This window comes from Grus americana, chromosome 3 (genome assembly GCF_028858705.1).
Source record: "Grus americana isolate bGruAme1 chromosome 3, bGruAme1.mat, whole genome shotgun sequence".
Taxonomy (NCBI): Eukaryota; Metazoa; Chordata; class Aves; order Gruiformes; family Gruidae; genus Grus; species Grus americana.
The window spans coordinates 125,180,162-125,306,627 of NC_072854.1; the positions used below are offsets into that span (position 1 = coordinate 125,180,162).

Consider the following 126,466-nt stretch of genomic DNA (forward strand, 5'->3'; position numbering starts at 1 on the left):
CCTCCCGCCGCCATCCTGCCTCGGTCCGTAGGGGCTGAGGGGGCTGTGTGTGGGGACACGCCACCAGCGCCCCAAAAACCTGAGGGAACGAGCGGCTGCGCGAGTAGCGAAGGCGGCTGGAGGGGTCCCTCCTCACGCCGGGCCTGCCCGAGGGCCAGGCTCTCGCTTGGGCCTTTGCTAAGGAGCGTCCCGTCCCTCGAGGGCCTCGGCCGTTTGGCCTGTAGCGAGGAGCGAGGCAGGGTGAGAACGGAGCGGCTTCTGCCTTCCCCCACTGCCCCGCGTGTTCGGTCCCCGCGAGCTCTGCGAGCCCTGTGCCGAGTTGTGTGGCCGAATTAGGAGGGACTCATCGGTGTGCTCGGATAATTGGGGGGTGGGACGCAAACGCAGCAGAGAGAGAAAACGGGCATGTTTGCTGCCGATTCTCCTGACTACTTCTGTGTCCTTTCCCTCAATGCAGAATATCCACCAGAAACAACGACCCTTCTCCCGGGAGCCCACGCGTCGGCTCTGCGTTAAAGTTGAGGTAATTCCCTGGAAGCTCAGAGAGTAACGCAGATAAAAGCAGAATCAGAGCTGGGGGAGGGAAAAGACCTTCAGGTTGGGATAAATTCCCTTTTTCTTCTTTGCCCCCCTTGTTGTGAGGGTGCAAAGGCCGATGGACTCCAGCTGTGCGCGCAGCTGTTTCTAGTTCCTGCTGCAGCCCAGGATCACAGCTCACCGCAGGTGGCTGCTGCCCCGGAGCGGTGACGGGGAACCGCTGGGTACCCCCACCCTGCCTCCCCTTTGGGCCGGGCTCGGGGCGGGATGGAGGGGTGTGCGTGGGTGCGCGTAGCGTGCGGCGGGAATCGTGCAAGGGGCACCGTGCATCCCGCACTGTGCACCGCACCAGGGATGCGCGCACGCCCCGCCCCCGTGCACGCGCCCGCCGCCGCCCTCCCCGTGCTCGCGCCCGCCGGTGCAGCGGAGGAGGCAGGAGGAGGAGGAGGAGGCCCACCGCGATGGACAGCACGGGCAAGGAGCGGGAGGCCGTGCAGCTGATGGCGGAGGCCGAGAAGCGGGTGAAGGGTTCCCACTCCTTCCTGCGGGGGCTTTTCGGGTGAGCGTGGTGGCGGAATTGTTCGCGGATGCCCCGATTGTAAAGTGGGGGGGGGGGGGGGGATTGCAAGGGGGGTGCGCCAAGGGAGGGGGCGCAAAGGGAGCTGGTGCCTGCAGGGGGGCAGCCCCGGGTGCTGGGCCCCCCCCCAGCGTGGGTGAGGGTCTCCCTTAGCTTCTGCCGTGTTAGGGCATGGTGGGGGGCAATACAGCCCCCCATAGCATAGCGGGGGGGAGCCCGGCCGGTGCTGCTCCAGCAGCCCCCCCTTCCCGCGCTGTGCCCCCCGGGTGCTCCTGCAGCTCTCCATGGGCACAGCGGTGTGACGAGCCCACTCAGCCTCTGCAGCTCGGGGCGCCTGCCTCTGCCCCCCCCCCCTGCTCCCCCCCGTGTTCATCCTGCCGTGGGGGACTGTCCCCAGGTCCGGCTCCACAGCGGCTGCGCTTGCTCATCCCAGCTTTATCCTGGTGGGGACTCGCCGCTGGTAATCCTCTCAGGGCCGCGGCGTCACCGGGGTTCGCCCTGGCGAGGGCTGGCCTTTCCCGTTATCCGGGGGAGCATCACCAAGGGCTCTGCTCAGGCTGCTGCAGACGGTGCCGGGGCACAGCTTGAAGCCCCCCATCCTCCTTGGGGCTTTTTGCAGCTCTGGGGGGGTTTGGGCCGGGCTGGGGGATTTACAGATGATTTTCCACCCAGCATAGCTGTGGTCCCCTCATGGCACCGAGACCCTCTGGAGGGATGGGGTTGCTGGGGGGGAGCGATACCCCCAAAAAATGGCCAAGCTTCCTTTTTACTGGGTCTTTTTGTTCAACAGTAGATATTCCTGGGGGTGCGAGAGCCGCGCCCAGAAGGGTTTGGAAAAACTAGCAGTTTTGGCCACCTCAATCTTGGCTTCTTTTAATTTTATGTTTAAGAAAAGAGCATTTATGGAATGATGCTCCCATAGAGGCCTTGATGTTTCTAAACAACAGCCTGAAAAAATCTAGTGCCCGCAGCCCGAAAGGCAGAAGTTTTAAAAATAAATTCATCCTGAGCCTCCGGCAGATTAATCGGGCAGGGCGTGCTCCAGGGGCGTAATCCGGGCGGCAAATTGCTGAAAATCCTTGGAGCGAACCGGCGGAGATTTCGAGAGACAAATTTCTCATTTTCTTGGGCTAAAAATAGATGCAAAAAAATATGCTTTTAAAATGGAAGAAAAGGTGGTGGGTGACTTTGCTGTCGGCATCCTCTTGATGAAAGGGGGTGGCCAGGCTGCAGAGTGCCCGGCCAAAAGCGTTATCGACGCTTTTTCCTGAAGAGCTCCATTAGCTTGCGCAAGTGCTTTTCTTTTTTTCTTTTTTTTTTTTTTTTTTGAGACTAAAAGGCTGAAAACCGCCTGGTTTTGGATGCCTTGCAGGGTGTAGCATTACCCCACGCCGTGTCCTTTGGCTTTAGTTCACGCAAAAGGCAGCTTTCAAGGGCAAGACAGAGCAGTCCAAAAAACCCGCCTGTACTTCGAAATGAAATGTGGTCGGCTGCCAGAAGCAGAAGGGGAAAAAAAGTAAAATGGCAGTAATAAATGTTGTCACCTCCCGTGCTCCGGCCCTTTCTGGGGTCAGGAGGACTGTGTGCTAGAGGGCAGTACCGAGCTTGCAGGAGTAAGTCCATGAAGAAATTTGTGTTTAATGAACAAAAATATTTAACTTCTGGGTAATATTTAATCATCCGGTTTGGGGAGCCGAGCTATGCTGCCAAACCCCATCAGCTAGGCTTGTGTGGAGTTGTTCTCTCGCTCGTGTTTCCTACCTGAAGACACAGAGGTGAAAACCCACCGGCGTGCCGGGGCTTGGTCTGATGAGGTTTATTTGTTGGGACCCAGGGAGCGCGTGGCTGTGCTGGTTACGCAAGCAGCAAGTTGCCTACCATGTCTTAGTTTCTGATTTGCTTTATGTTCTCTAAATGATGCAGGAGTTTGTCGCGTACCAAAGTTTGCTTTCTTGCAGGCGTTTTGGCTGAGTGTCTGTGGTCTGATTAGGGTCATCAGCCCCGTCACAGCTCGGGGGGGGGGCGCATCACTGAGCACATGGGACTACGGCATCCCAAACCCTGTTTCAGCTCTCAGCCCCCGTTTCGTTCTGGCATGGCATCAGGGGCTCTCTCGCTGCGTTTCAGGGGCAACACCAGGGTGGAGGAAGCCTGTGAGATGTACACCAGGGCTGCCAACATGTTCAAGATCGCTAAAAACTGGAGCGGTGAGTAGAGCCCCTGCCGTTGGGGGGGGGTGCTGCATAGAGGGGAGCTCACACTGATGTGACCCACGAGTGCCTGAGCATCTTCCTGCGAATTATCGCAGTGGAGTTTTACATCCCAGCCTGTTTCCCTGGGGACGGTCAGTAGGTGAGCAGTGCCCAGCCACAAACAATTTGGGGTTGTTGCATCTCTCACCTCTCTGGGTCCTGGGAAGGGATGGCGCCGCTGTTTTGTGTCGATCCCGCTTGTTACCGGGCTGGAGGGGTACATGGGGTCGGTGTGTGTTTCTCTCCCAGCCGCAGGAAACGCGTTTTGTCAGGCAGCCAAGCTGCACATGCAGCTGCAGAGCAAACACGACTCGGCCACCAGCTTCGTGGACGCCGGGAACGCCTACAAAAAAGCGGACCCGCAAGGTAAGGGGAGCCAAACCCGGGACTCTTTCTCGCAGAGCTGCTTAGCGGCAGAGGAGGTGCTCTGCCGAGGCTTTCGGTAGTCACCAGCTCCACGGGGCTGCGGATCCCCGCTGCGGGCTACTCGAAAGCCGTAACGCCTCCTGCACTTCCGCTTCTCCAAAGCAGTCCTTCAGGTGACGCAAGCTAGTCGGCATTGTCTCGGTCTGCCGCGTGGACTGGCACGTGCCGGGGTGTCGTCTCCTCGAGGCGATCCCTGGCGCTTTGGCTGTACCAGAGCCTTTGCTGAGCTTTGGCAGGCTGCGGTGCGTTGGCTCGGGTCTGCACCGCGCTGGGGTCCCTGTCCCCTTCCCAGGGGATTCCCCAGGGCAGAGGAGAGGTGGGAGGAAAACGGACTGACCCTTGATGGGATAAGGGTAAAGGATCTGAATTCTTCAAATCTGGTCGTAAAGAGCAGGGTTGTGGTTTTGTGGAAGGCCTCTGGTTCCCCTCACCCTCGCTGAGTGGTTGGAAACAACCCACCCGACCCACCAGTATTACCCTGTGCTTTCCTGTGCCGGGGGCTGAAGAAACCAACTCGGGGCTGATGCTACTGTTTTGTAACTAAAACCCCCCAATTTCCTAGAAAACGGCAGCCCCTGCATGTTTATGAGATCAGCATTTTGAGTTTTGCTCCATTTGAAGATGGAGCCTGACAAACCTGGGGAACAAGTCATTTGTATTTTGTCCATCCTAATTTTTGACTGTTTCTTTGAGTTTTTCCGTGGGCAAACCGGCAGGCTGTCGGTGAGACGGGGACATTCGCGGTGGGTGAACCAGGATTAGATCTGCAGATGCAAAAATGCAGGGGATGCTACCTCTGTAGGTGTTAGGGGTTGAAAATTCTGCATCAGACACACACGTGTGCGAGTAGGTATTTTTTTAAGAAGCTGGTGTGTGGTCTGATGAAGAGCAACATTACCGAGATCTGGTTTTTGAAGGGGGGGAGGTCTTGGGCTGGGAAGTCTGACGTGCTGGCTGACACTGTTGTTTTTCCTGAACACTCATGCTGCAGAGGCCATCAACTGCTTAAATGCAGCTATCGATATCTACACTGACATGGTAAGAAGCTGCACTGGCAGCTCGTGGACGGATGCGCTCGTGAGAGATGCGGCTCGGTAAATGCTGTGCGTGCTGGGCAGAGGGGGAAGCTCCCGTCTCACGCGCAACCTTCTGCCTTCTCTAGGGGCGATTCACCATCGCTGCCAAGCACCACATCACCATCGCCGAGATCTACGAGGCCGAGCTGGTAGACATTGAAAAGGTAAGGATGGTGCTTGCGCGGCTCTGCCGGTGCCGCGGTGGCTGCATTTCCTTCCCCGGCCAGAGCAGCGCTGAGCTCCACAGGGACAATAAAACCCGTCTCCCACCTGGCACCAGGCTGCTTATGTAGCTGCAACTCACCCGTAACTTGAACTTCGTGTTAACGGGGCGAGCGATGATTTTTTCCCAGCACGGGTCTCTCACGGGGAAATCTTGACTCTTTTGCGCACCCCTCTGCTGAGCAACAGCACGGCAGGGCTGGCCGAGACCCCCAGGTGAGAAACTTTCTCAACAGAAGTGATGGTTCACGTCTGAAAAGCACGTTGGGAAAGTCGTGGGGCGGTTTTATAGCTATTTCCCGACGCGCCCGAAGGAAGCTGCTGTTACTTGCCGTTCCCAGTTCAGCACCGACCCTCCCTTGTTCCCCTGGCCGAGGTCCCTGAGCAGGAATGCCGCAGCAGCTGCGATTATACGTGTTCATAGTCACTACCTCAAGAGCGCTGTCACTGTACTAACCCTGCTCTGGAGTTTGGGGCACTTCACAGGCTCACGGTCAAATTCCCAAGGGCAGCCTCGTGTTTTGAGCGTGCGGGGGATGCGTGGCAGTGCCTCGCTCCACCAGAATCCCCGCGGTGTGCCGTGCCGCCGCTCCCTCTATGCGCAGAACGGAAAAGCTTTTGTGAATGTGGTTGTCTGGCTGAAAATTGTACTTCAGAGGTGGCATTCAAGCGCGCTGTTTCTGTCCCCAGGCGATCGCGCACTACGAGCAGGCTGCGGACTATTACAAAGGAGAGGAGTCTAACAGGCAAGTGGTCCTTGTAAAAGACTCGTGAAGGGGATTTGTCCTAGCCAGCCCCTGCGCTCGCACACCTCGCCTGCCAGCCTCTTCTAAAACAGCCTCTGGTGGGACACCAGGTCCAACTTCGATGCCTGTTTAAGGGTCTCATCCTGCACGTGGGGGCGCAGAGAAAGCAGGGAGGGATCGAACAGTGTCCATCACGGGTCTGTGCTGAGCTGAAGGTCTTTGTGCCATTCTGTGTGTTTTAATTGTGGCTGCTAAAAAGAAAATTCCCCTCATTTGCAGCTTTTGGGTCCCACTGTTATATATGCCAGGCGGTGCTTGGAGGTACGAGGGCAGGGATTTATTTTTTATCCCCCAGGACACAATTACTTACTTTAATGCTGTAATTGCAGCTCAGCCAACAAGTGTCTGCTGAAGGTGGCTGCCTACGCCGCGCAGCTGGAGCAGTACCAGAAGGCGATAGAAATCTATGAGCAGGTGAGGGCGCGTGCTTCGTCTGGGCAGAAATTTCTCGGAAATGAAAAGCAGGTCAGTGTGGTGGTCTCACAAAAAGAAGCTCCTGTTCTCACTTATTCCGGGGCTGATTATGCCTTTACGAGACATGCTTTGCTCCTTTGCTTTTAAGAGTTGTTTAAACTTAGCAAAGGCTTTTTTTCCCCCTGAGTTCTATTGTTTCTAGAAAAGGCAGGGGGAAGGAAATCTATCCCCCCGCCCCCATATTTTCTGTTTGCGGACAGCTGTGTGGTGCTGTCCTGTTTTTAATTCAGCTCTTAATGAAGCGGTTTTCCTTCCCAACTTTAATAATACCTTCTTGTGCCTAGGTGGGAACAAACACGATGGATAATCCTTTGCTCAAGTATAGCGCGAAAGAGTATTTCTTCAAAGCTGCTCTGTGCCACTTCATCGTGGACGAGCTGAATGCGAAGGTCAGTGGGCTCAGGGCAGTCGTCCCAAATGTCCTGCATCCCTCTTCATCGACCTTTGCCGGCTGAGACCTGCTCTTGCGGGCACGGGGATTTGCGTGGCTCTGGCACGGACTGAAGCTGGAAGGGCCGAATTGGATTTACCGTGAATATTTCCCAAGCTCTCGGTGTGGTTTTAGGACCAGAAGGCAAACGCTGAACTAAAAAGCAAGTAGTTTAGTGTGAAACGAGGGTAAGGGTTGTCTTCTCTCTTTCAGCTTGCACTTGAGAAATACGAAGAAATGTTCCCAGCGTTCACAGATTCACGGGAGTGCAAGCTATTGAAAGTGAGTAAAGCCAGTACTAAGATACAGGTCAGGCTTGGAAACACACACTGCCCTTTACTTCGTGCTTTTTCACCTCGCCAGAGATGTGGTCGTTTATTTGAACGGTCGAGAGGTCAGCAGACTTGCTCAGCACTCATTGGGTTCATACCAGACTTGTGGAAGTAGCTGCAGCAGAAAGATGATTGTTCTCGCTAACTTAAAAAAACCCAAACCCCCAAACTAACTATTTTTGTGTTCGTGGCAGGAATACACAGTAACAACAGTATTTCCTAATTTTTTAATGTATTTCCTAATTTTTCCAGAAACTGCTGGAAGCCCACGAGGAGCAGAACTGCGAGGCATACACCGAGGCAGTAAGTAGTCGCAAATTGGCTAAGGTGCGCTTGCGGATGGTGGGTTGTTCCTTTTTTTACCTTTTTTTGGGGTGTGCATGCTGTTAAATGTTGGGCAACTGGTTGCCTGAGAGCCAAGTGCTGCGACCGAGTCCAGCGGGGCAAAACACAGGGCAGGTCAGTGCTGAGCCAGCCCGCAGGAGCGATGGACTTGGGCAGAACCACTTCCAGCCTCTGCTCTGGCAAGTCCCAAAGTTAACGCGTTAAAATAACTAGTTTCTCCCTGAGGGTTAAGTAAAGATCCTGCCCAGTTTTGCTTCAGCCCCTTTTGGTGTTCGGCAGTGGCTTAAAGTGCTCTGTGTGGATTTGGATAAACAGAAATATTTTATTTAATTTTTTTTTTTTTTCCTCTGGGAAGACTAGAAGTTTTAAAAGACCATACTTCCAGAGCTGCGGAATGCTGCTTCTGCAGCAGTCTTGTTTGCTTTCTAATATCTTAAACAGATTAGTGTTTTGTTATTTTTTTTCTAATAGGTTAAAGAATTTGACTCGATATCGCGGTTGGACCAGTGGCTCACAACCATGCTGCTTCGCATCAAGAAGTCAATCCAAGGAGAAGGGGACGGGGACCTGAAGTGAATCGTGCGTGGTGTTCGTGGCATGCAGCCTAAGTAACCTGGTCTTGCGTTACAGCCAAGGACCACTGTGGGATACGTGATAAAATATCTCGCTTTATTTTGTCGCTTACAAATCCAATGACTTGTGTGTTTCTTTAGTATCCTGCTCTTTGTCGTGACACCGTGGGTAGCTGGGGAGCGACGCTCTGGGTAGCACCAGCAGATCTTTCGGAGGTGAAAGCAGCACTTACAGGCAGAAATCCTTTTTTCGGTGGTGTACGCGGTGAGCCCGCAGCCTGCGCTTCCCGCTGTTCTGTCCCAAGGCTCAGTACCACCGCCTCCAGCATGTAAATATTTTGTCCGTGCCAGCACATTGCAAGTAATTGGTTCTGATCTGTTGCCATATCGGTTCTGTCTTGAAACTGGCCTGTCGGATGCACGTGGGTTTTTAAATGATTGAGCTTTTTTTTACTGGTGCTAGTGAAAGGCTTTGTGCCCCTCACATAGCGTATGCGTGTGTGTGTGTGTATACGTCCTATACAGATGCGTGCAGGTGTAAATAGAGAGCAGTGACCTAGTGCTGAAAGCGTTGCGCGTGGGGGACAGGACTGCTTCGACTGGCGTCAGCCCTGGGGCCAGTCGCCGCGAGCAGACCTAGTTAATGGTGTATTTTGTATTGCAGATCTAAACATAAGATGTAAGGGTCTTCTATATTTTCTCGGATCTATTTTTCCACTTGCTTTATTTCGTGGTGTGTCCCGTCCCTCCCGCCCCGAGTAATAATCTATTTTTCTAACTTTTCATTTACACGAAGCCCCGCTGCGTCTGTACCGCAGGTCTGGTGCGCGCCAGGGCGGGCCGTGCCGTACCGTTAGTCTCTGACCTCTCTGCTGATGGCGAAGCTGCCGCCTCCCGGGGATGCGATGTTACGCAGAAACCTTGGCTTAGTTCTCCTGTTGAAAAGGCTTTAGTTGTGTTTAAAAATTCCTGCAGCCATTTTAGAAATGTGTTTGCAAATGTGTGTGCCCAGGGCTTTTCCGTGCAATGCTTCGTTTAGGGCTGATTAAGCTCCCTGTTATTTCACGTGGCTGCGTGTGTTAAGGAGGACGTGGGAGGCTGTGCAGTTTGCCACTCGCTGTTTCTCTCTACCAAACTGATTTTCAGCTGCACTGCTGAGGTGTAAAGAATGAAGAATTAATTAATTAATCGCTTTCTTTGGCTTCTGCCCATTGTTTCTCTTGCTGCTGTGATGGTCAGCTTTTAATCCAGATACTCACTGGAGTCGAACCCCATTTGGCTAACCCGAGGGGTTAGCTCTGTTCAAGGGGTACTTTATCTCTGCCACTGGCTTACGAAAAACCAAAAATCGCTCCCAGTACCTGCCAAATTAGGGTTTTTTTTTTGTTGTTTTCCTGATCTCACTGGTCCCTTATTTTCTGTAGACTATTCTGAGCGAAAGGCCCCCTGCGCTGTGCAGGACTGGCAAGGCGGGTGCACGGAGACAGCCTGGGCGCCGCTCCTTCCAAGCAGCTCCAGGTTCTTCGCTCCCCGGCTCTGTCCGCAACCAAGCCCTCCCTGTAACCGAGACCGCCCTGCGGAACCGTTTCTGTGGAATTTACCCCTTTCCTTAGTGAGCCAAGCCCCGCCGCACCGAGGGCTTTGCCTCGACCGTTGGTGAGGGGACGCGCCGGCTGCGAGGTTTGCTTTTCCCAGCGTCACGCGGAGCCCAGGCGAGTATTTTGTGCCGGTTTTTGTTCACTTTTCCAGTTGTCAGCATTACGCACAGTTGCAGTAAGGTGCGGATGGAGCAAAGACCGTACCCATGGGGTTGTGTGGTCTGTTACCGTGCTCTGGAGTAATAGCATTAAAATACAAATTGTTAGTTGTGTGTAAGTAGGCTACAGCATGTCCTCCAGTGTATCAGTGGTAAATTGTGAGTTTTAATATGACAATCTGCCACTCCGCTGTATTCCCCCCCCCAATACACAACTCTGTACTATGAAAACTTATTAAAGAAATGGCCTTAGCAAAGAATATAATGTTTTGTGTGAATCTGTACACTAATAAAGCGAAAATCATGACTACGAGCAGTGATAAATGTTCTTTCCTGGAAAATACAGAAGGCAGCTGAAGCTAGAGCCTGACGCAAAGCCGCGGGGCGTGACGATCAAAAGGGGTGTGCGCTGCGCGTCCTTCCCGCTCCTGGTGCTAAGGGTGATGGTTTCACAGTGCCTGTTGTACAGCCTCTCACCTGTAGGAAAGGGGAATGTCCCAAAGTGTCACACTTCTTTTTTCAGGCGTGTTTAACCCCTAGCTAAAGGTAAGCTCCAAGAATCCGGCCCCGCCTCCAGGCTTCCGCCCTGTCGTGGTGCGTTCACGGTGATGTGGAGGGTACAGGAACACTCGGTAACCACCACCAAAGTCAGCGGAAGGGTCAGGCTTGAGATTTCAGTATTTTAATAAGAACAGTGCGTAGGAGTAACTCGCGTCCGTACATTCCCGCAGTACAAAAGTTGCCCTGGCTACAGGTGCTAATGCTCAGGCTTTAAATATATCTACAGCCTCTTTACAGCATCAGGGGTACTGAGCTTCGGCAGGGACATCGCGCTTGAATAAATACTTCAAATATAACCTCTTGGAAATGTTCTCTTTTAAAAAAATTCCCTTTCTCTAGATTAAAGTTCTGATTCCACGGTAACGCATCCGCCGTCCCTCTAAGGTTCAAAAATAGCTCTGTGCCACAGTCTGGGGGTCTTTATTGCTTTGCCAACCCCTAAGCCTTAGACCGGGCCCTCCCAGGGCTCGATTGTGCTTACCTTTACACTAACGCAATCTTTCGGAAAAAGTTTCACTCACAGCTTCAGCTGAGGAAGTTTCTGTGGAAGTACTACATTAATAATATTAAAATAAAGAAGAAAATGAATTAGGAAAAGCTCTGGATTTGTAGATGGTGGCACTGGGGATCTGGCCCTGAGTTCTGAAGTGTTAACGGTACCAGCAAGTGCTGCAGAGAGCCGGGAGTCAGCCCGGGCAGGCGTCTCTCTGTCGGTGCCAGCTACGGCAGAGGCTCCTTCGGGCACAGGGAAAACACCCCAAATCCCCCCAAACCCCCCCGTGAGGTTACGCTGAAGGCAACCAGAGTCACTTTGTACCGTTAGTCATCGGAATGCTGCCTGCCTCCCGCTTGTAACTGAGCTTACCCCTGGAGACTCCTGCCCTGCTGGAATGGGCTGCAGCACCTCGACAGCAGAACAGTAATTAACTTTTCCCACCGGAGTAGTACTTAATTTAAAAGTAGGTCTGCAGGTCAGAGCAAGGGTGATGTTTGAGTTACGCTGGAGAATTAAAACTCCTGGAATGAAACTTGCTTGCTCCCACTCATATTCCCAAGGAGCGAGCTGGCTTCACTGCTCGGATCTTTGGCAAAAGCAGAGATAAACCAACATTTCCTGAAAAGCAATTTAGTAAAACTTATTTTATGTATGGATTTCCACTAGGGAAAACACAATTAATTTCACTAAGCTACTAGTCTGGAAACATGACATCATTTCTCCTGATTGTACATGTGTCATCAAATCAAGCGGAAATCAAACTCCCTTCTTTATAACCTATCTGAACATAGGTACTCACTCGCACTGCGGGCCAGCTAGAGCCAACACCCTTTTATTCGTAGGGAATAAACTCACCGGGACCCCTCCACACCCCCTGGCGTGGCGTGACTCTGCCCTGCCTACGGGAGACAGAGCGGTACGTGTCAGAGGCAGGTAATGACTTTTTTGAGGAAATTCTGGCAATCCACGTCTTTCGTCTCCAGCCCTGCTTCCTTCAGTTCCCTCTGCGGGTCATTGGCAAAGTCAAAGGACTATACAAAGGGTGCAGCTGAAACCGGATTTGTAAATACCGAATTACTCCATATTCACCAGAGCGTGAAGCTGTGGCTGAACAGCGTCTGTCGGCGTGTGCAGCACTGTCAGCTCGCTCAAGGCGGTGGCTATCAGGGCTTCCTGTGGTCCCGGTGTCCCGTCTGACTTACAGTCTGTTCCCGCGGCAGAACCGGCGTCGTGCAGCGCAGTCACGCTCCCCGGGACAGCAGTCAAGTTTTGATAGTGGCCGTTTTCAGGGAAAGACAGGAGCTTCTCTGGTATTTTAGGTGACACATCATATTCCTCGTCAGGAAGCTCTGTTTTGTGACCTTCATCATTCTTAGATGCTCCTTCAACTATGACAAGGAAGGACTTCCAGGGGGTGTTTTTATCGTGTATCTGAAAATAAAAAATAACCAAAAACCAGAACGTTGGGTGCATGCTGACTGTCCGGGAGGCAAAAGCTTGGATCCAGAAAAAGGCGTCTCTCTTCATCCCACATAACTCCCCCAAAGCTAGGTCAGTGCGCACCAAGGCACCGATCCGTGTCCCCGGGGAGCTTCCCCTTTCCACAAAGCACCTAGCCGGGCCCATGAAATAAGGCTCCAGGGCTACGAGGCGGTGGGACGACCGGTTCTTACCGAAGTGTGCCGTCGGAGGGTGGACTTGTCGGTGAACGTTCGCCCACAGGCGTTGCACATGAACGGCTTCTCCCCGGTGTGTATTCGATGGTGACGCTGCAGCGCGTTCAGCTGCGTGAACTGCTTGCCACACTGGTCACAGCAATAGGGTCGCTCACCTGGAAGCAGAGCACAGCGGTGATGTCGGGGTATCGCGGGTGCCGCTCACCGGGGAACCTCAAGTAGCCCCTCGGCTTCGTGAAACGATAAGGCACGCACAGGCATCCTCAGGAAAAAAACCCAAGATTTTTCAGAATTTTCCCGGTGGGGTAAATTTTGACATGTGTGAAGTAAGCGGATACTTAGAGAGTAAGGGCTAGACCCAAAGCCTGCATAAATCTGTGCAACCACCAAAGCCTCCGCATTTTCTACATGTATTTTCCTTTAGCGACTAAAGTCCTGTCCCAGAACACAGGTTTTCCTATTTACAAGGTATGTTCTGCGAGCACGAACACCAGAGCTGCTCACAACCACTACATTACCTCCGCATTCATCACAAACTGCCTTGCTGCAGTCAGTTTGAAGCACTTTTGGAAACAACCCCACGTTTACTCCTTCCTCGGCTCAGGTAGGAAAAAGACCCCAAAAAACTTTCCAACAGATGCAAGTAGTGTCACAGAAAGATGACATTCCAGAACAGGAAAAAAAAATATTAACACCGGTACTGCCGTGCCCATGTCCCCCACTCCCCCTACAGTAACGCCACACTAGACACACCGATGAGGGGAGTAAAGAAAGAGCAAGGCATGGCAAGAAAACACAAATTTCATTAATGCAGAGAACACTGGTGAGGACGCTTCCCCCAGGGTGGCACTGGATAAGCAAGCATGGTATTTATTACGTGATGAAAGTAACACGGGTATTCGCAACCTACTGTATCGCTGAATAGCGTGGACTTTGAGAGAGCAGACAAGAAAACTTAAAAGCAGACTTAAAAGAGGAAATCTGAGCAGGAGAGAACACAAACGTGAAAGGTGGGCACGCGGACAAGAACGAGATCAGCTCTCTGCAGTGCTTCACTCAGAGCTGAAACGGACACAGTTCTTTGGTCACCGCTAATCTTCCTGCTAATAATGCAGCAGCGTTATAACGTCTCTGCACAGCTCTGAAGCGTTTCAGAGAGCTGCTGTAACTCAGTAAGCAGCACAGGGAGCACTAGGAGAAGGGAAGCGGATGGAAGAACATGCTGCATCAAGAATCAAAACATGCCTGCAGGGCAGGAATTAGAGTAACGGGAAATCCTAGTTGAGAAACCCCTTGTCTGAATTAGGCGGCCATGAGGTCTACGTCTTTCAATTGTGACGGTTTGTTTCAAACAAAAGGAGCAGCTCCTACCTGTGTGAACTTTTATGTGCTGGTAGAGCGAGTTCCTCTGTGCAAACGTTCTGAAGCACACTTCACATTTGAACGGTTTGGATCCGGTATGGATTCTGTTGTGGTGTTTCAAGTACTCCTTAGAGGCAAAGCTCTTCCCGCAGGTTTCACACATGAAAGGCCTTTCCCCTACAGCAAGGGTGAAAAGGAGAATTAAACCAACGTAGTGTCTGAGAACACAATTAAAACATCACATGCAAAAACTGGACGCTGTTAGATACAAACAGAGCCCGTGCCAGCTCACGAAAGGATGTGAAGGGGCCACAGTGACCTCCGCAGAAGGCAGAGAGCTTTCCTGCGAGAAATCGGCACAACCCCTCACAGTGCACCTCTCCAACAGCACAACAATAGCTTTACGCAGCCCATGAAACGCCCAAGGAGATCTGCAGCGAGCTGCCTTCTCACGACCTTCAGAGTACTCTGGCTCACTCTCATCACAGATGCAAGGCCGCATGCCTCTGATGAAAGGCCTCTGCCTGTAAGCAGCCAATTTTAGTTATGTGCCTCCCAAAAAGCATTCTTGGAATTATATTTCATTGTAACTTCGTGTTTTCTGCCACCCAGATGTAGTTACAAGCTACGGGCAGAAGGCAGACTGCTTTAAGAAGGGTCAATTCAAACCATCGATTGATACTACGAAGGATACCCGGTAGAAGGACACGTGCTTTTAAGCAGCTTGCTTTGTGGGTCAGGATAAGCCAAGACAGCTGTTTTATATTCCTCGACCTAACTGTCCCAGACTTAGAGAGAAATAATTTTTCTCTTCAGAATTCAACCAGACTGTTTATTGATGACAGCTCTTAAGATACTGAAGACTACCCAAAGCAGCCTCAGTCCACACTTCAGATGTCGGATCCCGGCCAGATGGGAACTCCCTTTCTCTTCAATCAACTCCTTTTACTCTGACTCTTTTGTCTGCCTATCCACTTACGGGAACATTTCTCAGTCTAGGGATGAGAAAATCTATTTTATGTTAAAAAAAAAGCAAAAAAAAAAAAGCATTTTCTGAATGCAAATAAGATCTCCCAGTTTCACAGCAGGCCTCCTCCTATAGGTAGTGTACTGCAAAAGAAAGCCTTACCTGTGTGACACCGTTTGTGATATATAAGCATGTGATTCTGAGTGAACCTGGCGCCACACTCATCACAGACAAAAGGTTTTTCACCAGTATGGATTCTGAAATGAGAAAGCAACGTTAAAGCACCGAGGTATACCTCCTTCCTTTGCAGCACAACGCAAGCCGTCGTTACTTTGCGGCCGCTCTCTGAAGAGCAACCGTAGGCCTGCACAAGATGTTAGCGTCTTTTAAAAACGCCTTCAGCTGGGCCAAATATGCATCAGGACTCTTTTGAACAGCGCTGCAGGAACACAGCCAACACAGGCCAGTTTTCGTGGCAATACATCAACAGGAGGAGCGTAGATGTAAAAATAGATACAAAAAGACGAGAAATTCTCACCGCAGACTGTCACAATACACAAGCTGGGACAGCAGTGAGTTTCCAGCGCTCAACAATTGAATAGTCACAGTGGTACACAACAGAGGAGAAACTCCACTTACGCCAAACCCTATTTTTTTAAGCAGCACAAAGCAGTTACTCGTGGTTAGGAAAGGACACACGATGAAAGAGAGATGCCATGTACGGCATCAGCAATACCATCGGAGGAGCACTCTGGCAGAAGTTTGCTTCTGGATGGACCTTCTACCACTGGGAGTAAACCCATTGACTTTGAAAGGGGCAGTGAAAGGAAGCAGTAGTTAACGAGCCCTTCTACCCTGCGGGAAGTGCCACCTAGGAACACAATGACACTACTGCGTTCTCTTTTTGGGTCCGAGTAGTAGCGCTTTGGGATATTTCTTCTATACCTCCCTCTCCACGCTTACTCCCTGGCTGTAATCTGAACTTTGGTTGCAGATGACCGCTTTGGTAGACTGATAAAAGCAGGCTAAAGCCTTTAGTAGCTAGAATTTTCGGCTAGATAAAAATGTCTCCCCTGTGAACTTTCAGGACCTTGTATTTGCACTTCCACTGCTGAATCTCACTGCGATGTAAGCGCTACAACTGATTTCATCAGCTCTGCCTTTGGTGCTTCGCTCACCTCCAGATGGTGGCATGCCAGCCTCTTTCTAGTCATCTATCAGTTATTTTCTACACTCAGCACCCAAATGTGGTGCTTTTCCATTTAATACAAGGCCAAATCTTTTTAGAGTACTTTCACGCTTATTGCATAACATTGTTCTATTGAACATAAAGAGGCATCAAATTAGCTGAAATAATTATAGCCCTAATCCTACAAATAATTTGGCATGGGGTCTGCTTTTCTCAAGTGAAACATCCCACTGACACTTAATCTGCCTGCTCCCATGAGAAAAGTTAGCTGTGCGCTTCAGCAGCAGCAGGCCTGGGCCCACGCACCTCTACTTCCGCTACAAGAAAATTACAGCAACTCTCTTAACCTGAAAAGCAGGAAAAAACAAAAAAAAAAAGCTATACGGAAAAAAGGAACTAGGGAGACTTTCCAGTCAGTCCCGTTTTACATCCCCACTTCACTTGAAGGCTCAAGGTGTGTTCCAGGGGATTCTGCTTCTCCCCCCAGAATCTAACAAGGCCAGTTAAGTCTGTTCATACCTCATGTGTGTTTTAAGTGCAGAAGGCTGAGAAAATTTAGCCTCACACTCTGTGCACCCATAAGGCTTGTCGCCTGTATGCGTCCTTTCATGGAGCCTCAAGGCAGTTTTGGAGCTCAACCCCTTTCCACACTGTTGGCACTGATGACGCTCCCCACCACCCTCATGAACCTGGAGAATGTGCCTCTTGACGTCCTTCTTCCTCTTGAACTTCTTACCGCAGAGCTCACAAGGGAAGTGGCGCTCGCTGCTGTGGACATGGCGCTGGTGGCTTTTTAGGTTGCACCGGTTGGCAAAGGTCTGACTGCAGGTTTCACACCGATAAATGATTTCGGCCGCAATGCCGTGGCTGTGCTTTACGTGCTTGAGAAAACTTTTCTCATACAGGAATTCCTTCTCACAGGTGCTGCACTTGAAGTTGCTGCCTCGTTTCTTTTTATCCTCTTCGGATTTTTTCAGGCTTTCTTCTGATTCAAAGTTGCCATCGCATTCTTCACTTTCAGGTTTGATGTTGTTCTCTGCTTGCCCCTCCTCTCTCTCCACATCACACATATCCTGGTCTTGAGGATATTTGTTTTCTTCAACAGCAACCTCTGCACTCTTCTGCTGCTCCCTCAGCCGCCTCGTGTATTTCTTCTTCGGGATTTCCACAAATACTTTCCTCCCAGCCAGCCTCCCGCTTGCCCTCCTGATTTTGGCATAAGGAGGCTTCATCATTTCCTTATTTTTTTTGTCCATTTTCTCTTTTGATTTGGTAGCTGGCATCTCGGGAGACGTTCCATTGCTGCGCCTGTCAGCTGGGGAATCCAGAGGAGCCAGAGGACGGTCTGCCTGGTCAGCTTCTGCCACAGCAGCTGCTTTGGACTCGAGCAAAACGCTTGGCTGGGCGGCGCTCTCTTCCTCGGAGTTCTGTGATTCCGAGAAGTTTTGCAACTCCAGCAGCACCGATTCAAGCATCTGCTTCTTTAATTGAAAGCAGGTTTCCGAGAGGTCCAAGCACTTCAGCTTTTCGGCTATTTCTAGCATACGCTGCACTCTGTCTTCTTCCACTTCTACCTTAGCGGTATAGACAAACTCAAGAAATGAAGCAAAATCAGCAACCTGGACCTCATTCAAGAACACGTTGGTCCTTGGGCCTTCCATGCCCTTCTCGTTAAGGAACACCTCCTTGAAAAACTTGCTTGTCGCTGCCAATACAGCCTTGTGAGCAACAAACTCTGCCCTGACGCCTTGGTACTCCACGCTGACAGTCACGTCGCAGAGGTGGCCCAGGAGACGCAGCTGATGCATTTCGTTCAGGAGGTTGATGGGAGAGGACTTGGATTCCAGTAAAACCGCATTACTTTCCATCTTTCTTCTCTCTGCAAAAAGCTGTTAACAACACCGCACGTTAGCTATTTGCACGGAAGCTAACAAAACTCAAAAGACTTCGCCGGCCGAAAGTCACGCCCAGGCTTTTGAGAGCACTTCACTTCAGATTTAAGCACTTGAGGTGCTTGAGTTTAAGCGACCAGACTTTCAAAGGAGCATTGTGAAAAGTCTGGCTGGAAGCGCCGATTTCAGAAAGCGTCGCCCTAAGCGGTCATATCTCAAACCACGCCGCTAGTCACACGCTGAGATTTCTCTGAAGTTAATTTGAGTTTAAATCTCAACCGTGATTTTACCCGAAATGCTGGAGACTATTACAACCTGTAATAGGGACAAAGCAAACAGAGGAAGATCAAAGGAAATGTTCTCATTAAGGCCTGTGGAATTAAGAAATTATTCTCCCTCCTAATCAGGCAGTACGAGAAAGGTAAGATTAAGTAAAAGTTAACAGCAATCCTAAACAAACACTTCTTTAAACAGGCCTTCAAGATAAGACTTTTAAGCAAGACTCGGATAAAATTCCAAACGCTTAACCGACCAAAGCATAGGAGACTGCACAATTACGTTCTTAAACTGTAAACGTAGGAAATCAGAAAACTTCCTCAAAGTGTTTTCTTTTAAAAAAAATTCACCACTCAAATGGACTTACAGCCTCTACATTTTCAATGTCCATTTGCAGCCTTACAAGGGGTTCGTAATTTCCGCTACCTTTTAGGTTATGTCGTATTTCCCAGTAATGTTCTCAGCTGCTACAAAGTTCGCAAAAGAACCGAGGGTTTTTTAAAAAAAACGTTTGATTCCAGAACAAACAGTATTTCTATGCACTTTGAAGACACTCTGAGCAACAACCCCCCTGCAATCTATTCAGTTTTACTGTGTTCCTAACAACTACATACGTGTGCGTTTAGAGTCTGAAGAATTTCTTTCTGCTTCCTAGAAGTTAATTAAGGTTTCTATTCTCTGTACAGAGAGACAGAGAGGTACAGGAGACTTGCAGCCTTTTATACAGGGGACAGTAGAAATCTTGCTCACAAAGATGAATAAAAAAGGTAGCGTACAAATGGAACAGAATTTATATTAACATAACAGTAAGGAAGCCATATTAAGCATGAGAGAGATAATAATATCCATAGCATCAGAAAGAGATACTCTTCCCCACTCCCTACAGTTATAGACCCAAATTTGAGTCCATGCTCATTTCAGCAAAACAAAAATCAGACTCACACTCCGACACAATTTTCTGTTAGAACAGTTTTGATAAAACATTTTAAAGAAACTGTGAAATGGAAAGGTGCAGAATACACAGCTTCATGGAGGTTATTAGCAGCCACGCAACATGAATGCTTCACGGACCTGATACTACACCAGGTAAAAAGCCACAGGGAGCCCCTGCCCTAAGGAGTTTACAAATACAGCAGACAAGACCCGAGGGAAGTAGAATCGTTTCCCCAACCTCACGCAACAAGCAAGTGGGAGAACAGGGGATACAATCCACCACGGGCACCCACACCTCTACCTTAGATTCTACAGAAAAAGATTATCCTCGGAACCAAACCCTTCCTATTGCCTAACCTTTGAATCTTTAGCTCGATAAACCTTTGATAAAGATTAAAATAGTTCCATTAACATTATTCTAACAGATACCTAAACCCCACTGTTACGGAGTTACGCTTACTACACTAAAAAGACCCAGGAAGGGGACAAAGAACCGCCTGTGCCAGTTCAGAGCTCAACAAGCACCTCAAAACATTGTCCGCTTTTACATGCAAGCCCCAACGCTACACTTTATTCTTGGTAGGAATTTTGTATGAACAAAAACGACATGATTTCACTCCCGACTGAAAGGCTGACTCTTATACATAAGCACGAAAGATGATGTTTAAACTTTGTTTCCCTTTCTCCATAGTCACTTGGTGATTTTTTCCTCCCAGTTATAAGACTCGCTGAATGCCTTACCTGAAATGATCAAAACTTTTTGTCCCAATACAATTATTTTCAAGTACTTATCATGCAATTTCGCAACTATCCACCTATTTTCCATTTGAGCACAGAGCAAAAGCTGTGGTCACATGTAGACAACAGTCATCCCTAGCAGGAAACAAGAACCCAAACCACAAACTTCTCCCACCGGGGTGAACGAGCTCATAACTGTACTTGGCGAGCCGTTCGTTTCGGAAGCTGACCACAGACGCATGTGTTAGCAGACACATTGTGCCAATTCCTTTTTTCTTAAGGCCGCAAAGCAGAAGCCTCCTGTTCTTACCATCACAGTATTTCCAGAATCAAAAGCCACTGTGAAAACACATCACATCACTGAGTTTATTCAGAGGAGGAACAGTAATCCAACATGTACAGTAAGGCATGTTGCGCTGCAAAGGCTTTTCATTGCTGCTCCTCTGGCAAGTACACTGAGCTACTGAGCACTGGGCTGGCAGAACATCTTTGACAGGACTATTATATAGCCATCTTAAAAAAGACAAGGCCTGAAAATTTGCAAACTGAGCCTGCTCGCTAGGGCTGGCCTGGAGAACTGAGATTCCAATAATAACAACTCTGGCGTACAGTCGGCTACCCTACACCATGCACGTGTCCCCTTCCAGGGCAAAAGTAGCTGAAAAGAGATAAAGGGCGCCAGCTAGATTTAACAAATTGTGAACCCACAAACCTGTCTGTTCTTCTGCACCAACAATTCCGCACAATGTACTAAGAGACGTTACTGCTACACGCCAACCTGCCTCATTTAGGACTGCTCCAACTACTGGAGCTACGATAACGGCACGACAACAACAGGCAGAGTCTGCGGGGCCGAAGCACAAGTTAAACCTGCGAAGCAAAGGCCAGCACGCTGCACCAAGCGACTTTCAGATGCCAGGCCAGAGCACCCCGCAAAGGCCTGGCACCCTGTGAGAGCGCAGGGGCTCTCAGAGACGTGCGCCGACTCCGCACCGGGCCAGGAGACTCCTGCACGGAAGGAGGATGGGGCATCGCCACAGGGTTCCCCGCAGCTGACGTGACGAGGCCAGTTGCCCTCCTCCTCCTCAGGAGGCTTCTTCCTGGGCCTCCCCTGCTCACCACAGCGGCCCGAAGAAGGCGGGCCTGGGGAGCGGCTGCAGCCCCCGGCGGCTGACAGGGAGAGGCTGCCCAGCGACGGGGCCACAGCGCGATCCCCCCTCCCCGGCTCCCGCTTCCGAACGGGCCGCGGGTCACCCGGGAAGGCTGGGGGCACGTCCCGCTACCTCCCCCCCGCCGGGAGCAGGGCGGAGAGCAGCTCCCGGTGCGACGGCCGCCGCGCCGAGGGGAGAGGGCAGAGGGCCACAGCGGCCACCGGGCCGCGAGGGGAAGCGTAACGGCCACCGGCCGAGGGAGGCAGCGAGGCCGCCGGGGCCAGAGCCACCATCGCTCCCCGCGTAGGCCGGGGGAAAGGCCCCTCCTGCCCCCGCACTCACCGGGCAGCCCCGGGGCCGGGCCGAGCCGCTCCTCACCGCACAGCCTGCGGGCGGCGGCCGGAAGCGCTGCCGCGATGGCCCCGCCCCTCACCCCGACAACGGCCGTTGGCAAGGGACGGCGCAGGCGCGGCCGTGACGCGCAGGAAATGGCGTCATGCGGCGCGACGGCGCGTTGCTAGGCAACGCGGCCCAGCCGTGCCCGGCGCCGCAGCAGTCGAATCTGTGCGAATCAATTACGTGACGGGACGGCTGGTCGCTTACGTTACGAGAGCATCTTTATTTTTAAAAAAAAAAAAAAAAAAAAAAAGCAATAATTTACAGCGACAGCACCACACCCACGTCTGTACACCCACACAAAGCGATACGCCGTGACATATTCAAGACTCAGTAAAAAATAAAGCTCTGTCCAGACCTAAAATCCAACTGGCATAAACACTTTTTAAAGAATGACGACAAACCCCCTCTGCGCCTGCAACGTCCGTCACCCCAGCTCACCCGCATGAAGCCCGCACCGCGCTGTGGAGCTTAGCGAGGCCGCGGCAATGAACCTTTGGGATAATTTAGCCTGTTCCGGCCCGGCGAGTTTCCTGCGTCGTTTTCTGGTGATAAATGACGTTATAAGTACAGAAGGGAGCGATCGGTGCCTTCTGCGTGACTAACACTAGATGGCACATGTTCTACTTTGTTAAGGACAACGCTTTCCGGTTTATAAAGTTTACCTTGGTCAACCGACCAAATTTCCGGCGCGGAGTCTTCACCCATGCAGGCGTCTGAGAACGTTTCTATTTTGGACCAGTTATGGTCTTTTTTGGTTGTAAGATCTATTAAGAAACTTCTCCAGTGAGCATTCCGGTCGTGAATCTAGGGGAAAGAAAAAAAAAAAGAGGGGGAAAACCAATTACATCTGAATTTTTTCTAACAACTACTTTAATAACTGAAGATTTAATCCAGCGCAAAATCAAACAGCGTCGGGGTTAACTCTGCGATACTCTGCTGGACTCTGAACCACAAGAACTGTTTTGCCAACTCTGCGGTGATTTCCTGGCTCCGCTGTCAGGGAACACTTCCAAAAGAAGCCAGAGTTTTAGCATACAGGCAAACATTAACTTAAAAACTTGTCACTGGAAAAAAACCCTTGGGTTCTGCCTTCACAGTCACTTCAAGGACCCGAAGGTCTCTGAAAATAGCAAAGCTCAGTGTATCACAATGCTGGAAACACATAAAATCATATTTGTCTACAATCTACATATTTTTAAAAGCCGTCTGTAGAAGGCAGATCAATCCCCCAACCCTAACATTCATTCTTCCGCTTTTTTTTTTTAAATAAAGACGAGAAGTTAAGCACCAACATCAACCCTCATTAAGGCAAGAAGCTTCTCTCGGTAGTTAAATGCCACCACCGCGGCTTGCCTGCCACGAGGACACGTGAGGGGCAGCCTACCGACACGTGTCTGCGCAAGGTGGACATGTCGGTGAAGGTTCTCTCGCAAGCTCTGCACTTGTACGGCTTTTCCCCGGTGTGAATGCGCTGGTGGCGACGGAGAGCGCCCTGTTGGGTGAACGTTTTCCCGCACTGTTCGCAGAAATACGGACGGGTCTCTAAAAACAACAAGAAAATCCAGGAAGCACAGAGTTAGAAGGTAGGTTCTGCTGGTCCTGATTTCAGCAGACAAAAAGCGTAAAGAATTTTTCAAAGATCACCATTGCTAAAATGGTGTACGTAGGAGATACATGCCTGAGGTCCTGGTTTTTAAGGTGATGTGATAAATGTTCCTTGGCTGCAACGAAATGCCAGAGAACAGCTCTCTGATCTTGCAAGGGTAATAGCGACAACTACAGCCACCCTCTGCTCTGACATCCTTCAGCAGCACAAAACAGGCCTCAGTCTTCTGGGCAAGCATCGTACGATACGATACGAGATGATATCGTGCCCTGCTTAACAAGTTAGGATTGGTATGAGCCTTGCTTCTCCTCATCACCTAATTCAAGGAGCTTATAAAAGTGGTTCTGGAATAAAATGTCACCACCCAAACTGGAAGGTACCTCAGGTCTGAGCTTCCAGCGCAGTTTATTTTCCCAGCCCCGAAGAGTTTGTTTCGTTACCTGCATGGACGTTACTGTGCTGGGCTAGCGAGGCTCTCAGTCCAAATGTCTTTCCACAAACCTCGCACTTGTAGGGCTTAGCGCCCATGTGGCATCGTTTGTGGCATTTTAAATATTCGTTGGTAGCAAAATGTTTTCCACACACATCACATTTAAAAAGGCGCTCCCCTGAGTAAAGAGAAAAAGACATTCTGAATTCTTTCAGCAGAATTTTGTACTTCAAAGTACACCTTCTTCAAATCCCAACCAGCAGTTTTTGTCAGTGTAAAGGGAAGCAACGGGAGGAATCAGATGGGAGGAACAGAAGCATTTAAGGCCTACCTGTGTGGGTCCTTTTGTGGCCGGTGAGTTTGCCTTTATCAGCAAAGCAAGCCCCACAGTCCTCGCAAATATATGGCTTTTCCCCTGTATGGGACCTAAATGGAGCGAAACACGAATGCCTATTACTAAACTAGCTCTTGTAGTGCATTCTTAAAATACCGTGTTTGAAATTATGTTCTACACACTGCAGGTAGCATACTCCAGTTTTTAAATAAAGTGGGAAAAAAGTACGTTCTCCTCACAGAGCATTTGCCAGTATAGCATATAGAATGCCACACTAAAGCACTAACATCCCCACAGAAGGAAGGTTTTTTCCCCTCGCTCTCAGGCTCTACAAACCCCACCTTTCTTTCACAAGTTATACCTCATAGTATAAGCATCGGAAGGGAGAAAGCAGGGAAGATGACATGCTGCTGCTGTGGTAGAGACTGAAAGTGCATCCAGATTGTCCCCAGTAGCAGATCTCTTGGGACATTACAGGCCACATTCTTGGCATCCGTGATCCCTCCGTCTCATGTCTTCTGCCCTGCAAGCTTTAACTGGCAGGATATTCCCATTTTTAAGACAAAAGGCACTGAGGAAATTAAGGCAAGCAGTGTTTCCGAACGCACACTGGACATCTGATTTTAAACTAGCTCAAATCAGAGAAAGTCTGAGCCTAATGTTTGGTCTTAACACTGTGCCAACTTCCCTTATTCCAATCCAAACAGTAAGATGTGCAAAAACACGGATAATTCTGAGTTGTCAGGCACAATGCTGCCAATACGGTCAGCCAGTCACCCAACACAAACCCCGTGAGTCACTGTTTTGCGGCAGTCATACCGCATCTCACACGCGGTGTGGCTCTGCTGTGTTTCAGCTGAGAGATTATTTCGACATTTCAGATGTTTTGCTGGTCCTGAATCAGTATACCTCACCACGTTTTAAATCTCTAAGAACACCGAGGAGACAGAAGAATGCCATTGTCCTCATTGTATGGGTCCACACTAAGAGGATTTCTCTCACCTCTTTTAGCCCTCCAGCAGTTAACTGCCTCTTACAAGCTATCTGCTACACTCCCTGTTTGGAGAAAGATGGGGAATTCCATGGGATGTTTCACCCTCTCCTGGGAGAGGACACACATAACAGAGACACCACCAGAGAGCAATTCATCCAGCCTAGCTCCAACGACTACGGAGGGAGCCCAGATGAGCACTCCAGCTTTCGTATTGCACACAAGAAATGAAATCCCAAGCTAAATGACTTGCCAAGAGCGATAAAGAAAGAGCAGGGCTCAGCATCTGGGGTCTCTGAGGCCCTTGACTAATTCTTCAGCTTATGGTACTTTCCATTGGTGAAGGCCACCATCTCATTTTGGTGACTGTCCCAAATGACTTTTGCTTACAAGTTCGGATAGAACATCTGTTTCAAAATCCCTACCCGAAAGTGATGCAATGTCCAGATGCGGACAAAGCCTTTGCGTAAAAGGATTAATCACAGACACTACAGAACAAATTATATCCCAGTGTTCCTGTTATAAGGACACACAAGAGAATGACTCAGAAGAGGAAAAAGAAGTGCTGAAGTACTCGGGGCATGCAGGGAGTGGTAAGGGGAGAAGCGGTACTTTAGGCTGACCTGGTATGGATCTTAAGTTGCGATGGCTGAGCAAATCTTGATTGACAAATGCCACATTCGTAAGGTTTTTCTCCTGTATGCGTCCGCATGTGAAACACCAGTGCTGTTCGGGAGCTGAGGATCTTCCCACAGACAGAGCAGAGAGGGCGTTTGACTCTGCCTTCATGCTTCCGCATATAATGCGTCCTCACATCTCTCTTTCTTTTAAAAGTAGCGTTGCAAAGGGTGCAGGCAAACTGCCTTTCTTCAGTGTGGACACACGCTCGATGCTCCTTCCAGCTGTTGTAACTAGCAAACGACTTGCTGCAGACGTCACACTGATAGACTTTACCAGGCAAGCACTGATGGACATCTCTGCAGTGATCCACATACTTCTTCCGGGAAACAAACTGCTCATTACACTTCTCACACGTTATTACATAGGCAGATTTCTTATTCACCCCGCTTTTATTTACTTTCTTTATTTGAAACTCTTCATCTGATTCACGTTCTTCACCATCCTTCTCATTACAGTATTCATCATCCTCCTCAGTACAGACCTCCTCATTATCTCTACTATCTTCCACCTCCGAATACCCCGCTTCGTAATCTACCTCCTCCTCTCCCTTCACGTTCATTTCACCTTCATCTTCATTCCCTTCTTCACTCAGTTTTTCACTTCTTGCTTCAGCTTCCTTACATTTCCGTTTACGTTCTTCTTGCTCATTGCTACAGTCTGCTTTGTTAACAGATGAACCCCCGGGTTCTTCCTCATGACTTGCGGCCTCTTCGTGCCTCGCACGCTTTTGTTGTTCAGCCTCTGATGTCCCATTCCATATGTCTCTGTCAGGATCTCCGTCACAACTTGTTGCATTTGGTCTATGTGCAGGCGGAACTACCATCCAATAGACAGGCATAAGTTTCTTCTCTTGCCCAGACTCATGGATTTTTCTGTTAAAAGAAACAAACAACAGAGCACAACTTCAATAAGTTTGATTGTTTCAATTCAGCCATGTTTGCCTTAGAGGAAGAGTCATTTAATTTTAATTGTTCTTCACACCATTTAAGAAATTAACAGCGTGTTTGGAGAGCCGAAAACCAGGGAAATGTTCTGTAGAGTTGGACTGGACAATTAAAGAAAATTAAAATGTCTCAGTTCATCAAGGACGGAGCCTCTCAAGTAGACATATTTGTCATCTGACTAGTAACATAGGATGGACTGTAAATTTTCCTTCAAGGCCATGGTGGACAGGATAAGAAATTATGGACTTCAAACAAGGGAAATGCAGATTAAACACTGATATGGAAAAGCAAAACAGAGCCCCTTGTAAGCCATCAACTGCAGTGGTTAACTCTATCACCACTCAGTGCATGGAACAAGCTATGTCATTGCACTCGCGACACATCTGGAATGTGTTTTCTGCTACTGGACTGAACTGCAAATTCTGACGTTTTTGAAAAGGGAGGCCAAGATCCAGGAGAAAACCACCTATCTCCTGTACCACACAGACAGGGTACGGAGACATTTGACAGGTACAGTGGCTTTTGCAGTTCTGGAAATGACTGTGCGATTTCAATATCTTGTTTTCAGTCAGGCAGCACTTAATAACCCTGTCTGGAAGCTCAGGCTACCCAGCAAAACGGCACAGAGCGTATTTGCCCACGAAAATCATACTAAAAAGCACCATGCAGCCCTGACGTTTATGAAACGGGCATTTTCTTGTGCATTTTAAACAGATACCGATTCTTTTCAGGCTCCTAGTTAAAAGTCCAAATCTGAGGCTTCCAAAATCACCTCCAAGATCCAGTTGCACAAGTCCCCTTTGATTCAACAGGAAATGTTTGCCTAAATTCCCAGTCTGGGACACCTCAATCCAGTAATCCAGACTGAGAACTTGATGAGGTCAACAGAAAAAAATCCGTGCCGATTTCAACACGCTTCTGATCAGATCCAAGGAATTCTGGAACTAAAGCAGCAAGGACTTGAGGAACTCTTTTAACCTGGTGCCCCAGAGAGAAAACACATTTTCCTGCGCACGCACGGACACACACAGACACAGAGAATGCTATACCTTACATGAGAATTGTAAGCAGACCTCTGAGCAAAGCTGGCGGGACAGCGTTCGCATTTATAAGGTTTCTCCCCAGTGTGCGTTCGCATGTGGACCATGAGGCCACACTTGGAACTGATGACCTTGTCGCAGTACGGGCAGGCCTGGGGATCCCCCTTCTTCTCGTGCACCCTGCGGATGTGGTCATTTATGTCCTTCTGGCGCTTAAATCTCTTGTCACAAAAGATGCAGGAGAAGCCCCACTCATCGCTGTGAACGGTGAGGTGGTGCTGCCGGAGGTTCCGGTGAGTGGAGAAGAGCTGCTCGCACGTAGGACAGCTGTACTTGACAGCCAGGTTAACGTCATGCTTGAGCTCCATGTGCGACTGGTACTGCTTGATAACACGGAACGATTCGTTGCACTTCTCGCACTCCATCTGCGGCAAGACTTTTGCCACATGCCGCGGCGATTTTCTACGTTCTGTCTTACTGGCAAATTTGGAAATTAAACTGTTTTCATCTTCCCACTGCTCAGGCAGCGTGTTCCCAATTACTACACAGGCTTCCTTTGACTCAGCCTGACTTAGGAGAGGATGGCTGTTCTCATTTTCCAGGCTAACAATATCCACGCCGAGTCTGTTTCTGTTCTTGCGACATTTCGGTAGCTTCGCCGTCCTGGATTTTGGCTCTGGAAAAGCAGTGTCCTCTCGCTCCAGGCTTGCTGGTTCGCCTTCAATGAGTTCGTAGCCAGCCAGCAACTTTTTATGTTTTTGCCTATCCCAAAGTTTCCTCTGCATGGGTATTGCCACGACTTGGGAAGAGCTACTCAGTTTGCGGTTCTCCTCTTGCTGGATGCGAGTCCACTGTGGCCCACCATTTTCACGCAGCTGACCTTTCAGATGGAGGCTCAAATCTAATCCCTTCCTGCCCTCTGCTTTCACTTCTTCACAAATGTCAAGCAAATCCTTGCATTCGAGTCTTTCGGCTATTTCTTTCATCCGTTGCAGTTTTTCCGCTTCAATCTCCACTTCTGCAGTGTAAACAAACTCCAGGAAGGAGGTGAACTCTTCTGTGTAAATGTCTTGCAGGGTCACCGTGCAATTCTTGGTGTCCAGCATCTCATCATGCAGGAAAAGCCCCTTGAAATAGTTGCTGGAAGCTGCCAAGACAGCTTTGTGAACCAGAAACTCCTCCTGAATGCCGAGATGCTGTGTGTGAACTGTCACGTCACAGAGGTGACCGAATTGGTACAGAGAATGCAGTGCCCTCAGGAGGTTAGGAGCAGCAACCTTGGATTTCATTAGAATTTTCTTTTTCTCCATCCTGCCAGAAAAACAGACAAATGTTTGAAAGCTTGCTCTCCCTCCTCCATGAGCCATCTTTTCATTCACGTACGACTTCAATCATTTAAGAAAAGCTCAGTGGAGATCCATGTCCTAGTTTCTAATTTACAAGATGTAGTAAAGACCTCAAGGTTACCTCTATCGACCCAACCGTCATCAGCAAATGCACTTGGTTTATTACAGTCACAGATTTAGACTTACGCTCTAGGATAACCCTTCAGAACCAATATTCTGTAGTGCAGATGGTAACAGTAATGAAATACGAGTAACACGATTGGCCCATCTTAACATAAAACATTCTTCACTTTTCAACAGTAGAGGTCACAACAATTTACAGTGGAAACAAGCATCTTTCCCCACTTGTCTTGTACCAAGGGGGGAATTGAAACATAGCATGTCACTTCACTTCCGATTGTTTCCAGGCCGGTGCTGAAACACAGCCTGTGTTTTCACAGCCCCTTGTGCCAAAGCAGGGGGATAACTCTGGATCTGGTTCAGTTTTGTTTCTGCTTTTTTGCCCCCATATACACAATCAGACCTAGGGGTTAATAATGGTAGTTAGCGAGCTTCTATTTTATTTGGCCACTTAGATAATATACAGGGACAAATTACATAGCTAGAAATAGCTACAGGGTTTTTTGAGGAGTTTTGTTTGAAAAATATTTCAAAACTGTTTGTTCCTTCTCAATCAACAAGCAGAGGGGCCAGAAAGATTTTGACGTTTTCAGAGAGAACAATTTGCATTTCCCCACCAGCTCTAGAGACAGACACTGGCTATTACTACAGTAAATCCGATGCCCAAGAACTCTATGGCTTTCCTGTCTCAACCCGCATACGACACCTACACCGCTGGAACAAGAAGTCTTATTTACCCTTGCCCATAAAGCACAACAACGATGCTGCCAACCCTACTGAGGCCTTTAGATGCTCTGATCTGATATTCCTGATCTAGCATACTTTTTAAGTGTCTGTTATTTAGCGCACGCTTACTACGACTCTGTAAGCAAGGCGAGAACATTAGGCCAAAATAAACAGACAAATCAGCTTGCTATTGCTTCAAGGCTCCGTTTAAGCTTGGCTTGCTGCGCTTCCCTCTCACAGTAATAACAGTTGGCAGAAACTGACACTAAACTGTACTTTCACTTCTCACCTAAATTATGTTTGACATTATATTAAATACATTCCTGGCAGATATAAACTGATTAAGAAGACAAATGTATCTTCAACATGAAGTACCAGGAAGTCGAACACAATGCATAGCCTAGAGTGAACAGGCTTGAATAGCAAGCTTAAGAGAGCGCTTTGAGAATACTCTATTACAAGCTACTGCAGCAAGCACTGCAGAGGATAATCATCTTCTAATCTGCAAGACGTAAGTTGTTCAATGCTTGTGACACCCCAAATAACATAACATAAAGGTTTAAACGGATTTTCTAATGACCCCATTAAGTGCCACTGGAACGTGTACAGCCACATTCATAAGAAGCGGACAAGATTTCTACTAGATATAAAATGTCTGTACATTTGAGTTATGCAGAACTGCAAATATTTGTACTTAATTGGGGGGTTGATCTCGAGTACTGGATGAGCTCCTGCGAGAAGTCCCACCCCAATGAAGGGGACTGCTTGGGATCTCAGCCTTCTCACCTAGCTGGTGCAGAACTGCCTCACTCCTGCACTCCTCACTGCTAGCAAGTTCAAAGGTGTTTACTCAGAGAAAAGAAAGCAAGAATGCTACTACAGGAAAAATACGTAGGAAAAGTAACTAGAAGAAAAAGACAAACAAAGCATGTGTTGAAACATCCCATAGGAGCTGGAAATTGAGGAGAGGGATGTAGAGACTAGCATCGTCTAAATTCTGTCAGAAAAGGAACGCTCACATCCAGGCCCCCACAAACGTCCAATAATTATCACAGTCCCTGCCTTACAAATTCTGGCCAGCAGGCATCTCTAACACGCTCCCAACTCAACATCTGCCAACTATCCCCTATCAATGACCACCACCTACGTGGAGACGTAACCCTAAACAGCTCCTACGGCACACTTGCAGGCTGCAGGAAGAAACACAGATCCGGAGGTTAATACCAAATTCAGTCCACAAATTCACAAAAGCTTCCACTTAATCTGTCCCCTGGCTTGCCCTTCTTAACGTTTTCCAACAGGATATCCTTCTTCATTTCTGCACAGAACTGACCCTAGGGTTACAAAGCTCACTGATAACTAGCGCTTAAAGAAATCAATGAACAGAGCATGTGCTAATTTCCTCCTCCTCCTCCTCTTTAAGATCCCCATCTGCGATAAATTCTTGATACACACTCCCATGTGAGCTCTACTAACACTAATATCTGATACTAAGCCAAATGGAGAGGTACGTTCCAGCATCATCTCTTTAGTTCAGTTGGCTCTAGATTAAATCAGCCTGGAAATGGTTTGCTGAAATGTCTTTCCAATGAAAAATACCACAAATTAATCAACTCCCAAAATTCTTTTTTCTTCAGAAAAAATGAGACTGCACTTTTTGTTACCATTTGGAGAGGAAACTGACCTTTAGTTTTCTGAAGTGGTGTTGAATATAGTTTGTTTTCATATGTTTTACAGTTTCATGAGGTTGAGAGTAGAACACAATGTTTCAGAGGTATAAAATCAGTATGTAAGGTTATTTTTTTCCGCCAAAAAAAGTTCAGGTAATAGATTTCCAAGTATTTTGCTTTCATTTTGGGGGTAAGGAAGTAGCTTCTTATACCAAATATATTAGGAAAGCTATTTTTTCTCCTTACTTTTTATGCTTCATTAACACTTAATGACAAAAGAAGGTTCTTGAGGAATTCCCATCCACGGCAATGGGAACAGATGACAAATGTTGCAGTAAATCATCCAGTTATTGAATCAAAGACATACTTTGTTCTAATTACAGGTAAACGTCAGCTTGAAATAACCACCAGTGATCTAACAGGAAAAATAATGGTGACATCATGGGTTCACAGCCCACTGTAACCAAGATGCCACCGATCGCTTTGGGCCGCCATGAACCCGTTACCACTTAGGCAATCAGGAAGTAAAAAGGAGCTGGTTAGAGGTTAACAGCCCTCATAAATATCATTATGCTGTACCTTGAAGCTACTTCTGAAAGCGGCAACTTGCTAGTCTCTGAGACACTGACTTCAATGGGGAAGATTTTAATGAAAACATAATATTTTTCCCACATACTGCATTTTACAGTTTTGTTTGTAACTTCTTTTAGCTTTTTGCCCAGTAATAAAGAAATACTTTAAAGAAATTGCATGTATACAAGATTTACTAAAAGCATAATTAATCTAACAGAACCACTGCAAAAGCCAAAATGTATTTCAAGTCAATTACAGTTCCTGATAAGGCCACTGGAATAAGTACAGCTGTTTTAAAAAATAAAGCCTAACGGTGGCTTCCAATCTCCAAGAGGAGATTTATATTTGCTGCGATACATCACTTTTTTTTTAACGATGCAATGACATAGCCGATAGCAGCTCTCTATCTCAGGATAATTAACACAGTAAACTAAGACGTTTATAGGAAGGACAGTAAACATTTCTAGAACATTGTTTCCTAGACTTTCACTGGTCACATCTACTTTGCAATTTCTGTGGGCCAGAGCCTTAACTGGTGCGATACAGTACAGCCCTTCGGAAGTGAAGACAGTGAAGGTACACTGATTTATACACCCAAGTATCTAGGGGAGAAAAAACTCAATAGGTCAAAGAAATTGAATTGCATACTTCTCAAAAATTCTGTTGTTTCTGCTTTTTGCAAAGCATACATAATCTTTGGTTGCTTGATTTTCCCCAAGCCTTTCCAATTAGATTTGAAGTTTTTCTTCAGAGAAATGAGAATGAAATTCTTCCTTATTTTCCCAGGAAGAGTTCCTTTAAACTCTCAATAGCTGCATGTATGCATACAACAAAGGGCCTCGACAGCAATCAAAATGAAAACCCTTGAAATATCAATAGTGTTAGGCCCCCCAAAAAAAAGAAAAAAAAAGAAAAAAGAGTCTTGGTATGCTCTTACTTGATCATCGTTATCATCTGCAGAAACTGCCCAAGTATCTCTTTCAAGTGTTGGTATGGCATTAAGAGGGTGTAACTACTCCTTGTGATGCCTGGGCTACCATTTGGCTAAATAAGTCCAACATGGGTAGATCACAACAGCAGTGCAACACCCCAGATCCTGACCGATAAAATGAACTGCTCAAGACATCAGATGAAACAACCAGTACTGCAATACAGCAGGCAGAATATTTAAGAGCACACAAACCGCCCCAAGCAAAGGGCAGTAAGATTCATTGCCACAGCTGCTTAAGACCTAGCTTCAGTCCTCAAATGAGCCATACCTGTGGTATTTTTTCTAATTTTTGCTTTTTTTTTTCCCCCTGTAAAATCAGATAACGTTTGCCCGTCTTAAAGATGGATCAGGATGACAAAAATACATTAACAGCAGTGAGGTAATAAGCTACCATAGGTGAAAAAAGAGCATTATGAGGACATAAACGACAACTGGAGTTACTCAACTGTATTAATCATCTACAAAATTAAGCTTATTCACATCAATTCCTACAAGACACAGATAATTAGGTACACCAGGACACCGAGTGAATAGTAACAACAACTGCACCTCTCCTGCCACAGTTTCTGGCCTGTTTATGCACTGCTGGATGAGTTGAGGAATTGCCATCCAGAGCATCCTGATTTATCTCCCAGCGCACTGCTGGACAAATTCCTCCAAGAGTCATTTAAAGTTGTCTTTTTTTTTTTTTTTCCAAACATATAGAACTTTGATTTCTGCCTTACTAAAACCCAAATCCATTCCCTTTGAGACACGACTGGCAATGCTCCTCGCATGAGAAAATCAAGGCTGACCACGCTTTCCAGGTGGAACAGCACTAACGCTCACAAACCTATCTGAAAAATACCGTGCTGCGTTATCCCTTACACTACTGACAACGCACGGTCGTGACCGTCTTCAGTTTTTTACCGTTTACTTTGTGCAGCCAACAGATTTCTACGCGCATGATGGCCTGCAGCGCACACAGGTCCCCCCGAGCCCTGCGAGGAAAGCAGAAACCAGACATTCTTCCCTGCACTTGACAACAGCGCCAGTCTCCTCACAGCATGGCGGGTGCCGGCAATTGGAGAGGCCTCACTGGAAAGCAAAGCGTGGGGAAACAAACCCCGCCACGGCCTGAGCTCCGAGCAACCCCGGTGCGGAGATGCGGGGCAGGCCGGCTGTGGCCCCGCCACCACGCAGGGGACATGTCGCCCTCGGGGCCACCACAAGGCCGCCCCACGCCCGGGTGAGGCCTCGACGCCGCCATGTCTCCTTGCGAGGTGTCGAGGCGCGGCCTGCGGTGCTCACCCTCCCGCCGGGCAGGGCAGCGGCAGCAGCAGCCGGACCCTCTCCCCACCCTCCCGGCGGTCCTCGGGAGTGTTTCCCCGCTGCCCGGCCCCGCACGGCCCCAGCCCGGCCTTACCCTGCCAGGCGGGCCGCCCCGCTCCCGCCTCAGCCGCGCTCCTCCCGCCCGGGAACCGCCCCCGGGCGCAACCACCGCTTTCCCCCCCCATCCCCTTCTCTACCTCCGCCCTGGCGGAATGGTACGGCGCGGGGAAGGCCCGCCTGGAAGGGCCCTGCTGCCCGAAAGCAAGACGGCCGCCCCGGCTTCGCCACATCGGCCGCCTGTCTTGCGCGGCCATCTTGAGTGAGGGAGTCAGGAGCAGGCGGGCAGCCATCTTGGGCGCGGTCAGAGGGCACGCGCAGCCGCTGTTCCCGCGCTCCCTGAGGAGAGGAGCTGCTGGACACGACCTACTGCCGAAACCCTCACAAATCCTGACAAAACCCCCAAAATTCCTCAAAACTGCAGGCAGGGGTCAGTTTTACTCTGTCACTTGGAGTGCCTCCGGCTATGCTTTTAATTATTTTCTGTCAGGAAACTGCAGCAACTCTCCCGTTGGTCAGGAATACCACAGGGTGCCAGGTCTTGCTCTTGCCTATACACAGAGACCAGCCCATAGATTTCTTTTGAGGAGGGTACCTGCCCCAGGCAGAAGAAAATCTCAGAGCTCCACACAAGTTATTTTTGTTCCTTGGAGAAGGCAAGCGGCCTTTGCCACAGCCTCACAGCAGACAAGGTTTTGGGGCCCCAGGCCTGAAAGCCAATTCAGGGTGGCTGCCAGGGCTCAGTTTGCTCTGGAGCAGTACTGTCTCCAGTAAAATTAACAATTTGTTTTTCTAGTGATCCATTCACATCTTCATTAGGAAGACTCGATCGAAAGAAAGCTATGAATTTTTGTAGCTCATGCTTAGCTGTTTCCACAAAACTGAAAAAAAAAAAAAAAACCCAAAGCTTTCATCGACTCAAACCCAATTTGTTTCCGCATTTGCAAAGCGCCGTGTTCCTGTGTTTAACCAGGTTGAATTGCTCCTGCTGCCAATGGCTGTCTACGGTGGGTTTGTTCCCCAGGCGCAATAAATGTTCTCACTCACCTTACGGCCCGGTTTGCTCCGCCAGCCAGGTCCAGCTCCTCACTGTCTCCCGGTATGGATACTGGTGGATCATTTCCAGCATTAAAGAGAAAGGGTTTAGGAGCTAACTTGAAAGCATTTTTTACTTAAGTGCAGGTTTTAATCTTCAAATTTTAGCGGCTTGTAAAAATGTTGGATGATGATCGTAATTCCTCAAGGAAACATAAAATAAATTCCTCCATTAAAAAAACCCCAACAAAACAACGGGAAGAAGCAGACATCACTGAAAGTTATTTTGCTATTCACCTTTCTTTTCTATCCTTCTGTCACACAAATTTGAACCTGGTTCCTAGAATTTTCAGGCTGCTGGCTAGATATTAGAGAGTACTGTCGGAAAGACAGAATAAAAATATTTAGAAAGAAATAACTAGTACAAACTCAACCTGCTCAAACTTACGGCGAGAGGCAAATCTAGCCCAACAGATAGCTCCCACCGAGGAGTGCATGCTTCCACCATGAATTTGGTTTTCAACCCTGATTATTTTGTTTGTATTCGGGGAATGTTTCTATTGTCAAGACACAGCTCTAGGAGCGAAGAGAATGAGCAGCAATATGAGTGATCCATGCTAAAATGTCAGGATAATATTCCTGTATCTTAGCACAAGGGAATGGTGTTTGCTTTTACTTTATCGGAAACCTGGTCTGCTCAACGGTTCTCACCCAGAGGAGTTGGGGGAGAAGATGAAGTGCAGGCTCCTGTCCAATTTAGTCTGGCTTTCATAAGGATTGAGTGAATTGCTGCAGAAGTTGGCAGCGCTGTTGCGCTGGGTTGTATCGGCATGTCAATCTTTGCGGAGCTGCCCGGGAGGGATTCTCTCAACGTTCCTTCCCAGATGCGCTTCAGGGGTGAACATTACCCCGTGGCTTCCTGGAGCAGAAGACTGAGCCTTGTCTCCCTCCTCCCTGATGAGCATCCTGATTTCTGGGCAGAGGGGAGAAGGAGGGAATGGCGTTTTATTCGCTCTGAATCATAAATTGTTTTCTGCTTCAACAGGAGGGATGAAACGGTGTCTGAATCCTCTTGGGCCGAGGAAGACGCTGAACCTGGGTGCCCCATGGATGGGGCAAGCGCTCCAGACACAGGGCTGTTGTACTAAAACAGGACGCAACAACCTGTTTCGCACTTTAAGCCGAAACACAGCAAAGTCCAGGAAAGACCGGCGGCCTGGGAACCCAGATTTTATCAGAGTACTTCCTTTGCCTGGGAGTGAAGGCTTTGGGCTTTGATCACAGTGACTAAGACCAGGAAAAGAGAAGTCAGGGAGGCATTTCTGCCAGCCAGGTCACTCTGCTGCAAATACAGGTTCTGCTCCTGCGGCACCCAACCAACAGCAAATTTGCAGATGCTTGCCCAAGGTTAGCCAGGACACCTGCAGCAAAGTGAGGAACAGAAACATAGTCCCCAAATCCCAGGCTGATTACTGGGCTGCCTCTTCCTCTCCAGAGCACAGGGGGTAGCTCCCCTTACACAGCATCACCCGGGCAGCATTAGGGCATTTGCTATTTTGGCTCTTCCCAGTCACATTGCAGATGAGTGAAGCTGGGGTACTTGTTTTAGAGGCCCCAAACCCTACCCTGGCACTGCGAGACGAACCCTCACCCCACCTCTGCCCTGGACAGCCATCCTTTCCTTGCAGCTCCACCAGAGGATGCTGCAGACTTTGGAAAGAGCAGCCCAGACTGCTCATCCTTTCCAGCATCCAAAGATCTGCATCCAGTTGCTCACTGACATAACCTCGGCCTCCTTCACGTGCAGGACGAAATGACTTGAACGTGCTTGCAATCAGAGATAATAACCTTTTGCTCAGGATCACCACCAGCTCCTGCTGGCCTTTCCCCATCGGCTGGTGGGCTCAGACCACGCTGCGGTGCGCCAGGAGCGGTGCCAGATTTGCAGGGAATACCTGCCAGACCTGCGCAGGGTATCCTTACGTGACAGCCTCGCAGCAAGAGCCCAGCCTGTGCTGGGCTGCCTCTTCGGTGGGGAGAAAGAAAAAAAAAAAAAAAAGATGGGTTAAATAGTTAAGGAGCCTAGAGTGAAAATATTCTGGGAAGGATGGAAAAAGGCAGATTATGAATAGTTTCCTTGGTGGACAAATTCATCCCCTGTACTGTTCAGCTGACCGTCACATCGGGAGGAATCTGACCACGTGGTCTGCAAAGCCTTTGAGGAGGAGAGTGCTTCAAAATGTGTTTTTTCCCAAGTTTGGAGCTGATGAAACTGAAGCTCTCCTGAACGGGAGCCAAGCCACCACTCAGCAAACCTTAGCGTTGTCCCCAAAACAGAGACAGAGCTTTCAGCATAGTCTAAAAATGCAAATTCCAGACAAAATCCTAATGAAAAACAAACAGCAGGCTCTCAGTCTATATGTCAGTGGCGTGCACTGGTTAGCCTCTAATGCTATTCTGCATAATACATTTTGGCATATGATTTTGCTACAAATCAAACATACCATATATACTCCTCCTTATTATGCTGCTTATATGTTAAGTCTCAAGAAGCAGTGGTTATATATACCCTGGCAAATAAAAAAAAAAAAAATCCAAGATCTTGGTATCACTTGAAAAAATGTAGGAATTGATAAAGGTTCTTAAGCATTTTTTTTTCCTTAAAAAGGAACTATTACAATGCTAAAGAAAAGAAACATGTAATTCTCAGCAAGGTGCAGTTTATTTCACTGGAGAGACACTGGCCATTGGAGCAAACCAAAAGGAGATGGCGGCTGCTTCGTCTCCAGATGATTTCAAGGGAAAGCTTTAGATAGCCATAACTGTGACCAGTAACTGCTTAACATTGTCTGGTTGGTGGTAAATGAGATCAGACCAGATGGACTAACAGCCCCTCCTAGCTTTAAAAATTTATGAACGTATAGATTCTGTAGATTGTGTAAGATGTAGGATGTTCTCCAAGCCTATGCTAGACGAGTCGGTTCACCTGGGTGGTTAAAACCATGATCCCTTCCTACCTGAGGCCCAGCTCCACCATGAGAACTTGGGGCTTTACAAAGCCGATGACTTTAACGTCTGCCTTCATCTGTTACCAAGATGATTCATGAAGAATCATTTGCTAAGTCATCACTTGGAAAACGTAACAGTGTTCGTCACCTTTCTGATATTGGACTATCAGGTAGCTTAGTGCACATTCCTGCCACCAGATTTGACCAACGCAGTAAACAACTTTGGGTGCTTTTGCATAGGAAGGAAAAATAACCGCTAAACAATGCTGGGGAAAAAAAAATCTCCTGAATGATCCGTGGTTTTGTGCAGGGGTCGTGAAGAGAGGTCTGGTGTGCTGGAGTGGTGGGAAAAGCTCTTTTCAACACTTCTTGTTCCCTCGTGCTATTGAGCCAAGAAGTTTTGGTATTAACTTCATGTTACTGATGTGGGGACATATGCAGAACCTATAAAAGTCACTGGAAGGGCTCCCACCAAGGTCAAGGGCTCTGGGCAAGACCCATATTTGAGAAAGTCTCTTGGAAATTAACTTGGAGGCCAGTCAGCATCACCTGATTGGCATTAGGGTGCCTGCAATTTTGGCTCGCGCCAGTGAGTTACTACTGATGCAGAGCAGCACTTTTCCCATCTAATTTTTCTTTGTAGCTCATTCCTGCGCTTCGGTATTTGCGATAGGATATATTCCCACAGCTTCGGGGGATACTACTTGTGAGTTAATTCACTACAAACCTGACACCACGCTCTTGACAAGTGGCCTGTTAGGTTGATGGAAAACAAAATGTAAGAGATGCATCAGCAGATGATTTCCCTTTGTTACCAAATAAATCCCCTGCACAGCTCATTCATTACATGCCCTTGGTTATTACACATATTTAAGCCATTGGCACATTGTAAACTTCCGTTTCTCCCTCTGCCTTCCAGAGGAGCAAAATATTTTAACCCCTGCTAAACTAGAGGCGTCAAAACCAGCAACTGCCTTTGGAAGTGTATGATTTTCTGTCATGTTCTAGGAAATACTGAAGGTCTGATGCGGCTGCGGAGAGCCCAGGCAAGCTTTCCCTCTGTACGCAAACCTTTTTTTAACTCTATAACTCTTTAAATTTCCAGTCAAGCCTATATTCTTATAGTTTGCCTAATCTGGGGCTTTGTGAAACATTATAAAGATCTTGTTCCTCTGTCAAGAATCTAGAAAGCAGGTGGATGATGTTTAGCCTCAGGCACAGCTGAAATCTGCAGGATATTTCTCCTCTTGGAAACAAACTGCCTCCTGTTCAGTTACAGGCACTTAAATATTAAAAAAATATGCAATCAGCAGAGGGGAAAAAAGCATTTTCTTTCTCTCCTACAATGCCAAATGGATAGCAGAAGATCACAGAAAATAAATTAATATTAGCACCTTGCTCCCAGCCAAAAGAAATACATCAAAAAACCCCAAAGTTCTTCTTAATGGCAAAAAAATAGCAACTTCTTGCCAGATTTACAGCCCCAGCCTTTGCTAATGTTATCATCCTTATTTTGACCAAGACTTCTATTAAAATAGCTGCCAATTTGATGACAGTGACACCAGACAATCTCCACCTGATCTCAGCTGTTGACTGATGAAAATTTTTAAAGAAAAAGAGTCCAAATACATGGGACTAGGGCTCTTTTGCAATTGCCAGCTGTGTTTCTCCCTTGATCCCCAGAAAACAGCAATGCCTTGCAAGACCCCAAACTCGCTGAAATCGATGCAAAAACCTGGACGCGAGTGTCTTCAGGGAGCTATGATCTGGCTCTCAACTTCTTGCCGTGGGCGTGTTCGTACCTCCAACCGCTATTGCTTGTTCCCTGCCTGCGATGAGAAAATTCCCTTTTTATCACCAGATTGGGCGCGGAGTCTTTGCCTGCGATGAGTAAACATGCAAAAGGCAGCTGCCTGGAGAAACAAACACCTGGCCAAAATATTTTTGGAAACTTTGGGATTAGTCATGGTCTGTGCGTTCCCGAAGGCTGCATCTGTAGTCAACAGGTTTTATACATTTGCATGCCCTTGGTTGCTGGTCTAAAGACTTCCCTTTCCTCCATCACTTGCTAGCAGCTTTGGGGAACAAATCACCACAAGAAACACCTCGATTAGATCTGATGTACTGACACCATTGGTGAGAGCACATTTGCATGAATTTACACGCATGTAAATTGCCCAACCATTGAATCCCCATGATGACAGACTCGAAGGTACAGCTACCTGAAAATATGCAAGTTCATCTGCGGTCTGAAAATAAAGCATGTGCTTCAGGACTTGCCAAGGCACAGCAGGGATGAACTTCAACTACTAAACATATCTGAAATGCCATCTGAGGGTTGCTCTGGGTCTCAGGCGGCTCCCTCCAAAGCAGGTGACAACACTCCTGTGGGGGCTGTCTGAAACTGGGCGAGAAGCAGCCATCATCATATGAGTGGACAATCCCTGGTCATAACTACCAGGTCCTGCAGCACCATGTTCTTCCTTCGGCCAGAAATCTGGGTTAAACTCACAGCACAAGTAGCCTCACATGGAGCTCTGGGATTTCATCCAAAACCCCCCGATATGTATACTTTGAAATACAAAAATAAACGAGAAAGCATACTGCAGAAGGGGAAAGAAGAGACAACACAGAGGAGACACACCTGGCTTCAGCCAGCCACACGCCACCAGATGCAGCCTGAAAGCCCCAATTTTTATTGACACAAGATATCTTTGGATCAGGTAGATCTGTCATCTCACAGCTGCAACTGGAGATCAGAAGCATTTGCCATCAGACTCGGAGAATGCTCTTCCTGCTCGTAAACCTCCAGATAAATGGGTTCTCACATCATTTCTCGCTTCACAGAGACAATTTTGTGGCAAATTACAGCGGCACTGCAAAGAAGGCAAGAGGAATTCTTGGCAACAAATTGCTGTTTCATGCAGTGGCTGCTCATGAAGCACGTCATGTTTACTTGGGAACGAAGCCTGCCTTTTAACTGTGTGATTCACATAGATACCAAACAGCAATACCTTTCTAGCCTCTATTTTTGTTTTCAACAATTTATCAAATTATCTGCGAGTCTCACTCCAGAGGTTTTGTGATTTGCAGTATCTCCTCTGATAGTACTGAGAGCTCTCACTACAGCACTGGGCATAATTATCTACCAGATATCAAACAGAAGAGAGACATGAAGACTTCTTTAGACTACTTAATATTGGCCTTATGTTTCCTGTAGGTGTAATTAGATAGCAGATTAATATAAATGGATGCATACAATGCATTCAGTTTAGCTGCAGTCCTTCACTAGCATGAAAACCTGACTCAGGTTTCCTGGATGCAGAATCAGCCCAATGCAGTTCTCATCAGCTTTCATCTTCTATTCCATCTTTGCCCACTCTTTTCAGCTGTCCTGCCTGGAGAACAGCCGTGCCGAGACCTGTCCCTGTCACCACTAACAGAAAATGCTGATGGAACATCATGATCTCTGCAGGATCCACAGTGAGCTCCAGTTTCTGTGCAAGTGGAATGTTCAAGCTCATTAAAAACACAATTAATCCCCTTTTAACCATCAATATTTGTTCCCAGCACGGTCATTAAATACAGAAAAAGAGGCAGGAAGTTTTGTGCTGGAAGCTAACAAATTAGTTATTTTTGGACTCCTCCCAGAGAGTTCTGCTTTTCCCTTGAGCCCTCCTTGGCCTCTCCAGTCCCCAAGGCTCCATGTTTGGATGGGAAATAATTAATTATTTCACTCATAGAATAACAGCAAAGAGGGGTAAAGGAAATAAATGAGAACATTGTTCTGCTTGGCAAGGAGGTGGGTCCAGCTCTCCTGGGAGGGTAGGAACAGGCAGACTCGGTCCTTTGCTCCAGTTGTAGCGAACCTGCAGCGACATCTCACTTCTGCAGGAGTTCCTCAGCATGGATCGGACCATTTGCTCTTGCAGAAATTACGATAAAAACTGTACCAATACCGAGATGACCATCTTTCCTGAACTGCAAGAAAAGCTTAAAACCCAAGAGGCCCACCTGCATGGGAGATGGAGAGTTGAGTGCCCTGGACGCAGGGTGCTCCCACCTCGGTCCCTTACCACGGTTAACTGGCTTCATACAGGCACAACCCCAGAGCCTTAGGGCTCCCATGGCACAAGTGGGAAGATGGTGACAGACATTTCCATCGGCCTCTTGCCGACAAGGTACTCGTTTGCAGCTCAGGGTTACGCCAGCCGCAGGGTTAAAAGAGCCACTTGGCAAAGGGATCTCTTTGTTTTACCTCTTTTCCCGTTGTTTTTACAGCTCCTGTCCTTGGCCATAGAACTGCTAATCTTCCAGGTCAGCAAACAGCGCTTGCTAGCCAAGGGCTTGCTCTGTGTTACCCCTGCTCGCCATCCCTCCATGGGGTCGCGCTGCCTCAGCGTATAATTAATAAAAAGGAGGATTGATCCGTATAAGGAGATTAATGATGGGTCAGTGAAACGCAGTGTGGTCTGCGCAGGAGTTCAGACTGAACAGGCAGAACAACAGCTTGGACTGAAGGCTGGTTTTTACATCTGGTTTTGTCAAGATACGGCTTGCTTTATACACTGTGAAAGTCAGAATTAATCCACATCTAAGGCGAGAGGCTTTATTAACTCCAGCTGAAGGAGGAGGAGAAGGGTCACAGCTTTTCACCAAGGTCGCAATAATTTACTAGCTTTGTGCTCATTTCAAATAATTATGTGGTACTAAATCTCAGGGTTGGTTTTCATTGCTGGAAGGAGGACCAAGCATAACTCGGCTGAGACCTGCTGCTCTCCACTGCGGAACGATGGCCACCTCACTCTTCAAATACACAAAATATACTGAAATGTTTCCAGACAAATAACTGATATTTTTAAAAGAATATTTCCCAAACTACCATTTAAAAAAATTAATATTCTTAAATAGTGATATTTCCACTCATAAGGAAAAAAATTTCTCTGAGCACAAGTATCAGCAAAACAACCCTGTTTTGTGTGCGTAGACTTGCTGAGCAGCTGGCAACAACACCGCCGGCACGGCTTGCTTTCTTAATCCCACATATCAATACAAAAAGATGTCAATTCAGTCAGTCCCTAGATTGCACTGGTTGAAGACTGTAAACAAACCGAGGGGAGACAACGTCAGACAAGGGTGCAAGCGATGCTGCGACGCACAGGAGACGGCACTGCGGGCGCAGAGTTTTGCAAGGGAAAAAGTTGAAATGCGTGCAGAGTTTGACTTGAATTCCTCTACGACAAGGACCTTTAGGTACAGTCAGCTGGACGCTGCTGATGTAATTTGAAAGAAAAACCCAGTGAGAAGAGGGGCTGAGCCCAGGCAGGCCGGGAAGGAGGGAAGGACCGCTGAACAATTACTCTGCTCTGCTTAATTGGAAAATGAACCATTGCACTGGAGCAGGCTGGGGTCTCCTTATTCCTGCCCCCCTCCGCTTCCCTCCTGCAGGGAGGGGAATCCACCTTGCACCAAACACACACAGCTGCATGGAACAGCAATACTGCCAAGCCACCGCGCTGGCTTACACACCCCCCGACCCTCCCGCAGTCACAGCTTGGAAACTCCTGCCTTTTCCACTAGTTGAGGGGGGGAAAAAAAAGCAGATAAATCACAGCAGTGGTGAGGCTAGACGGAACAATACTGGCTTATGTTGGGCTGAGTTTTCTCTTTAGTTTTATTTTGCAAACATGCATTGCACCTCGGAGCTGTGGTTTGCTTCGTTTCTCTATTATTGCTCTCAAAATAACAAAAATAAAACTCCCTGCCAGAAGGCCTGAAATAAAGCAGAGGCCAGCGCTCTCTTTCATCATCCTGGGCTGGGCTGATTGTCTCCCTCCTTCAGCCACCCTCCTCGCTCAGCAAACGCACCATTTATTTAAACTCATGCAGCAAAATGAACATGCTCAAGGGTTATAACAAGCTGCAGTCCCCGTGCTGCACCACCAAAATGCATGCAAAAACCTTGTCTTGGTTTGATTTATTTTTAAGTGCCCTCAGAAACAGGGCAAATGCAGGGGCTTTTGGTTAATACGACTAAACGTGTGTTGTCTTTCTAACGCTCCTCTCCATCTTCATGCTCAAGCCGCATCAGCAATAAAGGGTTGTGACGTTAATGGTAAGCTCTGTAAGCAGTCGTGTTGCTTTAGAAAAATGTGCTTTTAATTGCTGCACGGTCCTAGAGAGTGCAATTATTCCATGGTTAGAAAACTGTAAAAATTGCATTAAGAATCTTTATAAACCAGCTTGAATTACCAGTTCCTGCAGAAGCTGGATGACATAATGAAACTGCTGGAGGGGAAAAAGATGTTCTGCAAGCCAGTATAAAACAACACAGGCCTGACAAAGGACATCTATTTACATCAAAACTTCCTTCCCCCCCGCCCCCCCAAAGGAATCACACTAGCAGAGATACTGGGTCCCCACCAGTGTCCAAAAAGTGACAAAAGGCAAGTGACATTTTGTGTATCTATTTTCACTCAGAAATTGTCACAGCACTCAACTTGAGAGGAACGCACAGGGTCGTGATGATTTCCAGCAGCCGGAGAGTTGGCCTGCCATGGCCTCCACAGTCACTAAGCCTCTCCTGGAGCTGCGCTGCTTTCATTCCAGGAGGCTCTCCAAGTGCATTAAGCAGCATGTTTTTATGTAGAGGAAGAAAATTTTCACCTATCATGCTGAAATATAATGAAGATTAATTAGGTCGTGGCTGCAAAGCACTCATCAGCGCCAGGTGCCTACTGCTAGTGTAATGATATTTATTACGGATGCGCCAAAGCATCCCAACTGCTCTTACAGGGAGCACAGCCGAGGGGGACGAGCCTTTCAAAACCACGTCTGGCGAGGAAGCACAGAAAACTTAGTCATCTTCCCCCACCAGCACCCGAGCTGCAAAAGCGCTGCAGCATGGCAAGGGCTTGCTGCATCTCTGAAGCGATTAAAGGCTGTCACCACTCGCAATAATACGTTACACAGAATCGGATCATGTCAGATGGATCGCAGATGACTCGCGTGCTACCGAAAGACAAGGGAGGCGACACAAGTCCCGCTGGCGTGCTGCTCAGTTGCTAGGCTGTCTTCTCTCCACCCACCCCGCGGCTGACTAATGCTGCCAACCCCAGAGACGTTTCACTTGTTGAAGATAAAACAATGAACACAAGGTTTCCAAACTCGTATTGCTGTTGCTATGGGATGATTTTCAGCTCTGATGAAGGGGAATGCCTCGGCTCCAGCCTTGTGTGGTCTCATCAGGCTGCTGCAGGCTTCCCAGGAGAAGACATGGGTTCCCACAGGTGGAAGCCCGGCCGGAGCGAGCAGTCCCCACCGCAGCCTTTCCTGGAGGTGCAGGGAAGCACTGCAAGCTGCAGCCCCACTGCTCTACGCAAGCAGAGCCTCTTTTCTGGTATTTTACTATTCCTGGCCACGCTGCAGCGGATCTCTTGAGGAAAGCAGAGGAAACAATTAGTGTGCTTTGTTACAGAGGACCCGGCAATTCTGCTAACTGCAGTTTTATCAAAGGGCTCGGCTCTGAGGTCAGCTGTCTGCCCCCAGTTTTGGGGGACCCCAGTGAGGAGGCAGCAGGGCGAAGGCATCGTGCAAGACAGCCGGGGCAGGAGGAAGGGCAGGGTGTGCTGGCCATGCGTGCCAGCCATGCCGCAGCCTTCCTGCACCACCCCAGGCAGGTCTGGCCACGTCCCCAGTGCTTTCCTCATCAAAGGCTGGCCTGAACGTCCCGTGTTTCCTCACTCTCAGGGACAGTGCCGGTCTGGCCGCAGTTGGGATGGCAGAGAGCTGTGGAACCAGAGGTGGGACTGCTCAGTGCGCACCTGAGCCGAGCCCAGGCTTGCTTTGGGTGGCTGAAGAACATCCCAAAATTATGATGGGTCTGTATTTTTAAGCCCTGCCTCTCAGACACATGAAGACATTAAAAACCCATCCTTGTCAAAAAAAGGCTCTATCCTTAAAAGTGTCAGAGAAGAATCTGGCAGAAACCTAAGTGCCTTAGCAAGGCTCAGAAGCCAAAAGGAAGCAAAAAAGATCCAAGACTACTTTTTAAGCTAATCTCACAAGTTATTGCAGCTTAGCCAGAGATCTCCAAGGGCACAGCTTGCCACAGCACATTCAAAGGCCGAGAAGTCAGGTTGCTCCTGAGCACGTGCTGGTGGCACAGCAAAGCAGAGGAAATTCAGAGGCCACGGAAAGCCACCAGAAGCGACTGTTCTCCCAGATTCTTTCTGTGTTTGCTCACAGCCCCAGAGGGCTGACCATCTCTAGACTAACTGCTTACTGCCAGCAACGATTACACATCAGCTTCCTTATGGACCAAAAGATTCTCTCTGCATCGCCTGGTTCCTCGCTGGAAATTGTCACCATGGTGGCCTGCACTGCCCAAACACACACAGGGTAGAGGTGCTCTGAGAGCAGAGGTGCTGCACTTGGAACACACCAGATGCCATTCCTACTCTGTTAAAGACTTTCCGGTCTCATGGAAATCATTTAAAGCTCCCTCAATGTCAGCCTTTCATTTTTAAGTCCATCTCACCTGGATGGACTCCTCACAGCTCGGGGCCAAGGAGCACACCAGCTGCCTCCGAAGAACACAACGGACCTTTCCTTGCCCCGTGCTGCCAGGAGATGCAGCAGATGCGCAACAAGACATTTAAAACTTCCCAAGGGAATGGCGCGCTTGCCAGCAGAGGTTATGGAAAAGTTTATGAGCGGATCTGTGTGAGCGTGGATCCACAAATAGCACTTTCCTCTCCAGAGCAAGAGGTTGGGAGTTCAAGACACACACCTAGAACTGAGATGTGAGCACACAGCCGTTTATAAGCCCAGAAATCTCACGTCAGTAAATGCCAAATGTTGAACTGCACTAATGTTTCCTGCCTTTTTCTGGTGCTTATCAGCTCCAGAGGGACCTGCCGGCAGCAGGACAAGGTGCACAAAGTCACCAGTGGCTGCACAGGTTGGTCCACAAGGATCAGGGCAAGAATTTTGTTCCTCTAGAAAATGTTAGCGTGTGGGAAGGAAGATCCCATCTTTGCTTCTGCACAGAGCAGAAGAGAGCAGTAACCTCATCCTTTTAACTAAAGGACAGGGTGCAGCACCTGCACCACAATGTTGAACAGCTGGGCGTCTACTTCCCTGGCAGGGATGGAGCAGAGGAAGATGGCTTGGCATGCTCCGCTCCCCTCCTCTGAACTTTCCAAATGGAGCTGCAAAAGTCACTCGGGTTATTTTGCCGGGAAACACAAACCGGAACGCTAAAGCCAAGGGGCTGGAAGATCTCCACGCCTTGCTGCAAGTCTCCCCTATGGCCTTGCACCTGCGAAACCCTTGGAAAGAGCCAAGCAAGTGCTCGCCTCTGAAACGCTCCTGGCACGCATCAGGGAAGCGCTTTCCTTGGCTTGCGCGTCCCACCCAAAGTGTGGTGCTCAGCCAGGGCTGCTGTTTTAGCCACGGCAGAGTGGGGGGTTCGTGCAAGTGGGGTCCCCCTCCCAGAGGGCCCTTCTTCCCTTGAGCAGCAGCACAAACATGCGGCTTGCCCCAAAAACACAGCCAAGGTGCCGAGACACCAGTGTCCGGGGACTAACGTGATGTCGTAACAAAATCTGCTCTCCTTCCAAAACAGGCTGCCCACCCGGAACCCAACAGCTACGCACAATGGTTCTGCTTATCTAGGTTTTGTAAAAATAAAGACATACATCATCTCAGCTGGATGGTCACGGGCTGGTGGGCAGCGCTTTGTGCTTGGAAATAACCGATGCATTTGGCTGTGCTGAAACACCCACCCTCCCACCGGAACAGCTCTGCTAGACAAGAGATACCATCCGGGGGGTTCCCACCCATGACACACACAGACTCACGCACTATGAATGTCGTGTTTAATCTCTTAGTAAGTTGAAAGTCAGCCAGGCTGGGATGACGAAGGCAGCACACACACTGTGACAGAGCAAGGCTATCACATCGCCTCAAATGCCCTCGTGGGGGACCCATGTTCACCGATTTTCCGTAATCCTTTCAAGCTGTCCTGAATTTGAAATGTTTGCAAGAGTTGGAGTCTGTATGTTCACGCCATTTCCCTGAAAGAAAAAGGCTGCTCCCTCTAATCCCCACCACACTACTTGAAGATGGAAAAGCTTTTCCTGCAAAGCACCACGGGCTGCTCTGAGCCTGCCCTGCCATGGCAGGGCCTCTGCAAACCCACCTGGAGTGTGCAGCAAGGGGGTGACCGACAGATCCCACCCAAGGCTGGGGCAGCTCCTCTGACATTCCTTCCCGAGATGGTTGGGACACTTGAAAAGAATACTTGGGCACATCCTCATTTTGCAGTTTTTCCCATACTAGTTTAAAGCCATTTTCACAGATATCCAAAGACCACTTTGTTTTTCTAGCATGATCTCAGGTTCTTGTGTCAGCAAAAGGGATAGCAAGAGAGCAGCCCAAAAGGGAGCAGGTGCCTCCCGTTGCTCCCTGTATTTCAGGGGGGCTGCTGCAGGCAGCATAATCCATCTTTTCCTTAGATTAGGGCTAATGAGGACAAGCAATGAGGAGAAAGAACGCAGCTGGCTTTTTAATACAAATATTTTCACTTGCAGCCATCATTAATACCTTGGCAATTCCCCGCCAAGGTATTAATATCCTGAGTGCAATTTGGGGGGATGTTTTTGCCCCTCTAAAGGCTAGAGTGTGCACCAGGAAGGGGTGCATTTGCCTCGGGCACCTCGCAAGGGTCTCCACAGATTCCCAGTGCAACGCGCGCCCTGCACACTGGTCTGTGCTGGTGTCCTCGGCCAGCGAGCCAAGAGGAGAAGCAGATCCTGACAGAGGCGGAGGCAGGGGAAAAAAGGATGGGGAGGCGCAGAAGAGGAGTCTTGCCATAGGAGGTGTGGCAAGGAGAGAAGAAGGATGTCCTCGTCCTTGCTGCCAGCCCTCAGGGTCCAGGTTGTCACCGATTTACACGGGCCGGGTTTGGGGCTGAGGACAGCACGGCTGGAGAAGACGAGAGCTTCTTGGGCAGGCAGGCAAACCACGGATGACCCCATCCAGCTCTGCTGATGTAAACCAAGAGCTCGTTGCCATGGCAACAGAGCAAGGACCACAACATGTATTTTTCCAGCGTGATCTCAGCAGCTCCCGATTCATACCAGAGAGCCTGTTCTCACGGGGCTGCAGGACTGGGGGGGGTTTCTCCCTCCCCTTTGGCACTGAGCAACCTCCGTGGCTCTCGGTGCTTCACGAACAGTCTGTTCAGCCCTGGGGCATGAAAAGGGTTGCACAGGCCCCTAGGAGTCCTACGTAAGTGAAGGGTATCCCAGTCATCCTGCAAGGGAGGGAGGGATAACAACCCGTGGCAAGTGCATCAACAGAGGGGGGAAAAAAAAAAAAAAGCACCTTTCGAGGATGCTTTCCACCTAGTTTCCATGGAAAGTGCTCAGGGGTCGGAATCCCACAGAGCCCTAAAGGAAGCAATGGTGTGGGGATGGCACAGCACCAACACTGCATTTCTGCTGAGACCCTGAGCTCGCAGGCTGGCCACGCAACCGAAGCTGCACACACTGCGTGTGCAAAACTGCCACAAATGACTTAAATTCGGAAACAGCAAAGGTTCAGCATTCCTCCCTTCAAGTTTGTGGCTGTAATAAATGCACAGGATGAATTATACGAAGAAAGAAACTGTATGCCCTATCAGCAAAATGAGGATTTGCTTCGTGCCAGCAACAAAAAGCTTGGGCAGGATTTGGGTAGTTGCATAGCACTGGCTATCCCCAAATATGTGCACTGGCATTTTCAGTAAGGGGCTGCAGCTGGAACATCTGGAGACAGATGCTGGGGTCGATGTGCACGGATTGATTGCACAGAAATAAAACACTCATTCCTCTTCTCCCCCTTAATGGAGCTGCGACTTTCACCCCGAGACAGATAGTCCAGGGATGTGGTGGATTCTCCACCTTTACAGTATTTTAATCAAGACCAAATGTCTTTTTAAAGCTAGGTGAGAGTTCAAACACACATTATTTTCGCTCAGCGCCAGAACTGCTGGGTGAAATTTATAACCCAAGTTACACAGGAGGTCAGTCCCGAATGCTATGAACTTTGAGACACACGTACGAGCAAGATGATACTCGAGATTCAGTCTGCAGCGTTACGATGCATCCCGTGATTTGTAGCTTTTGTACATAAACCGGGGGGCTGCAGGAATCCACTCTGATGAGCCAAGATGGGAATTTACTGAGGATAAATAAAGGAGTACTTCCATTAAAAACCTCTCTTTCTCAGAAGACATGCAGATCATATTATAAGAGGTTATTGAAAAGCAGGCAAAATTTATCATAGCCTAGAAGGGAATTTGTGGCTTGGATGGGGCTCCAGTACTGACTTGGCTACCTGGGTAAAGCGGGATGTCACCAGGAGCAGCATTACACTGTCACTCCACGGCTCTGCTGGTCTTGGCACCACTCACTAATAGTAAAAATGAGAAAGAATTTTAAATGCCTGATTTACGGTGCATGTGCAGCACAACCTGCTTCCCCACTGGCACAAACGCACCCCCTTAAGAGTAATCTAAGGGTTATTATTTCTGCCTGCTGGAATGACCCCCAGCTCTGGCTGACCTGTCTGTGTGTTGCAATATCGATAAGCAGAGCTGCCTGACGAAGCTTTTCCAGCGTTTCATGAGAATTTTCTGAAAATCATGCCAAACCACCCGGAATGAGCTGTTTGATAGAAATGAATCAGCTTTGACAGGAGGGGTTAACGGAAGCCCAGCCTTGGCACAGTGCTTTCGCTTGGTCCCAAAGGGCAGCCTGGGGGGGGAAGGAATTTGAAGCTTTTAATTCAGGGGTGCTGACCCCCAGGCTGCCCATAGCCCAGGACAGCCGGCTCAGTAGGAGCCCTCATAGGGTCTCGGCAGTGAGAGAAAGCGGTGCCGGCTCGTCGGGAAATCCCAAGAGGGCTTTGGGAACAGGCTAAGCTTTTAGGCACAGGTTCATCATGTTTTGCCACAGCCGAGGGCACGCATTTTTCCTTAAACCCTTCTGCATGTCCAGCCTCTCATTCCTCAACCCTTTCCTTCCTGCAAAAGCAGGGGGAGGGAATGTTTCCCCAGTGAGGTCAGTGGAAAGGCTGCACTTGCCTCCAGCTGGGTTTGGATCAGGCCAGGCCACGCAGGTGTCCGGGAGGGACCAGGCACAGCAGCACGGCCAGGAGTTTTCCTCTCACACTCCCGAGGGCTCGCAGCAGTTTGCAAACCGGGCTGGGGCCCACACTCTCTGCCCCCAGACCAGACCATCCCTTGTTCCTCCCCACCTTTCTCCTCCCTCTGCTCCTTTTTGGATAACAATTGCAGGATCCAGATGCTTATCTGCAGGGCTCTTCCCACCCGCCGTCCTTGTCCGAAAATACACGTGGATGCTCAGAAAGCACCCACAGACAGCCTAGCTCCTGGGAAAGATAAAACCCAGGGCAAATACTGCGGGAGGGGGCACGCCTGGAACAGCCACAAGTTTCCCTACTCATCTCAACTAAATGATAAACACAAGAATTAGGTGAGGTTGGCCATTATTTAACCAGATGGCAATGAAATCCCGTACCAGCTGCAGCTATGGTGAGGCACACACACACACAGAGCTTTGACCTGTTGATAAATCACTGAGATATAGGAAAACATTAAGCTTTGGAAAGGGGGAGCATCCCCCCTCCACGCCACAGGACCAGCTGCCTCCACATGGTGCTGTCAGCAGGATGCAGCCCCCAGAAGGTCTGGTTACAGCCCCGATCCCCACGGCTCTGCTGGTAGCAGGCAGTGGTTTCCCCTTCCCAAATCTGAGACAGGACATCTCTGTGTCCCGTGAATATTCGGGTCCTCCTGAAAAGATTAGCAAGCAATTTGGAAACAATAACAGCATCATGGCATCTCTGGAGACAGAGACTGGAGCCCAATGCATCTTACTTGTCGCTGTTTATGTTTTTTGCCTGGTGCCAGCAGTCTCAGGATATAGCTACATCAAAGCCCCAAAATACCAGTGACCTCAGCCCCCCGGCTCCGTTAATCAGCCATCCCCGCGGTAAGCGAATCAAGCAGCGGATGCCTATAGGACACATGTTTATCATAGCACAGGGGAGGAGCCTGCCTATGGGGACGCAAATAAGTAGTGCTGTAAAAGAGATAAAGAGCCTTTGTTTTAAACCCCGGAGTAAGCATTTTCTTACTGCTTTGCAGTTCAGTACAGGGGATGAAAAAAATATAACTGGAGCCGGGTCCAGAGTCAAGGGGAAGTTTTCCTCCGGCTGAGACGCACCCTAGAGCCCAGCCCAGAGCAGCACCAGACGAGGGGCTAGGCACTTTGTACTTACTTTATCATTTTACTAAAGCGGTCGTGTTTCAGCTCAGGCACCTACACGTGGACAGCCAGCACATCCCCTGGCACCAGCACCTGGCTCCTGCTGCGCAGCGATAAGGAGGGAGGAATGCAGACACCGGACAAAGGGTACACGTTCTTCGGCTGCCTGGAGAATGGCTGGGGCGGGTTTTGCACAAACTTTCCAGCTCTTATCTTTATACCCCCCGTTACGAACAATCGCCACATCCCCATCTTTTATTTATGAAGTTCTTATCCTGGTGGTTACAAATTATAAACAAGACTCTCTCCAGCGCCCACGTACAGCGAGGCCAGCCTCAGATGCATTAGATACCTGCACACTCACGTAGGGTGCAGCCGTAACACCCTTCCTGCCCGCCCGAGGTGCCCATGGGGTGCAGCCCTGGGGGTCCTGGCCCTGACCGTGGGCTGGGGGCATGCAGTGACCAGGGAGGCAGGACAGCTCAGGCCAGCCAGCACCCGAGCGATGACTGCAGAAAACTGCTGATGTTTTCCTGTATTGCAGGGTCCCTCCCTGCAGGAAATAATGCATTGTACTGCGGAGCGCCTCACTTTCCTGCAAAATCCCAGCAAGGGGCCAGCCCTCGCCTCTGCCTTCCACCGCTAACACCGTGCCACCAGCGCCGCACCAGAGGAAGAGAGATTTCACCTTGTCCACGGAGGGGAAAAAGGCAGCGTAATATCGGGAGGCAGCGTGACCCTTGCTTTCCCAAAGCAGCACTACCGAGGAAACCCTCAGTGGTGGTTTAAAGCACAGCTTGGCAGCTCCAAGAAATTAAGTCGGGCTTAAGGCCAGGGACCTGATCCCCAAACGCTGTTAACCCATGCCTCAATTTGGGGCATGTGGGCTTTTTATTCCTTTACCTATGTCTTGCTGCAAGCAGTGCCCTTTTACTCATTTAACCCTCATGTGCTATGACAGCAGGGACCACAGCTAATTACCAATTGCTTTACCAGAGTAACTAATATTGCAGATGGGGTCATTACCCACCTGGAAGCTGCTGTTGGACAGAGCCACCATCGCACAGATCCATCCTGGCTGCACATTTCACCTCCCACTGCCTCCTGTGGGGTGAGGAGCTGGGGAGAGGGCAGGGGCTCCCTGCACCATGGGTCACCGGTTATTAGTCTCGTATGGAAATGCAGTCCTACAGCAAGTTAATTATGGACCTGATCCAAAGAGAGCAGAAGTTTCTGCCCCAGGGGTGCTGACCTCTGGATGGGATCCATTCTGTTTCACCGACTATTACAGGAAGATTTAGTGACATTTTTCTGTGCCACCTCCTACATCTGGAGGTCTTCCTTCTGCCAGAGCCACGATGCTGTCCCTCCAAGCCTGATCCCCCGGCTTGGGAGCAGGTTTAAGCACACCCACTTGCTAGCTGTCCAGCTTGCCACTTAGTACGAGCCCAGACTGTTTTGGGACCTCAGAGGAGGCTGGGGTCAGGACCTGGGCTTTATTCACACAGAAATCAACACCAACGCTGAGCAAAGGGCATCTTGCACCAGCATCCACCCAAGGAAGACCCAAGATCCCAGCAGCCCTTCAAATGAGGTGGGATTTGCTTCTGCCCAGACTCAAAACAAGAAAACAAAACCTTGCTCGACCTTTTCCTGGTGATTTGAGAAATACATTTTTTCTTCCCCAAAACACATGGATTTCCTAGCTGTTGGCTTGCCCTGGAGCAGCAGCTTAGCATGAAGTGCTCTAGGGATGCCCTTTTTCTGAGCCCTACATCACTTTCGCAGCCGAGGGTGGTGGTGATGGGGAGGCAGCCCAGCTTAGAAGCTATTACTCCTCCAATCCTATTTAAATGTAAGGAAGCACCTCAGGATCGCACCGCCAGCATCGCGAGCAGCGCAGTAATAAGACGGATGCGGAGGTCTGACCTTTCGGCAGACAGCGATGCCACACGGGGCTTGGAAGCTCCTGCCTTCCTGCCATTGAAATGCCGAGCAGCCCTGCTTCCGTGGGTAAACACGAGATGTAAGTGGTAAGAGTTAAATGAAAAAAAAAAACCACACAACAAAGGAAAGAAAACTTGGACCAACTTGAGTATATGGAAAATGAAAGCCATGTTGGAATTGCTCTATATATTCCACCAAGTCACGGGCAGCTCTCCCAAGCTGTACTCAGAAATGTGACTCCAAGTGTTTGTTTTCCATGCAAAAACGGGGTTTTTTGGTTTTCATCCCCCCCCCCAAGCCATGTCATCATTGCTAAGGTAAACAACAGCTTGTAACAGGACAAGGGTTTTGCTTCCCTCCTGCTTTACATGGGGTTTTAAACCCTCTGCTCTACCACAAACTTATGAAAACCGCTGTCAAAATACACCTCCCAAGAGCTCGAGGAGAGCCTGCATGTGGTCATCACACTGGCTTAAAAAAAAATAAAGTGTGGGTGAGAGGCAAATCTTTTTCCCCCCAGAATGGAAACTCTCCAGGACTTCTGTACTTACACCAGCTCCCAAAATGACGCAGGATGCACGCCTAAGGCCCTGATCCTGCAATCCCCGCAGTCCCTCTCGTTAGCGATCCCAGGCTCAGCGAGGCTCGATGGCCTCTGAAGCTCAGCCAGAAGAGGGCACGTCTGCCTTGGCTGCAGAACAAACATCCCAGCCTGCTCCACGTTCACGGCAACACCTCCTAAGGGGTCCGGCCACACGCGGGTTTCGGTTAAAACCACTCAAGTGAAAAGTTTCCAGCCCAGATATTATTCCTAAAGAGGCGACAGCGTGGGGACATGCTCCCCCCAGGTCTGGAAAGAAAGGGGCCAGCCCCTGCCCAGGGGACATCACCCGCTTGGTCAGGAGCCACGAGTCACAGCCCGGCTTCTGCTCAAAACTGACTCAGGATCATACCAGCAGCATTTTGGAATTTTTTTTTTTAGCTCCGCTTTATTTGCTTTTGGGGTTTTAAGTGCAAGGATGCGGTAGGTTTCTGAGCATTTCTCCACAACCAAAAGGGACTAGAAACTTTGGGTTTTTTCTTTTTTTAAAGTGAAAGCTGAAGCATCGTGCAATTCCAGGGACTGAGATGTGGAGGAAATATTTACACATTTATTTACTTACTTTGGCCTGGGTGGGAACAGACATTTATTTCCCACTTCACAAAATCTTTGCGGTTTGTTGCTTGCCCACGGTTAAGTGCAATATTTCCCATGTGAGCGAACGCAGTCAGCAGGTAAACGACTAGTTTGGGGATTTCTGGGCATTTGAGAAGCGGGTCAGAGCGGGACCCGGCTCTGCATACCGCAGGGCACGGAACAACCAGCACTTCCTCGCACCGGGAGCTACGGCAGCACACGTCCCAGGTGAAAGAGCAGACCCAGCAGCAGCTTTCGCAGCCTCCGAGGCCCCAACCCCAGGGAACGAGAACTAGAAAGGGGGAGGAACGAAGGGAACGGTCATTCCAGTGCGTTTGCTGAACTTGGGATCCAAACCTGCGGAGTTTAAACCCAGAGCCCTCTCGGCATCAAGGCCCTCAGGAATGAGGTGCCGGCAACTTCTTGCTACCTTAAGCAAGGCTTCCAGCTGAACCCTCTGCCTTAGAAAACAAAGCCACCAAAAAATGGGGACCAGCTCACGTGGACAGGGCTTATCTTTGGCTTCCCCTTGACTTTCTGTTTATATATGGTTATGAGGCTTATATTGAATAATATTAGCTAAAGATAACTCACTTGTTTATACTGGATTCAGCCAGCTTTGATGACACTAGAAATAAAGCTCCAGCAATGCTTACCAGCTGCCTCCCGACACATCCGTAACTTCTGCTGAGCTCCCTGCAAAAACCCGGTGCAGCTTCTTGCAAAGAGACAGCACACGCAAAGCTCGACCGAAACCCAGGGGCACGCTCTGCAAAAGCACTTGGCCCCAGAAAGGTACGGGCTGGGGCTCCCAAAAGCAGTGTTCTCTCCCAGAATGTAATTCTGGATTTGCAAAGAAATGGAGAAAAAGAAAAAGAGGACAAAAGAAAGAAGCAGGAATAAAAAGCCCACGCTATTCCCAGATATTATAGGTACTGTGGAAGAGATGCCCGGAGCCAGCATCCACGCTCGCAGCAGGGAAGCGGAAAGTGAGTTAGGCTAATCTTTCTTTCAGCTCCTCACGCTGCATGTCAGCTATAAATATCCAATTTCTTTCGCCTCTGAGTGACAAACTTCATTAGCATAAAGGAAAACAGATTTTTCTTGGGGCTGCTCTCATGTCACTGGAAGGGAAAGCGCTGCTTTCGCTGCACCCTTTGGCAAACCAAAGGCACCTGCCCCTCCCAGGCAGCCTGTCCACCCTCATCCTCCTCTTCTGCAGACGAGCATTTCCTAGGTATAACTGAAAAAAATAGCCTCAAGAAGAGCCTGGTTCTGGAAAACAGGAATTGCAAAGCTCTCAGCAAGAGCAGTCCACACATTGCTCCGATCAACTCCTTCTGCGTGCGGTCCCTGGGGGGATGACCTCAATGTTTTCATGTGCTGCAAGACACTTTTCTGCCAAGCTGCTTCGAAAAAAACCCCACACATTTGAGCTGTAGGCTCATCTTCCTTCTTAACGCACCCCCTGATGGGACCTCTCCTCGGCAGCAGATGGGGAGAGGGGCTGGGGCCACCACATCCCCTAGCAGGGGGCTGTCAGCCTCCTTGCACTACTGGTAGCACATCAGCAGCTCCGGACTCCCCAGTTAACGACAACATTTTGTAAAAACCCCTTTTTCTACGGGATCACCGTTCCCCCCACCCCAAGGGTGCTGGTAGGACACCGCAGCCTCTTCAGTCAACGGGAAATTTGACTATTCTCATTGCGCCTCGAATTGCCTCGAAAGCAATCGCATAAAACAGTACAGAGGTGGTCGGAGATCGGGATGCTCTGACCTTTGGTCCCTTCACACCTGCCTGGATACCTCTGTTCTCAGGGCTTTCCCGCCAGCTCAGCAGCCCAAAAAAAGCAAACAAAAGCAAAACGCACGCAAAAATATTTCTTGGAGATGCCCAGGGACTCCGGAGCAGGTGGAAAAGGCGCACGGCTAGGGCACGACAGAGCTGCAGCATCACAGAGGAGGCACCCGAGGAAGGCAGCGCTGCCTGGCTGCCCTGGCCTTGAATTTGGGAGCAGTCTTCCAAAACCCACGCACGCTACGGCCGTGCTTCCGTTAGCCATTGCCACAGTGAGGCATCTCTCCCGCTGCGGCCAGGGTGCTGCTGCCTCCATTGCTGCAGCCAGAGTTGGCGCAAACCCAGGCCCACGTGCCGCAGCCCCAGAGGGTCCCCAAAGGGTCAGTGCACACAAATGACCCAAGATCCAGTCTACGCCATACAAATTTTATCTTCTGGGGATAGAAGGTGCACGGAAGACTGACTGACTTGCCGAAACTTCATTAGCAGAACAGTAACACTGCTTGTGAAAGCAAAGAATTAATTATCCTTCTTCTGCCACTGCAGGTTGAATGTCATGACCTTGTCACACCACTTTCCTCGATTGATTCCTGCTTATTTGGGCTATATTAAATTTTTAACGCACTCCCCAGGCCATAGAGGAAGGAGGAAGAGGCAAACGCATCCCATGCCACCCCACCGAGCCCTGACTGATGCTCCTGAGAGTCAGGGAGGGTCGGGAGGAGCTGCTCATCCCCTCCAAAGATTTCCACCCTCCCTTTCCTTCCAGCTATTGCTGCCCAGGCAGGACAACACCCATCCCTCCCCAAGTCCCCCGTTTGTTTACAACCCTGCCTTTTCCTTCACATTTCCCTTGGGCAGGTTTCCACTGCCTCCAAACTCATCTCCTTCACGTGAGCAAATGCATCAGCGGGAGGTAACAGGGGAGGAAACGCAATTCAATACAGCTGGGCTGGGACAGCAAAAAAAAAAAGAAAAAAGAAAAATAAGAAACAACCCAGCTGGGTGTGTTGGAGGTGGAGGGATAGTGCTGCCAGCGCCCATCCCACTGAGTCACCCCAGTCCCTCCCGGGCCCACAGGGTGTGGGAATCACAAGTAAATCGCGCTTAGCTCAGCAGCAAGAAGTTGGTGTTTAGATTGCGATGCCAGAGCGCGCCAATATCCCGTTTAAGCCAGTTTGCGCCACGCAAATTCCTTCCCATCCGCACGTTTCATGCCTGGGGCTGCCAGGCAGCAAACCTCAGCCAGGAAATTAGGGGGGAAAGCCACAAATGCAGAAACTCCAACAGGAGGGCAAGGAAAAGCAGCAGGAAATTGTGCATTACAAGCACACAGTCTATAAAGGGAGGAAATTAATATTTAATAGAAGAAAGCCCACCACTCCCATGGCTCTGCTCCAGAAAGGAAGCCATAGACATTTGAGGACACCTTCATTTATGCATGTGTGTGACCACCCTAAACATCAGTGAGAGCTTCCAAAAGTCAAAACAACCCCCCAGACCTCCACCCTGGACCTGACCGTGCCCAGGGGTGGGATCACATACGGTGGAGGCTGGATCTGTGAGCACAAGGGATGGTGCCGCTCCCCTTGGGATTCCCCCTCTAGCACCGAAGGGAGAGGGCACAGAGTACGGGCGACCACCTCAGACCCCCCGCTCCCAGTTTTAAGTGAAAAGGGGGCACCGCCAGCAGTGTGCAATGGTCCTCGCTCGGCCACAGCTCTACGTGTCCCCAAGATGGTGAGGGCAGGCAGCCCTGCAACACGCTCCGCTTTTTCATCTCCAGTCTCATTTGCAGCCCCAATTTCTTCCCCTTCCTATCGCAAGAGGAAAACTAAAATCTGAAGCTAGCAGCATCTTCAGGACTTCTCTGCACTGCCTGCCACCCAAGCTTGGCTCTGGGTCAAAGATGTTTCCCACAGCTTAACATTCCTGCTTAATAAGGACAACCTTTTTTCCATGGGAAAGAAACTTTCTGAACCGCAAAGGGGAAACAAGTCCTCACCTATTTTACCTGAGAGAAATGGCGCAATACTTTAGTTCCATGTCAAGTCAATATTTAGACAGGCAGCGACTGGCTCACCAGCCCACGTCCACCCTCCCGCTCAGGTGGTCTCCGAGGGCTCGCTGTGGCCGTCGGCAAGCCCAGCTCCGGACGATCAGCGCTGGGACATCCACCAGCGCAGGAGAGGTGTCAAATCTGCGCTGGAAAAAGCCATTTGCAACGAAATAAGTCATTCTAGTCTAGCAATAACGAGACCTGATTAGGCTAGCGCTTGACGCGCTGGGGTTTTAGGCAGGGTTATCAGAGAAGATGCTGCCCCACGTCCATATGCCGCGCTCTCTGCGGGAACGCACTCGGCATCGCTGCCGTAGCTCCCGGTCAATGCGCGTTACTCATTTTTATAGCGCTTCTGAGGCTGCGATGAATTAAGGCACCCGTGCTGCATTTGCAGGCAGGAGCAGGAGGCGCAGCAAAGCCGCGGGCGCACAGTAAGCGCCTTATTAGACCTCAGTACGGTTAGCAGCTCGGGTACGCCCCTGCTTTTCTGTTCTCCTCCGGTACTCATACAATATTTCCCTTGTGCAACATTTTCCTCATTATACTGAGAAATAACCGCTTTGAAAGTAGTTTTTGTTTACCAAGGAAAACCTCAGCTTTGAGCCTATAAACTCGAGTTCTGCTGAAATTTTACAATTTCAAGGCAAGAAAGCCAGAAAAAGCAGCAAAAACTTTAGTGAAATAATTTCTCCTCCACCCCAGCTCTAAGGCACTCTGAGACCCAAGCAAATGCAGAAGTCCCCAATATTTTCTAAGCAAAGCAATGCTTTGCCACTTTATTTTGAAATGCAACATAACACTGTTGAAGCATCGTTGCTATCAAATACCATGACCTCGTGCCGCCACACGACACGGGGAGCAGGAGCAGCAGGGTCACGGTTGTTCGCTCCACACAAGAGGAGCTGGATGGGGTAAAACAGCCGCAGAGAGGGGGAAACGTTGGCCAAAATTAGGGCTAGCAAAGGCACCTCCTCCACAGAGGGAGCGGGGATGCTCAGCCCACTGCCCTGCCCTCGGGCTCTGCATTAGCCAGGAACCACAGCCTCACCTATCTCACTTCTGCTTAGCATGCTTTGGGGGGGGGGGGGGGGTGTGTGTGTTTAATTTTTACTTTTTTTTTCTTTTTTTTTTTTTAATATCAGGCCCAGTGTTGCACAAGAGCTGCTGCAGGCTCTGAAGAGCAGGCACATGTCTGAATTCCCAGTATCCGTATCAGCACTTCACAGTCCCTGCTAGGAGTGTTTATTAACCTTTGTTTACTTGCACAGGGAAAAAAAAAACAGAGCCACTAAACAGAACAAGCTAAAATGGAAATCCCTTCCAGCATGTACTATTGCCAGGGGAGAATCCCAAGCATGCCAAAGAAAAAGCATTAAAGTGTGCTGAAAATGTTTTCTCACCATGTTTTGCCCTTGCAGCCAGCTCCCCACAAAGGACACACAACTTTGGGGGAGGAGGGGGAGAAGAAAAACCACCAATGTGCAAAACTTCCTCGTGCTTTTGCAATTGGCGATTATCTTCCATCAGTTTGTATTTCAGGGCCAGATGAAATGGGCCAATTTGCCTTTACTTAGGCAACCCTTGGTCAGAAAGGCGTATTGCAATTCCCCCGGCCACCGCTTCATGAACATGCTCGAGGAGGCAGAGGAGCACCACCCTCCCTGCGTTGCCAAACTACCTAACTGCTTGCCCGGCAAAGCAGATGACCGGGATATATTACGAAATTCAGGAATAACAGGTTATTCAGCAGAACCAAAGCTTTTTTTTGTACACATCAGCAGCACCCTGGTGCAGGCTCTTACTCTGCCACAAAAAAAAAAATGCATCGGATTGCAGGTCATCAGCAGGCAAAATTACCACTCCGGCTTCTCCGAGCTCAACATCCCAGACCAAGGTTAACAGGATGCGTTGGATTGTTTGGCCATACAAATCCCACGGTTTATTTTTTGCAGCCAGAGGGTGTGTGCACTAGCCAGGTGTCCTGGTGGGATTCCAACATTAATATCCCTCAATCTCCCTTTGAAATTAAAAGGAGGGCTTGCTGGCTTTGTGATTTTTCTTTAAGTCTGTCCTCCTCTTCACCTTCCCCCCTACTACAACGTAACTCCCCCGTAAGTATTTGTTGTATAATATTGCTCGCCCTACCAGCACGTCAGCGGGAGGAGCGATCCCTCCGCATGCAAGCGCCAAGGGACAGCATCTGATTTAATTCACTTGTTTTCTTAAATGCACTCCATCTGCGAGGAAGACATGGCGAGAGGTTATTACGACACCGCATTTTACACACCCCATCCGTACGCAGCCCCAGACCACCCAATACAAACTAGTCAGCAGTTTCAGCACTTGCAAGGCACCGCACCGAGCTTTCTGATAGGAGAGGAAAAAAATAATAAAAGCAGCACTCTAACAACAAGTTACAGCAGCAAGTTAAGAGGCAAAACATCCCTCGGTGTGAGTATTTCCTCGCAAGGAGCCTGGTGCTCGCACTGCTTCTGCTCTCAGGAGGCGAGTCCCCAGCCACCGAAAGCTCCCAGGACAAACGCCCGTTCTGCGCAGAACCGCGTGTACACAAATCCGTGCCGGTACGGAGCTCTGCCACCTCGGGCAGCTTCCCTATAGCTTTTGGAGTAATAACTTGCTAGTTTCCTCACCAGCCCCGCTGCTGCTACCAGGTTGCTTCTACGAGAGCCTCATATTTCAGCTGCAGTCCAGTGCTTGCCCTTGCAGAAGGATGGCCTGCGAAGAGTCCCCATATGGAACCTAAACCAATCTAAACCCCCTGCACACCCAGAATTATTTCCCCCCACAAGACTCAGCATTTTGAGGTCCATCCCCCGGTATTCAGTGTGATTTCACCCGCCCGGATGCTCAGCAGCCCCGTGCACGTCCCGGCCGCCCGCTCCCCATGGGGTGTCACCAGCTATCGCAGCAGGGTGGCCAGCAGCCCACTGGGGACAGCAGCCAGAGCCCTCTGTTTACTCAGCTCCTTCCTGACTCTGCAGCATATTGCCTTTGGAGACTGGGAACTCTTAATATTAACAACAGCTATGAGAAAAAAGGTACCATTGTTGCATGACATGATTTATTAGCCAGCCAGAGATTATCGGCGCTCATATTAATTTTGAGAGGAAGAAGGACAGACGACATTTGAAACATCTGGGTTTAAACGCACAGGGGCCAGTATCATCACTACTGTGCCTGGAGACATCCTACTAACAGGCCCTCCTAGCTGCCACCATCTCTTGGCCTTCCCCTCGCACGCTGCCAGCTCAGCACCTCACGCTCCGACCGGACCCGGCAGGATGCTCAAAGGATTTTGGGTGCAGAGGAGCAGGACCAGGGCACAGCCAGGAGCAGCACCCACCCGCACTGCCCAAGCCAGCGAAGATCCACGCGTGAAATAAGGGTTTATCTGCGAGAGACCCGAAACGGCTCGATTTCATCACGAGGTTGTTTTGAACACTGAGTATCTACACAGCTGAGCGGCTCTGCTGGTCGCTGCGCAGAAATAGGTGGAAAAAGCTGGGTTTGGCTGTCGATGCCGAAGAGGAGAGCTGCAAACCACGCGGCCAGCCAGGGAACAGAGCATCACGCGGGGAACAGGAGCCAGCCACCACCTCAAACGCAGCGTCCTGGCTGCATCTGCTGTCAGGAAGGTTAGAAACCCACCCAAATCCACCACCCCCCCCCGCCAGCTTTAGCCTGGAAGTCACTTCAGCATTGGAGAAACAAACTGCAAAAGCTGATAAAGCTGTGGGGATGGTCCTTAAACCGGGCTCTGCCGGGGTTAAGCACGGCAGCCCATAAATCTGCACTGCCCTGCAAGCAGCAGATCCCCCAGTAAAAGGGAAAAAGGGAGGAATGGAGAGAGATGCAGAAGGGACAGGATATTTGGGTGGGAACCACTCCTTCCTCTCCTCACTCGCTATTTCCTTCCATCCAGGCGGGCACACACTTTCTCCGTCAAAAAAAGTCACCTCTGCTGGGCAGTTACACTGGGATCTAACGAGGGGTTTCCAAGGGCCAGAGGACAAACCTCTCCATCCGAGCTGGTTTTGAATGGTGTAACAACTCGGGAGCAAAACACGGGAAAATAAACCAGAGACGGGCCAGCTCCAGGAGCTCCCCGCCATCCCCGAGCCCCCCTCCTCACCATTTTGAGTCACCAAACAACAGCCCTTCCACTCGTTAATCACACAGCATCTGTTGGGCCAGTTGGACTTAATTAATGAATAACGAGGTTTTCAGACCACTAAAGGGCACGAGGAGCTTTGGGTGCTTGGGCTGGGGAGTTCACAGCTGTGCTCGTTTCACCACAATTAAACAGAAACAGCACATTGAAGGAAAAACCCCCGCATACATTAAGCACCACAGTGCCACGTAGATACGAGAAGCCTTTGCATTGCATGTGAATGCTGCCAGTTCCTTCCAGTTTTGCCCAGCTTATTTTCCTTCTGCTAATGTGTTTTGTTAGAGGAGATTTATTCCAAAGGGGGGGTGTGTATTTTTTTTTATTTTTTTTTATCCTTTCGCAAAACGACTTTGTTATTTGCTGCAGTAGAAAACCACACGAGTTCCTTGTGCTCTCCAGAAAGGAAATCACAGTCAGGAACCAGCATCGAGGTCCTGCGTTCCTATTTACCACGCTGTCCTTGCCACAGCAGCATTAGTGCTCTTCCTCAGAAGGGGGAATTGCCACATCTTGCTGCAGTTAATTAAAAGGCAAACATCACGCACGAACATTTTGACCCGCGTTTTGCCAACACGCGGCATAAATACGCTGAAGCGCGATGCAAACGTGACATTGATTTTTGCTGTACAGCTGGGAGCCCGTAAAAATACACGGTTGGGGCCCCGTTTCCCCCGCGCTTTCCCAAACAGCACGTTCTCCAAGAGAACAACCCAAACCACCAACAGCGTGGATTTAACCAGCAGCAGGCAACGCTTTTCCTATGGCCCCCCAACAAAGAAACAGCGTTATCCAACACCCTCACCAAAAGGAAAATCATCAGGGAGACAGCCAGATCGCTTCAGCTCCTTCTCCATCAGCTAGAGAGGGCAGCTCTAGGTTTGGGCTCTCCCAGGACAAAGCCCTGCGGCCCTGGGTAGGTCACCGTGCACCAGCCTGAGCCTCACCCGTCGCCTTAGGGCAGCAATCCACCTCACAAGCAAGAGCCTGGCACAGCAACGCCTCCAATGCCACCGCAGCAGCCTGGGCGCAGCCGTCCAGGACGTGCCATCGCTCAGTCCTGTGGCAACCTCCACCAAAACAGCTTCTTCAGAATTGCCAACCACAGCGCCATTACAGCTGAGACAAAAACACCTCTGAGAAGCTTCACCAGCCCATTTAACAACATGCAGCGTGGCCGTTTCATTCCCTACCTGCTGTAGCAAAGTCTGCAGCCACTCATCTGGAGTCTGTAGGACCGAGAAACATTGAACTTGGAGCAACATTTGATGTACAGCACAGAGAAGATCCTCACAGCCCCAGCTCTGGGAAGAAGTGTGCTGGGGGAGCAGCGGGGTGAAATAGCTGCAGCTGGACAAGCCTGATGCCCATGAAGCCCTAACGAGCCCAGCCCCTGGGAGCTGCCTGCTCCCCATCACCTGGGGAAGGGGACGGGGCTCCACCCAGGTGCAGCAACCCAAGCCAACCCGAGGAGCTGCTGCCCGTTGTGCTTCCATCGTGGTAGCGTGGTGGGCGAGCCCTGTCCCACGCTTTGCATCCCCGCTTGCCCCAGCTCGTTAAAGCAGGGGCCATCCCAAAGGCTTAGCCGCAGGCTAATGATGCAGGGAAAAGTGCTGTGGGGGAGAGGAGGAGGAGGAGGAGGATGCTCGATAACAGCAATCGGTCTTGGTCCCCTGGGAGAGTCATGCCGGAGAAAGCAAACAGTGATACGTCGGGGCGAAGGGAAGGAGAAGATGGAGATTGTGGGCCATGACAGTTCCGTTCGCTAAATGGGAATTAAAAGAAAATCTTTATCTGTGGAGTGCAGAGCCTGGGGAGATGGAGATAACGCGGCTCCATTGCGCTGCAGCGTATGATACCAACCGAGCCGCCGGACTTTCGTGCCTTTCTTTTAATTGCCCCCTTCCTGCTAAATTTAATTGGAAAATGAGCAAGCAAGAGCCTTTAGAAGGAGAACCAGAAGCAGAGCATGTCTGCCCAGAGAGCTTAATTACATCGACCCGCCCTGATGATGTCCACTCCTTCCAGGGGGTGATGCAGCCCCAGGTCTCACGGGTGGCTGAAGGTGCGACCGTAACCACGTCCCCGACATCTCGGGTCCGTCTTCAAATATTGAGTCGTAAGACTTCAGCTCCGCGCTCAGGGAGTCCCACAGAAGAGAAAGGAAAGCCTGCGAGGCAAGGTAGAAACTCCTTTATGATAAAAATGGAAAAGTGCACAATTTTATTCTAAATTATTGCTTATGGTATGCACGACGTAGGAAGATATACACACGTACAGAAATCCTGGCAGGTAACAGAGCACGGCGAGACCTCAAAATCAATAGTGTGCGCATAGGGAATAGAACTTGACACCGCGGATCTTCCGATTTCGGAGCTGCGGTTCAGTGTCAGGTCAGATCAATAACACTTTGGACCAGGCCCTGTTGGATTTTATCCAGCGTTCGTCAATCAAACTATCAAATTTTTAATCATGTTTTCCAGGTTCCTGGGGAGCTACATCAGAGCTGCTGGAATGCAGAAAACATTCTTTTTGACAAGACTTTCAGAACAGCCCCCAGAAGACATTTTCCATGCAAAAGCACAGAAGTGCACGTGGAAGAGGATGCCTGGGGAGGGCCCCGGCAAGACCCCTCGTCTGCCTCCCGGCCAGGAATTTTTTAGCGAAAAAATTCTCCAACTATTTCACTTAAATCTCCCTTGCTGCAATTTAAAGTCTTGACCCGCCCAGGGAAGCGTGAGTGCCATCGTGAGCAGGACGGGGACCACGGGGCCAGGACCGCTGCCAAAAAGGAAGCCCTGCAGGGTGGCTTAGGCAGGCTGGGTTTACAGGCTGGGCTTTCCAAAACCTGCTGTGCTGACCCCGGCTTGCATGGGCATACGCAGGTGGCCCTGGGTGGCGGGTGCAGGCTGCTGTCCCCGAGCTCGGCTTGCCACCCCGCCGTAGGAACGGCATCTTTATAGCTGATACGTATGTCCGATATAGCTTTATTGTGGCGGTGACGGCGCAGATGCTTCCCCCGACCACGCCGAAGGAGGGTCGCACAGCTCCGGGTGTGCGGGAGGGCACAGGAGCAGAGGAGGGTTCCTCCAGCGGCAAGGACCTTCACCTCACGTTTGCTTCATCCCCGAACGGCAAACGGGAACCCGTCCACTGGATTTAACCCTTCTGTTCAGACGGAATTTCTGTAGGTGACAAAGATTTCCGAGGAGGGGATTTTTTTCATTGCTCTGGGTACGTACAAAACCAGGCACAGCAGAGCCCAAGTCCAGCTCAGGACCTCTTGGCTTGGCTGTACATAACAGCAGCAAAGCCTTTTATAAACGGAAAAAGCAAGTACAGAGCCCAGACCTGAGAGTTTCAAGAATCAAGCAGTATAAGCAGCTCCCCAGAAAAACTGGGTACATCTCCCACCGCCAGAAGAGAGGAGAGAGCGATGAGAAACCCAGCCCTGGTAACCATCTGCCCTTTAAACCACCCATTTAATTGGGGAACAAACTTCGTAAAAATAACATTTCGGAGCCATTCCCCAGTCGCCAGTAAAGACAGACGCACAATTTACATGGGAAACTCGTACCCAGGGAAATAAACGAAGGCAATAAAACCGAGTGAAAAGGGGACAGTTTATGAGTTTGGATGCGCGCTGCCTCTCCCCTCTCATCTTGTCCTCGCCACGCGGGTTTTAATTTTCCTCCCACTCCCATCCTTATCGTACTCCTCTTCCCTAGGCTAGGCCTGCTTGCTGAAGGACCAGCCGCTCTTTGCCGGGCTCACCGATATGAAATAAGCTAAGAGTCGGTCACAACGGGAAAACCCACAAAACCCATTGCTTTGGAAAGGAAAAAATAAAATTAATCGCTTTAGCTGGAGCTCGCGCAATGCACGCCTTGCCTAAGCAATCAATCGTTATATTGCTCCGAAAAAACAGGGGAAAAAGAAAAATATCGAGAACTGTGCAGCAGCACCCAGGCAATCGCGTTACAGCGGGGGAGATGTAAGGTCTCGGTGTCCTCCCACCCAGCCCACCAACACGCACCCAGCTGGAACCCAAACATCCTCCTCACTTAATAACTCTACAGTATTTTGGGCTTTTCTTCGGGGGTTTTATTCTTTGACTGAATCTCTTAAGGTTTGCTAGGACCACAGTTCAATGAAATAGGAGTATTTCTTAGTCTCGGGTGGTCCAAGCGTTATTTGGGCGTGGGATTGATGGTTCTGTGCCGTTTTCCAGAATGCAGGACGCACAGCGACGTGAGGATGGAGACCTGGGTGCTGTGCAGAGGGGGATGCCATCTTCTCTTGTGTCTGCATGGCAATGCTCGCTCGTGAAAGAGGCTCCCTGGTGCCGCCTTCATACACAGAAGCAAACGATTAACCTTCAGTATCGTGGAGTAGGGCCAGCTTGCCAAATTACAGTAACTTTTCAAAGTAAATGTCATTTTAAAGAGGTTTTCAATTGCTCGGGAGAAGGTAGCTACTTTCTGCAGGGATCTTTGCGGAAGGGGATGAAAACCAGAGCAGACTGCTGCTGGCCCTCAGTAATCCCTTCCTCAGGAGGAGGGGGAAAAGGTGTTTCTGAAGGTGAAAAACATCCCAGGGAAGCACAATTTTACCCAGAGAGTGGCAGAGGCTGGCACACGAGCCGTATTTTCCCTGGCCGCGGCCACTGGCCCACAACCATCGAATAACCCTTCCCAACTCCGTGGTTATCGCCTGCGTTTGCTCGTGAAGGGCTCCCCTCCCAAACTAGCAGAGCCTGGGAAAAAATTCACCAGCTTTGTGGGACGCGAGGTCCAGCCCCACGTCCCCATCCGCGGAGACCCTCCCAAACCGTTTTCCTGCTGAAACGCCTGTTTAGGATTCGAGCATCCCCAGCCCAGCACCCCCTTTTATCCAGACCCCCCCGTTCCAGCGTTGCACCTCGAACGGGCAGCATCGTCCGCAGCACAGAGGGAAAGGCAGGACAAATAAACAGAGGCGCGCAGCACGATGCCCGGCCCCTGCCTTTGGGGATAAAAAGCACTGTTTCTTCGCCGCCGGGCGGCGGGAGAAGCCGGAGAGACTGGTGGGAGAGGGAAGTGCTCTCTTCATGGGGCTGCCTTTCATGTCAGCCGCTGATAACGTCTTATTTTAAAAAACAACCTTTGCTGTTCAAAAGCATCCAGATCCTGGTGACCGTGGGATTTGCGTAGCCCGATGCAGGAATGGCTTTGCGGACCCGATGCTCTTTGGCACTGGGGTAACCGCATCTCTGGGGCGCTGCGGTCCGTCTGCTCCAGAAGAGACCGGAATAACACTGGCTACGGTGCCATCCATTGCCTGGTCCCCGCTGGCTGCTCAGCCTCCTCCTCCTGCCATCGCAGCGGCTTTTTGCAGTGCCTCTGCTATCCCGGTGGGGAACATACGCCGTGTTAGTGCTCCACGAGCCTTCCAGCTGCTTTAACAACTGAAAGCAAGGTGGAAACACATCCTTCCCCTCCGCGCTGAGGCCCTTTCTTTGTTGCGGCCACTTAGAAAAACTAACAGCACTAAAAGAAGGTCTTACGAAAATAATTCTGAGCGATTACCGCTAAAGAATGTGAAATATTTTCTTTTGCTTTTCTTATAAGGTTGACTTTGTTGCATTTATTCACAGGGAGTATTTTTCTGGTGCAAAGGGACCTCCCTCCCTCTGAGGGCGAGACCCACCGGCTCCCTTCCCGTGGACGTCTCCCGATGCTCGTGGCTGTTTGCAAAGCCTCTCTCCATCCGTCCCGTTACCCTCCGGGCTTTGGAAGTGGGTTTTCTTTTCCCGCCTGCCCCCTTGGATTCAATATTGTTTGCTTTTCTATTTCCTTCCAGGCATTTTGAAATAACCCGTGGGGTCTCCAGCAGCTTGGCCTACAGCGTGAAGCAGCCGGCTTTGTGACTCCCGGTGCTCGTCTCAGACAGCAAGCCCGACGGAGCAGGAGCAGGGAAGGAGAAACACCTCCCCGAACGTGGCTGCATCCGAAAAGTATGTCAGAAATAGTTGCTTTGAGTTGCTGAATGAGCAAGCTAACGGCATGCCTCGGCTTCATAATGATGAGGCCCTTAACAAAAATCAGTGTTCTTCTTTACCCGACTGCAAGACAAGCAAATACACCTACTGTTGCCATAAAAATAATAACGATGATCGCTAGAAACTACCTAAAGCAACGTCCTGTTCCTGGTACCTTGGATTCTGGGTTTGTTACAGCCCTGCTAATTCCTGCTTCTTAGCAAGGGGCTCCAACACCGGCCACGAAGCATCATCCTTCAAAAATATTTAGCTGGAAAATGTTCCAGTCAGCTCTGACAGTATTAAGATTTTCTTGCTTTAAAAGCAGATGATAAAAATCTTAATATCCAATAAGGCATTGCTGTAAATCATCAAAACTAAAGCGTGCTCATGCAAATGCGCAGCATCCTCTCTGGTGCCCGCGTTCAGCATTAGCAGGAATCAACCCAGTTCCACATTGCCCAAATTCCTCAAAATTTCACAGGCAAAAAAAAGTTACCCCATCCCAAGAGCCTGCCCACCGCACTGGGGCTGCCAGGCCCCGCTCCTCGGTTTACTGCACGCCACCGACCCGACGCCACGTCCTTGAGGACGTCCCTGGAGGAAGCCCAGTTCCTCCTATTCTTCTGCGGCTGCTGCTGGCGCAGGTGTCCCCCCGCCCCGGCCCCATTGTCCTTGTCCCAGCCTTGGGGGTTTGCACAAACAGCCCTTGCTGATGTCAAGCAGACGGTACACGTTTCCTTCTTTGGCCTCGGAGAAACATTTTTTAACCGGTTCCTTCAGCAAGCTGATTTATTGCTTTATTTATTTATTTAAACGCATGCTGTTTGGCAGGATCTCTGGTCTCCAGAAGATAATTTGGTTTTGATTATTATCCGAAACAGGGGTTTATAGACTTGTTCAGCTGAGGGGATTGAGAAACAAAACCCTCTTTTAATTTAGGAACCAGGACTTTGATTTTCAAATGGGAACATCAGCCCCACGGAGAAGAAAATTTAAAAAGCGTGGTATATTTAATAAAAAACAATAGGAGCACAATGTGTTTTTAAGTGACCAAAAACTGTGGGTAAAAATATTAGCATAAGCTTTGGAGATGAAGATGTCACTAAAAAGTGGTGGTGGGGAGAGGTTTCCTGTCCATGAAATTGCAACCAGCCTGTAAAAAGCTCTAGCAGGAACATTCATTTATTAAAAAAAGTTAAAAAGCCACTGGAAAAAAAGTTCTTAGCTATATTCTTGCAAATCAAAGGAAAGGATCTGACACCATGGTCTCGATAAAAGAAGTTCTCTTCCCTGGGACAGCAGCCCCAACTTCCACCCGAACAGACCTCATACACATCCGAACAACAAATCACCAGCAATTCATTAATTACTCTGCTGGAATGACCTCTTAAAAATAATTTCTAGTTGCGTATTGAAGTATTTTTGGTTTTGTCCGTAACTCCACCTTGGAAATGGCCGGAGGAGCTGTAGTTAGAACCGGCCATTTGTTGTGCATGGAACTTTGGGTTGCTGGGGTAAATTGTGAGTTGAGCACTCGGCTTGTCTGACCATTTCAGCTGGAAAGAGAAAACACCAGCAATGTTTTTATAAAAGCAAAGACACGCACTGGTTTAGCAGAAAGGAAGTGCTTTTTTGTTGAGCGCTCTAATTTTGTACAAGTCGAAAGAAAATCCCCCCATTTCTTCCAGTAGGAAACTCAGAATAAAACAAATTTCAGATGGCCTCAAAGTATTTTTTTCCTCCCAACACAGGTTTTCGGTGTGGCTGCTGACCCGAAATGCTCCATTTTCGGAACATTAGCTGTGGGTCCCTGCATCTTACTCTCAGCTCAGAGAGGAGTGACACCTCCACGTCACCCAAATGATGCTTCTCTCTTTTTTTTTTTTTGTGAAGCCAGTGCCATCCAGCAGCTTGCCACACTGTAGGGTGCAGGAGAGGTTGGTGAAGGGGCTCCAGCTCCTGCCTCCTCCCCCTCTCCATCAAAGGTCTTGGCAACAACCTTCAGATGTGCCAAGACCCAAAACCCCAGCACCAGCACTTGCTGCTGGCCAGAGGACATCCCAGCGACCAGGGCTCTTCCAGGAACGCTGTACCTAAATAGGTTTGGGGAAGAACAACGGAAATCTGTAGTCTTCAGTACTGGGATTTTTGGAAACTTGTGTTTTTAGGGGTACCGAGCTAACTCAGCACACAGATAACCAACAAAGAGGAAGATTGCTGGAATGAACATTGAATTCATGGTTATGACGGATGTTTGCTAAGTGTGAAAAGATAAGACAGACTCGCAGGTTGAGGGGTTAAAGTCTGAGTTCGTTGCCGCGAGAGGGAAGCTCCAGAAGACCCCAGGATGCAGAAGAGCGAGCAGACCGTCAAGCGAGGCAACCGGGATTAGCTTTTTGAAAACTCATTAGCTTTTTGCTCGTTTGCTATCGCAGCAAGCGGAAAGCGCAAGGAGCACCACATCTGGAGAGCTTCTCCTGAAGGGAGAAGGGAGAAGTCCTCCCTTCTTTGGGGCAGCCCATCCATCTTCACCCTCCATAACGCTGTCACCATCCTGACCTCTCTGCAGACACTGCTCCGCGGGCACGAATCCGCTGGAAAAGGAGAGCTTTACAGTAAAATAAAAAATGATAGGTCCAAACCAGGACGTGCCCAGGGTTGCTCAGATGTGCAAAATGTTGGTGTGCATACGTGCGCGGCCAGGTTGTGTGCGTGGCCGCGGCACCCAACGGTGAGCACACCCGCGGCAGCGCTGGGGCAGAAAAGAAGTTGCGTTGCTTGGCATCTCCTGCTCTGAAAACAGATAACCACAGCAAAGTCTGTAAATATAAAGATATTTACATTTCAATCACGCTGCTAAAGTGCTTTTGGATCCTGACACGCTGTTGCAGAGAAGTAGCTTCAAGCCCTTGTAGGGGCTTTTGCAAGGTTAATGTTTGTTTAAACATTAGGAGTGTGCTATAGTAATGCCTTTGCCCTGTCTCTGATGGCCTTCTGCACAGCCGCCGCTGTCGGCCAAGCCCAGCTGCTTCTCGGCGCGACACCGGATCGGGGTTGAGTGATTAGCGACTTATTAACGTGGAGCATCGCAGCATCAACCCTCACTCGCGTGATGCTGGGGCAGCGGCTGGCCAGCGCTTCCCCTGGCACGGAGGGTTTGCTCCGGACGGCATCGGGGTCCGGCCGAGCTTGGCTCCGTCCTGGCAGCCTGGACCTTCCCACGACCTAGCTCCTATTTCAGGGCTTGTCCGTCTATTTAAAGCGCACGAAGAAGGGGAAAAATGCGCTGGAAATGTAGTGCGCGCATGAGACACCGCGCCAAATATTCAGTTTCTTTTAGAAGCTGATAGCGAGGGATCCCACGGCTTTTTATTTTTGTTTTGGTTTGGTTTTTTTCCCCTTTTAGCAATACATGCTTGAAAACTATCAGGCCCTATTAGGGATTAGAAAAATCATCTGCTGGGTTGAGCGAGTAGATCAAGCCCTTGAAAGCAACAACAACCGAAAAAAAAAAAAAAAAAGCAGGAACCCGGCTAGTTTCTCCTGCAGAAAAGCGGCACCGGCCGAAGCGCGGCGAGCTGAAGCTGTAGGATGGGAGCGAGGAGCCCGCTGCGCCGGGGGGAAGGGGAAGACAGCGAGGCGAGAGCCTGGGCCGCCAACAACAACCGGCGAGCCAGACCACACTACAGGAAGCCGTAGCCTCCGGTGATAAATAGGAGACCCGGGAGCACAGGATGCGCGCAGGGTGAGCTCGGCGGGACGAGGGGATGTGAGCCGGTGGCTGACGAGTCCCTCCATCCGTCCTTCTGTCCGTCCAGCCGGCAGGATGGCCGTGGCCTGGCTGCTGCTGCTGCTGCTGCTGCTGCTGGTGATGGGGTCCGGCGGGGAGGACGCCGAGGTGGTCTGTGCTGGCACCGCCTGCTACAGCCTGCACCGGGCCGAGCTGGACTGGGGCGGTGCCCAGGAACGCTGCCAGAACAACGGCGGCAACCTGGCCCCGGCCCGCAGTCCCGCCGAGGCTGAGCGGCTGCGGGAGCTGCTGGCGGCGGCCGGCAGGCCGGGCCCGGCCTGGATCGGGCTGTCGCTGTCGCGGGGCCGGTGCGTCCAGCCGCAGGAACCGCTGCGGGGCTTCGCCTGGGCGGCCGGCGGGGAGCCCGGTAACTACTCGGCCTGGCTGTACGAGCCCACCATCACCTGCCTCAGCTCCCGCTGCGTCAGCCTGCGGCCGGCCGGCTCCTCCGGCACCACCGGCTGGGCCGACCGTCCCTGCCGGGCCCAGCTGCCCGCCTTCCTCTGCAAGTTCGTCTTCCAGGGGATGTGCGGGCCCCTGCCGCTGGCCGGGCCCGGCCGGGTCACCTACACCACCCCCTTCGGGGTGCGCAGCCCCCGGCTGGCGGCCGCCCCCTTCGGCACGCTGGCGGAGGCTGAGTGCGAGGGGGGCGAGGGCCCGGCCTTTGCCCTCTGCAAGGGGCCGCTGGAGGGGGGCGGCTTCGCCTGGCACCCCCCCGGGCCCCTCTGCCCCACCGCCTGCGCCCACCGCAACGGGGGCTGCCAGCACCGCTGCCTGGAGGCGCCCGGGGAGCCCCCGCGCTGCGCCTGCCATCCCGGCTTCACCCTGGCTCCCGACATGGCCTCCTGCTTGCCCGAGGACGCCTGCCACCCAAACCCCTGCCAGGGGACCTGCCGCACCGGGCCCGGCGGCTTCGAGTGCAGCTGCGAGGCCGGCTACGCCCTGGCACCCGATGGCCGCCGCTGCCTGGACGTGGACGAGTGCCTGGCCGGGCCCTGCCAGCACGAGTGCCGCAACACAGTCGGCAGCTTTGTCTGCCTCTGCCGGCCCGGCTACCGGCCGACGGGGCCGGGTGGCCGCCACTGCCGCGACGAGGATGAGTGCGCCCAGCCCGGCATCTGCCCACAGCTCTGCCTCAATGTCCCCGGATCCTTCCACTGCGCCTGCCAGCCCGGCTACCAGCGCCAGCCCAGCAGCGGCGACGCCTGCCTGGACGTGGACGAGTGCCTGCGGGACCCCTGCCCCGGGCCCTGCCGCAACCTGCCTGGCAGCTTCGAGTGCCTCTGCCCGCCCGGCTTCATCCTGGAGGAGGATGGACGCGGCTGCCGCACCGCACCCACCGCTGGAGAGGAGCCCGCGGGGGTCCCCAACAGCACCCCGCGCACCACAGGCATTCCACAGACCACGGGCGCCCCGCGGACCACAGGCAGCCTCCTGACCACGGGTGCCCCACGGACCACGGGCATCCCCCAGACTGCGGGCATCCCCATCAGGGCGACGCTGCCGGCCCCCACGGCGGTTGGGTCGGCACCCGGCCCCGAGCACAGCGCCGACGGCCCCAGGCTGCTCCTCTACTACATCCTGGGCAGCCTGGTAGCCATCCTGCTGCTGCTGGCCTTTGCCCTGGCCCTGCTGGCCTGCAAAAGGAGGGCGGCCAAGCAGGAGAAGCGGCCGGCCAAAAGCGCGGCGGACAACTACTGCTGGGTGCCCGAGCAGCCGGAGAGCCGTGGGGCTGGCGGCGAGCACAGGTAACGGCACCGGGGCAGCGAGGGGGGAGGCAGAGCTGTGAGCAGCAGAGAGCGTTTTTGCAAATTAAAAAGAAAAAGGGGAGGGGGTTGTTATGTTATCTGTTCGACATGGGTGTGCATGTCCGAGAGCCTGTCCTGGGGTTCCTTGCAAAGTGGGAGCTGATGTCCCCCCAAAGGCAGGTCTCGGTGGGAAGGCAGCCCAGATCAGTCCTGTGGTTTGTAAACCAGCCACCGCTCCTCCGAGGGAAGGGTTAACAGGGACGGTGCTGCGGGGTTGGGGCGGATGGGGTTGAATTCGCCTGCCAGGGCTGCTCCTCCACTCTGCCAAACCTCACTGTGCTTAAAAATAGCAAATTCTAAGTATCGATTTGTCTTCCTAAAGGAAAAAAGTTAATTTCATTGTTTCATTTGGTCTCCCGTACCTGGATTTGAAATGCCGATGTGCAAAAGCAGCAGCTTCCCTGCCCTCTCCCCGCAGCCCCCCCAATCCTTTCCCATCCCAAAAGCAATGCCAGCGTCCCCCTCGCCTGCCTGGCAGGAGCCAGCCTGCGTTCAACCCTCCTTTTTGCCTTGTTCCCGTTGCAATGAGCTTGAAATTCTTATGTCTTTCACCAGAGCAAGAACCGGTGTCTGCAGCCACAAGCAGGGTTGGGTTTTTTTAGCATTTGGGGTTGTTTGGGCTTTTTTTAGAAAAAAAGATGTCACATCAAAGTAACCATACTGCACTTGCTGAGCGCAGGAGGTGCGCAGCGCAGGGAAAGCCGTTCCTTGTGGACAAGGCGGGGAATGTATTGTGAAAAGGTATGCAAAACTATGTTTAAACGAACCGCCTACCTGTTGCCAGGGTATTCCCTTCAAAACCACTTGTGAAATACAGAAAACAATGCTCTCCTTCAGCTGCAGCTGGATGAGAGACCAGACTTTCCCTGTGGGATCATACTTCTTGGGTAGGACCCCTTCCCAGCTGCCGGGGGTCCGGGCCGGGTGCGTTTTCCATTCCTCCTCCTCTAAAAAATACACTGGGCGTCGTATATTTGCTAATTATTATCTATAAAACTTTAAAGCCCCCTTCGAAGCAAATGCTTTCTCAGGGCAAAGTTGTTCCCCAGTCTTCCCCAGGTACCTAACTTCAGAGAGCTGCTGATGCTGTTTATACTCAGCCACTCCTGAGCTGTTTCAGCGTGAATCCTCCCCAAAAAACCGAGGGCCACGGGGGCCATTCCTGCTTCCCGTCGAGGAGTGCTAGCTTCAGTATTTACCCAGGCTCTACAAGGCAAAAAGGTGCCAGAAAAGAACAGGCATGTGATTTGAAGGGTACATAAGTTTCCTGTAGTTTCTGCTGGGTTTATTGTATACTTGAGGCTTAATTGCTGCAGAAATGGGAACTGAACACAAAGGAGTTTGCTTTAGGCAGCGACCTGCATCCTGTTCTTCCATGTGTGGAGGAAAACCCTTTCCTGCTGGTTTTTTTTGGTCTTCGTTTCTCCATTGTCAGATTAAAAAAAAAAACAAACCAACCCAACACAAACAAAACAACACAGGAAAATGTAGCCGATAGAAATGTTTTTTAACGTTCTGTCCACGCTTCCTTTTCTCCGCACAGTGGCTGGGAGAAGCAGTGAATGCAGCAGCCGCATTCTCGGAAGTCCCGCAGAAAATTCATACCCTGTCACAACAACCCAGCAGAGCATTCCGAATACATGAATTAATTAAGCAAACGACTAATCTGACTGAAATCAGCGGAACAACCTACATCCATAAAATTATGCCTGCGCTGTCGGGCTATGCCGACTCAGGGTCTGGACGGGGAAAGGGCAGCTGCAGCGACGTGCCTCGCATTGTGGGGACTACTCGCTCTGCTTTATCAAAAGCCGAGGCATCTTCCAGACGTTAACAGTCTCGGGAGCTTTTCTGCCTTATTTTTCAGTTAAGATATCAATTAATTGCTGTGTATAACACACTTATTCCACTATGAAAAAGGGAAAAGGGAGTGTAAGTGCAGGCTCAGAGCTGGTACAAATCTGAGAGGTGTTATTTATTCCAGAAATTCCTCGGTAAAACCTGAATTCCTGATTTCTGTTATGCCCTTTGTGTGTTCTGGTATGCGTACTGTATTACCAATGGAGTACGGTAGTGGGTCCAGCCCACTAATTTGTGCCTGGGTTTACTCTGGGTTCTCTCTGGTGGACTAATTTCCTGACGTAGCATCCTTCACCCCGGCGCGATTACACCCGGATAATCTCCCGTTCCCCTTTCTTCCTGCCACAAACCCAGCAGGAACATTTTGATCCGTGTCCTCGGTAGGGAATTACCCAGGGCCTGGTGAATCCCGTGGGCTAAAGCAAATAGGAGCGGGACCAGATAGTTTGGTACCCCGTCTCGCAGTCAGAGGAGACGGGACGTTCATCCCAGCCCACGGGGGTTTTACCGCGGTGCCCGGGGCAGCTACCTCTGCTCCCCGTTCCTTCCGTATAAACGCGGTGCCATGCTGAAACCTGTACCTGTCCTGCTGTCGCCACGGCAGGCCGGGCTAGCCCGCATGTCTGAACTGCTTTGTACGTATCAACCGGTTTGTAATGTAGTAAGTGGTCCAGAATTAAGCCACGCCTCATCCTTTGAGGAAACGGCACGTCAGGACCGAACTTTATTTTGTCACCCGCGCGGCAACGGCACGGCACCACAGCCTCGCGAGCTGCCTTCGACTAAAAGACTAAGGTTATCCCGCACGTTGAATAACGCTGTATGTTGCTTTTCTGACGAAACACCAATAAAATCTCAACAGAATGCATCTTTAGTGGTTTTTAATAAATACATACGATATCAAACCCTATTGATTTGGTAGACATAATCCTTGCGTTTCCTACAGTGGTGGCCGGTGCTAACAAATCCTCCGTCCGTGCTCATCCCGCGTGTCGTGTATGAGGGCAGAGAGCTGCTTTTCTGGCTCCGGTCAGCAACCGGGCACAGAAGTCAGTCGATGAACTCAAACACGACAGGCCCCACCAAAGAAAGGCCATCCTGCAAAGGGAGAAGGTCACAAAGACGGGGAAAAACCCTCGACGACACGAAAACCCCGCTCGATCGCCCACGTCCGCAGTGGCGTTCATGTGGGGTTTTATCAGGCATTGACATTTGCCTTAAGTGGTGTTTAAAAACAAGAAAACCCTAAAAAAAAAAAGGACATTACATCCCGTAACAGACGTTCGGTGCCTCCACACATCAAACTCCAAAGAGCGTTCCCAGAGTTGTTCTGCCCCATTTCCCCATTTCTGGGAAAGGCGCTGCAAGGAAACAGCCCCCACCAGAAGAATTTAGCGAAAAGGTACTGACTAACGTTAAAAGATAATCCACAAAATCCGACAAAGAGTCAGCCACTGCAAAAACAAATGCTATAAATGCTCATTTCCTCTTTTTATCTTTATTACCTTTGAAATATTTCTTGGCGTTCGGCTCTCCCGAGCCCTTTCAAGGCTGCTAAGCGAAGCCGGCGTCTCGCCGAGCAGATTTGGGCAGCGCCGGTGACAGCGTGACGGAGGGAAAGAGCCAACCTGCGGCAGAGGAAAGATCCTTTGGCTTCCTTAAAGGAAAAACCCAGCCTCAGGTGAATCAAGCTGCCGGGCAAGCGCGCGTCTCGGAGGTGTCGGAAGGCTCACCAGAAACGGATAACGCAAACACCCAGCCCCGGGGAGGCTTTAATCCCTGTGGGAAACAGCGCCGGCCGCTTTCCCTGGTTGTAGTCCAAGAATTAACATCAAACTATGCGCCAGAGGGGAAAAAAAACCGCTCGCGGGACCTAGCTCAGCCCTACCCTACTCTGACATCGTACTTTCTGCGCCCGGACTGAAAATGGCGGCTGCAACAGACCGCGGAGACACGAGGCCACGGAGAAAACCTATTTTCCCGGTTTTAACAAGAAAGGAAGACTCGCTCACCACCTGGAGCGACCTCGCCAGCCCTGCCTGCTGCCAAGCCATTGCAAACGCAACTCCCAAAGTAGTGCTCTTAATTAATAGGCAGCCAATTAAGCACCCTCAGGGCGACACCCCCTTGCAGGTCCCCACCTTGCCTGGGCGCCTGGCCGGGCATTAAGTCTTATTTTTAGCCGTATTTACGTGTCCGACACTTCCTGCCCTTGAGACATTTTTCTGCCGCGCAGGGAAATTCACTTTTTCTGGAAGGGATTCCTGCCCGGCACCTGCGGGAACACACAACCCCGAGCGGATCCCCCAAATCCGGGAGAAGGGACCCCTGCGCAGCGTTAATGATCCCAAGCGCAGGTCCTGCGTAGATGGGAAAGCACGTACGTCATACCTCGTGGTCTGCTTTTAATTTTTTTTTCAGTCCCAACATAACAATTTAATATTATATTGTTAGGTTATATTAGATTATATATTAATTAAATCACATTATATTAGACTACACGATACCAAATTGCGTATAATTGTCAGATAATTCTCACATTAGGAACCTCATTTCCAAAATCCAACAAGCAAGCAAAGCAAACCCGTGGCACACGTCCCCCTCTAACCGCAGGTCAGAAGAACTATTCCAAACACCCTCTCGCGGCGTTCCTCTGCCCGAAGGGTGACAAGGACATTTCGGATGAGCCAGACCCCACTAAAGCGAAAGGTCTCCCTCCCGTTATCGCGGCGGCCGGCCGGCAACGTCTTGCAATAACTTTGCATCGCGGAGGAGCGTGATTAATCAACTTTTTCTAAAGGAAAAGCAGTATGTCAGCAGGAAGGGCATTTCTGGGTCTGTGAGTCAGCCCCTCGGGGCCGCGTCAGCCAACGCCTGTCATGCTTTGAGGCAACAGAGGGAAAAGATCATCGGACTCAAAAAGAGTTATTAAAACATGATTAATCTCGTTTCTCCCGCTCCGATTATCTTTCCCTTCTAGTGACAAGACCGACCCTGCAAGCTGTTGTCGGCGGGGCAAGGACATCAGGGCGATGATCCGCGAAATTGTTTTGGGAGGACTCTGTTTTTTCCTGGAACTTTTCAAAATATTTCTCATCATGCAGCCTTGAAAAGGAAATTTTTATCTGGTTTTGTAATTATTTAAAAAATCAAAAAGAACAGAAATCTATTGGTGGGGTTTTTTTTATCTCCCACCCATTACATTCTGTCTTCTTTCTTTTCCCGTTGTTTGCCCTGACCTTCCTCCCCTTTATTTTGCTGTTTTGCTTCTGCAAACAGAAACAGAAAAAGACTGCCAGAAAGGGAAAAAAAAAATAAAAATCAGTGAAAACTGGGGAAACAACAGGTTTTACCAAAGCAAAGAAAGGTCGGCGTTACCAAGCCCTCCAGGAAACTTCTGGGAATTATCCTGTTGAGGCGTTTTGTGGCGATGAAGAGGAACCGAGCTGTTCTGGGGTGAATGATTTTATCCGGGGGGTGCCTGGCGCTGGGCAGAAGGCCGTTGCGAGCTCACCCGTGTGCGCGCTGATGCGTCCCTCCTTTCCAGGGCACGGAGGACATGTGGGTCAGACCTACAGGACGTGTGTCACCTAGGAGGAGACGATGGCTTTGGGTTGAGATTAGGGAACTTGGCTTGACCCCAGTCCGTGCCCCGGGCTTTGTTAGTGGAGAAAACGAACGTGCCCTGCGCCTGCCTTTCTGCTTGGGGTGATGAAATCAAACCCCACGGACATTTATTTCCCGTGCACAGAGCTGAAAGAAGGTGCGAAAGAGGCCAAAGACGGGCAGGGGAAAGGCGTCCCATAAAGAGCACGAGCTCCTCTGCTCCCGTGTCCGTCAGGCTAGCTTTGCAAAGCTGCCCAGCACAGCTGCTTTGGTGATGCTGTTTGTTGTTATTGATTATTACTACTCTTTTCCCCATCTCTCCTGCTCTGCACAGCCTCACGTGAGCTACGTGAACCGCGCGGGGCTGGAAGAGGACAAGGCAAACCGGGAGAGTTTTAATAAAGTAATCTCCTTGTGATGGGCGAAGTAAAGAAATAGGGATGTGCTGCTCCGCAGGGGATCCCGAGGGCTGATTGCAGTGACAGGCTTTCAGTAAAACCACCACCCTCAAAATTGAAAAAAAAAAAAAAGGGGGGGGTCAAATACCCTTTCCTTTGAGTGGCAAAGCTTTGCGTGTTTGCTTTTCATTTTTATTTTGCTCTTGGCTACGTTCTGACAGCAGAGGCGGATCCTGCAAAGATAAAACCATGGAAAGGGTACAGCTGTTCGGAAAACAGCGGCAGAGGCGCCTGCGAGGAAGGGGAGCCGGCGCCCCGGGGGCTAGCCCCCCCGCTGGGCAGGAGCACCGGGGATGGGGCCCCTCTCCCAGGGCTCAGCCCCAGCTCTCCCTGCGCCGCTCCGGCAGCGTAGGAGCCAGGATGCTGTCCCGAAGCGGCGCACGGCACGCTGCCCGCCTCTCCATGCCGGTTTTCTCTCATTTCAAGAGCAAGGCTGCGCCAGCTCGCTTTGTACGCATGGCTGGGGGCTGATTTGCAAAGCCGGGGGGAAATCCCACTTTTTTTCTGGCATCCCATCTTACCTCAAACCCTCTGGGACCGCTTTGCTGGCCTGTAAAGGCACACGGAAATGGTGGTCCATCGCTGCTAACACCGCATCCTTCAAGCAGAGGCAAGGGCTCTCCCAAGTCCCTCGCTGCTGTGGTGAAAATCAGTAAATCCCCAGGGACATCTCAGAATTTCTTTCCTCTTTGAAAAAAACAGAGTTTTTTTCTTTAAAGCCTGACTTTGTCCCAGAAGGGCCGGCGGCCCGACCCCTGCCTTCACTCTAGTGCGTCTTTAACGCCCAGATGAGCGCTGGGAGCTGCCATCGCTACGGCTCTATGGTCCGGCGTGGCAGAGATGCCCGAGCGACCGGCACTTGTTCCCAGCAGCGTGGGTGCCCACTGCAGCATCCCAGCCGCACGCCGCCTCCCGCCAGCGGCAGACGTCACCCTGCGCCGTGCCACCAGCTCTTGGGGACCCTGCCTCGCCCCCGGAGAAAAGCAAGCGATGGGAAGAGGCCAAGGGGTGGGCTGTGCCGCCCGCAGCCCCTGATCCCGGCTGCCTTGAAGGTACAAAGGCATCTGGTGGTCCTGCGTGGTCTGCAGCTGAGCGGCAGCCTCCCTCGGAAACGGCTGGTGGGAAACGGAGCCACGGGAGCTCAGAGAGGCAGCGGACGGGCGGCCAGCGGTGTTTAGGCTGGAAGGGACCAGCAGGCCAGCGATCGGGCCCTCGCGGCGCATCCCGAGTGGGGACGGCTTGCGGGGCTGTCTCCCCTGAGCGCGGGGGCTGCGGGGGCTTTGGGACGGTGCTGACCGCTGCGAAGCCGCTGCCGTACCGCGACGGGCAGCCTTGCGAGCGGGGAGAGGAACCCGGCGGGGCTGGGATCTCTGACTGCCCTCCTGAGGTGCCCTTCGGCAAGCGGCCTTCCCTCCAGCGCCGGTGCCTCTTTGCGCCGGGAGGAAACGTTATTCTTCCCGGCTCTGCTCAGCCCCTACGCCCGCGTCCCCAGGTGCCCATCACCGCGGCGCCGGGAGAGCCGTCCCCGGAGCATCCCGCGGGGTAACCCGGGGCAGCCCCCCCCCGCCTCTCCCCGGCGCGCTCTCCGGCCCCGCTCCTCCCAGCCCGGCAGCGGCGGGGAGCACCCCCGGCCGGGACCGGCCCCCAGCTCGGCGGGGAGGAGCCGGCAGAAGGCGGGGGGGTTCGGGGCGGGAGGGGGCGGGGGGGGATGTGCCGGGCGGCGGGCTGGACGGCTGTCCCCGAGGGCCGCCCCCGCCCCGCGGCCGGGATTTACCCGCGGCCGGGGCCGCCCCCGCCGCAATCACTCCGCACAGCAGCGGCGGCGGCGGCGGCCCGTCCCCGGAGGCGCTTCCTTCCTGCGGCGGGCGGCGGGGAGGGCCGGAGCGCCTATAAATCGGGCGGGCGGGCGGGCGACGGCATGCCAGAGATTTGCGGCGCCGGCCGGCCCCTCCGCCGCCCGCCATGCGGCGGCTCCCGCTGCCGCTGCTGCTGCTGGCCGGGCTGGGGCTGGGGCTGGGGCTGGGGCTCGGGGGGCAGCCGGAGCCGGAGCCGGCCGCCCCCTCGGGAGCGCAGTGCCTGGAGCACGACTGCTTCGGCATCTTCTGGGCGGCGCGGTCCTTCGCGGAGGCCAGCGCGGAGTGCGAGCGGGGCGGCGGGCACCTGATGACCGTCCGTTCCACCGTGGCGGAGGACGCCATCGCCCTGCTGCTGCAGAACCGGAGCGGGCGGCTGTGGCTGGGGCTGCGCCTGCCCCTGCCCTGCACCGAACCGACCCAGCGCCTCCGCGGCTTCCAGTGGGTGACGGGCGACGGCCGCACCGACTATTCCAACTGGGCGCCGTCGGGGCGGCGGTGCGGGGAGCTCTGCGTGACCGTGTCGCGGGACCTGCGGTGGGAACAACGGCGCTGCGAGGAGCCGGCCGACGGTTTCCTCTGCGAGTACAACTACGCGGGGAGCTGCCCCCGCCTGCCCCCCGCCGAGGGGCTGCCCGTCACCTACGCCACCCTCTTCGGCGCCCGCGGCGGGGACTTCCTGGCGCTGCCTCCCGGCAGCTCCGCCGTCGTGCCGGCGCTGGGGCTGGAGCTGCTCTGCGACGAGGCGGGGGAAAGCGGGGGGCTGCGCTGGGGCCGCGCCGCCCCGGGAGCTTGGCCCTGCCGCCTGGCCAACGGGGGGTGCGACGGGGCTTGCGACGAGGAGGGCGGGCGGCCGCGCTGCTCCTGCCCCGACGGCAAGGTGCTGGCCCCCGACGGCCGCGGCTGCGGCTCGCCCTGCGCCGGCGCGCCCTGCCAGCATCACTGCGTCGTCACCGGCAGCAGCTTCCTCTGCATGTGCGACTCGGGCTACCAGCTGGCAGCCGACGGCAGCACCTGCGAGGATGACGACGACTGCGCCGTGTTCCCCAGGCTGTGCGAACAGGTCTGCGTCAACACCGAGGGCGGCTTCGAGTGCCGCTGCCACCGCGGCTACGAGATGCTGGAAGGGCGCTGCCGGCCCGTCTCCCGCTGCTACGAGGCGCCCTGCGAGCAGCGGTGCGAGGACATGCCCGACGGGTACCGCTGCAGCTGCTTCCCCGGCTACGCCGTCGACCCGCAGGCGCCCGCCCGCTGCCTGCTGCACTGCAACCGCAGCCAGTGCCCGGCCCAGTGCGACCCGCACAACATGTCCTGCGAGTGCCCTGAGGGCTTCGTGCTGGACAACGATAACGACAGCGGGCAGGTCTGCGTGGACATCGACGAGTGCGACATGAACTTCTGCGAACACAACTGCACCAACTATCCCGGCGGCTACGAGTGCCACTGCCGCGCCGGCTACCGGCTCCTCAACCAGAACGACTGCATCAAAATCCTGGAGGAGGACAGGGACGAAGCGTACTCGGGGGATCTCGGGCCCGAACCCCAGACTCCCGTCCCCAGCCGGACCCCGCCGAAGGTGGAGCACCTCCATCCCGGCGTGCTGGTGGGCGTCACGGTGGGCTCCCTCTCTGCGGCGCTGGCCCTGCTGGCCCTGGGCTACCACCTGGCGAAGAAGCGCTGCAGGGCCCCCACCTCCATGGATTACAAGTACAGCGGCGCCCACGAAAAGGAGATGGGACTTCAGCCGGTCGCCTCGGGGTGTGCCGCCTCCGGCCAGAAACTGTAGGGAGACCGGGCAGGACGGAGAGATGGAGGCGGCCGGAACCGGGTAACATTTACTCCTCCCCCTTACCCCAACTTTTTAATGAGAAGGAGAATTTGGGAAAAGCTGTGGTCACCCCACTTCCAAAAATACTCGCCGCTTTCCAGCCGGCTCTTGCAACACTCGCACCAGAGAGCGGGGAAGGTGGAAGGGACGGAGCGCTTCTCCGTTTCTGCTCGCTTCGCAGGCGGTGGCAGGCGCTCGGCTTTCCTTTTCCCGAGCCAGCAGCTGGAGGGGGGCTTCAAGGAAAAACTCCGCCTGCGTTACAGGAGGGACCTCTCCGTCTGTTTAAATCCGCGTCGACCATGGGACGAGAGCAGAGCACGCCAGCCGCGGCTGGCTGGGTCGTTGCGGACCGTGGAAGGTCGCCTGGCTCCCAGTCCCCCTCCCCTCGGCCGGGAAGCGTGCCGCTGGGCTGGAGATGATGATTTTCCTGGGGTGGCAAGGAGCTGGGGTGCTCCTGCCTTTGTCTGGGTTCGGTTCAGCGTTTTTAAACTGATGGGTAATGGAAAAAGGAGCAAAGATCCTGTGGTCAGCACTTTGCCTCGCTCCTCTGCCCCCCTCTGCCCCATCGGCAGAAATCGCAGTTTTTGTGTGTGTGTGTGTGTGTCCCACCTCTGGCAGCTGAGCGCTTTTCGCCTTGAGTCGCTAGTGACAGCGGGGGCCCTGCTGAGCGCCGCCGTGTGAGGGTTAAACTGCCCGATTTCTGTTCCCTCTAACCGTTTTGGGGCTTGTTCCGGAGGCGCAGAGGTTAAATGGGGATACTGAGAACGCCAGGGTAATTTTTTCCATGGTAGGAAAGGCGGTTTGCAGTGCCGGGGAGCCTCGCGTTCCCCATGTGATTTCTTCCGTGATTTTCTGCCGTTGTTGGGTTATAATGTTTGTGTGGGTTTTTTTCACAAACCCACTTAAGGGACCCCTCCTGTCCACGGGGGTTTTTTTCCTTTTTTTCCTTTAGTCTTGTCCAGGGCTGAGTCTAATCCCTGCTGAAGCTCACGGTAAAACTTTCCCAGGGAGCAGGATCTGGCCCGCTGCTTGCTTCCCAGCCACGGACTGGGGGGAAATCTGGGAAACTCTGTGTTTTTCCAGCTCCGTCGTTCGGTGGGGAGAGACGGGGCAGCTCTGCAAAGCTGGGCAGAGCTGGCGGGGCTGGGGGGGGGAGGTTCCTGCTCCGGCGGCCGTGGTGGGGTGAAGCCGGCGGCTGTTGGTGCGAGCGGCGGAGCGGGTGCTGACAGTTTTATGCCCGTGAAATACCAACCCTTAGCTCTGCCGCAGGAAGTTTTGCAAGCCCGGGGTCAGAACTCTTGAGAGCTGGATGCTGCAGAGGGGCTGCGAAACTCGGGGGGGGGGGGTGTGTGACATTCCCCCCTTATCTGCTAAAGGAGCGTGCTATCACGTGGCGTTTCCCCCTCCCGATATGTTGCAGCCTCCAAGGAAAATAAAAAGATACGTGTTGTATGAGCTGTAGCTTTCCTAATGTAAATGGTTTTATACACCCGGCACATTTGTAAATTCTTATTTATTTATTGGAAATATACCCTACGCGATGCACAATCACATGGTGATTTTGTGTGTAGACCAATAAAGCTTTTACAGTCTGGTTTATAGAAAGCTGGTAATGAAATATTCTTTCTCCCCCTCCCTGAAATGACTCTTTTTCCTCACCGAGCACCGGCCCGTCTCGCAGCCAGAGCTCCAGAAGTCACAAACCTCGCTGGAGCAAAAAAAAAAACCAAACCCAAAAAACCCAGAAGTACAGGAGCTGTGGGCTCTTAGCAGAGCATCACGCTGCAAACGTGCCCTGCTGGTTATTTCACCACGGTGATTAAAACAGAAGGAGTGAGCCATAAATAATGGAGAACGAGAATAACACTAAAAGGACAAAGTTAAAAGCAAATAAGCTGGAAATGGCTAATTGAACGCTACCTCAGTGCTGCCAAGCCGGTATCGTAGCCCCAGAGCCATTCCTCAGCTCAGGTTCCTATGGGTTTGTATTTCAAGTGCCACTAGAGGTGATGTTTGCCTGCGGCAAAGGGAGTGGGATTTGGTTCCTCTGGGCTTTCTTGCGGAAAATACAATTTTGGTCCTGTGTGCGCTAAAATCCCTTTGCCAGGGAATTTGGGGTGGGTGGGGGAGGTTTATTGGTGGGACCTAAGTTTTTTTCCTTTCCTCAAAAACCCCTTTTATTTTTTTCACATAAGAGGAACCCAAAGGGGTCAAATTGGTGCTGTGCTCTCAACGCCCTGCAGAGCTGATGCAGAACTCCAGTCCGGTCCTACCCCCTCCCTCTGTTAACGTTCGTCACGGGGCTGGGGGGCTTCAGGACTTTTCTCCGTCTTTCAGAGCGTGCCTTTGGGAAGGAACGGGGCCGTTTGAGTTTTGTTATTCGGGAGGGGCACCCGCCCCGTGGCTAGTCACTGTTCACTAACGCCTTTGGGAGTCCTCGCCGTCCCTGATCCCAGCGGAGGCTCCTTGCGGCCGCAGGTAACGGCAAATAATTACCCAGTCGATGTAATTAACTGTATCACGGGCCAGTCTTATGGCTTTTTATTTTGTCGAACCGCACAGCACGAGTGAGGACCGGCGGCGCGGGGCACGGCGGTGTGTCCCCTCTCCGGCCGGCCGGGGTCCCCTTTGCCCGTGCCCGGTGGAGACGCCCGCCCAGGGGCCAGCGAGGCGTGGGGGCACCCTAGAAGGCAGTGGTCTTTGTGAGGAGGGGTCCGGGCTTGCAGCAGGGCTCGGGGTTCACGGGCTCCTGCTGGCAGGGCAGGGGCGGGCACATGCAGCCCTTGCCCTTGTCGTCCCCCCGGGGAGCGGCGCAGTAGTCAAGGGGCTCCTCCTCCTCCTCCTCCTCCTCCTCGGCGGACCCCTCCCCGGCGTGGCAGCAGCAGAGGCTGGCGTCGAGGCAGCGGCGCAGCACGCCGTGGAAGGAGTGCCGGAAATTTTCCGAGAGGAAGCCGTAGAGGATGGGGTTGGCGCAGCTGTTGGAGTAGCTGAGGATGAGGGAGGCGTTGTTGACGGTGGCATCCAGGCGGCCGGGCAGCAGGAGGTTGACCAGCTGCACCACGTAGAAGGGCATCCAGCAGACCACGAACATGGCGACCACCATCAGCACCAGGCGCGTCAGCTTGCCCTCGGAGCGCCGGCGCTGCTGCCAGCCCACCCGCTGCGCCACCGCCCGCATCTTGCCCACGATCAGCAGGTAGCACAGCCCCATGGCCAGCACCGGCAGCAGGAAGCCCAGCAAGGTGGTGTAGACCACAAAAGCGGCCGACCAGGCCGGGCTCGGCCACAGGAGGTTGCAGGCCACCGCTTGGCCATCGCGGGTGGTTGCCGTACCGGCGAAGATGGGGATGGGCGAAGCCACCAGCAAGGAGAGGAGCCACACGCCCCCGTTGACCATCTTGGCCACCCGAGGACGGCGGTAGGTGGCTGCCCGCAGCGGGTGCACCACCGCGATGTAGCGATCCAGGCTGAGGACGGTCAAGCAGAAGACGCTGGTGAACATGTTGAGCCCGTCGACACCCAGCACGGTGCGGCACAGGGCCCGGCCGAAGGGCCAGTGGTGCAGGGCGGCCGACGTGGCCACGAAGGGGATGCTGAGCATGAAGAGTTCGTCGGCGATGGCCAGGTTGAGCAGGTAGATGTTGGTGGCCGTCTTCATCTTGGCGTAGCGCAGGATGACGAAGATCACCAGGGAGTTGCCCAGCAGCCCCAGCAGGCACACCAGGGCGTAGATGCACTGGATCACCACCATGCCCGCGATCTCGCCCGCCTTGCCGCCCCACTCCGCCTGTCCCTGCTGCCGGCCGGCCTCCCCCGCAGCCGCGCTGGTGTTGGGGGGCACCTCGGAGGCGGCCCAGCTGGATACGGTCCAGAGGGGCACGCCGGCCGCCTGGGCCCCCGCCGGGAGCTGCTCAGCGTCGGCGCTCATGCTGGGAGGTGGTCCATGGACGGGACGCCGCCGGGGACGGGTGCCAGCCTGCAGGCAGGGCACGGGCAGAGAGAAAAGGGGATGGGAGCCGTGGCGCGCGGCAGATGCAAAGCGTGCTCCCCTGCCTTCCCCCTCGGATCGCGGCCACACGCGTCGGGCAGCTCCGGCCGTGGCCCCCCTGCTCCCTCCAGCCACCCCCCTCCCTGCCAGGGCACCTCCACGTCACTCCTCAGGGCAGCAGCATCGCTCTCCAGGCCGGAGCATCCCGGCTGTTTGGGGTCTCAGGGGCTGCGGGCACGGCGGATGCGTTAACCGTGGCTGGGGGCACTTTGGCCGCCAGCCGCAAACCCGGTGGCATGGCCTGGGAATCAGTGCCGCCATCCGCCTCAACGAACCTCCACAAATCTCAACGGTTTCTTTAACCCTTGCGGGGAAAGCAAACAGAAGGAGAAACCGAGCTGGAGATATTTTACCTCTCAATCCTCCAGGGATTGAAAGAGCCTCCTGCCTCCCTCCCGGGGGGCAGCGGCAGGCGCTGGGAGCTGCTCCGGCGGGATCGGCGGGCTCTTGGCAATGCGAAGTCCTGCTTGACCTGAATCAGATGACCAGGAGAATCCGGACCTTTTAAAGTGAAAGACAGACCACGCTTGCCGGACGGGAACGCAGGCTATCCCCCCTCGCCCCCCGTCCCCTCGTGCCACGCAAACCGGCTTTCCCCTTACGGATCAATAAAAAAAACCCAATCCAAGGTCCTGATTTCCGCTTTCCAATCGCAAAATGAAGCAGCAGACGTACCCTTCCCCCTCCTCTCCTAGGCGTGCGGTGCTGCGCTGGCTGCACCCCCGGCGAGGGGGCACAGCATCCTCCGGGGCTGCGCCGAGCCCCCCTGCCCCCCCCGGCCGGTGGCGCGGCCCGGCCCCGGCGCTGCGGGCACTGCGGCGGGCGGGATGCTGCAGTCCGGGCAGGGCGGCGGGGCGGGAGGGACGGGACGGGACACCCCCCCCCCCCCGCCTTCGCATCCCCCCCTCGCACCCACGGGTCCCTCCGGGGACCGGCGGGGTGTCCCCGCCCGGGCAAGGCAGGAGATGCAGGCAGGTTGCCCTGGCGACTGCCGGCAGCCCGCCCCCCCCCCCCCCCCGCGCTCGCTCCCGCATCCCTTCCGCGCATCCCCGCATCCCCCTCGCCAACCCCCCCACACACCCGCTGCAAGGCGGGGGGGGGGATGCGGGCAGGGCCCCCCCGCCCTCGGTGCGCGGCAGGAGAGGAGCATCCCGCAGCACCGGGCCTCCCGAAACCCGGGCTCGGGGGGGGCAGGGGGGGCGAGGACCAGCCCAAGCCCTGGCACCAGCTGTGCTCTGCAAATCTCACCCCGAATCAAAGTGCCCCCCGAATTCCGTGGTGCAATGAGCAAAAAGGGGCAGAGGTTGCATCTCTCCTTTTTTTTGTTTTTTGTTTTCCTTTTTTTTTTTCTCAAGCAACTGTTGTGTTTGGGGTTTTTTTTTGGATGAGAGGGATCAAGGACAAGAAATCACCGGCAACAGCAACGGCTCAGCTCAGTGACAGCCCAGGTCTGGGGCAGGGAGGACCACTCGTGGGTGGCTGTGGGGCCAGGGACATTCTGACGGTACAGCCCTAACCCTACACCCCATCGCTCTCTCCCGGTCCGGGCCATCGAGTGATGGAGCAAAGGACCTTTTTCTCAGTTGTCCGTGTCTCATGCTCCCAAGTCACCGCATTGGGTGAGCGCCTGGGGGTCATGGAGATTTTGGGAAGTCAGGGTGGAGCTGTGACCTGACCGTGAGCCGGCTGAATGAGCTCGTTTGTGCGTGGAGGGGGTTCTGACCTCAGGGATGGGAATATAAACGCAAATATTGTATTACTGAGAACAGGCTCGACGTGCCTGGGAAAGCAGGTGCCTTTTTCCTCTTGGTGCTTAAATATGTGACCGTAGTTAATCATGCAGCTGGCAGAGATGTTTTGGCCATGACATCCCAGCTTAAATATCGCGGACGTGGGAGAAGCGCACAAGTGCTGGTACCCGGAGCTGCAGGGACCGCGGTGCTGGGAGCGGAGCACCCCATCTCTGCGTGCCGCTGCCCCCCCCCCATCTCCGTGGGGTGTTTTACCGGGGTGGGGGGGGGGGGGAGGGAATGGTACTCTGGCCCGCTGCGATGATACAGAAGTTCCCAGCGTCGGTGGCCGGCGGGCTGGGCGCGGAGGCCCAGGAGGGGCACCGTGCTCCAGGGGTTCCTGTTGCAGCCGGCGACCGGAAAATGTGTAATAAAACAATGAAACCGCCTGCAGATTACATCGCCCCCCTCCACCTCCCTGGAGGAACAGGAAACTTTAAAATGCTCTTTTACTGTAAGGGAGGAAGCTCCTTCGCAGCGAGCAGGACTTTTGCCCACATTGTGCTGCTGGTACTAGTCCTTCTGTGGAAAAGCTTTGGGTGGGGAGAACCAGGGGTGAATAGCGACCGCTTTGGCTGCAGGGCAACGTTCGGCGGTGGCCGGTGCCACCAGACCCTCCTTGTGGGTGGCGGAGGGTGCCCTGTTTGGTGGTGCCCTGGGGAGTACCACTCCCGCAGCTCCGGAGCAGCTCTCCTGCCTGGGGTGATTTCCTCGGGGATCCTGCCCCCCCCCCCCCGTGCTCGTAAAAGATGAGTTTTTCTAAGGCAAAGTGGCCGGAAGGACGCCCAGCAGTAATGGCTTTAAACCCTCTCGTGGTGCTGCGGAGCTAACCAGCCTTTACCCTCCGTCCTTCCCTCCGAACCTCACGGGGCTGAGAGATTTGAGATGAGGCACCCTTCACCGAGAGTGGATTATTTTAACGGAGCTGCCTACGAAGCGAAGTCAACCTGTCTTCCCTCAAGTGAAGCTCTCCAGATGGTTAATTTTAAAATAAAACGCAAGTCATTCCCCCCCCAAGATAGCATCAAGTGGTATTTAAATAGGTTAAAAAAACCCCCTAAACCCAACGCCCACAGCCTGCAATACTAAAAACTCTCTTTACCAGGTAAAATCCGAAGCCTTCCCTTATCGGGTTACTGCCAACGCAGGGCAGGCTGGCACGCGGACGTGTTTTTGGGATGCCAAGTGGGCACCCACCCGAATCCGCGCCCTATTGCCTTACCGCCGTGTAAACCCGGGCGTGCGAGCGTGCCCTTTTCCAGGCCTGCCTGATGCGAACGCCGCGTAACGGGGGCTGCGTGCGCGCACGGGCGGCTTTGCTTTCCCTCTGACAGCAACCTGCAATCGCCGCCAGCTCGGTATTTGTAAACCCAAGCCTCACCCTGCCCTGACGGGTCTTCCAGCAAAGGCTTGCTTTTTTTTTTTTTTTTTTTTTTCTTTTTTTCCTCTGGCTGCAACAAAAAAATTCACCTTGAAATACAGCCAAAAGAGTTAAAAATGGCCAAGGAAAATGCCTTGCTCTTCTCTGATCAAAACAAAAACCCAATGAAATACAGTGCTGGGCAGAACAGACTGTGGGTTGGTTTGGTTTTTTTTTATTTTTAGGATTTTTTTTTTTAAATCTTTTCCTAAAAAAAAAAAAAAAAAGAAATGTAGCTTCAAAATGGAACAGGTGAAATATTCCCATTCGAAAATGCCGCTCGTCCGACCTTCATTTTAGCATTATGACGTTAACGGTTGCCTCGGTTCATTAAATAAGAGCGATCTGAGCAGAAGACCCAACGGGACCTGCGAGGGCGGCAGTTGCCTCCGAGCACGCGTCCCTCCGCTTGCGCCCTGATGCAATAAGAGCGTCGCGGCGAGGCAGCAGCGGTTGTCCAACTCCGGTTTGTGCATCTTTCCCATCAGAAGGGAAAATACGTCTCAAATACCCTACGGTTTGAGGGATTCCAATGAAATTTCATTTCTAAAAATTTCAGAAATTGTCAGAAAATGAGTCGAAACCAGCGAAATTCAAACACAGGTTCCGAGTTTCTGACTGCGCGACAGGACAGGGTAAGGCAGGGCTCCTCCTGAAAATCTCTGGCTCTCACGGGGAAGATGCGAGATGCTTCACGGCTGCCTCACGGGAACCAGCAGCTCAGGGCAAAGAGCAGCACCAGAAAACCCCGAGTTTTTCCCCGGCTTCAAAGCGCCCAGAGTAGGAGCATCACCCGCTGCCCTTGGAAGCCAGGGGAGAGGCTTCATCCCCACCCAGGCGTTTGAAAGCTGGCATTTTAAGCGGTATTATTATTACATTTTTCCTGGAAAACTCTTTTACAATGAGCTCAACGAAAAGCAAGAGCTCACGCCGGAGGGAGGCACTCCAAAAAACAACCGGGCACCCCCTTACTGCTGCCACCCGCGGTGCCCGGCTCCGTCTGCTGCGCGGCACGGAGCCCCCCTGGGTACCGCAGAGAGGGAGGGGAGGATGCGCCTGGCACCGGCCAGGGTTCGGACGTCTCCCGACACATCCGTGCGTGGTAAGGGCTTTCATGGGAACGGGCGAATAAAATCATCCCCTGGCGTCGTGGTTGCTGTGTTTGAATTTTTTTCTGCAGAGGCTTTCCTCTAACAAATTAAATGAAAACAAAAAATAAATAAATAGGAATTTGCATCAGGCTCTGCCCTGAAGGCTGCTATGGCTGTCTTTCTCACACTCCAAAAAAGTTCGCAGAAAAACTCAGCCCAGCTGAATTGCCAGAGGACAGGACGTTACACAACGCGTTAGAGGTGTTCTGCTCTCCCGCAGCGCCCGGCCATTCCTACCAATTGTCTTTGTGAAAAGAAATAAAAAAAGGGGAAAAAAAAAAAAAAAAAAAAGAAAAAGGCGTTTTCGCACGAATGACAATAGAGTTTGCGGAGATGCGGCCAGTTTCTGCAGGGCTGGGGCTTTCCTGGCAGAGCGCGCGCGTCCTTTGCTACGGAAAGCAGCAGACATCAGCGGGGACACCACACCTTTGGGTGCGACGGCGGGAGCAGCCCGCGCCCTTCGGGAGCCCCGTCCTCGCCCAGGGCCGGCGGGGTACTGCCTCCCTCCCGCCTTCCCCTTCATAACGCAAACGAAAGCAAACGCCTTGCGCGTCCAGCGACAGCTCTTGCGTTTTCGTAAAAAATCCTTTGTTTCCAGCGACGGCGTTGCAAAACCAGAGCTTTTCCCAAGTAAGCAAAACCTCCCCTGTGCATGAAACCCTCCCGCTCCAGGAGAGCCCCCCCGCTGCCCCCAGGCCTTGCTGGTTGATTTGCTGAGGATATTCTGCTAGGTTTCTTGCTGGCCTCGGGGCTGTGTTGTACCCCCAGGCAGGGACCCGCGTGGTTGCAGAGCCGTATCCGAGCCCCCCCAGAAGATGCTGTGCAGGGTAACACGTCTTAGGCGAATTTGTTAGGTACCAAAAACCCTGCGTGATTTCCCAGGTACAGCGAGCGAAACCGATTCGTGACACGGCATTTTGGTACCCCCAGGGACGGGGTGGTTTCCCGGCCACGCTTTCCATCGAGCCCCGGGATGCCTGCAGCGCTCGGTCCGTCGCGCAGGGAAAGGTCAGACCCCGGGGGTGCTGCGGTGGCTTTTTGGACGTGTTTGTTCACGGCAGGCCGATAGATCGGCAGCGCATGAGTTATGGCTGTCCCCCTCCCGGGAGGATGTCACCCCCACCCTTCCCTTCGGGCTGCCAGACGGGACGTTCCTCCCGGCCGCCCCGCTGCCAGCACCCGGCTCCTTCCCTCCCGGCCCCGCGGGGACCCGCCAGCCCCCGATCTGCCACGGCATCCCGCACCGCCCCGGGAAAAACTCGGGATCTTAAATCCGCCTTCGGCTTCTGTGGATGGAGCCGGGTGTGAGCCCAGGGGTCCGCAGCCTGGCGGGGCAGCGGGCAGAGCTTTACCTGCGGCTTTCCCAGAAAGCCGGCTGGCTCCGCGCTGCGCCACGAGAACCGAGAGGGCAGAGATGGGAGAAGCCGGAGCAGGCGGCCTAGCGGGCGATGCTCTGGGAGCGCCCGATGCTCTGGGAGTGCCCGGGCAGGGTGTCCCCATCCCAAAAGATGACAGATGCCACATCCTGCCTTTGTTCGCAGAGGGCGGAGGGGCCGGGAGGTGCTGATAGCATCGCCCCCAGCTCCCCCGGCCTCTGCAGCGAGAAAAGGATCTTCACTTTTTTTTTCTTTTTTTTTTTTTTTTTCCTCTGGGTTATCTCAGGACATCGGGCGGGGGACGCAGGTTGGGGGTTTATCCCCAGCGCAGCAGCACAAAAGGGAGGTTTTTGCCTTGTCCGGGCAGGCAGCGCAGGCTGGGAGGTGGGTGCTGGGGGGCTCCCTGCCCGAGGGCACCACGTTTTCTGTGCACCTGCTTCCTCCCACCCCCCCCCCGCAGCATCCGCACTGAAAACATCGTCAAGATATTATCTGAATCGCAGCTCGGGTTGTGGCGGTGGGGAACCCCGAATCTTGTTGTGGTGCTGCTCTGATTTGAATAACTGCTGGAGCGAGGTACCGAAAGGAAATCGGCACTTTCTAACGACGACGGTTAACCACTCGGAGTGACAATGTAGAGCAGAAGGTGCTTTTTCAGAAAAAAAAAAAAAAAGCCTTTTGCTCTGAAAAAGCCTTCATTCTCATACGAGGTGGGGCCTCTGAAAAGAAAAAGCCACTTTGCCTCTTGATGCCCCCGAGTTCGGGTGCTTTAGTCAGGCTGCAAGTTCAAGTCGTTCTCAAATTCAAATTGAGCATCGAAGGGCTTAACGCGTCGCCTCCAACCCTTTCCATTTATAAATGGCAGTTTTAATTTTGGAAGGGCCTGGAAGCGGGGGGCTCTGAGCACCGTCGCTGGGAGGAGACACCCAAAGCGCTGCGGCAGCCGACCTACAGGAACGTGGGGTAGCGGAGCAGGGCAAGCGGGGAGACAGCGCGATGGCAATCCGGAGGGAGCTGCGGAAATTAAACCCGGGGCCAACAGTAGGTGCCAAACCATCTCTCCTGGTGGATGTTATTCTACACAGGGCAAGGGGGGCCTCCATCGGCTTTTTAGGAAAAAAAAAAAAAAAAAGAAAGAAAAAAAGAAAAAACTGATTTTCCTGATATTGTTCTGCACCTCCAAAGGAAATTCCAGGACTGGGAACCTTCGGGGAAACAATGAGCGGGGCTGGGGGCGAAGGTGGGCTGCCCCCAGCTTGGCGTGGTCCTCCTGCAGCCAGGGCACGTCCCCGCACCCCCACCCCAGCCCTTTCGGACACGGTCAGGGCATCTGCCAGGGCCCCCCCACCCCGCTGGGGGTGGAGAAAGGGTGGCTGCACGAGAGCCCCGCTGCCGGCACCCCGCTGCCTGCACCCTCGGAGAGCCCCGCTGCCGGCACCCCGCTGCCTGCATCCCGCACTGGGTACAGGGCTTGGGTTTGTTTTTTTTGGCTTTGCAATTTCCTGCAACCTTGCTTTTTCAGAAAAACACCCAAATTCCAGAGCAAGTATGGCACGTTGGGATGCTCCCTGGCATCTTCACGCACAGAAGTCATCTCTTTTTTTTTTTCCGGAGGGGTCAATATTTCAGCCTCTCTGCAAGTGTTTCTGCTGCGGGGATTAACCGAGCGCATCCACATCACTGCACTCTTTTCTGAGACATGAGTTTTAGGAGAAAATTCTTATTTCTCTCCGCTCCTTCCCTAAAACAACAAAGAATGCTCTAATTTTCCTAATTTTTCTAATTTTCTCTTAGCACCGGCCGCACTCTGCATCCCTGCGGATGAGGCCATGCTTGCTGAGCGATGCTTCAGCCCGGACAACCGATGGTATCGCTGGAGAACAGCAGCAGCGCGCTGAGCCCGAGAGACCCCAGCAAGACGGAGTTCCCATTGGATCCCGTCTCCCGCGGCGTGTGAACGGCGTCCCATCGCGCAAACGAGGGGGCCGCTGCGTTTTGCAGGGGGTTGAGCGCCCTGGTCGCAGCAGCTGCGGTAATTCGGCGTCGCGGAGGTGCCTGCCGGCATGCGGAGGTCTTCTCCCCATCCTTAATGGGTTCGTCCATCCGCGTCGGAAAGACGTTTCTCCCTCCCTCTGGTCTCCCCGCCGCATTTCCCGTCCCTCTGCCAAGACGCGAGTGTTAAATTCCCGGCTTAGCAAAACAGGGTTCGGTGTCAAATGCTTCATTTCAGGTTTTTGTGAGGAGCCAGTTCATTTACAAATGACCAGCTGGAAGTTATCAGGCCCTTAAAACAAAATAAATTGCTACAAAATTGTGCCTCCCTGCAGCCGGTCTGCTATTAATTTGTGCCGAGTGCTGGAGCCAGCTAAGCCCCATCCCGCCGGGTCCCTTCTTCCCCTCTGGCATCTTTCTGCACGGAGGGAAGGGCAGTGAGACGGGGGGGTGGGGAGGCGCTGGGATTTCGGGTGCCCTGTTCCCCCCCCCGCCCCATGCCAGCTCTGTCCAACCCTAGCCGCTTCGCCGCTTCGCTTCGCTCCCTGCTTTGTGCTGGAAAGCACCGTGCTTTAGCAAGCGGCCAGAAACGGGGGGGTCGGAGGCAGAAATCTGCCGCGTGGTCCCTCCTTTTGCCCTGTCGCAGGGCCGGGCGAGCTCGAGCAGGCTGGGACGACGGGCTCCGGTGCTCGAGCATCTCCCCAGGGCTCATCCCGCCCGGCGATGAAGATTTCTCCCAAGCAATGACGTCCCTCCCGCAACCTGGTGGGACCTGAAGCTGCGGGTTAATTCAGCATTTGGAGGAAGGAACGAGTTTGGGGAGCCCTGAAAATTCCCTGAAATACCTAGCCAGACCCCAGAAAAACTGCTTTGGTAGCAGGCTCCGCCACGGGCATCCTCCGGTGGGTCCCCAACGGAGGACCGTGTCTCAGCGCGTGGGTTTGTGCCCCAGGACAGGAGCCAGGAGCTGCTCCTCTCCTTCCAGCCATGCACCAGCACCCCGGCTTTGCCGTGACAGCGCGGTAACGAAACGCGAGGTTCTCGCTTGCGCGGCTGCGAAGCAAACCCAGAGAGGGTTCTGCCAAACCAGGCGCTGCCCGGGCGAATAACGTGCCCTGTCCAAGTTATTAAATGTTCCTTGGCACCAAAGTACCACCAGGATCCACACGTCGCTAATTGTTTCCCGTTGGCCAACGCACACGGGTTTAAGTGAATGAACTGTTTGCAAAAGCATTTCCTAGAGCCGTCCCCGTCGTGCCCGTGTCCTCGCCCTCCCCATATTTTCCCCAGCAGCGGATCAAATTTCTTTCTCTTCGTGCTGAGCTGGCTCCGAATTACAAAGAAAGAAATAAGCCCCAGCGATTGTTATGACCTCATGCCGAAACGCCAATTCGGACAGAAGGTTTGAGTTCATTTTAACATCCCTCCGCCTCCAGGAAGGACGAAGTGAACGTGTCTTTGCCCTGCCCGTCCGTCTCCGTCCGAGCTGGAGGGACCACAGAAAATCGCATCCCCCCTTTCAGGTGGGGGATCGCAGCAACCCCCCGGCCTGCCGCCCCCACGGGGCTCTCCGGGGGCTGCAGAGCGTTTTCCCCCTTGCAGAGCAAACCCCGGACCGTCCCCACAGCCACGTTTGTGGGAGGAGGGTTGGAACCTAAGGGGAGCGGAAAAGCAGCACAAGATATTTTGTGTCCAAAAAAAAAAAAAAAAAAAGAAGAAGAAAAAAAAACCTGCTTGTATTTCAGATTTCTGACAGCATTTATGCCTTCCCAGATAAACTGGAAAGAAAACAAACCCAGGGTGCAATGACTGAAAAAAGAACTTGATTTGCTGCACGGGGTGAAGCACCTTCCTCTCGCTGGAGGAACAAGGGGAGGGAACTGGATGGGACCCAGGGCAACCCTTCCTCCCAAATAGCTTGAGTTATCAAAAAGCCTGAAAAATTTCAGCTGAATCAGAAGAGTTCCTGGCAGTCAGCAAGATATTTCTCATCAGTAAAACATCCCGGTGCAAACACGTCGCATCGGCTCCGCTGCCAGCACAGTTCAGGGGACCGTGACACGACCCCCCCCTCCCCATCGTGTCCCCCGCGCTGCCGCAGGACGGGGGGTGCTGAGCCCCTCGCAGGGGCTGCTCCCCATCGCCGACACCCTTCCCGGCTCCCCCCAGCCGGCACACCTCCCTCCCGGGTTTATTGAGCCCGGCAGCGAGGGGAATCGCCTGGTGCAGGGTCCCCCTCCGCACTGTGCTCCTGCCTCTAGCAACGCTGAGGAATTGCCTCGGTTCTGCCTAACGCACCACAATCAAGGGTCGGTTTGGGGTTTTGGGGGGTTTTTTATATATTACAGTATAATAATAATATTATTCAGGATCAGGATTTGGCAGGGAGAAGAAAAATCTGTCCCCATTCTGCAGTGCTCTGGAAACTTCTGCTTTCTGCCCGCTTCATAGACGCGTCCTGGAGCTTAAGGTTTAAATTCCCGCGTTGGGGGAGCCGCCCCGCTGCACACAGACCCCCCCAGCCAGCTGCCTGGGCCCGCTCCGGTCCCGAGGGAAAAGCGGGATTTGCTCGCGGGGGCTGCCCGCATCCCTGTGAGCGCGGGGATGCCGTGAGTCCCGGGCGAGGCGCGGACCTCGGGCTCACCACTTTGGGGGTTTTGAGATGTGCGGCATCCGGCGTTTGCAGGAAACGAAGTCAACAAATTGCGAGGAAACCGGTCCTGGTTTTTAAGCGGTGTATGGTTTTCCCTCTGCCCCAGCGTTAGGGAACAGGCTGCTTTAGCTCTCGGGCTGCGTTGGCCTCCTCATCCCCGCACGCCCTGGACCCCCCACCCGATGCCTGCAGACCTGCCCCGCTCCCCCGCCGTGGCTGGACCCCAAATTCGCAGCCGAGGGGTCAGCCCAGGTGGGAGCAGAGCAGGGGAGCCTGTGGGTGCTGAGGGCACAGCTGGGCACTCATGAACGGCTGAACGAGGAGTCCTCAGGTGGCTCCTGTCAGGGTGAATCCCATTTAAAGGGTGCCAAGGGCCCCTGCCCTGGGCTGGGAGTCTCCTTGGGGGAGGTGAGTGCTAGGGAGCAGGGGGTTGTCTGCCCTCGCTGGTCTGCCCTCGCTGGTCTGCCCTCGCTGGTCTGCCCTCGCTGGTCTGCCCTCGCTGGTCTGCCCTCGCTGGTCTGCCCTGCAGCTGGCTGGGCTCTCGGATAACCCAACGGATAAGGGTTGGTGCATCGCTCCTTGTCTGGGAACCGAGGCTGTGTTGGGGGGACCTGGGAGGGGGGGGACCTGGTGGGCTGCGTTCAGGGGATCTGGGAGGGGGGGACCTGGTGGGCTGTGTGGGGATGGTGTTCAGGGGACCTGGTGGGCTGTGTGGGGGACCTGGTGGGCTGCGTGGGGATGGTGCGTGAGCTGGCTTGCTCTGCCGTGTGCCTCTTGCCCCCGGGGTTGCTGTCGAGGAGCCCCGCACAGCTGCGCTGTGAAAGCGCTGGCCTGGGCGCTGGGGGCTCTGCTCTGCTGCAGGAACCCCCTGTGACCCTGGAGAATCCCTTCTTTTGCCTTTGGGCTGGGGGTGTCCCCCCTAACAGGAGGGAGGGTTTGGCTTTTGCTTTGCATCTCCAGACACGGTGCTGATGAAGCTGTTGCAGGCTGGCGCTGTGTTCCCGCTGCAGCGAAGCCCCTTTGCTTTCTGCCGGCGGCAGCTCTGGTTTTTGTTCCACGCGTGCCCTTGGCATTGCCGAGCACCTCCCAGAGCCGCTTTTCTGCCCCTGCCTGACAAACGCTGCGGGTGGGAGCGTGCCCTCCTTCCCCCGTGGCACCTGGGGAGCGAGGCTGGCTTCGCCTTGCCCTGGTGGTACTTCTGCTGCTGCTGTGGTATCGCACGGGCGGAGAAAAGGGAAAAATGCTTTTGGGCTCGTTACGGGAACGCGGGGCTCCTGCCGACAGCCACTGCCTGCTCTTATTAGCTGCCACGCTACGGTTCTGTCTTTTCTCTCCAAAACCCGCTGCGTTCCCGCGACCGTGCCAAGTGGAGAGGGCGTTGAGTGGTGGCACATGGCCGATGAAGTGAGCGGAGAGACGCAGCGACTGCTGCTCGTGCTTCTTATCGCATTTAATAGCTGGCAGGGAAGCTGCTGCCTCTGCTCGCCGTGCATGGGCTGCTGCTGCAAAGCCCTGCCTAACTTCTGGCAGGCTTGGCTAAGCCGGGCTTTGCTAATGCAGCTAACTAACCCTCGCTGCCCGCTTGCGTGGTCTTGAGGGCTGGTGACAAACAGCCGGAGGAGGTGACACTTCAGCTGGCACAAACTGTTTGCAACGTGAGCGTGGTGCCGCTCCTCTCTTCCAGTAAAGCCTCTGCGCCTGGCGGCTGCAACCGCTGCAGACGGGGCTTTTTTGGCAGCTTGGGACTTCCCTGGCCTCGCGTCCCCTCCTGGGGACAGCCTGAACCAGGGCGAGCTCTGCGGTTTCGCTGTGGCTAAGCGGCTGGCCCCGCAAAGAGCGGCTGTGTGCGTTCAAGCCCCCCGCCTTGGCAGCTGCGCCCGCTTTTGAGGGGCAGCGGGGGGTCTGCACCCCCAGACGGACCCCTGAGGCCGTCTGTCTGTCCGTGTCTCCACACTCGTGGGGTGGCCGTGGGTGATGGAGCCCCATTCATCCCTGCGCTTCTGGTTGGTTTGTCGGGTTTTTTAGCAAAGGTGCCCCCGTTTCCCTGCCTGCCACCCTCTTCTCCTGCCTGCGCTGCCCGGCCAGCTGCCTGCAGACCCCCAAATGTGAATCTCTGCTGCCCTCTCCTGTCAGCTCTGCCCGGGAACCCCCCCCCCCCCACCCCGGGATTTGGGGTGCCCGTGGGTGTGTTCGTGCAGGGAAGCTGGCTGGAGGCGTCGGGATGTTTTTCAAAGGGCATCTCCCCCACGCCATAACCATCGTTACCGAGGCTGCGGTGCGTTCGGAACCCCGCTTCGCCGTCGGGCTGCTCCGCACGGCCGAAACCCCGCGGCACCCGCGAAAGAAAGGCGGCCTGGCTCCGGCAGCCTGTTGGGTTTGGCACTTCCCCGCTGTTTTATTTTTACGCTTTAGGGGTTTTTGATGTTGCTTAAAATCTCAAAGCAGAAAGTCATTTCCAGTAAAGAAAATTTATCATTTAAGAAGCGTCCGAATAGGATCCTTCCAAAATGCTAAACAAGCAGGTACTGACCAATTTAAAAACTTCTTTCCCCTCCTGAAATACTATGTTATTGGGAGATGTGGTAAAACTGCCCCTCTGATCAGGAACAGTTTTCTGGCCAAAACGTAACTGGCTGCAGGTTTTTGACCAGCACAGTTAATGGCCAGTGCCCTGTGGACATCGTCTTCAGCACGGCTGCTGTCGGTTTGGGGGGTTTTCCCGGAAAATACTACCTTTAAACTCTCCAAACTTTTGCCCCTCTTAACTTCAGGGTTTCTGCTACTTCATGGGGGAAAAAGAGTTTTTGGGAATATGACCTTTTTTGGTGAATAAAGGCATTAACAGAAAGGAACTCCCTGTAGTCCAACAGCCAGCTTGCTAGTAGAGAAGTGTTTTGGAGAGCCTTCAATGTGCACATCCCTGGATAAATAAGGGAAAAAGGCTTTTATTCCCATTTGTGCATTTATAAAGTGAATATCTCAACAAATGAGGGGGAGCCCAGATGAAGCTTGGAAGGTTGGCTGTGTTTCTGTTCACGTGTGCACGCCGAGACGCCCCCACTCCTGCCGTCGGTGTGCGGGGTGTTACCTGCGTGGGTCCCGCTTGGACCATGCGAGGGATGGACGGAGCCACCCGCTCCTCAGCCCTGCTCGTGGGCAGGGTGCCGGCACCTTCCAGGGTGCTTTGCTGCTGTTTTATCCCCCAGAATACCTGGGTTATGGATGAATACCTGACTTGGTTTCCCCTCCCCAGTGGGCGAGGAGGTGGCGTTATCCCCGCTCGTGGGGAGAGATGGAGGTTGGGGCTCCGCGCGTCCCCCCGATGCCAGCCGGCAGAGCTCGGGCAGGGAGCTGGGTTGAGCAGGTATTTGTTTACACGGTCTGGGGAACCACAGTGGTGTTACTTATTCCTGCCCTGGCTGGTGTCCCGGCAGCTCCTGGACGCTGGCAGCCCGGCGGTGCCGGCCGGGAGCGCGGCAGACACTGCTGCGTTTCACAGCCCCGCTCAATGCCCCTGTGTCTGCTCCTCCAAATATTCACACCTCCGGGAGCCTGGGGATGGGGGAACCGCTGCCGTGGGGTGCGCACGATGGGGGGCATCCCTGGGGCTGCAGGGGTGTCCCCAAACCTCAACTGTCCTGGACCCCCCCCTTGCAAGCTGTTGCAGAGGGGGGGGCCGCAGCGTGGGTCCGGCCGCCAATTTGGGCTGGGGCTGTGGCCAAGGTACACAGGACATGTCTCGGAGCGAGCACCGGCCAGGGTCGGCTCGCTGTGCCCCGTCTGACCCAGCTTTCCAGCCCGCTGCTCCATCCGAATGCCTCTCACGTCCTCCCCGTGGGCTGGGAGACGTGGCATGGGCTGCGGGAGGCACGGCCGCCGGCTGGGCGGTGGGATGTCCCGGCTGTGTCCCCTCTTCCCTTCCCCGAGCCCCGCTCGCTCAGGGCCGTCGGGTTCGGCCCTTGCTCTTACCTGTGAGTCAGGTTTTCATTTGCACGCAGCAAAGCGCAGGTTTTTGTGCCCGAGTTCCCTCTGTGTGCCCAAACCTTGGCTTTATTGGCATAAATATTCAGGTTGGTCTGTGAAATGCTGCTGATGAATAAAGCTTATAGAAAAACTACCCTGCCAAAGTGGGGAAGGGGCAGAGGCACGGCGCTGAGCAGGACGGGACCCTTGTGTCACTTGGACCCTGTGGATTTGCAGGGCTTGTGCCTAGAGGTGCATTAAACCCCAAGCAAGATGAGTAACCCAGCGAGCAGATGGCTAAGTGGGTACGGGTGCTCGGCCACGCAGGATGGCAGAGCAGCAAAGAGCAGGATTTATCCCTGCTCCAGCAATAGGAAGGAACTCCTTGATCCCAGATCCCCTAAGACCAGACCAACCTTTTATCTTGGGGAGCTGAGGGTGGAGAGGGGAACAATTCAGCTAATTACCCATTGCCCTGCTGCGGTGCGATCCCTGGGGCAGGGGTTTTGCCAGGCTCCTCGGCTCTCGAGGGGTCTGGGGGACGGCAAGGCAGCCAGGCTGCCGTTCATCCCCCGGTGCCTGCCAGCCCCTGCCTGCGTGCCATAAACCTGCTCAGAAAATGTCTCCCAGATTTGGAGGGACGAAAGCTGTTTGAAAGGATACGCAGAATGCGCCGGGTGAGAAATCTTAATTAATATTTAAATAGCGTGGTGGAATTTGTCTAAATCCTGCTAGATTAAATGCAGGCATGGTAATGGAAGAGCTTGAATTTCCAATGGAAATTGCGGCAAGCCGTGCCGTATGGAGGTACAGCGGCCCGATGAGTGCTGAGAAGCTACAGCGCCTGCGGTATTTGGTCCAAATGCTGATGTACAAGGGACGTGGTGCTCGTCGTCTTGATGGCGCTTACATTTGTGGCTTATCCCTTTAGCTGTGGACACAACCAATAGAAAGGGGAAAGCACTGAAAATAGGTGGATCTCAAATAGCGCTCGTGGTCACTGACTCTCACAACTCGCTGGAAATGCTGGGGATGTTTCTTAGGGCCCCTGGTCGCAGCGTGAGGGTTTCTCTTGTTAGCGCCAAAAAGAAAGAGAAGGAGGATTTCCCTTCCCGGTGTGAAAGAAAGGCAATGATGGCTTTGTGTTAAATCCCTTGATATTCCCCCATTTTTTTTTTTCCCTGGGTGTGTGCATTTTCCATCTTGAGCCGCAGGTTTTCACGGTGCTCTTCCTCCAGCCCAGCTGGGGCATTTCTGGGCGGAGGGGGACGAAGCCAGGACAGAGGGATGCATTTATCCCCCCCACCGCTTGCTGTAAGGCTGAGGTGACATCACTTTGCCAGTCACTCACACTATATTAATTTAGCTGCACCTTATTTTGGAGAGCTGGAGCCTCAGTCTTTGCCATTTCCTATGGTCTCCTCAAGCCGGCTGAGGTTTCCTGGCTGCCAAGACAGAGAAGCAGGCAACTTTTATGGCAGGGCACCGCCGAAACCCAGCTGGGGATGAATAGAACCCATAAATAGAAAAAAAAAAAACAAACCTGGAGCTGCTCCCCTTGCAGAGCAGCTCTGCCCAGGCACGCTCCGGCTGGAGGAAACCAGAGAGCCGGAAAGCGTCTTGCCCTGCCCGTGGTCCCCCCGTTGCGGCGGGCGAGCCCAGCTCTGCGGGGATGGCGGCTGCTGGCCGCGGGGATGGGCTCTGACACCCAGAAATGTCCCCGGCTGGCCTGAGGATCTCCCGGCTGCAGAGATGTGCCCTTGCAGGAAAGCTGGTCCCTCAGGGCTGTGCGTCCCCCGGTCCCCTCCTTGCATCGGGGTGCTGCTTTGCTGCTTTTTGCTATTTTGTCTTGGTTTTGCGCGGTCAGACCGAAGGACTCTTCCCTCTTCCGTCCTTCCCCGCAGGCGACGTGGCCCGGATCCCCTGCCCAGGGGAGGGGAGGCCGCTGCGCTCTTGCTGGGGGTGCCCGGGGCACGGGCCGGCTGTGCATCTCCCTGTTTGCACTGGGCGAGGAAACACCCCCTGCGCTTTCTCGAGGCTCTGGCACTCGCAGAGGAAGGCTGCTACCACCTCAAAACCATTTGCAAATAGCTTCTGTTTGCTCAGACAAACACTGGAAAAAATATATAATTTTTTTTTCGCAGCAGCGTGTTTATTGCCCTCTGCACTTGAGCACAGGCTTAGCCCCCAAGCGCTGCTGAGCACCGTTTCTAATTGTCTGCTTCAAGCTAGCCACAGTTTCAGCAGTGTTTCGCTCGTGATTTCTCTCCGAGCAGTGTAAATGCTGCCCTTAAACCTGGCTTTTCTGTGCCCAGCTTGCAGCAGCTCTGCCCGCTACCCAGCAGCGGCGGTGGGCAGAGCAGGTTGGAAAAGAGGGGTCTGTAGCATTTAAGATAACGCAAGCCGGGCTGGAGAGGGCATCCCCCTTGCTTTTCCGGAGGCAGGGCTGGGATGCTGGTGCATCTGCAAGCCCCCTGCCCGGCTCCGGCTGCGTGCTCCATGGAGAGCCCGGGAACAAGCTTAAATCCACCGCGGCGCAGGCTTAGTGTTGAAGTGCGAGCTTAGCGCCCATTGACTCACGGGCTTTACTTGCTGTATGCACAGCTGGAGGAAAAAAATAACTCCCTGGTTCAATCGCATCGTTAATGCCCTACCTGAGGAAATGTTTTTTCCTGCCTGAAGTCGGAGCGAGGTCTGGCAGCTGAGCGAGCAGAAAGAGGCCTTAAGGCTTGGCTGCTGTTTGCTCAAGCAAACAGCTGTGGCAGTGTCGGATGTTACCAGCTCCCCCGGTCACTTCTCAGCATCCCTGTGCCGGTCCGGAAGGCAGGGAAGGCGCCCTCTCCTCCTTATTTAATAGTCGGCATTTTACATGGCGTTAGCGTCTCTGAAGCAGGGGATGCTGTGGTCCAGGGGATGCTGTGGTCCAGGGGTGCCTGCCCTCCCGCTGTCCCTGCAGAGCATCCTCTGCTGGGGGGTCGGGAGGGTGGGTGGCTCTCAAAAGAGATTTTTTTTCACCTTGTCAAGCCCCACAGCGTGGTACCTCCAAGTCATGAGCCTGCCTGAGCTCTGTGGCTTAACCACCCGTGCTGCAGAAGGTGAAGGTATGCGATTTGGCGGGGGAAGGTCCCCCTCCAGTCCCTGCACGCGCTCCTACGTGGCGGTTCAGCTCACTGATCCGGCAGGAAACGAACCCCGCAGGGAAAAGATGGAGCTTCTCCTGGTTTAGTGAGTTAGAGCTGCTGGGCGGGTGGTGAAACCCTGCGGCCGAAAGCAGAGCCAGGAGCATCGCCCCGTGCCCTGCCGCAAGCTGCTGCGGGGCTTGGTGCCTGTCAGCCGAAGGAAAGGCGATTTATTTTTATTTTTACCAAATGGTTTCAGCTGGGTGACAGCGCTGCTGTGCCTGGAGCCATCACAGGATTTCCTTCACTCTGTGGCGTGTTAATTATAAATATTCTGCAAACGGCAAGGTGTTTATAGCCCCTGGGGACGGGTACCATCTACAATCAGAGCCATGCCAGCGTGTATTTTTGCTGCTCACCTCCAGGAGCAGCGTAACCCAGTGGAAAGGGCAGAATTTTGAGCGTGTGCTCATCCTGGGTCTGCTAACAGACCTGACTTCTCTGCACCTTGGTTCCTTGGTCCGCAAACTGACGTGATGCGCCTCGTACCCTGCGGCTGGGAATGCGCCAGGTATTACTGATGCGGATTATTACAATAATGTGTGGTCAGTGTGCAAATTTGGAATGCTTCCCTGAGGAAAACCACCCAGATACTAAAAGAAAACATGGGATTTTTACTGTGTTAGGTCAGAGATTTCAAGGGAACTTGAATTTGCCCAAGTACTGTGAAATTTCAGTGGGATTTGGGAAACAAATCTCTTAAATCCTGGCGAAAGGGGCTTCCACAGCAGCAGTGGCTTTTCTTCCCTCCCCCCCCCACTTTTTTTCTAGCAGATGAACAAATAAAAACAACCAAGAAAGTAAGGGGAAGGATGATGCAAGGGGCAGGAAGCTGGTATCTAAGCTATGTTATTGCAGAGAAAATGACCTGACACTGAAAGAATTAAAATAATGTCATTCCTGTTTGCTCTGGCTCATTTTTAATACGCCAGTCACCTTGACATTTCTAAAAGAATTTTTCAAGTATGTAAGTTCAAAAATTATGCAACTTGACAAAAGCAAGGGGGATATTTGAGGCTGCTGGAATAAATTGGGAGCTGGAGGCGGTACATGACCCATGCCCCGTGTGGGGCGCGATGCTGGTGCGAGCTGGGCTGGATGGGACCGGCTCCTGCGTCTGGGGGGACGGGGAGCTATAGCGGGGTGAGGGGGTGGCACGGCTTGGGGCTATCGCTGCGTGCCAGTGCTGGGCAAACTGAGGCTGTTTGCTGGTGACCCTGCGGTGGATGCAGTCCCAGCCTAGCTTTTTTAGGGATGCTTTGGGTCTTTAACGTGTTGCAATTAAAAAAAAAAAAAAAGGTGTATATGAAAACAAAACCCCCTGGCTGGTGGTCTTCCTCCAGCATCCCACCAGCCGTGCTGCCCCGGAGACCCTGGAACGTGGGTTGGGGAGGGGGGCAGGCTGCCCCACTGAACCAGAGTCGGGGGCACGGGGGGCAGCTCTGCACCCCCACGGTCCAGGCTGAAGCCGGGCGATTGCTCCTGCAGCAGCCACGGAGGAGATCATTTGCCTGTGTAATTGTATGCTTTGCTGTTAAGCGTATTGATTCTGAAAAGTTAATCAGACAATTTGGAGGTGCTATATCTAAAAACATAAAATCCCATTAAACTGATTAAATTAAAACTGAATCCATCTTAAATAACCCCTTGCAACTTAAAATTGTTGAAATAGCATATTGTATTCAAATAAAATTATTTCAGTCAAACAAGGCTGCGAGGAGCTCTCGCCCACCCATGCCTCGTGCGCCTCGGCGAGCGCCCGTGCCAGAGCCGTGCGCGGGGATCCCCCGTCACGCAGCACGCCCTGCCGTGTTTTGGGACCAGGGGGACGTTGGTGAGGGTCTCTGGGGGACAAACCCCTGGGTGGCGACGCTGGGGACAGGGGCGTGACTGAACGCGTGGCACAGCCTCCATAGCCTTCGCCTCGCAGCCTGGGGACAACGCGATGCTCGGCAGCGCTCTGCTCCCAGAAACATCGGGTTATGCGACTGCGTCGAAGCTGTGGCGTGTTCTCAGGTGCCTTATGCGTTGCGCTGAAACCTCCGAGCAGCTTCTGAAAAACGACGCTTTGCCGTGTGCTTTCCAGAGTGACTGCTGGTCCTGGGTGCCCACCTCGAGCTGGTGACCGGGGTCTGCTCATCGGTTCGGAAGCCAAAGGGACTCTGCTGTGGGTGCAACGCGTAGCTCTCAAACCCGGAGGCGCAGAGCGCTGCTCTTGCAACCGCTCCAGAAGCAGCGGGGGATCGGGGGGGAGCACGCCTGCCGTGCCCGGCGCATCGCCCCGATACGCTGCGTGTAGCCGAGGTGCCTCGTGGAGTGGCAGCGAGACCGGCCACCCGTGGGTCCCACAGACGCAGCCCGTGGGGGTGCCCTCGGGGCATGCCTTGCCCTGGATCTCGCAAGCGGGCAGGGGCCCTCTGACGAGGTCAGCGCCTTGATTTAAGCAACGCCTTTGCTGGGAGGGAGGAGATAGCGCGGGGCGGCCGTGAGCTCGGAGCAAGCGCTGATCCTGCAGCGCTCCCATCCCCGCTGTCCCACCGGCCGCAGCCTCTCGCTGCGCACGTCAGCTCCCCAAATCAGCTCTTCTCCAAACGGGTGCCCGCCTTTGACCCGAGGTACCTGGCTTTGGACGTAGTCCCCCGGCTCTGTCGAACTGCCAGCGTGGAGTATCGGGCAGACGCGGCAGCAGGAGCTGATTTCAGTTGTCTGAGGGACAAGAAAAGCTTTTTTTTTATCTGCCAAGAGCTGAGTTTGGGATTGTTTCTGATTGCATCACTCAGCTAAAGCGCTGCAGAGAGCTGTATGCCTTATATTGCCTTAGCGATGTTATCGGCTGGGACCCGGCAAAGCAGGACTTGTGACTCGGAGATAAGTGGAGGATTGCTCAGTTAGTTTGCTTCCAAATTTGTTTATTTTCCCCTTTCTGAGTCTACCATCTCTCCTTCTTGATAAGTTCAGATTGCGAGCCAGACTCTATTTATTTGTAAAGAAAGCGCTCCTTTTCACCATTACAAGGGAGCAATACTAATAATAATCCCATCCCTGCGGGGGGGGATGAACGCAGGCTCCCATCCGCCCTAACGCGGAGCTTTGTGCAGGGAACCGTCCGTACCGGAGGGCTTCCCGAGCATCCTGCTCCAGCTGGCCTGCAGTTTGCTTTGGAAGGCGCTCCTCCCCTGCTCTTCCTGCCAAAACTGCTTTTCCAAACAGGACAGGCACCGGCGCACCGAGCTCCCTGCTATCGGAAGGGAGCAAACCCACGGGGAAGTTTTATCGCCGAGGATGGGGGGGTGCCTGGCAAGCGGTGATGCCGAAGCCCCGTGCGTCGGTGTGCCGCTGCCTCCCTGCCTGTGGGCATGCTCACCGAAAGCTGGGAGAAGGGCTTTCCGTAGGCTTTTCCGTAGGTAAACTGGGTCGTAGCACTGGTACAACCTGCAGAGAGTCTGAAGGCGATTGCAGGTGGCTTGGGACCACGTGTGGGCAAGTCGGAGGGGTTTGGAAGGACCAGAGGCCTTTGAGCCTTGTGAGGATTAAACCAGCGGAACGAGGCGCAGCGGGGAGGGCTGCGGCTGCCTTTCTCTCTTCTCTGGGCCCAGGCTGATGTTTCTGCCTGAGCAGAAAGCGTGCGATTCCTGAACCTTCTCCTGCTCCCTCCGAGAGTGTCTGTTTACCTTTGCTGGCCCCGCGGAGCGGGCAGGGGAGGTATCAGCATGCTAAATTTCCAGCCCTGACCTCTGCAGCACTGACATGCTGCTTTATCTCCTCCGCAACCGTGGGGCTGCTTTTTGCAGCATCCCGAACAAAGGACGTGCCAGCGGCTGCCGTTTTTCACGGTGTCGTTCATGGCTGCGAGCTGCCACCGGAGGATAAATCCTGTCGTCCCCCTCACCAGCAGCAGGGAACCTTCCTCCCAAGGCCATCGGGTGCGTGCCAGCGGCGAAGCCCCCCGCTCTGGGCCTAATCCCGTGGCGCAGCGAGAGGAGGGGAAGCGCTCCCCTTCTGCGGCGGGGGGACGGGGATAATGGGGAGCCCATTAGCATCTCTATGCGCAGGGGCTGGGGGAGCAGCGGGGTGCAGGGGAGCTTCCTGAATCCACATCCTGGCATCCCTGCCCTCCCAGGTGCTGTTTGCCCACCCGAGATGCCGGGGCTGGAGGCAGCTGCGCCCCTGGGGCCAGGAAGCATCCTCCTCCTCCTCCTCCTCCTCCTGCTCCCGCCCCGGGGGCTCTGCATCACAAGGCCCGGGGTATTTCCTCGCCCGGGCGGGCTGTGTTTGCCGGGGTCCCCGGGGAGCTGACGAGGTGCTAATGCGAGGGCTGCGGCGGCTTTTCAGCCCCCAAACCGCCGGCGGGGCCGGGAGGGGGGTACCCGGGGGGGGGAGGCAGCGAGGGGTTCGCCCCCACCGCTGCTCCATTGCCAACACCCCATAAGAGTGCAGCTGGGCGGGCGGGGGGGGGGGGAAGCCAAATTTTGCCGTGGGAAAACCCCAAAGAGCCCGGGGGCACGGCGGGGGTCCGCGGGCAGGGATGCTGTGGGGGGCGGGATGGTCTCTGTGGATTGGGAACGCTGTCCCGTAAGTGGGTCTTTTGTGATGGAAAGGGAGGGGGGTCAGTGAAAGTTGTGTGCTGCGGGGAAAGTTGTGATGCTCAGGTACCCTCACGCTGCCTTCTGCAGGGAGGTAGCAGGGGCTGCGGAGGTCTCGGCGTGGCAAAAACTCGGGTGGATGGGGTAGCCGCGGGTGGGGGCTGCTGCCGGCCGGCTGCCTGCGCTGGCCATGGCTCAAACCCATCCGTGCGTGCAGCAGAATGAGGCCCGGGAGGGCAAAGCAGGGCGATTCGGTCGCTGTGGGCAGCGGTGTCGGCGCAAACCACCCCATCGTGCGTGCGGGCAGAGCTTTGCTCGTGGAGCCTGGGAAGGCGATGCCTCCGAAGGCCGCGTCCCCTCCGGTGCGGCGTGCAGCGCCCGTCGGTGAGGGCCGGCGTGGGGATGGGCGCCGGGCCCCGCTGGGACCAGCACGACCAGCCCCAGGTACGGGGGAAGGAGGTCTGGCCCAGGAGGGTCCGTGGGCGCTCTCCGTTCCTTCCCCGCGCAGGCACAAGGGCAAGAGAGATCCCAGCTACAGGAGCGGGGGAGAAATCCTGCCTCCTCCTTTCCTTTTTATCTTTTTCAGCTTGTTGCAGTCTGGTCTTTTCTTCTATTTTTGTTGCTCGCTCGTCACTACGCTTTCTGACCTTTTTTTCTGATGAAAGAACAAACGCGTTCTCTGGGGCACCTTTTGGTATTAAAATAAACGTGTGACACGTCCAGGCACCTGTTCCTACCGCTTTACTGTATAAAAACTTACCCAAAGTATAAAGCTCGGTATATAAACCCTAATCCGCGTACCTCATTTAGCAAATGCTGGTGGGTAAGGACGTACTCTCGGCGCATCTACAGATGGGTATCTGCAGAGATAAGGGCAAGCCTTGCCGTCTGCGTGCGGAGCCGCGGCTGATGAGGTGCGTAGTGGTCCTCTGTCCTCGCAAGAGTGGATTTAACTCACGGCGGGAGACCTCGGGGAGCTCTGTCTCCTGCACAGAGATTGAATTAGCCGGGCGATGGGGCTGGGCGCTGGTACGGGGACTGGGAGGCTGCTGCTGGAGATAAGCAGCGCCCTCGCTTCCCAGCCGGGATGGGGACTGGATGGCTGACGTTCTCCTGGGAACGGGTGTCCCTAGCTTGGGAAGAGAAGGGAAAGCAGCCTTCCCGCTGCGTGCGAGCACGTCCAGCCTCTCGGGCCGTCACCAACGCGGCTCGTCGGGGCTGGCGTTCTCCCAACTGGACAAGGTGATTCGGCAGTTTTCCTCCAAATATTTGCAGATGCAAAGCTGCAGGAATGAGTGCAAATATCTACGAATGCCTCTGATGTAATCTTTTTTTATTTATTATTTTTGATATCTCTTTTCCAAGCTATACCCCTTTGGTTACTCATGACAAAAAAAAAAAAAAAAAAAGAAGAATGAAGAGCAGCTTGGGGATGCTCAGGTGCCTTTAGGACCAGCCCTGAGGTCCTGACCCACGGCTTCGCCTCCGTAGGAGCGGTACTGCCTGTGGGGGCTCGCGGATGCTACCGCACCCCGCGAGGAGTCGCCGGCCCACGTGTGTGCCACGTGCTGCCGGCCCGGCGGCTGCCAAACTCCCCCGGCGCACACCTGGGGCAGGGGGGCCGCCGCCTCTGCCCCGCTCCCAAAGAGGCGCAGCTAGCGGCAGATGGAAATAGCAGCAGCTCTGTTGATTTACAACCGCAGCCCTGACTTTAATGGGCTGTTTTTGCTCCCCGACAGCTACGGATTCGGTCTTTTTTTTTTTTTTTTTTTGTAACAAGCCTCTCTTTTTCCCTGCGTGCGACCCATTAGCTCCTTTAAACCGAGGGCGCGCGGGGAGGCGAGGGTTCGCCCTGCGTGCTGGGGGTACGCGCGAGCTGCTCTCGTCTCCCCGTTGAAAAAAACCAAACCCGAATCCTATAAGCATAAAAGGCCTTTGTCTGCAGCGGTCCCTGCTCTTCCTCCCCCTGCCCCGGGAGAGGCAGCCGGCGATTTCGAGCAGACGGGTGCTGCTGCACCCCGGTGAAGGGCCGGCGGGCGGTGGCAGCCGCGGGCGCCCCAGCTGTGCCGCAGGGGTGATGCCTCCCCACGCCAGCCCCGGCAGGAATGTTTGCTGTCACCGCAGCCTGCGGCAAGGAAATATTTTCCAAGCAAAAAAAAAAAAAAAAAAAAAAAAAAAGGCCTCCCAGTGTATTTCGTGCTGACGGCTTCCAGCAGCCCTCTGTAGCCGTCTTGTTCTGCCGCCGCCGGGACACCTACCCGGAGGAAGAGAGGAGGCGAAGGTGGGAGAGCTTTAAAAAGCTCTGGTTAGGTTTGTTCCACCCTGGCCGTCCCCCTCTAGAGTGGGGCTTTAGAGGCTGCAAAACACCCAGTGGCTGCTTGGAAGCGGGGTGGGGGGGGGACACACACAGATGGTTTCCCGTCTGTCTGGGATGCTCGAACCCCCCCTGCCCAGCATCGTGTCCCGGAGAGGAGAAGCGGGGTCCCGCGCATCGCGCAGCGGAGGTTAAGGGATGCCCCGGCTCCTTCCCAGGCTGGGCTGTGAATGTAGGTCAAAGCCCTCTCCTCACTGAAATGCAGTGACGATGATGGTGTTACAGGTTGGGCTGAAATATGTACCTCCGGGTCTTTACTCTGGCACCAAAACAAAACCTACTCAGAAAACCGTGAAAAATAAACCCAGCCTGTGAATGCAGCTGATTGGAAGTTTTTCCAGCAGAAAGTGCTGTCCGACCCATGTAAAATCATTCCTCGGGCATGTGTTGATTTGGGCAAAGGTTCCTCTGAAAAGAGAAAAAAAGATCAGAGCGAGGGGGGGAGAAATGTTTGGAGAGAGCCCGAGCCGCTGCCTTCAGCGGAGCTTTTCCATCCCCGCTGCAGAATGGCTCTCCCTTGGAAATGCACTTTATTTAGCAGCCTAAATGCACTTTATTTAGCAGCCTGGTACGTGCTGCCGTCACAGGGGGCAAAACAAGAGCGTCTGCTGCGGGCTTGGCTGAGATGCTGGTCCCTGGTGGGGATGCTTCCGTTGCCTCCGCGCTTTTCCCCCCAAGGACACGGGAATGTGAGTTTTACCAGGAGTTTTAGGGGGGGAAAAAGGGTCTCGGCAGCAGGCAGGAGCCAGCCCCGGGAGAAAGCCCGGCTGGGACGAGCCGTGCCGGTGGCACTGCAGCTCGGTCAGCACGTCCTGCCCGGGACAGGCAGCCTCCCCCATTTCCCACCAGCCTCATTGGAGCCGTTCTGGGGGCCGAGAGCAGGTGCCGAAGGCTTGTCCTCGAGTTGGGGTGGGGGTTTTTTCATTGGAAAGATTTATTTAATTTTTTTTTTTAGAGCAGAAAGAAAGGATTACTGAGCCAGGTGAACGTTTGTTTGGCAGATGCTAAGCCAATCACGCAGTCAAAGCTTTCCCGCATCCTAACAGGATCGAGATTAAATTTTTTGCCTCAAATGAGTGGGGTGGAATTAAAACGACCTCGCAGGTGGCGACAGCCCTTAGCTCTAGCGATGGGTGTCGCTGGCCCATGGCAGAGGCGGGTGCCCCTGGGACGGGGTGCCCATCCTGGACCAAAACCCCCCCCGTAACCTGGCAGCGCCGAGCTCAAGGCGGCAGGGGTACGGATGTCCCGGCATCCCCGGGCTCACCCCACCGGGGTGGCACCGACCCCTCGCCCCGGGGCAGGCTCTGCGTCCCGCTCGCGGCACAGAAATGGGCTTGTGCGCCCGCGGCCGACCCCGAGCAGATTTATGGGGTGATCCTGGGCTGCTATTAGTGGCCAAGGAACCGCAGACTCACAGACAGGGTTTGAGTCCCAGGCAAGCTCCTGTGTTTTTTCGGAGCAGAAATCTCCGCTCCGGCTGTTTTGCCGGCGGCTCTGCCAGGGACACCTCGTTCCCGCGAGCTGCCGGCTCCGGATGGGGCACCCGGGGAGACGGGGTCCCCTGGGAGCGGTGGGCTCCCCTGGTCCCTGCACCCCCCTCCCCGGCAGCCGGGGGAGACAGAGGGGTGACGCAGAGGAGGGGGGTGACGCAGGGGCTCTGTGCAAAGCGTGCCGCCTCGCTTCCCCGAGCTCGGAGGAGCCGTCGCGCTCGGCGAGCGGTTCGCCCTGCTATTTATACCCCGCCGCGCGCGAGAGGAGCCTTTCAGTATAAATGAAGCTATTTTAAAGGTCTTGGCCAGGTATAACTGGTTTAAACAGGGCCGGTAATGACTCAGAGGGCTATAAATGTCCGTCAGAGCCCTCAGCGAAGCTGTCGGGGATTGATCTCCCGAGCGAGCAGCCTCCCGTCGCCGGGCGAGAGCCTGCGCGCGCTCCCGTCCCCTGACACCAAGCCCACCGGCAGCGCCCCTTCGAGCTCCCTTCGCCCGCGGCCTGAGGGTTCACGCGCGCCGTTCCTCCGTGGTTATTTTGGGCGCTGTGCGCGTACGGGCCCGGCGGTCCCCGCGGCTCCCTTCGCCAACCGGAGGCTGCGGAGCCGCATCCCTGCCGCGGGCTGAGCATCGGCAGCTCCCGACGGGCTGGGGCGACTGGTTTGGCTGGTCGCATCTCTTTGGTATTACGGGATGCGTTAAGTCTTTCGTTAGGGGGTCCCTCTTTAAGGTGATGGGGACGATGCGCTGGACCACCTCGGGCTGCAGCGGGCTTTGCTTCGTGCCCCTCTGGAACGCGAGTCGCTGCGCTCCTCCTCCCTCGGTCTCTGTGGGGACTGAAGCACCTTCGGACTAGGCCAGGCTGGAAGGTTTCCAGCAGAAAGGGGTTTTGTTAGGAAATAACAGGGAGTTTTTAAAGCAGAGGGTTTTGGGAGGAGTCTCTGTATTCAATTTTCCTGTTTGTTTTCTTATTGTAAAACCAAAGACATTTCAGTTTTCAGAAACTGATAATTAAACATAAAAAATATTTCCCCTGAATGAAACCAAAACCTGAATACTTTGGTCAGCCAGGTAAAACTTCCTTTGCCTGCCAGGGCCTTTGGGGACGACGCTAAGGAAAACGTCCGTGGCAGGACTTTCCTGGGAGGTGAGGAAGGCTTTCTTTTTCTCCTTTCTTTTTCGATCTGGAAAGTCAGCGTCGCTGCACATCTCCCTCAGCTCCGTCACGTGAAAGCAGGGGAGCTGGAGCGGCCCCGCACGCCCCAAGCGCCGGGATAAATCCATTAGCTCCGGGTTTTTCACACCAAGCCTTCTCCTCCGGACATCGTTCCAGATGCCAGCGCATCTTGTTTACCCAGCAAAACGCGCTCGTGGAGAAAACCAGCGCCGGGGCGTCACGTGGGCCACGGTAAACAGCCAGCAGATGCACTCTGTTTATTTTGCTTCAGAGCCTTTCCAGAAGGCACCGTTTTGCTGGTGGGCTCCTCAGAGGGGGCTTTTGCCCGTACCCGCGTCCCCCGTGGCGGCAGATGCCCGCTGCCGGCCGCCCCGCGAGGGCTCAGCAGCAGGTACGGTCCCACCGGCGCCCATCGCACCATCCCTGGGGGCTGGGGACCAGCGAGGTCCCTGCCTTGGGCTGTCGTCGCGCCCGGGAGCCATCGGCAAATGCTCTCAGGTTCCCCAGTTGCGTCTCGGGAGCTCGTCGTCGCCATTGGTACCGGTGCCGGCACTCACCGAGCATGCCGGTGAGCCGGGGGGACCCCCTCCATCCCCGAGGGGGACAATAGTGGACTCTATTCCCCCTCCCAAGTCACATTCTTCAGGCACTTGCGGGGTTTTATTTTACCAATCACTGATTTCAGCAACTCGTTACCTTCACTGGCATGTTGAATAATTACAGAGTGGGGAGGAATATTAAAATAGCACCTGGATGACTGAATACGCCAAAAATAGCCACGCCGGCCACGTCCTGACCGGCCGGATCCTTGGGTACGTTTGTGGATGCAGTGAGTTTCTCTGCGATGAAGTCCCTGGGACCGGGGGATATCATTCCAGTATTAAAAAGACAGATATCCTTGGGCTCGTGATCAGATATTAAAATTACAAAACTTTTGCATACTCCTGGCTCTTCCTTTGTTAGACTTGTTAAAGCCTTGGAAAATATTTTCATGAATTAAGAAGCCCCATTAAATGTTGAATCTAATTAGGAGAGACTTGGCTGTAGAGTTCTTCAAATAGTTAAGTCAATATTATACGGTGTAATTGTGGTAATTCCCCGGCGGCGCCGCAGCTGACGACGGCCTGTTTTAGCGCGTAGGTAACTCCGAGGATGGGGGAAAACTCTCCCCACCGGGGAACGTCACTTATTTCGCTGGTTCCCATCTGGAACCTTCAATGAGCAAAGGATATTGTTTCCTGACAGGCCCCAAAGAAGTGACAGGGACCCCGGAGGCATCCTCAGGAGCATCCTCAGGAGCGGCACCCCGGCGAACCGACGCTGAACGTGACCTTGGGATCATTCCGTGCCGGAGAGCCGGGCTCTTTCCAGCTCTGCCGCGGGACTACCCAGAGAGCTTTGGTCCAGATGCTCAACCTCTCTCCGGCATATTGCCCTGGTTCAGAGACGTTAATAGTCATCGTCGTCATCCTCCAGTTGCGTGGCGTTCTTGTGTGAGCGAAGGCTCCTGGGGATGCTCCCAGCCCAGCGCGGCCCCTTGACCTTACGTGTTGCTCCTTGCAGGGATGCCGAAGGAACTAAGCCGGGAATAAAGTCTTACCGGGGGAAGGCCTCGATAAATCCCGGCGGTAAGTGCGGTGGCACCGTGTGCGCACCCCAGGCCGTCTCCCTTCCTGGCAGGCCGTTTGCCTGTTGTCTCTAACGAGATCTGCGGCCGCGCGGGCTCCTTTTGCTTCTTGTTATTGAAATGCCGCTCTTCGTGAGGGCATCGGCTGCTGCTGTCTCACAGGAGAGCCCCTTCCTCAATTAAAGGAGGAAAAAAAAAAGCCAACTCGTTTAGTTTGAAACAGCAGTTCAATTGGGAGAGTTCATTATATTGGATTAATTACGATAATTATCAGTTGAAGGGAGATAATTACCCTGTTTGTTGTCGAGAACAAGGTAAGAGGCTCTTTTTTTTTTTTTTTTTTTTTTTTAATTGTTATTTCCTTTTGCACAGACCAGCCTGGTTATGCCATGTGGGGGCACGGGGGAGGCGAACACCAGCACCGGGGCTTCACCCTCTCCCGCCTTAGGGCACGCGGCTCATCACCGGCCGCGGTTACGTGCTCGCCTGCTCGCTGGCCACCAAAGCCCGGCCGTCAGCCTGGGCTCAGAAGCATCCTCCCCTTCCCAGCCATGCCCTGCCCTGCCCTGCTCCTCACACGAAATTGCCGTTGCAACCCTGGGAGTGCCGGGAAAGAGGGAGCGGGATGCGCTCGCTGGCATCGTCGTTGCTGCAAGTGATGGAGGCGGCCGAAAAAGCACCCCAACTCCCGGCAAAGCTTCGCGCCAGTCACCGGCCTCCCAGCCCTGGGAAGGGAGAGATGGCTCCTCCAGTCGTGACTTCTAATGCAAATAAGAATGTCATTTAAAAATTAAATTTAAAATAAATATTAGTTAAATATTAAAGAGAAGAAATAATTTCTAAATGGCTGGTGTGTTTCTCAGTAACCCAACCGGGTATGTTTAAATAAGACACCGCTGAAAATTTTCAATTGTTATCATCCTAGGTATTTTAAAAAATGTTTCTTATAAGGCCAGAATATATATTTTACGGCTTCTTTTTCTGCTCTCTTAGGAGGTATTAATTATTTTAGCAGGTTTCCTCAGGCTAGGAGCGTGGAAGGCTGCCCTAGCGAAAGAAGGGAGAAGGAGGTGGCGGCTGCAGGACCCGGGCCGCTTACCGGAGCAGAGATCCCCGTTGCTGCCTGCCGGGTTGGTGCCACATCCAGCCACCTTCAGACGAGCTGCCGTCTTTGCACGGCCACGTTTATGAATGCAAATGCTCGCGTAGCTCAAAGTGCGTGTCCTTGTGTTACAGAGACAAAGCCTTTGTCTGGGGACGAGGACGTGGTCGCTGTAGTTCACCCTCGGCACCATGTCCCCGGGATGCGCGTGCCAACGATGCTCTGGGCACGCCGGCCGGGAGGGACGCCGCCGTTCCTTGGGACACAGGGGATGCGGTGGGTGAGGAGAGCTTCTCCTCGTCCACCGCGTGCTGCGTGGAAGGTCCTTCGTGTCCCGGGCAGGGCGAGAGGCTCGGATCGTGGGACAGAGAATGAAGGGTGCGATAGCAGACCAAGGAGGCAAAACTGGATTTAAGCACTGGGGCTGGAGCAACGACGGTAGGAATGTCCTCTGTAGCCGAGGAGTGGCCTCAAGTGAACGTTTTGGGTCAAAATCCAAGTGAACAGGACTCTCGTGAAAGCAACTCTGCTGCTCCGCAGCTTCCAGTCTGCGCAGCGGGGTGACGAGAGGCAGAAAAACCTCATCTTTGCTGGCAACAAAATTCAAAGCCCTGCTGACCTGAGGGGGAAACGGCACTTCCTAAAGAGCGGCGCGAGACCGGGACCCGCAGAGCCCCGGCTGCGCGTTCCTGCCGCTCCCCGTGCTGAGGTGCCAGACGTGCTCGGAGCACGCTAGCATCCGTGCCGCTGCAGGACGAAGGCCTGAAGGCGGGTGAGTTTATTGCACGGGGAAATTCTCGTTATGGCCTCCCTCCTCCTCCCGTGGAGCTCACCGGGAACTTCCACACCAAATCCAGCCGCGCTGAAAACACGCGCTCACCTCCCGCACCTCGTGTTCAGAGGGAAAAAATGATGCTAAAGTTAACCACGCCTCAGCCTAAATGGCTGAAGTCAGCCGTAAGCGGGGAGCTGAGTGGACAGGATCTCTGAACTGATGATCTTCGTCATGTCCAGTGGCCACAGTTACTAATTTTACTGAATCCTCCCCAAATTCTCCCTTCCTGCGCCTTTTGACTGTGCTGCGTGATGCTCCAGAGGAACACAAAGCTCTGTGGAGATACGTTAGGTCGGAGAGTCCGGTCCCGGGCTCTGCTAGGTCAGACTTGGGGTGCACCTAGCCCAGGAGCCCCTTTCAGCCGTGCCCCAAGGCAGGTGATTTGGGGGTGAATATAAAGCCCCCGGTGCGGGCAGCGTGCTCCCCCCCCCGGGGAAAAGCCCCTCTTGCAGAGACGAGCGTGCCTGAGCCATTTGGAGTGGGACCCCCCATCCCCACTCGGGGGGATGCAGCACCCGCACGGCGGCCCCCGGTGTCCCGCGGGGTCTCCCCCCAACACTCACCCCCCCCCACCCCCCCCGCGGACCCACAGCAGGCGACAGGGGGCGCCCCGCCACCGCTTTTCACCGGCGGGACACCGGGACGGGCCCCTCCCGGCGGGGGGCACCGCTGCTCCCCTCGCTTTTGGGGGTACCCCCCCGTCCCGGCGGGGGGAAGCCCCCCTCGGGTCATACCCCAACCAACCCCCGCATCCCCTAAATAGGGAGTGGGAGGGAGGCGGGCTGTCCCCTGTCGCCGAGGCTATCGCGATAGGAGCGTGCCCTGGCGGAGGCGGTGGGGGTGTTGGCGGTGGCTCCCGAGGGTGCTGGGATGAGTCCTGCGGGAGGTCCAGGGTTCCTCCCGGAGCGGGAGCCCCGCGGTGAGGTGAAATCCTGCTCTCTGTTGGCTTTGTGTTAATATTTAAAAACTATCGCCAGCCTTCGCCGATCGATGGGGAGGGGGGGGGAGAGAGAGAGAGACAGAGTGTGTGTGTGTGTGTGTGTGTGTGTTCCCCCCTCTCGGGAGCGATAAATAAATAAATAGATAGAGAAATAAATAAATGAAATCTGCGGTTTCGGGGGTTCTTTTGAAGGTGGGCAGATGTAGGTGGGGATCTATGAAACAGGCAAAAACAAATCCCCGGGCGCGGTGGAGGCGGCCAGGGCCGTGCGCCGTTCCTCGGCGCCGGGGGGGGTAGGGGGGGCAGGCAGGGATGCTGCCGGGGGAGGCACGGCCCCAGCCCGGGGGGGTGGCGGCGGCGGGGTGTGGAGGTGGAGGGAAGCTCCCCGCTCCCTCCTGCCGGGGAAGGAGCCGCGCTCGGTGCCCCTGCGCCGGCCGGACCCCGCCGGGAGCCGACGTGCCCGCAGCGCCCATGGGGCGGGCGGCGGAGCCGGGTGGGTTTTGGAATCGGGTGATTTTTGTCGTCCGTCTGTCCGTCCTTCCTTCCCGCCACCCCCCCCCACCCCCCCCCCCCCGAGGCTGCCGGGGCGTCTCGGCAGTGGGAGCGGCGGCGCTGCCCCGACGGCGCCCACCGGGACCCTCGCACCGCCCGGCCCGGCGCCGGGGGAGCCCCCGGGCCCCCGACGGCTCTTCTCCCGCGCCGCCCGCCGCGCTCCCCCCTCCTCCTTTCCTGCCCTTCCTGTTTGTTTTAGTTACGAATTTGTTGTAGGTACCTGAGCCGGAGCCCGGGGAAGAGCCAGAGCGGCGGCTGCCGGCTGCCGGGCCCGCCGATGGGGCAGAGCCGGGGCACGGCCGGGCGGGCGGCGGCCTGAGCCCCGGGGCCGGGGGCTCCGCCGAGCAGCAGCGGGGAGAAAAGGTGCGTGGGGCTGGGCTGGGAGCTGCCTCCCCTCGGGGCTGCGGGGGGGAACGGCTCCCGTCGGGGATGTCCGCGGGGGGGGGGGGGGCGGTGGGATTGGGGGGGGGTGGAAATCGGCTCCCGCAGGATCCCCCTGCAAAGTCGGGGGGAACCCGGGTACGGGGAGGCGGGGAGACGACAGGTCGTCCCGGAGCCCCGGGGTGCTGCCGGGCCCGCCGTGCTCGGCGGCGGGGTGCGGATAGGTGCGCGGGGGGCCCCGGAGGAGCCTCTCCCGCCTAGGTGTGAGCTGATTATTCAAATGGGCAGCCGAGGACCTGGGGATTGGAGGCTCGCCCGGCCGCTCCGTGCTATATCACTCGGGCACCCACGTCACTGCAGCACTTGTCCTCCTCTTCCTCCTCCTCCTCTTCTTCCTCCCTCCTCCCTCCTCCTCCTCCGGCTCCTCCATCGCCTCCGGGCGACTCTTCGCCGCGAAGCACTGCGAAAACCCACCCAAGGAGCAGCAGCGAAAAAAAAACCCCAGCCCCAGCGCCGCTCGATTTCTCCCCCCCCCCCCATTCCTCCCTCCCTCCTCTTCCTCCTCCTCCAGAGGCTCCGACGGAGGGGAGGGAGGGCTGGGGACTTTTTTTTTTTTTTTTTTTTTTTTTGGGTTGCTCTCTGTCGTCGTTTGTTGTGGCTGTTAAATTTTAAACTGCCATGCACTCCACTTCCAGTATGCTGGGAGCGGTGAAAATGGAAGGCCATGAGCACACGGACTGGAGCAACTACTACGGGGAGCCCGAGGTAAGGAGGGGAGCCGGGGCTCCGCCGCCCCCCGCCCCGGCCCGCCCCGGCCCCGGCCGGGGTCCCCCCGCCGTGCCAGCCCCGGGACAAGATTAACTTTGGCATCCCATACCGAACCGGGCTCCTCGCTGGCTGCCTGCTGCGGGCAGGGCTGCGCCGGGTGCGGGCAGGGGCGCGGCGGCAGCGCGGGGGCTCCGCGGGTTGGGGGGTCCCGGGGGGGCGCGGGGCAGCGGGTGCTGCCGGGCGGCGGTTCGCTGTTTTTTCACACCCCCCCCAACCCCCCCCCCCCCCCACTCCTCCCAGGTATTTTTCTCGCTCCGGGTAGGGGTGTTCCTTCCCCTTCCTCCAACTCCCCTTTCCAGGACGGATCCGCCGATCGTGCTGCCATCCCTTCTCTTTTTTAATATATATACCTATATATATTTGTTTTTCATTAACGAGAAAAACAAGCCCCCCGCCCCGGGATTTAACCCTTCCCGGCCCGCGGGGCACGGAGCCCCGGGGCTGCAAAGGCTCTCCGGGGCTGGGCAGGGGGTGTCCCCGAACCGCTCCCCGCTCGCCGGGCTGCCCTTGTCCCCGACGGGGCTACCCGCCTGCCTCCTCCCCGTCCCCCCCCCAAATCTCCCTCCTCTCTCTCGCTTGCCCCTGCAGAGCTATTCCTCAGTGAGCAACATGAACGCGGGGCTGGGCATGAACAGCATGAACACGTACATGACCATGTCGGCCATGAGCACCACGGCCAACATGACGGCTGCCACCTCCATGAACATGTCCTACGCCAACACGGGCATGAGCCCCTCGCTCACCGGCATGTCCCCAGGCGCAGGGGCCATGCCCGGCATGGGCTCGGCCGGCGTGGCAGGGATGGGTGCCCACCTGAGCCCCAGCATGAGCCCCATGGGGGGCCAAGCGGGCTCCATGAACGCCCTGGCCCCCTACACCAACATGAACTCCATGAGCCCCATCTACGGGCAATCCAACCTCAACCGCTCGCGGGACCCCAAGACCTACCGGCGGAGCTACACGCACGCCAAGCCGCCCTACTCCTACATCTCCCTCATCACCATGGCCATCCAGCAGTCGCCCAACAAGATGCTGACGCTGAGCGAGATCTACCAGTGGATCATGGACCTCTTCCCCTTCTACCGCCAGAACCAGCAGCGCTGGCAGAACAGCATCCGCCACTCGCTCTCCTTCAACGACTGCTTCCTCAAGGTGCCCCGCTCCCCGGACAAGCCGGGCAAAGGCTCCTTCTGGACGCTGCACCCCGACTCGGGCAACATGTTTGAGAACGGCTGCTACCTGCGCCGCCAGAAGCGCTTCAAGTGCGAGAAGCAGCTGGCCGCCAAGGACAGTGGCGGAGCGGGCAGCGGGGCGGGCGGCGGGGGCAAGAAGGGGCCCGGGCAGCCCCCCAGCCAGCCCTTGGGGGAAGGCAGCTCCTCGGGGGGCTCCGAGGGCTCAGCCGGCGCCGAGTCCCCAGCCAGCGCCTCGCCGTGCCAGGACCACAAGCGCACCCTGGCCGACCTGAAGGGCACGCCGGGGCTGAGCCCCGGGGAGCCGGCAGCCTCGCCGGCCCAGCACCTCCTGGCCCCTCCGCACGCCGGCCTGCCCCACGACGCCCACCTCAAGCCCGAGCACCACTACGCCTTCAACCACCCCTTCTCCATCAACAACCTGATGTCCTCCTCCGAGCAGCAGCACCACCACCCTCACCACCACCACCACCACCACCACAAAATGGACCTGAAGGCCTACGAGCAGGTGATGCACTACTCGGGCTACGCCTCGCCCATGCCCGGCAGCCTGGCCATGGGGCCCGTAACGAACAAAAACGGCTTAGAGTCCTCCCCTTTAGCCGGAGAGACTTCTTACTACCAAGGTGTGTATTCCCGGCCCATCATGAACTCCTCCTAAAAGGGGTGAGGGGAAAACCTCCCCTGGCGAGGGGGAAAAGCCCCCCGCGCCCCCCGCGCAGCCCCCTAGCAGAGCGATGGACTATGAACGCTGTCGAGCACGGTACATATACATATATATATCTATCTTTTTTTTTTTTTTTTTTTTTTCCGTTGGCTCCAGATGTTTGCATCCGTTCGGGAAACAGCGGCCGCGTGTCTCGCAAGCATCTCGGCCCGCGCCAAGGGCAGGCGCGTTGGTCCCCCCCGCGCCGGCCCAAAGCCACCCGTGCCTGGCGGGGGCTGCGATTCCCTTCGTTTGCCTTGTGGGGTGGTTTGTTTTGGTGGGGAGGGGCGGGTTGGGGGAGAGGGGACAGGGAAAAAGGGGTTTCTGTTGGGCTTTTTTTTTTTTTGTCGTCGTCGTCGCAAGGAGGTATAAATATATCTATTTTTTTGTGTGGAAGTGATGGGGGGGGGGAGAAAAAAAAAACAAAAAACAAACCACAAACAAAACAAAACCCTCCTTCAGTGTGAAACCCATGCTAGTTTTGAATCCGAGGACCAAAAGTCTTGTAACGTTGTAAAAAGGGGGAAAAGAGGGGGGTGGGGGGAAGAGAAAAAAAAAAAAACTACGAAAAAAAATTAAAAATTAAAAAAAAAAGTCAGGATAGATCGTTGTAATTGAAACAAACGCTTGATGTTACCGGGAGAGTAAACTACTTGGATCTGATTAATTTATCGTTTCTGTATGCTTTATTTATGGCTTATGAATGTGTATTCTGGTAGCGACTAGCCAGATTTTCACAGAACTATATTAAAGTGTTATTGGCGGTTTTTTTCCCCCTGCATCTCTGTGTCGCCGGGACTCGCCCGTCTCCTCCGCCGCCCCGGCCCGGTTCGCCGGGACCCCGCCGCTCGCCGCCAGCCCCGGCCGTGCCGCCCCGACGGTGCGGCGGTGCCGGCCCGGAGCTCCCCGCCGGTTTCCCTCGGAGGGGCTCGGCCGGCTGGGGAGCCTGCCCGGGGAGAGGAGGGGTGCTTAGCGGGGAGGGAGAGGGGCGGCTCGGGGAGCCGGTGTGTCCCCGCAAAGCCGGGGCGGGGGGGGTCGGGAGCGGGGACCCCCTTTTCGCTCGGGACCCTCCACGAAACGGCGCGGCCGGCGTGGCCGCGGGATCCCTCGCCCCGCGATCACCGGGCAGTGTTAATTAGGGGGGGGAAATTAGGGCTCGGAGAGGCGAGCGCATCCCTGCCCTTCCCGGGGCGGGCCGGGGGGGGCACCTCGGTACCTCGGCGGGGGGATCAACCGGCGGCGAAAACCTGGGGCGAGCTTTTTTATTTGGCCTCTACACACCTCGGGGCCGCTCCGAGCCTCACGGCCGGGCAGCGGAACCCTCCGGCCGCCCCACCGCCACCCCCGGGCAGCCCGGCCGGGCTTATTTGCATTTATTTCCCCCCCTGCCCCCCCGTAAATACCCCGCCCGTCTCCCCAACCACTTGTTGTTTTTCCCACGCGTTTTTACGGCAGTCATAGATGTTGCTTTCTGAAATAACATTCAAATCCTCCTTAAAATTCCGCATTGTCCGCGGGAAGAGAAAAGAGGAGAAGGGGAGAGAGCGGGGGGGGGACGGGACGGGGGGGACACGGACGGACACAGGCGGGGTGGGGGGAAAAAAAACCCTCCCAAAAACAAAACAGGGATCCAGCCAGAAATCTGTCCGTCTCTATACGGCAAGGACACACACGTTGTGAACCAAGGCATGCAATGTGTTTCATTAGCACATAAAAGGCTCCCGCGGGGAAGGAGCACGGGCGCGGGGGTGCCGCCGGTTTGGGGAGAGGGCGGCGGGCTGCACCGCTGCCGCCCCCCCGCCTCCCGCCGCGCCCCCGGCCGCGGCTCCGCGTCGCTCCAGCCCCGGCACCGACACGACGAGGTGCCGTTTGGATGGCCGCTCCAGAAGCAGGTCTCTCCCCCCCGCCTCCCTTTTTTTTTTTTTTTTTTAATTTTTTATTTTCCCCTTCCTCTGGCCTGGTTCACGCTGAAATGCAAGGATGGGGACTTGAAGGAGAGGGGGGGAAAAAAGGGGAAAAAAAAAAAATCCACACGCTAGACGTTATTTCTTTTTCTTTA

The 126,466-nt window shown here is 53.6% G+C and overlaps 7 protein-coding genes across 11 annotated transcripts; 4 read left to right on the forward strand and 3 right to left on the reverse strand.

The window, feature by feature from the left end:
* The first annotated feature begins 811 nt into the window (after window positions 1-811).
* NAPB (NSF attachment protein beta) lies at window positions 812-10,118 on the forward strand. Its single transcript, XM_054821018.1, has 11 exons — window positions 812-1,096; window positions 3,242-3,321; window positions 3,616-3,732; window positions 4,784-4,830; window positions 4,955-5,032; window positions 5,781-5,836; window positions 6,226-6,310; window positions 6,655-6,759; window positions 7,014-7,082; window positions 7,385-7,435; window positions 7,949-10,118. Exons 1-11 carry the CDS (start codon window positions 999-1,001, stop codon window positions 8,051-8,053), a joined length of 891 nt encoding a protein of 296 aa, XP_054676993.1. The 5' UTR covers window positions 812-998; the 3' UTR covers window positions 8,054-10,118.
* A 353-nt stretch (window positions 10,119-10,471) lies between these two features.
* On the reverse strand, window positions 10,472-22,002 carry GZF1 (GDNF inducible zinc finger protein 1). The gene is made up of 6 exons (XM_054821011.1): window positions 21,389-22,002; window positions 16,576-17,945; window positions 15,030-15,124; window positions 13,910-14,077; window positions 12,536-12,693; window positions 10,472-12,293 (listed from the first exon to the last, which is right to left on the reverse strand). The coding sequence occupies exons 2-6, from the start codon at window positions 17,922-17,924 to the stop codon at window positions 11,937-11,939; spliced, it is 2,127 nt and encodes a 708-aa protein (XP_054676986.1). The 5' UTR covers window positions 17,925-17,945; window positions 21,389-22,002; the 3' UTR covers window positions 10,472-11,936.
* A 1,514-nt stretch (window positions 22,003-23,516) lies between these two features.
* Window positions 23,517-82,903, reverse strand: LOC129204661 (GDNF-inducible zinc finger protein 1-like). Its single transcript, XM_054821010.1, has 4 exons — window positions 81,888-82,903; window positions 27,481-28,782; window positions 25,430-26,359; window positions 23,517-23,659 (listed from the first exon to the last, which is right to left on the reverse strand). Exons 1-4 carry the CDS (start codon window positions 81,944-81,946, stop codon window positions 23,644-23,646), a joined length of 2,307 nt encoding a protein of 768 aa, XP_054676985.1. The 5' UTR covers window positions 81,947-82,903; the 3' UTR covers window positions 23,517-23,643.
* CD93 (CD93 molecule) lies at window positions 72,916-97,066 on the forward strand. 2 transcript variants are annotated; one of them, XM_054821012.1, is made up of 2 exons: window positions 72,916-75,382; window positions 96,627-97,066. In XM_054821012.1, exons 1-2 carry the CDS (start codon window positions 73,671-73,673, stop codon window positions 96,655-96,657), a joined length of 1,743 nt encoding a protein of 580 aa, XP_054676987.1. In that variant the 5' UTR covers window positions 72,916-73,670; the 3' UTR covers window positions 96,658-97,066. The 2 variants fall into 2 exon arrangements, with proteins under 2 accessions (XP_054676987.1, XP_054676989.1); XM_054821014.1 differs by lacking the exon at window positions 96,627-97,066 and adding an exon at window positions 76,986-78,170 and having other exon boundaries at window positions 72,924-75,382.
* On the forward strand, window positions 83,154-86,652 carry THBD (thrombomodulin). The gene has a single exon (XM_054821015.1). It carries the CDS (start codon window positions 83,329-83,331, stop codon window positions 85,003-85,005), a length of 1,677 nt encoding a protein of 558 aa, XP_054676990.1. The 5' UTR covers window positions 83,154-83,328; the 3' UTR covers window positions 85,006-86,652.
* On the reverse strand, window positions 86,746-90,266 carry SSTR4 (somatostatin receptor 4). Of its 2 annotated transcripts, none has more exons than XM_054821017.1 (3): window positions 90,176-90,266; window positions 89,449-89,596; window positions 86,746-89,023 (listed from the first exon to the last, which is right to left on the reverse strand). In XM_054821017.1, exon 3 carries the CDS (start codon window positions 88,973-88,975, stop codon window positions 87,731-87,733), a length of 1,245 nt encoding a protein of 414 aa, XP_054676992.1. In that variant the 5' UTR covers window positions 88,976-89,023; window positions 89,449-89,596; window positions 90,176-90,266; the 3' UTR covers window positions 86,746-87,730. The 2 variants fall into 2 exon arrangements, with proteins under 2 accessions (XP_054676992.1, XP_054676991.1); XM_054821016.1 differs by lacking the exon at window positions 90,176-90,266 and adding an exon at window positions 89,771-89,957.
* Window positions 97,067-121,107: 24,041 nt separating the features above from the next.
* Window positions 121,108-124,679, forward strand: FOXA2 (forkhead box A2). Of its 3 annotated transcripts, XM_054822045.1 has the most exons (4): window positions 121,108-121,243; window positions 121,519-121,665; window positions 122,379-122,448; window positions 123,100-124,679. In XM_054822045.1, the coding sequence occupies exons 3-4, from the start codon at window positions 122,380-122,382 to the stop codon at window positions 124,360-124,362; spliced, it is 1,332 nt and encodes a 443-aa protein (XP_054678020.1). In that variant the 5' UTR covers window positions 121,108-121,243; window positions 121,519-121,665; window position 122,379; the 3' UTR covers window positions 124,363-124,679. The 3 variants fall into 3 exon arrangements, with proteins under 3 accessions (XP_054678020.1, XP_054678021.1, XP_054678019.1); XM_054822046.1 differs by lacking the exon at window positions 121,108-121,243 and having other exon boundaries at window positions 121,416-121,665; XM_054822044.1 differs by lacking the exons at window positions 121,108-121,243; window positions 121,519-121,665 and having other exon boundaries at window positions 122,362-122,448.
* Window positions 124,680-126,466: the final 1,787 nt, after the last annotated feature.

Excerpts from the sequence above, each read along its gene's own strand:
- NAPB (XM_054821018.1), top strand. The coding sequence starts at position 999 with ATGGACAGCACGGGCAAGGAGCGGGAGGCCGTGCAGCTGATGGCGGAG. Across the intron at positions 1,097-3,241 it reads TTCCTGCGGGGGCTTTTCGG|GGGCAACACCAGGGTGGAGG; the intron begins GTGAGCGTGGTG and ends GCTGCGTTTCAG. Across the intron at positions 4,831-4,954 it reads TCGATATCTACACTGACATG|GGGCGATTCACCATCGCTGC; the intron begins GTAAGAAGCTGC and ends TGCCTTCTCTAG.
- GZF1 (XM_054821011.1), bottom strand. The coding sequence starts at position 17,924 with ATGGAAAGTAATGCGGTTTTACTGGAATCCAAGTCCTCTCCCATCAAC. Across the intron at positions 15,125-16,575 it reads GCACTTAAAACACACATGAG|AATCCATACTGGTGAAAAAC; the intron begins GTATGAACAGAC and ends TTCTCATTTCAG. Across the intron at positions 12,694-13,909 it reads GCACATAAAAGTTCACACAG|GTGAGCGACCCTATTGCTGT; the intron begins GTAGGAGCTGCT and ends CTCTGCTTCCAG.
- CD93 (XM_054821012.1), top strand. The coding sequence starts at position 73,671 with ATGGCCGTGGCCTGGCTGCTGCTGCTGCTGCTGCTGCTGCTGGTGATG. Across the intron at positions 75,383-96,626 it reads GGGGCTGGCGGCGAGCACAG|CACCGGCCGCACTCTGCATC; the intron begins GTAACGGCACCG and ends ATTTTCTCTTAG.
- LOC129204661 (XM_054821010.1), bottom strand. The coding sequence starts at position 81,946 with ATGGACCACCATTTCCGTGTGCCTTTACAGGCCAGCAAAGCGGTCCCA. Across the intron at positions 28,783-81,887 it reads GCGGTCCCAGAGGGTTTGAG|GATGGAGAAAAAGAAAATTC; the intron begins GTAAGATGGGAT and ends TTTTTCTGGCAG. Across the intron at positions 26,360-27,480 it reads GCTTACAATTCTCATGTAAG|AAAAATCCATGAGTCTGGGC; the intron begins GTATAGCATTCT and ends TTCTTTTAACAG.
- THBD (XM_054821015.1), top strand. The coding sequence starts at position 83,329 with ATGCGGCGGCTCCCGCTGCCGCTGCTGCTGCTGGCCGGGCTGGGGCTG.
- SSTR4 (XM_054821017.1), bottom strand. The coding sequence starts at position 88,975 with ATGAGCGCCGACGCTGAGCAGCTCCCGGCGGGGGCCCAGGCGGCCGGC.
- FOXA2 (XM_054822044.1), top strand. The coding sequence starts at position 122,362 with ATGCACTCCACTTCCAGTATGCTGGGAGCGGTGAAAATGGAAGGCCAT. Across the intron at positions 122,449-123,099 it reads ACTACTACGGGGAGCCCGAG|AGCTATTCCTCAGTGAGCAA; the intron begins GTAAGGAGGGGA and ends TTGCCCCTGCAG.